The sequence below is a fragment of the Triticum aestivum genome, chromosome 5B (assembly GCF_018294505.1).
Source record: "Triticum aestivum cultivar Chinese Spring chromosome 5B, IWGSC CS RefSeq v2.1, whole genome shotgun sequence".
Lineage (NCBI taxonomy): Eukaryota > Viridiplantae > Streptophyta > Magnoliopsida > Poales > Poaceae > Triticum > Triticum aestivum.
In genome coordinates, this window is record NC_057807.1 from 230870530 (window position 1) to 231014708 (window position 144179).

The following is a 144179-nucleotide window of genomic DNA, read 5'->3' on the forward strand; positions in this document are numbered from 1 at the left end:
GTGGCAACAAAGGTGGGGCTGGAAAGATACATGATTCAGTAGGCCAGAACAAAAACTTCAGCCGGCCTATATAAACACAAGCAAGATACTCACCCCGAAGCAACAGGGATGTCCATCTTGATCCGCGGCAAAGTCTTCCGAGTCTTTGGAGGAGCAACCTTGGGCTGTTTGGCGACCTTCTTTGTCGGCTCCGGAGTCGACGTCCGAGTGCGCTTCTGAGTGTGGGTACTCGGAGCCACGTTCTTCCCGCGCCCGCCCGCCGGGTCATGGTGTTGCTTGGATCGGCGTTCGGAGCGCGGCGATGAGTCGACTTCTTCCTCGTCGTCTAACTCCTCGCTCTCCTCCTCCTCGTCTTCATCCGAAGACTCCCATTCACCACTCTCCTCTGCGCCGGCCTCTCCCTCCTGGTCTTGCTCCAGAGCTTGTTCACCGTTGGGCATCGAATACATCTTAGTGAAAACCTACAAGACAAAAAGTTGAGTAAAAGTCAGTCGAGATCAAGTACAGTCAGAATATGTATGTAAAGACAGTCGGAATAAAGAGCATACCTTGTCGGGCTGATTGTCGTCGCTGAAGGGGATGACTTGCCCGGCTCCTCTAGGGTTGTGCTGGTTGCCTATGATGCTCCTCAACCACATGGCCACGGTCTTGGGTGGCACTTCCTCTGGATGAACCCGAGCGGTGTCGTTGGATCCAGAGTACAGCCACATAGGATGATCACGGGCCTGAAGAGGCTGGATGCGTCAACTGAGGGATACTTCCAGCAGGTCCAGGCCAGTGACACCCTTGTTAATCAGTTGGACCACTTTCTCAACCAACATCTTTGTCTCCACGTTCTCAGCAGTAGTCACTTTCAGTGGAGAAGGAGTCTGGACACGGTCGAAAGTGAAGTGGGGAAGGCCAGTCGTCTGACCTGGAGTTGGGACGTCCTAGCAGTAGAACCAGGTCGACTGCCAACCTCTAACCGATTCAGGAAGAGTCATAGCAGAGAAAGAACTCCTATGCCTCTTTTGGATACCCAAACCCCCACACATCTGGATGACATGGGTTTTCGAGTCACTCGTTTTCGCTTTCTTCACCGACTGAGAACAGATGGTGAAGATATGTTTGAAAAGGCCCCAATGCGGTCGACACCCCAAAAAGTTTTCACACATCGAAATGAACGCGGCCAGGTACGTGATGGTATTGGGAGAAAAATGGTGAAGTTGGGCACCGAAGAAGTTCAGGAAGCCCCGGAAGAAGGGGTGCGGAGGGAGCGAAAAACCCCGGTCGATGTGGGTGGCGAGCAGTACACACTCACCCGGTCGAGGTTGCGGCTCCGTCTCCCCCTCAGGCAGCCTTGCCGCACCCTTGGCGATCAGCCCTGACTCCGCCAGCTCATCCAGATCTTCTTGTCGGAGCGAAGACCGGATCCAATCGCCCTGGATCCAGCATGGCGGCAGCCCCGCGTGCGATGACGACCCGCGGTTCTGCTTCTTGCCTTTCGCCTCCCTTGTCGCCTTCTTCGCGTGCTCCAGCGCCGCCGTCTTGTCCTTCACCATGGCGGCATAGCGGCAGGGTCGAGAGCAGAAAAACTAGATGCAGTGGAGAAGCAGAGGAAGAAGAAAGAGAAACGGGCGTACACAGTGCAGACGCCTCGGCCCCATCGCCTTATAAAGGGCTGCTTCCGAGTGGCTGACGCGTGAGACCAGGCGATCTTGTCAAATCCTGCAACAGTCACGCGCAATGTACGTGGCAAAAAAGGCGGCGCGGAAATCGAGGCACTACTGTTTATTCGCTCCGCCTATTTCGGCGCGCCTTATCCCCCGCGCTTCCCCGAAATTTCATATCCCGTGAAATCTGGGATACACTGCAATCAATCGCGCCAAAGATTCTGCACTCCAAGACAACACTCGGCAGATGGTGCTATAAGTTCAGTCGGCAACTTTCTGAATGGATAAAGGCGACTGAATTGACGCCGAAGTACCGATGTGAGTTTTCCATCTTGCGGAAAACACTCGCGAGGTGCAAAGCTCAGAGCAAGTTCAGCTTCAACCTACTTTCCACTCGAACCTTAATCCATTCGGGGGCTACTGATGAGGATACAGACCTGGGGTAGGGTCATAGGCCTGACCTATACGCCCTACCCAAGGTCACTACCCTGGAAGATAAGAAGTCCAAGAGGAAACAAGGGACCCCCAGTCAAAGATGTCGAGTGCAATCCACTCGACTAGTCATATCACTCGGGTGGCCCCCACCTATTGCCACTGATACGTCTCCGTCGTATCTATAATTTTTGATTGTTCCATGCCAATATTATTCACTTTCATATACTTTTTGGCAACTTTTTATATTATTTTTGGGACTAACATATTGATCCAGTGCCCAGTGCCAGTTCCTGTCTGTTGCATGTTTTTTGTTTCGCAGAAACCCAATATCAAACGGAGTCCAAACGGGATAAAAACGGACGGAGATTTTTTTTGGAATATTTATGATTTTTGGGAAGTAAAATCAACGCGAAATGGTATTCGAGGTGGTCACGAGGTAGGGGGGCGCGCCCTACCCCCCAGGCACGCCCCTGACCCTTGTGGACCACCCGTAAGGTGGTTGATGCTCTCCTTGTGGCGCAAGAAAGCTAATTTTACAAGGAAGATCTGAGCGAAAGATTCACCCCAATCGGAGTTACGGATCTCCGAATATAAAAGAAACGGTGAAGGGGTAGAATCTGCCAACGCAGAGAACGCAAAAACAGAGAGATAGACCCAATCTCGGAGGGGCTCTCACCCCTCCCAAGCCATGGGAGCCAAGGACTAGAGTGGAAACCCTTCTCCCATCTAGGGAGAAGGTCAAGGAAGAAGAAGAAGAAGAAGAAGGGGGGCCCTCTCCCCCTTGCTTCCGGTGGCACCGGAACGCCGCCGGGGCCCATCATCATCACCGCGATCTTCACCAACACCTCCGCCATCTTCACCAACATCTCCACCAACTCATCCCCCCTCTATGCAGCGGTGTAACCTCTCTCTTACCCGCTGTAATCTCTACTTAAACATGGTGCTCAACGCTATATATTATTTCCCAATGATGTATGTCTATCCTATGATGTTTGAGTAGATCTGTTTTGTCCTAATGGCTATTTGATGATCGTGATTGGTTTGACTTGTATGTTTTATTATTGGTGCTGTCCTATGGTGCCCTCCGTGTCGTGCAAGCATGAGGGATTCCTGCTGTAGGGTGTTGCAATACGTTCATGATTCACTTATAGTGGGTTGGTGAGTGACTGAAACACAAACCCGAGTAAGAGGGATTGTTGCGTATGGGATAAAGGGGACTTGATACTTTAATGCTATGGGTGGGTTTTAACTTAATGAATATTTAGTAGTTGCGGATGCTTGCTAGAGTTCCAATCATAAGTGCATATGATCCAAGTAGAGAAAGTATGTTAGCTTATGCCTCTCCCTCAAATAAAATTGCAATAATGATTACCGGTCTAGTTATCGATTGCCTAGGGACAAATAACTTTCTCGTGACAACAAGCCCTTTACTTTTACTAATTTAGTTGTGTCTTTATCTAAACAGCCCCTAGTTTATATTTACGTGTTCTTTACTTTCTTGCAAGCCTATCCTATCACACCTACAAAGTACTTCTAGTTTCATACTTGTTCTAGGTAAAGCGAACGTCAAGCATGCGTAGAGTTGTATCGGTGGTCGATAGAACTTGAGGGAATATTTATTCTACCTTTAGCTCCTCGTTGGTTTCGACACTCTTACTTATCGAAAGAGGCTACAACTATCCCCTATACTCGTGGGTTATCAAGACCTTTTTCTGGCACCGTTGCCGGGGAGCAATAGCGTGGGGTGAATATTCTCGTGTGTGCTTGTTTGCTTTGGCACTAAGTAATTTTTATTTGCTGTTCTTAGTTGTCCTCTATCTTTAGTTATGGATATGGAACACAAAATACCAAAAAAATTAGGTGTACTTGCTACTCATGAGGATGGGGTAACTCCTAAAACCCTCGATTTCCATCATGAGAAAAATATTTTGTACTACTTTGATAATCCTGAGAAAACCCCATTCAACTTTACAATGGGAGTAACGTTGGATCAACATGAATACTTTAGGGATTATCGCTCGACACAAAAAGGGAAACTATTATGGGATCAAATTAATATGTTGAAGTGGTATGCTAGACAACTATGCTCGGAATATGATATTACTTGTTGCTCTAGGATGGAGGCTCCACACCTTCCCTTTTCATGCAAATTTAATGTTAATGAAACCTTAGCTTCTTATGCTAATGGTATATATGATTACTATGATGTGGAACAAATAGAAGAATTTTTTGCTTTTAAGGCTGCTTATGAAATTGAAGCTTTGTTTGAAAAGTATGAAGCTTTAGATGATGATGTTTATAGGCCTGAAAATCTTGCTATACTTAGATATTGCTATGCAAATTATAAATACAATTACTACATTAATGCATTTATTAAGAAAGTCTCCGCTGTACAAGAAGAGACTAATATTTTGCAGGAAGCTATGGAAGAAGAAATTGATGAAACTGTGAGCTCATTGGATGAAAAAGATGACGAGGAGAGCAAAGAACAAAAGGAGGAGGAGCGGATTAGCTACCCATTCTCGCCTTCTAATGAGAGTAACCCTCCAACTCATACATTATTTAATTCCCCTTCGTACTTACCGAAGGATGGTTGCTATGATGATTGCTATGATGATTGTTATGATCCCGTTGATTCTCTTGAAATATCCCTTTTTGATGATGCTTGCTATGCTTGTGGCCAAGATGCCAATATGAATTATGCTTATGGAGATGAACTTGCTATAGTTCCTTATGTTAAACATGAAATTGTTGCTATTGCACCCACGCATGATAGTCCTATTATCTTTTTGAATTCTCCCGACTACACTATATCGGAGAAGCTTGCACTTATTAAGGATTATATTGATGGGTTGCCTTTTACTACTACACATGATGATTTTGATGAATATAATATGCATGTGCTGTCTGGTCCTACTTGCAATTATTATGAGAGAGGAACTATATCTCCACCTCTCTACGTTTCCAATATGATAGAATTGCAAGAAACTGCTCATACTATGCATTGGCCTTTACTATGTGTGCATGAATTGTTCTTTTATGACATGCCGATGCATAGGAAGAGAGTTAGACTTCGTTTTTGCATGATATATGTTACTTTGTGCTCACTACTAAATTACAAATCATTGTTAATTAAAATTGGCTTTGATATACCTTGGGATCCGGGTGGATTCACTACTTGAGCACTATATGCCTAGCTTAATGGCTTTAAAGAAAGCGCTGCCAGGGAGACAACCCGGAAGTTTTAGAGAGTCATTTATTTCTGTTGAGTGCTTTCATATAGTTTAAAAACAACAAAAATAAAGAGGGGAACCTAAAACTTTTCAAAAAGGAAAGTGAAAGTGAGAGAGACAAGCATTGTTGAAGTGGGAGAGCTCCTTGAACTTTGTTCATGCTAACGGAAACTTTGTGAATCTTAATTACAGAAACTTTTCAACAAAAATAATTGTCCCCTTGTACAATTCCATTGTATTATAAAAATAATGTGCCAAGGTTTGCCTTTAGGATGTTTACAATGCTTGTTGGTTTGTACGGTGCAGGACAGAAACTTTGGCTGTAGTGCGCGATTTTACATTTTTATATGGGACGTCAATTGGTTATGATTCTTTTTGCACTGTCTTTCTATACAACTTGTTTATTTGTCCTATTTTTTGTAGAATTTTTGGGGTACCATAAGTATGGTGGATGTTCAGATTGCTACAGACTGTTCTGCTTTTGACAGGTTCTGTTTTTGATGCATAGTTTGCTTGTTTTGATGAATCTATCAATTTATATCAGTGGATTAAGCCATGAAAAAGTTATATTACAGTAGACACAATGCAAAAAAAATATGAATTGGTTTGAAACAGTACTTAGAGTGGTGATTTGCTTTATTATACTAATGGATCTTACCGAGTTTTCTGTTGAAGTTTTGTGTGGATGTAGTGTCTAATCGAGGATGTTTCGATGTGAGAAGAAGGAAGAGAGGCAAGAGCTCAAGCTTGGGGATGCCCGAGGCACCCCAAGTAAATATTCAAGGAGACTCAAGCGTCTAAGCTTGGGGATGCTGGGGAGGCATCCCCTCTTTCTTCAACAAGTATCAGTATGTTTCGGATTCGTTTCGTTCATGCATTATGCGCAAGTCTTGGAGCGTCTTTTGCAATTAGGTTTTTATTTTTCTTTTATGCACCATGCTGGTATGAGATAGTCCTTGGTTGATTTATAGAATGCTCATTGCACTTCACTTAAATCTTTTGAGTATGGCTTTATAGAATGCTTCATGTGCTTCACTTATATCATTTGAAGTTGGATTGCCTGTTTCTCTTTACATGGAAAACCGCCATTTGTAGAATGCTCTTTTGCTTCACTTATATTTGTTAGAGCGGGGGCATATCTTTTGTAGAAAGAATTAAACTCTCTTGCTTCACTTATATCTTTTTAGAGAGATGACAGGAATTGGTCATTCACATGGTTAGTCATAAAATCCTACATAAACTTGTAGATCACTGAATATGATATCTTGATTCCTTGCAATAGTCTTGCGATATAAAGGTGGTGATATTAGAGTCATGCTACTGGGTGGTTGTGGATTGTAGAGACACTTGTGTTGATGTTTGTGATTCCCGTAGCATGCACGCATGGTGAACCGCTCTGTGATGAAGTTGGAGCACAATTTTATTTATTGATTATCTTCCTTATGAGTGGCGGTCGGGGACGAGCGATGGTCTTTTCCTACCAATCTACCCCCCTAGGAGCATGTGCGTAGTACTTTGTTTTCAATGGCTTGTAGATTTTTGCAATAAGTATATGAGTTCTTTATGACTAATGTTGAGTCCATGGATTATACACACTCTCACCCTTCCACCATTGCTAGCCTCTCTTGTGCCATGCAACTTTCGCCGGTACCATACACCCACCATATACCCTCCTCAAAACAGCCACCATACCTACCTATCATGGCATTCCATAGCCATTTCGAGATATATTGCCATGCAACTTTCATCATCATCATATACATGACTTGAGCATTCATTGTCATATTGCTTTGCATGATCGTAAGATAGCTAGCATGATGTTTTCATGGCTTGTCCATTTTTTGATGTCATTGCTATGCTAGATCATTGCATATCCCGGTACACCGCAGGAAGCATTCATATAGAGTCATATATTTGTTCTAGATATTGAGTTGTAAGTAAATAAAAGTGTGATGATCATCATCATTAGAGCATTGCCCCAGTGAGGAAGGATGATGGAGACTATGATTCCCCCACAAGTCGGGATGAGACTTCGGACTTCATGAAAAATAAAAGAGGCCAAAGAAGCCCAAATAAAAAAAAGAGGCCAAAGAAGCCCACCAAAAAAAACTAAAAAAAAAGTAAAAAAAGAAAAAAAAATGAGAGAAAAAGAGAGAAGGGGCAATGTTACTATCCTTTTACCACACTTGTGCTTCAGAGTAGCACCATGTTCTTCATAGAGAGAGCCTCCTATGCTTTCACTTTCATATACTAGTGGGAATTTTCATTATAGAACTTGGATTGTATATTCCGATGATGGGCTTCCTCAAATGCCCGAGGTCTTCATGAGCAAGCTAGTTGGATGCACACCCACTTAGTTTCAGTTTGAGCTTTCATACACTTATAGCTCTAGTGCATCCGTTGCATGGCAATCCCTACTCACTCACATTGATATCTATTGATGGGCATCTCCATAGACCGTTAATACGCCTAGTTGATGTGAGACTTTCTCCCTTTTTGTCTTCTCCACATAACCCCCACCATCATATTATATTCCACCTATAGTGTTATGTCCATGGCTCACGCTCATGTATTGCGTGGAAGTTGAAAAAGTTTGAGATTATTAAAGTATGAAACAATTGCTTGGCTTGTCATCGGGGTTGTGCATGATTAAATACTTTGTGTGATGAAGATAGAGCAACAACCAGACTATATGATTTTGTAGGGATAACTTTCTTTGGCCATGTTGTTTTGAAAAGACATGATTGCTTTATTGGTACACTCGAAGTATTATTGCTTTTATGTCAAATGATAGACTATTGCTTTGAATCACTCGTGTCTTAATATTCATGCCATGATTAGACATATGATCAAGATTATGCTAGGTAGCATTCCACATCAAAAATTATTCTTTTTTATCATTTACCTATTCGACGACGAGCAGGAATTAAGCTTGGGGATGCTGATACGTCTCTATTGTATCTATAATTTTTGATTGTTCCATGCCAATATTATTCTCTTTCATATACTTTTTGGCAACTTTTTATATTATTTTTGGGACTAACATATTGATCCAGTGCCCAGTGCCAGCTCCTGTCTGTTGAATGTTTTTTGTTTTGCAAAAACCCAATATCAAACGGAGTCCAAACGGGATAAAAATGGACGGAGATTTTTTTGGAATATTTATGATTTTTGGGAAGTAAAATCAACGCGAAACGGTATCCGAGGTGGTCACGAGGTAGGGGGGCGCGCCCTACCCCCCAGGCGCGCCCCTGACCATCGTGGACCACCCGTAAGGCAGTTGATGCTCTCCTTCTGACACAAGAAAGCTAATTTTACAAGGAATATCTGAGCGAAAGATTCACCCCAATCGGAGTTACGGATCTCCGGATATAAAAGAAACGGTGAAGGGGTAGAATCTGCCAACGCAGAGAACGCAGAAACAGAGAGATAGATCCAATCTCGGAGGGGCTCTCGCCCCTCCCAAGCCATGGGAGCCAAGGATCAGAGGGGAAACCCTTCTCCCATCTAGGGAGAAGGTCAAGGAAGAAGAAGAATAAGGGGGGCCCTCTCCCCCTTGCTCCTGGTGGCGCCGGAACGCCGCCGGGGGCCATCATCATCAGCGCGATCTTCACCAACACCTCCGCCATCTTCACCAACATCTCCACCAACTCTTCCCCCTCTATGCAGCGGTGTAACCTCTCTCTTACCCGCTGTAACCTCTACTTAAAGATGGTGCTCAACGTTATATATTATTTCCCAATGATGTATGGCTATCCTATGATGTTTGAGTAGATCTGTTTTGTCCTAATGGCTATTTGATGATCGTGATTGGTTTGAGTTGTATGTTTTATTATTGGTGCTGTCCTATGGTGTCCTCCGTGTCGCGCAAGCGTGAGGGATTCCCGCTGTAGGGTGTTGCAATACGTTCATGATTCGCTTATAGTGGGTTGGTGAGTGACTGAAACACAAACCCGAGTAAGAGGGATTGTTGCGTATGGGATAAAGGGGACTTGATACTTTAATGCTATGATTGGGTTTTACCTTAATGAATCTTTAGTAGTTGCGGATGCTTGCTAGAGTTCCAATCATAAGTGCATATGATCCAAGTAGAGAAAGTATGTTAGCTTATGCCTCTCCCTCAAATAAAATTGTAATAATGATTACCGGTCTAGTTATCGATTGCCCAGGGACAAATAACTTTCTCGTGACAACAAGCTCTTTACTTTTACTAATTTAGTTGTGTCTTTATCTAAACAGCCCCTAGTTTATATTTACGTGTTCTTTACTTTCTTGCAAGCCTATCCTATCACACCTACAAAGTACTTCTAATTTCATACTTGTTCTAGGTAAAGCGAACGTCAAGCGTGCGTAGAGTTGTATCGGTGGTCGATAGAACTTGACGGAATATTTATTCTACCTTTAGCTCCTCGTTGGGTTCGACACTATTACTTATCAAAAGAGGCTACAACTATCCCCTATACTTGTGGGTTATCATCACTCGACCATACAAAGAATCACTCGACCTACCGAAGATCAGAAGTCACTCAGCATTGCAACGGTCAGGCGTTCACTCCGTAGTCTTAAAGGTCATTAATAGCACTTAAGGCTGGCGTTATCAGTAACGCCCCTACTTTATGTACATTAAGCCCCTTGTAATGGAGTATGGCTGGGCTCCTGGCGCACTCTATATAAGCCACCCCCTCCTTTGGGACAAGGGTTCGCACCCCCTATAACATCACACACATATAATCAGTCGACCGCCTCCGGGCACCGAGACATAGGGCTATTACTTCCTCCGAGAAGGTCCTGAACTCGTAAATCTCATGTGTACATCTTCACCATAGCTGAGATATTGCCTCTCCATACCTACCCCCCTTTCTACTGTCAGTTTTAGAACCACGACAGCGATCTCCTTGGCTGAGAGATGCCCCTCATGGCGCTGCTGTGTCTCATCCGCACAAAGCACTACGCCAAAAATCGCCACTCGAAATCTCCTGCCTACATGCATTGTACGTAGTCACATCCATGCATGCAATGGCGGGCTGCAACTCCTGTAGCACGGGACCCACCACAGGCGCATCTGCATGCATCCCCACCTCTCCTTTCTCTGATGATATCTGCAGCAAATCGTCGACCGGGGCCCATCCATCTTCAACTTTGTCGGGCACCGCGGGCGAAACCTACCTTATCGCTTCCTTGGCTCTCGCGCTGTCCTGTTCTGGCGCAGCCACAACCGGCCTGTCCACCGCCTGACCCTCACTCGCGCCCTGATTGGCCGAAATCGCATTCTCCAAAACATCAACCAGACTAACGGTCTCCATCGCAGTCGCTGCTGCCTTGGGGCCTTACTGCCAGCTCGTGGCTGGTTCGCCTCCTCCCCCACTTTATCTACTTTATCAGCAGCCTCGGGATCCGCCTCTGTCTGGATCAGCAACTGCGGCTCGGGATTTGCTGGCCCATGCTCCGCGGTCCCACCATGGTTAAAAGACACCACCGCCAGTCCGCATGGCGCCACCTGTGCAGTCCTCGAGATCACCGTAGTGGGCGGGGGAGTGGCCCCATCGTCCTGCCCAGATCTTCTGTGGCAACATGCGCCACAGGAACCACCAACACGGCCTCGGCAGCCAACTGCCTGCTCTCTCCAGCCCCGGCTACCACCGCGGTGACCACCGGCGTGTGCGCCTTCGCCATCGTGCCCTGAGCCATAGGTGGAATCCTCCAGTCCGACGGTCCTATACGCCCCATCAAGGCATGCATGTAGGAACCGCCCGGCGCCCTGCTGCCCGTTGCACCCCCACGTCGATCACGAACACCTCTCGTCCACGGCAAGACATGCCACTCGCCCCATCCAGAGAAGTCATCGGAGTCCTCCGGTATCCCGCTCTGGCCGCTTCCATCAGAACTTGGCAGACTCAACCAGCGCTCCGGACCCTCATGGTCACGAATCCTGCCGATGTGAATAAGCTTCTTATACTCCAGCAGCGTCCGAGACATGGGCGTCCTCGCCGCCGGTCCTCCGTTCACCATCGGCTCCGGAACCCAAAGCCGCCTGTCCACTGGCACCTCGTCCGAATCAACGCACCAGGCACACAGCTTGAAGAGAGACATATCCTCGCTGTTCTCGGTCTCCGGTGCCAAGCTCTCCACCAGACACGACGAACCCAGAAGTTCCGCCGCCGTCTCGGACGTCCATGCATGAGATGGGATCCCCTCGATCATGAGATCAACTTGCGAGCGCATCACCCTCGAAACCGCTTGAGCTTGCTTGAGCCATGGTTTGACGAAGAGCTTGCCCGCTGCCAACGCCCTATTGCGCAACTCCGGCGCCGCAAACACCACCAGAAAATCCTCGGGGTGGAACTTGTGAACCGAAAATCGGTGGCATGGGATGCGCAGCTCCTTCAACAAAGCTTCAGCAGCTTCCTGGCATGACACTGCTGGCCTGGTGCCGCCCACATAGGCCACAACCGCCAGTCTTAGGCACTGCTCGAGATCCTCCATCTCCGACATACAACGGAGAACGCAAATATTGCCTGTAGCAGCAGCTGCAGCAGATGCCTGCCCAGACCCCATAGGTGCGGTGACAACCAGGACTGGCGAGGACCCCTCCAAAGGAGCGATCTGCCTAGTCGCCGGTGTCAGCCTGCTCGCTGATCCGGCCTACATCGACGGCAACGAAGCACGCGCTACCTTAGCCACCGCCTCGTGCCGGAGATCCTCCTCAGACCTAGGGCTCCTAGGCCGCTTGCACACCGTCGAGATGTGACCCTCCAAGCCACACCTGACGCATAGCGGAGGGAACCAACAATCTTCCTGACGATGGCCTTCATGGAAGCAGTTGAAGCAGAGACCGAAAAGGTCGGCCGGGATCCCCCTTCTTTCCGGCGACGACGCCGGCGAATGCGAGGAGCACGGCCGAGCACCAACCAACGCTGCCTACTGCCGAAGTGCCCTCCTTTTGCGCCACAATGCCTTGTGCGACGGCCCCGGCCTGCGCCACGGCGCTGCAGAACCAGTGGCCGCCCCCTGGTCAACCCCGACCGGCGCACCTCCAACACCAGTCGAGAAGCCCTCAGATCCCAACGAACCGGACAACCCCAGACCAGAGACTATGGGCTACAGCCTCGAGGAGACAGACGCTGGGCTCGCAGATCTGGCGGCCATGGTGGAAACCCGTGCGAACGATGCAGACGGGAACAGGAAGCACCAAGGCCCGAGAGGCCACTGGCGAGAGAGAGGACGCCGGGGCTAGAGTGGCCGCCGGCGGGGGGAGGTGAACGCCGGGGCCGGAGCGGCCGCCTGCGGGGGGGGGGGGGGGGGAGGGAGCGGGGCGGAGTGCTAGAGGGACACGATCGCGAATTCCCTTTGACGATCTTATCATTTCTGACCATCCAAGTACTCCAGCAGCCCATAATTATGACCTCCACTACAATGTCTTTAGGTAGCTCAATCGTGGTCAGAACAATTTCATCAAAAGTAGAAATCCCTCTTTGCTTGGTAGGGATCAGGTTTGTCCAACAGCTGAGTGAGAAGGGGCAATTCTAGAATAGGTGAATGAGAGTCTCCTTTGTTGAATCAGCACATAGTGCACAATTATAATCAGGTAAAAACATATTCCTGCGCTGTAGTAAATTCCTTGTGCTAACTATGTCGTGCAGCAGGAGCCAAAAGAAGATCTTGTGTCTGAGTCTGTAGGCAGTTTTCCATAGCTGTTTAAATATGATGTGAGCTTCAGCCTTTCCACAAATGCTCTTGTACATTTTCATGGATGAGTATTGTGGGTTGTTCCAGGAATAACTCCATTTATCCTTCTCATCTGTCTATGGTCTGTTGTGCATCTGGTTCTAGAGGAAAGTGAACTGGTTGAAGGCTTGCAGGGAAAGGGGTCTATGGAATAGCTGTTTGAACTCCTGTTGATCTTGGGCTTGCCTCAGTGTAATTTCTTTGTTGATGACAAAGGAGAAAAGCTCAGGGAGTTTGTGCTGCAAAGGTTCACCCATCCATTTGCCATACCAGAATAATGCAGTGTCTCCCTTGCCTGGCTTGCAGATGGCATGTTGCTTGAAAGTGGACAGAGTTTTCAATATTGCTTTCCACCAAAAGGATCCCACCATTTTCCCCCAGGGAGGCAGTCCTGATAAGGTGCTTCCCAAATGATCTTAACCCAGGGGGTATTCTCTTTGTTGAAGAACTTATGAAGGAATTTCATGAGTTGGGCCTGATTATGAGCCGCCGCGGGTCCTCGCCGACTCATGCACATGTGCGGCTTTCTCGGATTGTCCATATTTCCTGTTTTATTTAATTTAACCACATGTGCCGCTTTGATGGAAATGTAAGATGAATATGTATCGCTATCTGTCAATCGATAGTAAGGTCAACCGCAACCCACACCACAGATGACATGAACCATCCAAATAGTGACCCTCCACCAAAATCACATAGTTGGCAACACTGGTTTCTTAGACCCGACCTATAGTTCAAGGCATCTAAGTATGAATACATCGCAAAAATGGTTACTACCCCTTGATCATAGCAACCATTTGCTCGCACTAGTCGCACTTAGACACAGCCCTCTTCCGAGCCATCGGTCTTTATCGCGCATGGATCTAGACCAGGGTCCTCGCCTTGCTTCGATGCAATGTTTCGTGGACCTGGTCTCACATGTCGAGCGCGTGCACATGACTCGGCATGTTGCAGGCCCGAGATTGACACGCGGGACCGTGGCCGGTTTGAATGATATTTTTTAACACCAAACCTGACGAGTCGAGCAGCAGGAAGACGATCCAAACATAACGAGGACCAGCCTCCCCCAATGATGTCCTGTCCGCCAGCCCACAACACTCCCAAAGTGCCCAGCAAAATTGACACGCAGCATCCCAAGGTCATCCCCATGGACCTACCTTCGTCTCCCCAAGTGTCAAGTGGACCGATGACACATGCACGTGCAAGAGCTCTCGAGACCAAGGTGACATCTCTCCTCTCGCAACCCCTTTCAAATCACATGAGACATGGCTACTACCTCAAGCGGAGACACTTAGCATACTTAGGTACCAAGGAACTAGCCATGGAGGAACTAAGGAGCAAGTACGATCGAGGGAGGAAAGCAAACGCGAAGACGGAGAAGAAATCGAGCAAGACATGACTTGCCCGGATCATCCGGACCCCCAGCCGGACGATCCGGACCAAGCCCAGACGATCCAGACCCCCTAGCCGAACGAGACGAACTGCACGCACGAAGACAACAACACCGACCTGGATGAAGCCGGATCATTCGGATCAACGCCCGGATCATCCGGACCCGCCCGGACATCCGGACATCGACCCGGACATCCATGCCCATGACGGCTGCTACGACATAGTCGGACAATCCGGCCGGCCGCCCGGATCATTCGGACTCCTGGAGCCTGGATGATTTGAACCACCTCCCGGATCATCCAGACCTTGCATGCGTGCATGACTTGGGCCGAGGCCCATGTACCTCTATCTCTCCCTAGACTATATATACTCCTCCACCTACGTTTTAGGGTTAGCATTGTGATAGCTCAAGATAGAGATAGAGCTTTGCTCATCCACTTATCCCCCTACTCCCATGGAGACCAAGGCCTCCATGTGAAAAGACCTCCCAAGTGGATTCAAGACCCCTTCATGGGAAGATCCTCCTAGGATTCAAGGCCTCTCTCCTTCAAAGGATTGGGATGAACTAGCTACCTTTGTACCCTCTTGTGTTGACTTTGGATCTTTGTATCTCACCTTGTGTATATGGATTTAACACATGTGTGATTTGGATCTTGTTGATTGAGTGTTTTCCCTCTCGGGTTCTTCGTGTTCTTCACGGGACCCCCCCTCCAATTCATGAAAGATCGGCCCTTAGGGTTCCACCCTACATCATCTTGGTATCATGAGCCACGTTGATCACGAATTTGGAGTCCCTGCCCCCACTTTCTATCCTAATTTTGTGTTTTTTTATTCCAAAATCCCCACAAAAATAGTCATACCAATCTTTTTTTGATTTTTGGTTTGATGATGTTTTGTTGAATTTGATCTGTGGATTCGTTGTGTTGCAAGTGGATCTAGCATTCCCCACCATCTCCACCACGAAATCCACCCAAAATTCCCCCAATTTTTCTATTTCTCCACCATTTTTGTGTTCATCCCGAGCACTAACTCGTCTGAGTTGACCTGCCCGGATCATCCGGCCGAAGACCCGGATCATCCGGACCAGCCCGGATCGGCCGAACCCCATCAGGATCATCTGGCTCCGTCTGTCGAAACTGAATATTCTTCAGAAAATTTCAGCCACCGCCATACTTTCGCATCGCCAACTTCGAGCCCCGCCATACCACTTTCGCAAATCCCTTTGACAACCATAGCCTTACCACCGTTTTCTGCTACCACCACTTGACATTTACCACTGAGATTTTGAGTTGCGGTTTTCGGTTTCCTAATGTGTTTCGGCTACTTAGGAACGGTTCGACACCGACATCACCGCCGCTCATCTTCGCCATGGACTCGACATCAACAACGACCACTTCAACATTTCGACACTCCACCATAAGCAAGGACGGCAGCCTCGAAGACATCATCGTATATTCTCTCTTGCCATTGCATTGTTAACCCCAAGCCCATTTTGCGTCACTTTTCTATCGAGACTAGCTATTTGAGTATCGCCGAGCAACGTTACTTGTGCACTTTAGTGATGCACGTTCCGCATAGCTATCATAGCATGCATATATCATAGTACCATCTCTTGTGTTATAAATTGTTCCCGCATATACATCATTGCTATCTTGGTTCGGATATTTCACATAAGTGGCGATAGAAAAATACCAAAAGAAAGAAAAGCTTTTAAGCAAAGAGAAAACAAAGAGCTTGTAAGCAATAGCCATAGCATTGCCACATTACATACCATATTGCCATATTTGATCATCTCGGATCATTGTGAGAGAATCATCGGGAGCAATACATACATAGCATAAACGGGATAGAAAGTTGACACGTTTTGTCTCTTATAGGTTGTGCACAAGTTTCGTATCCGCCTATTGAGCAATCATGCTAACGTCTCTCTAGTGTTGTGAAACACGAGAATTTTTCGTGGATTCCACATTTTGTGCTCATTCCTTGGTTGCACGACCCCGTTTATCTATACGTGTGTGTATTTCCATGTGCCACATATTGCTATTGGTCTACTTGTTTCACTTGTGAATATGTGAATCTCTTTCAACATTATTGAATCTTGCTAACAATTGCATAAATTTTGTGTCATCATCCTCACCAAGCTACTCCAAAAGCTTTACTTGTGTAGGTGCGAGAATTGACAAGATCGGTACCAATTGTGCTACTTCCATAATACTACATTGAGCGATCTTTGATCCATCTTCAACATTGGATAAAGTACATTTGGTCTAGTTCTTTCCTTTCTTCCACTCACATATTTGCTTGAGATCATAGATAAGCCAAGCACCTCTACCAATGCACTCTTCATCGAGCAAGAAGAGGAGCCAAGCAACTACGTCACCAAGAATCAACTATTCGGCGCACATCAAGCTTTGCATCAAGAGAATGAAGCATTGGGCGACCGCATCGATCAACTCGCCACCGTCTTGCGACAATCCGAACAACGCACGAGGGGCTACCTTGATGACAAGCTATCATCCCAAATGGAAGAGTTCCGCACCTTGATGGTTGATATGTCTCCAACGTATCTATAATTTTTGATTGTTCCATGCTATTATACTACCCGTTTTGGATGTTTATGGGCTTTACTTTACACTTTTATATCATTTTTGGGACTAACCTACTAACTGGAGGCCCAGCCTAAATTGCTGTTTTTTTGCCTATTTCAGTGTTTTGAAGAAAAGGAATATCAAACGGAGTCCAAACGGAATGAAACCTTTGGGAGCGATCTTTTTGGAACAAACGTGATTCAGGGGACTTGGAGGGGATGTCAAGCAACAGAGGAGGCGGCCATGAGGGTGCTCGGTGCGCCCCCTAGAGGTGGGCCCGCCCACCACCCTCATGGGCTCCGCGAGCGTCCGCTGTCGGTGTCAAAACCGACGGATCTCGGATAGGGGGTCCCAAACTATGCGTCTAATGATAATGGTAATAGGAGGCGGGGGACACAATGTTTACCCAGGTTCGGGCCCTCTCTATGGAGGTAATACCCTACTTCCTACTTGATTGATCTTGATGATATGAGTATTACAAGAGTTGATCTACCACGAGATCGTAGAGGCTAACCCTAAAAGCTAGCCTATGATTATGATTGTCCTTGTTATACGGACTAAACCCTCTGGTTTATATAGACACCGGAGGGGGCTAGGGTTACACAGAGTCGGTTACAAAGAAGGAAATCACATATCCGAATTGCCAAGCTTGCCTTCCACGCCAAGGAGAGTCCCACCCCGACACATGACGAAGTCTTCAATGTTGTATCTTCATAGTCCAACAGTCCGGCATAAGCATATAGTCCGGCTATCCGAGGACCCCCTAATCCAGGACTCCCTCAGTAGCCCCTGAACCAGGCTTCAATGACGATGAGTCCGGCGCGCAGATTATCTTCGGCATTGCAAGGCGGGTTCCTTCTCCGAATACTCCAAAGAAGATCTTGAAGACAAGGATCGTGTCCGGCTCTGCAAAACAAATTCCACATACCACCATAGAGAGCACACTATTCTACAAGTCTAATCTGCTGACAACTTTTTCATAGCGTGACATCACGCCGCGGCCCTGTCATTATTCAAACCGTTTTCCCAACCTACTACTGCACATCTTGCGAGGCGGTTTTATTGGCACATCTTGTCGAAGCAGAGATTGTGTCCCCTTATCACAGGATTCTCATCAATATGGGTGTGGGTAACCCAACCACGCCATCAAAATGGCACTTGGGGAATAAGTGAGTTTACAGGGCAAGTGGGGAGGCGCAGGATCCCCGCTGCCTTTATAAGGAGATAAGGACTCCCTTTTTTCACCCATGCCTTCTTCTTCCTCTGCTCATCCATTCTCTCTCGCTCGAGCTCCAGCGCCCAAGCTTTCACCTTCTCCGCAAAGTCATTCCAAACATGTCTGTAGCGGGAGGCAAGTGGATGGCCTCCTCCGTCACGGAGGAGGACATCACCGGTTACCTGTCCGCAAACATCCGCGCGCCGGCTTCCGGCCGAAGGGCAGATCATCCCCACCCCGAAACCCCAGGAGAGGGTAGTATTCCTCTCTCACTTCGTCCACGGACTGGGATTCCCCCTCCACCCATTCGTTCACGGACTTATGTTTTACTACGGGCTGGACTTTCGTGATCTGGCCCCCAACTTCATCCTCAACATCTCGGCGTTCATCGTCGTGTGCGAGGCCTTCCTCTGCATCAGGCCCCACTTTGGCCTATGGCTGAAGACCTTCAACGTGAAGGCAAAGGTGGTGGGTGGCCAGCAAGCGGAGTGCGGGGGCGCCATGGTGGGCAAGATGCCCAACGTTACCTGACCCGAGGGCTTTTTTGTGGAGACCGTGAAGGGGTGGCAATCGGGGTGGTTCTATATCACCGAGCCGCACAACACCAACTGGGTGGCGGTCCCCAAATTTCGATTCGGCGTCCCCATGCGGCTCACCTCCTGGAAAGACAAGGGCTTAGCCTGGGCTCAGCGGTGGAGCTGACCGGACTTCAGACCTGCATCCGGAATATGATAAGCAAGAAAATCAAGCTGGTCAACGTAGTCCAGGTTATGCTCCTCCGCCAGATCCTTCCGTGCCACAGACGGGTTTGCAATCTATGGGAGTTCGACCCGGCCGAACACCAGACATTGCGAGAGCTCTTCGGCACGACACGCAAAGACGTCTGGAAGGTGCTGTTCAAGGCCACTGAGGTACCACCGCCCATAACCGAAGATCGCAGACTCAGCGCAAAGCGCCCAACCAATCAGGTAAGCTTTTATATTTTGCAAGATGTGCCTTTTACCAGCACATTCACGGGAGAATCTAAGCCTCCATGCCGATTTAACAGGACTAGGTAGCAATAGCGGAGTGGATTGACTATCCGGCTCCGCTACCTAAAGATCCAGAATCGTCTCTTCTAACGAAGATGCTGTTTCCGACGCCCTATGAGGTGCCAGAGAAGAAGGCCAAGAAGAAGAACGCGGGGACCAGAGAAGGCCTCCGCCGCAAGGTTACGATGTCAAGACACCCTCCTCCTCTGAAGACGAGGAGGAGGAAGAGGAAATCCCCCCCTCCCCCCATTGGGGGGGGGGGAAGAAGAGGAAGGTCGACCCGCAAGGGGAGGCCAAAGTGTCCAAGAGGGGGAAAACCCTCCTCCCGGACCATTCCACCACCACCACCTACAACAGCGAGGAGTGGGAGCCCAGGGACAAGCCCCCGGCTAAATCCTAAGTGAGGGAGTCCCGGACTAGGGGGTGTCCGGATAGCCAAACTATCATCTTCGGCCGGACTCCTAGACTATGAAGATACAAGATTGAAGACTTCGTCCCGTGTCCGGATGGGACTTTCCTTGGCGTGGAAGGCAAACTTGGCGATACGGATATGTAGATCTCCTACCATTGTAACCGCCTCTGTGTAACCCTAGCCCTCTTCGGTGCTTATATAAACCGGAGGGTTTTAGTCCGTAGGACGAACAACAATCATACCATAGGCTAGCTTCTAGGGTTTAGCCTCTCTGATCTCGTAGTAGATCTACTCTTGTACTACCCATATCATCAATATCAATCAAGCAGGAGTAGGGTTTTACCTCCATCGAGAGGGCCCGAACCTGGGTAAAAACATCGTGTCCCTTGTCTCCTGTTACCATCCGCCTAGACGCACAGTTCGGGACCCCCTACCCGAGATCCGCCGGTTTTGACACCGACATTGGTGCTTTCATTGAGAGTTCCTCTGTGTCACCGATCATCAACAACGATGCGGTCCAGGGTGAGGCTTTTCTTCCCGGATAGATCTTCGTATTCGGCGGCTTTGCACTGCGGGCCAATTCGCTTGGCCATCTGGAGCAGATTGAAAGCTACGCCCCTAGCCATCAAGTCAGATTTGGAAGTTTGAACTACACGGCTGACGTCCGCGGAGACTTGATCTTCGACGGGTTTGAGCCACAGCCAAGCGCGCCGCACTGTCACAAGGGGCATGATCTAGCTCTGCCACCGGACAGTGCCCTGGAGGCCGCACCAGAGTCTGCTCCGACCCTTAGCTCGAAGCCGACTGCGCCGATCGAGGACGGATGGCTGGACACCGCCTCGGGGGCTGCTATCTCTATGGCGATTGAGTCGAACACCAACCCTATCCTTTGTGAGGCTTGTGACTCCAAGGTGCCGGACTCCTCTCCGGACTCCGAACCCCCCACACCCCTGCCAATCGAATCCGATTGGGCGCCGGTTATGGAGTTCACCGCCGCGGATATCTTTTAGCACTCGCCCTTTGGCGACATCCTGAATTCACTAAAGTCTCTCTCTTTATCAGGAGAGCCCTGGCCGGACTATGGTCAGGAAGGTTGGGATGCGGACGACGAAGAAATTCAAAACCCACCCACCACCCACTTCATAGCCACTGTCGATGATTTAACCGACATGCTCGACTTCGACTCCGAAGACATCGACGGTATGGACGACGATGCAGGAGACGACCAAGAACCAGCGCCTACAGGGCACTGGAAGGCCACCTCGTCATATGACATTTACATGGTGGACATCCCAAAAGATGGGAATGGCAGTGGAACAACAGAGGATGACCCCTCCAAGAAACAGCCTAAGCGCCGGCGTCAGCGGCGCCGCTCTAAATCCCGCCACAGCAAAAATGGTGATTCCGGCACGGGAGGTAATAACACCCCGGACAGTGCCGAAGACAACTCCCTCCAGCAGGATTCAGTGCGGGAGGATGGAGAAGCCAGCCCTCATGAGAGAGCGGCAGGTAGAGAGGTAGAGGACGATAATTACATGCCTCCCTCCGAGGACGAGGCAAGCCTCGACGACGACGAATTTGTCGTGCCTGAGGGTCCCGTCGAACAAGAGCGTTTCAAACGCAGGCTCATGGCCACGGCAAGCAGCCTCAAGAAAAAGCAGCAACAGCTTAGAGCTGACCAAGACCTGCTAGCCGACAGATGGACTGAAGTCCTTGCGGCCGAAGAGTACGAACTCGAACGCCCCTCCAAAAGCTACCCAAAACGCAGGCTGCTACCCCAATTAGAGGAGGAAGCACCTAAACCTACATCACCAGCGCATAATATGGCCGACCGGCCACCTCGTGGCCGCGACAGAGAGGCCTCTCGGCCCTCAACTCAAGCCGCACCCCGGCGCCGCTCAAAAAATACCAAGACGCGGGATAATGCGCCAAACCTGCGGGATATACTAGAGGACAAGGCAAGGCAAACAAGATCGATCTACGGATCGCGTGGGCGCCCCACGATACGTGATGATAACCGTCACGCCGGATATGGCAATTCCGGCCGGGCCGAACACAGTAAACAAAGCTCATTTGAGCTGCGTCATGATATAGCCCAATACAGAGGCGCCGCACACCCACTATGCTTCACAGATGAAGTGATGGATCATCAAATCCCTGAGGGTTTCAAACCCATAAACATTGAATCATACAACGGCACAACAGATCCCGCGGTCTGGATCGAGGACTATCTCCTCCATATCCACATGGCCCGCGGTGATGATCTACACGCCATCAAATACCTCCCACTCAAGCTTAAAGGACCAGCTCGACATTGGCTTAACAGCTTGCCAGCGGAGTCAATTGGTTGTTGGGAAGATCTGGAAGCTGCATTCCTCGACAACTTCCAGGGCACCTATGTGCGACCACCAGACACCGATGACCTAAGCCACATAATTCAGCAGCCAGAAGAATCGGCCAGACAATTCTGGACACGGTTCCTAACCACGAAAAATCAAATCATCGACTGTCTGGATGCAGAGGCCCTTGCAGCCTTCAAACATAACGTCCACGACGAGTGGCTTGCCCGGCACCTAGGACAGGAAAAGCCGAAATCCATGGCAGCCCTCACAACACTCATGACCCGCTTCTGCGCGGGAGAGGATAGCTGGCTAGCTCGTAGTAACAACATGACCAAGAGCCCTGGTAATTCGGATACCAAGGACAACAACGGCAGGTCGCGTCGCAACAAGCACAAGCGCCGCATTAATGGCGATAATACTGAGGATACGACAGTTAATGCCGGATTCAGAGGCTCTAAACCCGGTCAGTGGAAAAAGCCATTCAAAAGAAATACTCCGGGCCTGTCCAATTTGGACCGAATACTCAATCGCTCGTGCCAGATACACGGCACCCCCGAAAAACCAGCCAACTACACCAACAGGGATTGTTGGGTGTTCAAGCAGGTAGGCAAGCTAACTTCCGAAAACAATGACAAGGGGCTGCATAGCGATGACAAGGAGGAGCCCCGGCCGCCGAACAATAGAGGACAGAAGGGCTTTCCCCCACAAGTGCGGACGGTGAACATGATATACGCAACCCACATACCCAAACGGGAGCGGAAGCGTGCACTAAGGGACGTATATGCGATGGAGCCAGTCGCCCCAAAGTTCAATCCGTGGTCCTCCTGCCCGATCACTTTTGATCGAAGGGACCACCCCACTAGCATCTGCCATGGCGGCTTCGCCGCATTGGTTCTAGACCCAATCGTTGACGAATTTCACCTCACTAGAGTCCTGATGGACGGTGGCAACAACCTGAACCTGCTTTATCAGGATACAGTGCGCAAGATGGGCATAAACCCCTCAAGGATTAAACCCACAAAGACGACCTTTAAAGGCGTCATACCAGGTGTAGAGGCCAACTGTACAGGCTCAGTTACACTTGAAGTGGTCTTCGGATCACCGGATAACTTCCGAAGCGAGGAATTAATCTTCGACATAGTCCTGTTCCGCAGCGGCTATCACGCACTGCTCAGACGAACCGCATTTGCAAAGTTCAATGCGGTGCCGCACTACGCATACCTCAAGCTCAAGATGCCAGGCCCTCGAGGAGTCAGTACGGTCAACGGAAACACCGAACGCTCTCTCCGAATGGAGGAGCATACGACGGCCCTCGCGGCATAACTACGAAGCAACCTCTTAAGGCAATTCTCGAGTCTGGCTATTAAATGGCCGGACACCGTCAAGCGCGCCCGGAGTAACCAACAACAAGACCGCCTGGCACATTCCGAGCACGCGTAGCAATGCGGCCCCAACCCCAGCCCTCGCGAAATTGCGAAACCAGTACTACGCGTACATAATTATGCTCTGGAAATACCATGGGCATAGGGGGAGGGGCACGACCACGACAGGCCCAGAACGCGGCTCAACCGCACCAGGGGCTCCCAATTGTGTCATTCTTCTTTTTTTTCTCTTACTTTCAGGACTCCTTTCTCAAGAAGCCCTGTCCGGCAGTAGAATCGCCGAACACATGATGTAACAGCCAGGGAAGCAGAAAGCTACGTCGAGTGTCTAGGTGGTCTCTATAACGAGCAGTATACTTGTTTTACACATCATCTCGTAGCTCGCTCCCTGGAGGGAGACATGTCAAATAGTCCCGTCCCTTGCTTATCGCACTATTTGTATCGTTCTGCTTTTACCGCAACCCTTTTTTGAATAAACAATGCATAGCTTTTTGCCTATTATTGCATTCCTTTTTCTATCTATATATGTTCACTTATGACATGTTGCACCCGTACGCTTTGGTACGAATAAATACATCAGGGGCTTAAGTACCCCAAAATACGGTGTGATAAGTCCGAACACTTTCACAAGTGCGGCACGCCGAACTTATAGCATTATATGCATCGGCTCTGAATCATGTCTTGGGTCAATAGTTGGGTTTGCCCGGCTCCCATGTTTTGGTACCTTACGTTCTGTTATATCGGCTAAGGTAGCGCTGGGAGAACCACTGCGATTGTGCCCCGGTTGAGCTGGGTTGAGCACCTCAGTGGAGAAAGCTAAAACTGACCGTCATGATAGGGCGAGAGCCGGTCGCTGTTCGAGAGGTCTCTTCGAGTCCCTAAAGACTTATGCCTCTTAGAGCGAGGAGTCGGCTTTGTCCGACCCAAGCGTGGATAGCGCCCCAAACTCGGTCTTCCGAATACTAGGGGCTTCGCCGAAATTTAAAATTATAGAATTCTATGGCTAAGTGAGAGTGTTCAAGCATTATAGTCCGGTTGCCTTGTTCGTTGCGTTGAGCGCCTCCCTCGAAGGACCCAAGAATGGGAAAAAGAGTGCTCAAGTATATCCCGAACACCCCAACACTCGTGGCATGGGGGCAGAAGCCGACGACTTGCCATCTCTCAAATTTAGTAAACGGCCGCACAGAAGGTAATAGTTAAATTCACAAGCGTTGCTTAGCGCATATGAACAAGTTTTCAAGCGTATAGGATAACAAACGCGAGTTTACTCAAAAATTACATCTTTGGAGCATTCACCCGCTATAAGGCGGGCACCCTTCAGGACGTTCTCATAATACATCTCAGGCTTGCGATACTCCCTGCCCGGTGGTGGAGCGTCCGTCACAAGCTTCTCAGCGTCCATCTTGCCCCAGTGCACTTTAGCACGGGCAAGGGCCCTACGGCACCTTCGATGCAGACGTAGCACTTGACGACTTCAATCCATGGACAGGCGTCCACCAGCCGCCTCACCAGCCCGAAGTAGCTCCCAGGCATGGTTTCCTCGGGCCACAGCCGAACTATGAGGCCCTTCATGGCCTGTTCGTCCACCTTATGGAGCTCGACCAGCTGCTTCAGCTGGTCGCTCAAGGGCACCGGGTGTCCGGCCTCAGCATACTGAGACCAGAACACCTTCTCCGTCGAGCTCCCTTCCTCGGCCCGGTAGAATGTGGCAGCGTCGGACACACCGCGGGGCAGATCTGCGAATGCTCCTGGAGAGCTTCGGATTCGGGTAAGTAACAAGTAATTCACTTTCACGTGCTTGCTTTGCATGAAGAATGCCTTACCCGCCGCTATCTTCTTTATTGCCTCAATTTCCTGGAGGGCTTTTTGGGCTTCGGCCTTAGCGGCTTTGGCGCTCTCAAGAGTCGAGGCGAGCTCGGACTCTCGAGTCTTTGAGTCACGCTCCAAACTCTCGTGTTTTTCCACGAGAGCCTGGAGCTCTTGCCGCACCTCCGCCACCCGCACCTCCTGCTTCTCTCGCTCGGTGCGTTCCGCGGCCGCATTGCTTTCGGCCCTGGACACCGCTTCCTTCAGGGTCGCCACCTCGTTCGTGGCCCCTGCAATTTTCACGTTATTCCTGTAATTTTTTGCAACGACATTTTTTATATACTCCCATAAGGTATTACATACCTTCCTTGTCCTCGAGCTGCTTCTTGGCAAGGCCGAGCTCGTTCTCGGACCGCTCGAGGCTCTGCTTCAATGCATTGACCTCCGTAGTCAGTGCGGCAGAGGTCAGCAGCGCAGCCTGCATTCCCATATTGACATACTTATGTTAGACTCCTGCGTACATCTTTTTAGATCCTCAATTCGGCTTTTCTTTCCGAACACCAAACTGAGCATCAGGGGCTACTGTCTATGCGGTAATATTTTTACATATGTTAAATACGTACCTCAAAGCCTGTTAGAAGGCTGGCGCAGGCTTCAGTCAGCCCGCTCTTGGCAGACTGAACCTTTTGGATCACCACACTCATAACAGTGCGGTGCTCCTCATCGATGGAGGCGCCGTTAAGCGCCTCCAGCAAATTATCCGGTGCCTCCGGTTGGACGGAGGTCGCCGGTGTCACAGTCTCACCCTTCTTACGAAACGGCCGCTCGCCGGACTCCGGAACCACTAAAGGTTCCTGTGCGGAGTCCAGCCCAGGGCCGGACTCAGAACCCTTTGGGGTTTGATCCCTCGTGTGCCCGAAGTCCGGAAGGTTGCCTTGCGGCACCTCCGGGACCTCCTCCTCCTGGTTGGGCCCCTTTTGGAACCCCACCTCGGCGTCATCCACAGCGCGAGGAGAGGAGGCGGCCGAAAGTGAAGTGCTATTCACGTCCGACGAGGCCAGGGAGCCGCTCGTTGAAATGTCAAACCCGTCCTTGGGCGGGCTGCAGGGTTATATTCGGCGTTAGGAGATTCTATGCGACAAACAAAACGCCATGAGTTATTCTAGTATCCGGACACTTACAATGTCGCCAGGAGCTTAGTCCTCGGTGGCCACTCCTCTTCGCCGTTGTCGGTGTTGGTGGAGTAGTCCGGAGGGAGGGTCCTTTCCCTTCTTGGACCCTTCGGCCTCCCCTGTTGGGGCGGCCTTCCTTTTCTTCTCTCCCCCCGCTGGGGGAGAGGCTTCTTTTTCCTCCTCCCCGTCTTCACGGGAGGAATCTGCCTCGGAGTCGTCGGACGATGAGTCCGACAACACCTGGCGCCGGGAACTCCTTCGAGCTCCCGTGGCCTTCTTCTTGGCCTTCTTCTCCGGCACCACGTAAGGCGCCGGAACCAACAGCCCCGTTAATTGGGCGTCCGCTGGGTCTTCTGGCAAGGGAGCCGGACAGTTAACCTGCCCGGACGTCTTTTTCCAGGCCTGTCAAAGGTAAAGGGAGTTTTAGATCCCGCATAGAGTCAAACTATGGAAAATAAATTTCCTATAAAGGGTAAAATAGCTTACCTCGCTGGCTTGACGCTGCGAGCTGAATCCGCGATCTTCGGTAGCGGATGCGGGAGCCTCGGCACCCTTTAACAGCACCTTCCAGGCATCTTCATACGTAGTGTCGAAGAGTCTGCTCAAGGTTTGGTGATGTGCCGGATCAAACTCCCACAAGCTGGAGGCCCGTTGTTGGCACGGGAGGATCCGGAGGATGAGCATGACCTGGACTACGTTGACGAGCTTGATCTTCTTGTTCACAAGGTTTTGGACGCAGGTTTAGAGTCCGGTCAGCTCTTCCGAATTACCCCATGTCAGGCCCTTCTCTTTCCAGGAGGTGAGCCATGTGGGGATGCCAGATCAAAACTCGGGGGCTGCTGCTCATTCAGGGTCACGCGGCTCGGTGATGTAGAACCACCCCGATTGCCACCCTTTGATGGTTTCCACGAAGGAGCCCTCGAGCCATGTAACGTTGGGCATCTTGCCCACCATGGCGCCTCCACACTTCGCTTGCTGGCCCCGCACTACCTTCGGCTTGACATTGAAGGTCTTCAGCCATAAGCCGAAGTGGGGCTTAATGCGGAGGAAGGCCTCACACACGACGATGAACGCCGAGATGTTGAGGACGAAATTCGGGGCCAGATCATGGAAATCTAGGCCGTAGTAAAACATGAGCCCCGGACAAATGGGTGAAGTGGAAAACCTAGTCCGCGGAGGAAGTGGGTGAGAAACACCACCCTCTCATGGGGCCCGGGGGTGGGGATGAGCTGCCCCTTGTCGGGGAGCCGATGCGCGATGTCGCTGGACAAGTATCCGGCCTTCCGCAGCCTCTTGATGTGCCCCTCCGTGACGGAGGAGGCCACCCACTTGCCTCCCGCTCCGGACATGGCTGGGGAAGGTTGAGGCGAGATGTGCGGACTCGGGCGCTGGAGCTCGAGTGCGCGGAAATGGATAAGCAAAGGAGGAAGAAGGTGTAGGTAAAAAAGGTGGATCCTTATCCCCTTATATGGACGGACGAAGCTATGCGTCCCCACCAGCCTGGTAAAACTTGCTTATCTCCCAAGCGCCGTAATCAATGGCGCGGTTGGGTTACCCACGCCCGTATTGATGAGAATCCCAAAATAAGGGGACACGATCTCTGCTTTGACAAGACATGCCAAGGAAACCACCTCGCTAAACGTGCTGATGTGGGACAGTGAAAACGATTTGAATAAAGGCTTGGCTGTGGTGTGATGTCATGCCACAGAATACGTCAGCGGGTTAAATTTGTGTAAATATTATTCGCTTTACGGTGGTATGTGGAACTTATTTTGCAGAGCCGGACACTATCCTTGTGTTCAAAATCTTCTATGAAGTATTCAGAGGAGGAGCCCGCCTTGCAATGCCAAAGACAATATGCGCGCCGGACTCGTCGTCATTGAAGCCTGGTTCAGGGGCTACTGAGGGAGTCCTAGATTAGGGGGTGTCCGGATTGCCGAACTATCATCTTCGGCCGGACTCCTGGACTATGAAGATACAAGATTGAAGACTTCGTCCCGTGTCCGGATGGGACTTTCCTTGGCGTGGAAGGCAAGCTTGGCGATACGGATATGTAGATCTCCTACCATTGTAACCGCCTCTATGTAACCCTAGCCCTCTTCGGTGCTTATATAAACCGGAGGGTTTTAGTCCGTAGGACGGACAACAATCATACCATAGGCTAGCTTCTAGGGTTTAGCCTCTCTGATCTCGTGGTAGATCTACTCTTGTACTACCCATATCATCAATATCAATCAAGCAGGAGTAGGGTTTTACCTCCATCGAGAGGGTCCGAACCTGGGTAAAAACATCGTGTCCTTGTCTCCTGTTACCATCCGCCTAGACGCACAGTTCGGGACCCCCTACCCAAGATCCGCCAGTTTTGACACCGACACTAAGTATTCGGACACAATAGCATTTCTGGTACGTTTGTTTTACTGCTTCTTACCATGCCAGATGCGTACTTGCAGTGCGGCCAAATCCAGCATCAATGTATCCTCCTCTTCGGAGGGGTCTCTAGGCCCACCGGCGATGAAAAACGATTCACTCCCGACAGCCTCCTCCCCCAGGCCCGCGGATGGCACCGAGGTGTTGTCTCAAAGGATACCGGGCGAAGGGGAGACAGTTCCGGAGACACCCCCAGCCGAAATCCCAGTTGCCAGGCACATGGGGGGGGGGGAAGACCCCCATGGACTCCAATAATGGGGGCCACCGCAAGATTGGGCCCCAGCCGAATACGGCTCCGAAAACCCAAGTGGTTCCGGATTCAGGCCAGCAGCCTCTCTCTAAGGGGTGCGAGCCGCCTGTACCGATGACCTTTGTCCATCCAGAGGCATCAGACAACTTGTTGGAAGCGCTCCGTGGGGCTTCCATTTATGAAGAACACCGTACTCTTATGAGTACGGTGATTGAGAAGGTCCGTTCCACCAACAGCGGATTGACCAAAGCCTGCGTTAGCCTCCTAATAGGCTTTGAGGTAAGTAATAAAATTGCAAGAGAATATCATAGTATAGACAGTAGCCCCTGATGCTCTGTTTCGTGTTCGGAAAGAAAAGCCAAACAGAGGGTCAAATATCATTTGCAAGAGACTAACAGAAGATGTCTATGTGAATAAGCAGGCGTCGCTGCTGGCCGCTGCCGCTCGTACTACGGAGGTCTCCGGACTGAAGCAGGACCTGGAGCGGACCGAGGGAGAGCTCGGCCTCGTGAAGAGGCAGCTCGAGGAAAGTCAAGGTACGCAATACCCCGTTTATATATATTTAAAAAGGAGAAATGGTTTCTACTAATGGAAGCGTCATGAAATTTAATAGGGGCCACGACCGAAGTGGCGTGTAACGCCCCGGACACACCTGCCGGTGGTCGTTACTCCTGGCGGGATCTAGATTGGCCCCACAGATCAATACTAGTCTTTTCTGCGCATTTTGTCCTCACTCGTGCGCACCCGGGAGCAACTTCCAGGTCGGTCACCCATCCTGAAATTACTCCAAGCTGAGCACGCTTAACTTTGGAGTTCTTTCCGAATGGGATCCCAGAAAAGAAGGAATTCCTTATTGATATGAGTAGTCTATCATCCCTATTAAGCCAGGCTATCACATACACCCACACTCAGAGGAACCGACGTCCTCGTCGGGCCACAAGAACGTTCCCTCTTGGCACATATGTCTGTGCATCCAGTCCGGTACATGTGCCATGCCATGTGCCACGACGGGTCACAAACGTCATGAACAACATGACCGCGCACCTATTAGCAAACATCTGTGTAACCGCGAGGGTCGGCTCTGATACCAACTTTAACGTCCCGGACACACCCGCCGATGGTTGTTACTCCTCGCGGGATCTAGACTGGCCCCACAGATCAATACTAGTCTTTTCTGCGCATTTTGTCCTCACTCGTGCGCACCCGGGAGCAACTTCCCGGTCGGTCACCCATCCTGAAATTACTCCAAGCTGAGCACGCTTAACTTTGGAGTTCTTTTCGAATGGGCTCCCGGAAAAGAAGGAATTCCTTATTGATATGAGTAGTCTATCATCCCTATTAAGCCAGGCTATCACATGGCGGCCCTTAAGAAGGCGCTAACCGAGGCCGAAGACAAAGCGGCCAAGGAACGCGCCGAGCACGAGAAGCAAGAGGCCCGGGTCAACGAGGTCCAACAAGAGCTCCAGGATTTCGTCCAAAAATACGAGTCCTTGGAGCGTGACTCTAAGACCCAAGAGTCTAAGCTTGCTAAGGCCCTCCAGAGCGCGCGAGATGCTAAAGCCGAAGCCCAAAAGGCCCTCTAGGAGATTCAGGCGGCCAAGAAGATTGCGGCGGGTAAGGCATTGATTATGCAAAGCAAGCATGTGAAGGAGACTTTCCTTTTACTTATCCGAATTTGGAGCTCTCCAGGAGCATTCACAGATCTACCACACAGCATATCTGATGCCGCAGAGTTCTACCGAGCCAAAGAAGGGAGCTCGACGGAGAAGTTGTTCTGGTCTCAGTATATTGGGACAGAACATCCGATGCCCTTGAGCGACCAGCTGAAGCAACTGGTCGAACTGCACAAGGCGGCCGAACTGGCCATGAAGGACCTCATAGTCCGGCTGTGGCCTGCCGAGCCTCTGCCCAGCAGCTACTTCAGCCTCGTAAAGCGGCTTGTGAGTGCCTGCCCGCGGCTTGAAGTCATAAAGCGGACAGTTTGCATTGAAGGTGCACGAATGGCCTTCGCCCGCGCAAAAGTGCACTGGGCGAAGATGTATGCCGAGAAGCTGATGACGGAGGGGCCACCAAAGGGCAAGGAGCACCGCCAGCCCGAAAAGTATTATGACAGTGTCCTGAAGGGCTCCCGCCTTGTGGCGGAGTAATGTGCTAAGGATGTGATCTTTGAGTGAATGTACTCATTTTATCCTGCAATATGAAACAAGTTCTTTTGCGCAATATAACGCTTGTTGATTTAAAATTTTACCTTCTACGCGGCTGTTTATAAAGTTTGAGAGTTGGCCAGTTGTCGGCTTCTGCCCCCATGTAACTAGTACAGGGGTGTTCGGGATAAATCTAAACACTCTTTATCCAAATTGTTGGTCCTTTAAGTAGGTGTTTAGCGCAACGAACAAGGCAATTGACTATACAACTTTATCACTCTCACTTAGCCATAGAAGTTCTATAATTTTAAATTTTGGCGTAGCCCCTGGTTTTCAGAAGGCCGAACTTGGGGCGCTATACACGCCTAAATCAGACAAGGACCGATTCCTCATCTGACGCGGAAAAAATCTTTAAGGATTTGAAACCTCTCGAACAGCGACCAGCTCTCGCCGCATCATGACAGTCAGTTTTCGGCTTTCTCTACTGAGGTGCTCGTCCGGAAGAACCGGGACACAATCACAGTAGTTCTACCTTTACTACCCTAGTCGATATAGCGAAATGTAGGGTAGCAAGCACAGGAGCCGGGCAACCCAACTATTGACCCAATACATGATTCAGAGCTGATGCACATAATGCTATAAGTTCGGGGTGCCGCACTATCGAAAGTGTTCGTACTTTCTTGTCGTATTATGGGGTACACTAAAGCCCCTGGCGAACTGAACGTACCAGAGTGTACGGGTGTGATTTGTAATAAATAAACACTCGAGGAAAAAATAAATGTAATAATAAGCTGACGCTGTACATTATTTTCCATTGTTATTTGAATGATGCGTCAAGGCATATGTATACAAGTAGTGCGATAAGCAAAATAGGACTATTTGACATGTCCTAACCAAGAGCGAGCTGCGTGTAGGTATGTAAAAACAGGTATAGCGATCGTTATCAGAGACCACCTGGGGATTCCCTCGTACGTCAAAGCTTCTTGACTCCTTGGTGTTTTCGTCCCGTGATGGGTCAAATAATCAGGTTATCGGAAGAGCCTCAAGGAGATAGGGATCTGAAAGAAGGAAAAGGGTGACGGTATACGGGTCCTGGGGCGGTTGAGCCGCATTGTGGACCGCATTCTAGCTGTGCCTCCGCCTATGCCCATGGTATTTTAAGCGCATAATTATGTACGCGCAACACAAATTTCACCGCTTGGCTGGGACTAGGACGGAGGCCGAATTGCTAGGCGAGCTCTGGACGGGCCGGATGATCCTGTTGCAGAGTACTTTGGACTCACTTGACGGTGTCCGGAGGCTTTATTGCCGAATTGGAGGTTTGCCTAAGAAGGCTGCTCTATACTTTTGCTACGAGGGCCGCAGTGTGCTCCTAGGTACGGAGGGATCGCTTTGTGTTTCCATTGACTGTTATAACCCCACGAGATCCGGGCATCTAGAGCTTGAGGTAAGCATAGTGCGGCACCGCATTGAATCTGGCAAATGTCGTTCGTCCAAGCAGTGCATGATATCCACTGTAGAAGGGGACATTATCGAAGATTAACTCCTCGCTTCGGAAGTTGTCCGGCGATCCGAAGACTACTTCCAGTGTGATTGAGCCCGTGCAACAGGCCTCTACACTTGGTATGACACCTTTGAAGGTGGTTTTGGTGGGTTTGATCCTTGAGGGATCGATGCCCATTTTGCACACTGTATCCTGATAGAGCAGGTTCAAGCTGCTGCCACCGTCCATGAGGACTCGTGTGAGGTGGAATCCGTTGATGATAGGGTCAAGGACCAGTGCGGCAGAACCGCGATGACGGATACTGGTCGGATGGTCCCTGCGATCGAAGGTGATCGGACAGGAAGACCATGGGTTGAACTTTGGGGCGACTGGCTCCATCGCGTAGACGTCCCTTAGTGCACGCTTCCGCTCCCGCTTGGGGATATGGGTGGCGTATATCATATTTACCATTTTTACTTGGGGAGCAAATTTCTTTTGTCCTCTTGTGTTCGGCGGCCGGGGCTCCTCGTCGTCATCACTATGCGGCCCCTTTTCCTTGTTTTCAGCATTCAACTTGCCGGCCTATTTGAATACCCAACATTCTCTGTTGGTATGGTTGGCTGGTTTATCGGGGGTGCCGTGGATTTGACATGAGCGATCGAGTATGCAGTCCAAACTAGACGGGCCCTGCTTGTTTCTTTTAAATGGCTTTTTCCGCTGACCGGACTTGGAGCCACTGAATCCGGCATTGACTGCCGTGTCTTTGGTGTTATCGTCATTGTTGCGACGCTTGTGTCTGTTGCACCGGGGCTTGCCGTTGCTGTCTCTGGCATCTGAAGTGTCAGGATTTCTTGATGTGTTGTTGCTACGAGCCAACCAGCTGTCCTCGCCCGCACAAAAGCGGGTCATAAGTGTCGTAAGGGCTGCCATCGATTTCGGCTTCTCTTGGCCGAGGTGTCGGGCAAGCCACTCGTTATGGATGTTATGCTTAAAGGACGCTAGGGCTTCAGCGTCCGGACAGTTGACAATTTGGTTCTTAGTTAGGAACCGAGTCCAGAATTTCCTGGCTGACTCTCCGGGCTGTTGGGTTATGTGACTGAAGTCATCAGCGTCCGGTGGTCGCACATAAGTGCCCTGGAAGTTGTCAAGGAATGCGTCTTCCAGGTTCTCCCAACTGCCAATGGAGTTTGCCGGTAGGCTGTTCAGCCAATGCCGAGCCGATCCCTTGAGTTTTAGTGGGAGGTATTTGATGGCATGTAGATCATCGCCGCGGGCTATGTGAATATGGAGAAGGAAATCCTCGATCCATACCGCGGGGTCTGTTGTCCCATCATATGGCTCGATGTTCACGGGCTTAAAGCCTTCTGGGAATTCATGCTCCATTAATTCGTCAGTGAAGCATAGGGGGTGTGCGGCGCCTCTATGCCGGGCTACATCACGACGTAGTTCAAATGAGTCTGATCTGCTATATTCGGCCCGGCCGGATTTATATTTAGTATATCCGGCGTGGCGGTCATTGTCACGCGTTGGGGCGCGCCCCCGTGATCCGTAGATCGATCTTTACTGTCCTGTTTTATTTTCTAATTCGTCTCCCAGGTCCTGCGTGTAGCCCCGGGCCTTCGTGTTTTTATTTGTTTGGCGACGGGGTGCGGGCTGGTGTTCGGGATGATACGCCGCTTTGTATCGGCCACGAGGTGGTCGGTCAGCCGCATCCTGCGCTAGTAGTGTAGGCTCTAGTGCCTCATCCTCGAATTGAGGTAACAACCTGCGCCTCGGGTAACTTTTGGTTGGCCACTCGAGTCCGTATTCCTCGGCTGCCAGGGCCTCGGTTCATCTATCAGTTAGCAGATCTTATCAGCTTGAAGCTGCTGCTGTTTTTTCTTCAGGCTTTTTGCAGTGGCTATAAGCCGGCGCTTGAAGTGCTCCTGCTCGACGGGATCCTCAGGCACGATAAATTCTTCGTCGCCGAGGCTCACCTCGTCTTCGGAGAGGGGCATGTAATTTTCATCCTCCGAGTCTCCATCCATTGCCTGTTCATCAGGGCTAGCTTTCCCATCCTCCCGTCCGGCTTGCTCGAAGCTTGGCTGGGCGGGATTGTTTTCGTCTTCGGCATCATCCGGAGTGCTATTGTCTCTCATGCCGGTATCGCTGTTTTTGCTATGGCGGGATTTAGAACAGCGCTGCTGACGCCAGCGCTTAGATTGCTTGTCAATTGGATTATCCTCCGCTGCCTCATCGCCATTGCTTTCTTTGGGTGTGTCTACCACATATATATATATCATATGATGAGGTGGCTGTCCAGCGCCCTGTGGGCGGTGGTTGCTGTTCTTCTCCGGCATCGTCATCCATACCGTCGATGTCTTCGGAGTCGAAATCAAGCATGTTGGTTAAGTCGTCGACAATGGCTATTCAGTGGGTGGTGGGTGGGTGATGAATTTCTTCATCGTTCGCTTCCCACTCAAGCCGGACATAGTTCGGCCAAGAGTCTCCTGACAGGGAGAGGGATTTTAACGAGTCTAGCACGTCGCCCAAGGGTGAGTGCTGAAAGATATCCGTGGAGCTAAACTCCATGGTCGGTGCCCAGTCAGATTCGAGGGGCCCGGATGCACGCGTTCGGAGCCTATGGCTGGAGACGAGTCCGAGGGTCCGATGACACAGACCTCATTGGAGGCGAAGTCTTTGTTCGGCTCTATCGCCGCTGAGTGTGCGGCCTCCGTGGCGGGGTCCATCCACTCGTCCTCGGATGGCACGATCTGCTCCGGATTTAAAGCCAGGGCAGCTGCAGGTGCGATCTCCCGAACACTGTCCAATGGCGGATCTAGGTCATGCTCATCGTGACTGTAGGGTGCACCTGTCATGGGCTCGACAACCCCTTTTATCGTGTTGGTTGCGAGGTTCTTGTTTGTTTGTGTAGGTGCGTGGAACTTTTGAGGAGTCTCCTACTGTATTGATACCTTGGTTCTGAGGGAAATACTTATGCTACTTTGCTGCATCACCCTTTCCTCTTCAATGAAAACCAACGCAAGCTCAAGACGTAGCAATGGTCAATCGCTCTTCGACAACATCGTCATCATCATCAAGACGATGCAAGTCAAGCCGACACTCTTCAAACACTTCTTCGGATGCAAGTCTTCCCCGAGCTCATTTGTATCGTTGCCAAGACCATGAAGATCATCAAGCTCCACAAAACCCATTTCATGGCAATGGTTTACTAGACCGCCTTCGGGGACGTGAACGACATCCTCTCCAAGCAAATGATCCCATGGAACAAGAGCACTCTCCAATATTCCAAGATCACCAAGAAAACCAAGATGGCGACGCCCTCCGACAAGAGCAACAACGCTGAGAGGAACAAGCCCTTGAAGCCCAACGTGCTCTACAGGAAGCAACTCACACCGTACAAGAGCGCAACCGCCAAGTACGTCTATAAGAAGAGGCCCTTCGACGAGAGCGGCAAGAAGAAGTTGCATGCCTTGGGGAGCGCCATGAGGTGAGGAACCGTGCAAGAATTCCACGCCCTCAATGTCAAGTGGAGCACTAGGAGCAAGATGCTGAAGAGCCTCAACCATGGCACGAGCGTCATCGCCATCGCCTACAACACAACATGAAGATCAACACTAGGGCAAGCTCAATTTCACCATGCCTAAGTGATGTAGGGTAGAACCCTAGATGCCCAATCTTTCATGAAATGGAGGGGATCCCGTGAAGAACACGAAGGACACGAGGGGAAACACGAGGGAGAATGAGAGGAACACTCAAGAACAAGTCCAATCACAAATCCACTAGACAATCAAACACACAAGATCACAAGGTACATGAACAACAAAGGGAAAGATACAAGGTAGAGTTCATCTCCAAGAGGAGGTCTTGATGATATCCTAGACGGATCTTCCCGTGAGGGGTCTTGAATCCAAGATGGACCTTCTCCGTAGAGGCGCGCGGTCTCTCTCAGTGGAGTAGATCCGGATGGATGAGCAAAACTCTATCTCAAATGAGCTACTACTTTGCTGACCCTAGAAAGGAGGTGGAGGAGGTCTATTTATAGCCCAAGGGGCGAAGGGGTAAGTGAGGGGGTGAATGGGTACATGGGCCTCGGCCCAAGTCATGCGTGTAGGCAAGGCTGGATGATCTGGACGGGGTCCCAGATGATTCGGGTGTCGGGGGTCCGGATGATCCGGACGGAGTCCCGGATGATCCGGCTTCGGTGGAAGCCTTCGGGTGTCTTCGACGCACTTATCCAGACGATCCGGGGGAAGGTCCGGATGATCCGGCTGGGTCTGGATGATCCAGACAGTGGTCCAGATGTACGGCTTGGCTCCAGCAACCGCTCCGTCTTCTTCTTCTCCTTTCTTCCATCTTCTCTTACATGCTTCCCTCGCGGACGGTGTAGTCGTTCCTTGGCACTTGCACTCCTCCTTGACATCCGCGAAGCTCCGACAATACCTATGCATGCACACGGGAGAAGTGTCAAGTAGTACACCATCCTCGAAGGGGTCAAGTGAGCACGTCTAAAGGAGATGATTCACCTTTGTGTATGTGAAGTAGATGTTGCACGTGTCACTTGCCAAACAGACTCTTGACATGGTGATGTCCATAGGATGCTCCGCATCATCCCCTCCCCCTTGGGAAAGATCCGACCTCGGATCGAAAACCAAATCACCATGGGAAAGAGATGGCGTCGCCGTGTAGGAGTGGTCAATCACCAAGTTCTCATCATCTTGAAGCTCGAAATGGGCACTCTCTGATGTCGCACCGTCTCATGATTCCTTCAAAAGGAGCAAGGACAACAAACACTTGGAAAAACAAATGCGGTTATCGTTAGTGCAAAACCAAGCATTCAAGAGGTGATGCACCAAACAAGTGTTGTCATCAAGCATAGCATATGGTTTGACAAAGGATTGTGACATGGTATGTAAGCACATAACTTGAGCAAAATCAAGGTCATCATGGAAACAAGCATGTAAATTTGAGGTAGCGATGCAAATGTGTGTGAGAAGAGAAGAAGCATCTACCTTAAGTTCATAGCAAGCATTCACAAGTTCCACAATGAAAGGTCTATGGTAGGCACAGGAATAATTCACAACACCGAATAAAATGAAGTGTCTAAACACATGAGTCAAGTGCAAGACAATCCAAACATAATGTGCATAGGTGTAGTGAAAATAGTGTGGCACTCAACGCAATAGAAAGAGCAATTGTTCAACATGTGTGAGGCAATAAAGGCAAGCATGTAGCAATCAATGGGACATGGCATATGTGAATTGATGATATTGTTGCAACCAAACATGTGATAGGAACAATTAATCCAAGAATTGGATGCAACACACAAGGTATATATGTCATGAGGCATGGAAAGGTGAAAATGACAAGTCGAAGCAAGATCTCTAACATGTGCGCAATCAAGTGGTCCAAGATAATGGAGCAAGCAACACAAGTAGTATGATCCATAATATCCAAGCTCATGGTTTGGGGGTTCTCAAAAGAGAAGGATATCACCTTGAAAGCATGTCCTTGTGCGTTCTTCACAATGCCGAAATGCAAGTAAAAGCGGTGTAGAAGCGAGTCATGGTAGAATGTATGAGGCTCGCTCTCAAGAGCTCGAATGGTCAACTCACATGAAGTGGAAGTCGACACGAAGTCCAAGTATCCTACACATGCACAAAACAAAATAAAGAACATATGTGCATGGTAGATAAACACATCATCCATCATGATGGTTCTCTTCTCTTGCACAAAACCATTTGTAGCAAAAGTGCATGAATAATATGATGCAACAATAGCTATATTCATGGCACTAGGTATATGGTGCAAAGAAGTAAGACAAGCACGCTTCACAAGTAATATGTCAAAATCTCCACTCATATGTGAGAATGCTATGGGGACAATCTCATTAGCAAGACTAAAAGCATTGTTGCACTCAATACATGGAAAATCGTCTAGCATGAGAGAGGTAACATATGGAGATATATGGCAAGAAGCAATAACAATCATGTGCAAAGCATGTAGATGGTTGTCATCAACCGCATGAAATAAGCAAGTATGAATTATCGGTGATGCAACAAGGCAAGCAATCATACTAATCAAGTCGTGCAGGCTAGTAGTGCGAAGATGCAACATACCAGAGGAAATCATGGCAATCATGTCATGTGAGCAAATAATAGGCACAGGCAATGCACATGACATATCGCAAGCACGAACACAAAGCAAGATCATAGTATCATCATAGGCATGGGGCACAAAGAAAACATGGCAATAACAAGTGATATCTCCACCCAGCTTGCAAATACATGTACAAGTACTAGAATCATTAATCATGTGTAATGCAAAGCATGGGTCACAAATGCATGTGAAAGGCATAGGAATGAGCATATCATGCAAAGTGAACATGGCAAGATGGGCATATAATATGTAATGAACAATAACCCATAGCCAAGTGAGGGCCATGTAGAAGAAATGCGCGAAGTCTTTGCACGAAGAGAGCGGTGGGAAAGACAATCCATAGGATCCCAAGTCATCATTGCTCTCTAGAGCTCGTTTTGTCAACTCATGGGATTGTGAGGTTGACAAGTATTCATGGGTACCTACACAATAAAGACACAAACGAAAGAAATTGTGTCTGTGGTAAATGTACACATCACCCATCATGATGGTGTATGTGCATGTGTGAGTTAGCACAAGATAAGCATCGCTCAAAGAAATTTGATGCATGGTATAAGAACATGTCATCCATCATGAAAGAATAGTTATTGTGTATGACACGATGGGGACACAAATTGAGAATGCAAGTATATGGCACATCAATAGCATGTTTATTCATGGGGAGCATATTGTGCACACAAGTATTGGGATCATGCAATGGATGGGAGTTATCAAAATCTCCTAAAATGTATGAGGAAACTATGGGGGTCACCTCATGAGTAATATTGGAAACATCATATGGAGAAAATGGGAAACATCCAAAATATCCGAGGCTAGGTGGTCATGGAATGGCATATGAGATAAATGATGCAAAGGGAGCATATCAATATCATCACAAGAAAAACAAATGCCAATAACCATGGGCTTGTCATCTATGCCATATGTGCAAATTGGGTTAATTTTAATGGCATATGCATAGTCACTACGATGAGATTGCAAATAAGACATATGGTTGATCTCATTCATAGCATATGACAAGTCAAGCGGATTGTCAAACATGATGTGACCCAAAGAATTGTCAAAAGAAATCCTATGTAACATGGCTTCACAACTAATAGACTCCACATGAGAATCATCATATTCATCATAAATGGGCAAGAAATCATCACATGAGGAAGTCGCACTAGCATGAATCATGGAAATAGGTTGATCAACGTCATGCAAGCAATCAATGTCAAGAATGTCCACTAGTGGGACTAGAGCATCACCTTCACCTATGCTACCTTTGTAATTCCACTCAAGTGGTGTAGGTGAGGTGGGAAAGACCAAATGGTGGTCGTCTTCATCTTGATGGAACCATGTGGGGGTGCATCATATTCCACCATGGCCATCGTCTTGTCCAAAGGAAGGACGAAGTTGTCGCGTATCGGCGCATCATCATATATGGGACCTAGCACCAAATGAGAAGACACAATAGAGGTAGAGGTTAAGTCGTTAGAAATCATAGGGGCCTCACATGCCCTACCAACTACCTCACTCTCTCTATGCGGTGGTTCACTCACTCCCTGAAAATAGGTGCACTCAAAGTCACATATAGTGGAGTCACTCATCTCACACAAGTGGTGGGGGTTGTGGCTCTCCTCACATGGGAATTGGGGTAACACATCATATATGGGGAAGTCACTCTCACTCTCAATATGGTGGCACAAGTCACTCAAGTCATCATACGTCGCCATGGTCGAAGGGAAAATCCCATGCTCAACCATCTCGCCACCGTCGCCGTGGATGAAGGCCGAAGATGGCACATCATCACTCTTGCCTCCTAAGATGGAAGCATCATCCTTTCTCATCATCATGTCACTCGCCTCCAAAGCATGTTCCTTGATTGGCTCCATAGTCGTAGTCGTCACCGCACCGTCTTGAAAAAGAGTCGAAGTAGACTCGGCACCATCAATGCCACAAAGAGGGATGGCGGTGAAGTCGAACTTGGGAGCATTGTCTTGGAGCTCGTCAGGATTGGACATCATGGTGGTACTAGCCTCATGCTTGTCATCTTGGAGCTTGGTCTTTGAGAAGTGTGCTTGGTGCCGAGAAGCCTTGGCCTTCATGAGTTCTTGTTCCGCCTTGAGAGCACCAATGTAGTAGTTGTCGTGGGACTTGTAGTTCTCGAGGAAGATAGTCTTGGAGATGTCGTTGTTCAATCCCATCATGAAGTGGAATGCCATCGACATGGGGTTGTCCACGCTGGCTCATCGCAAGGTATTCTTCATCTCCTTGAAGTACTTGTCGATGGACTTGGATCCTTGTATGGTGTTCTCCAGTTGGCGTAGAAGTTGTTCCGTGTAGGTTGGAGGCACAAACTCTCGCCGCAAAGCTCTCTTCGTCTTGGGCCAACTCATTTCGTAGCCCTCCAAAGGTGTGTGAAGCCACCATGTCGAGGCGTTGTCTTGGAAGTTCCTTGTGGCACACTTCACTTGATCTTCGGGAGGAACTTGATGTAGCTTGAGGTAGTCGTCCATCAAGCGCTCCCACTCGAGATACTCCTCGGGTTCTTGAGTCCCATGAAAAGGAATCTCGTGGTTGGTGTCGAGGTCGTGGTAGATCATGGAAGTCACGGACTTGAGCTTGGGGAGCTTCTTTTGAGCGTAGTCTTGGGGTGCTTGTTGGCGAATATGCTGTATGTCCGTAGGCGAAGCTGCCTTGTAGTTGCTTGGCGAAGATGCCAAGGGAGATGGTGAAGTCATTGAGCGGTTGTTGGTATTGAGCTCTTGACCTTCACGTCCTTGTCGGTGTTGGTGTCGATGCCGATGTGATCTTGCCAAAGATGGTAGCTCGGAAACATGTGCACTAGAGCGTCTTCTCGAAGATGAGGAAGATCTCTTGTAGCACTTGATGAGGGCCTTGATCTCTTCCATTTGATCATCCATCTTGGCGTTCAAGTTGTTTTTCATGGCATCAAACTTGTCGTTGTTGTTATAGACCGAAGGAGGTGTGCTTTGCCTATCCATCATAAGACTCGAGTAGAGGTGAGTAGGAAATGAGATAAAAAATACCAAGTTACCTTTTCCCAAAGTTGAGGATGTATCCTGTTTCACTCAATGTGAAATGAAAGAATAGTGGAATTGGTATCGGACTTGTTCACTTATACCTATCAAGTAAAGCTTATGGTGGAGCTCGGTAAGGATAGTGGCACAAAAATTTGATGCAAAATGTTAGCAAGAGTCAATAATGTTGAAAGAGATTCACAAATTCGCAAGTGAAACAAGTAGACGAATAGCAATGAATGGCACACGAAAACGCACACACGGACAGATAAATGGGGTTGTGCAACCAAGGAATGAGCACAAAAAGTGGAATCCATGAAAAACGCTCGTGTTGCACAACTCTAGAGAGACGCTTGCACGATTGCTCAATAGGCGGATACGACACTTGTGCACAACATATAAGATGCAAAATGTATCAACTTTCTATCCCAAGTATGCTATATATGTATGGTTCCCGGTGTTTGATCCAAGATGATCAGACATGACAATCTTATGTGCAATGTGGTATGATGCTATGGCTATTGCTTACAAGCTACTTTGCTCTCTTTCTCTCTTGCTTAAAAGCTTATTTTTTTTTGATATGCCACAATTCACAAACCAAGATAGCAATTGTGTATATGCGGGAATAAACTTGTGACACAAGGGATGATATGATGATACCAAGATGATATGGTATATATGCAATGGAAGGTACGGATCACTAATGTGCACAAGTAGCGTGGCCCGGCAATACTCAAATGGCTAGTCTCGATAGGCAAGTAACGCAAAATGGGCTAGGGGTTATCAATGCAATTGCAAGAAGAATGTACAATGATGTGGTCGAGGTTACCGTCCTTACGATGACGACCACATGGCGATGATGAGTGGCGGTATTGTTGATGTAGACCCGTTCCTAATTAGCCGAAACACCTTAGGAAACGGAAAAACCACGAACTCCAAATCTCAAACATCAAATGTCAAATGATGGTAGCGGAAAAGTGGTGGTGGTTGCGGAAGTATTGGTGGAAACCCGGTCAAAATGGGTTATGGTGGTGGAAGGGTATGCTGGGCTATACACGGTGTCGGAGTTGAAAGCACGGTACCTAAGTAGCCGAAACACCTTAGGAGACACAACTCACAAGACAAACAAAATTGGGTTAAGTTGGGGTGGCGGAAGTGTATGGTGGACAAGGTTATGCGGAAGTGGTGGTCGTGGTTGATGAAGAAGCAACCATCCCTAAGTAGCCGAAACACCTTAGGAGACTCGAATCACTACTCAAGCAACCACATATGCAATGGGGATCAAAATGAGTTAGGTTGCGGAAGTCGGTGGTGGTAATGTGGATGATATGGTGGAAGGCCTAGGCAAAGATGCCAAAGTTCCAAAACTTTGATGAAGTCAAATGATGTTGGTGGTATTTTTGTGGTATGGGGGATGTCAAGAGCTTCAAAACGAGCTAAAGAACGTCAAAAACGGACTCCGGATGAATTAGTTATGGCCAAAACAAGAATTCAGCACAGTCAGTTTCAGGGTTAACCGGACATCCGGGAGGAGGTCCGGCTGATCCGGGTCATGTCCGGATGATCTGGGAGTACTTCCGGATGATCCGGGTTCGTCAGCTCCGGTTCTATTGTTCGGGTGCGTGGGTTATCCGGACGTCCAGGAGAGGGTCCAGCTTATCCGGGAGGTGTCCGGATGATCCGGGAGAAGGTCCGGATGATCCGGGCAGGTCAAACTGCTCGGGATTTCCTCTCTGGGACGAATTTTTGGGCGGAAATGGATGATTTTCGGGGCAAAATTGAGGAGATTTCGTGGATGGAAGGTGGAGAAAATATGGGGGATGCTAGATACACTTGAAACCAAGCAAATCCACGGATCAAAATCAACAAAACATCATCAAAACTCACAAATCACAATTTTTTTGGGGAGGCTATTTTTGTGGGGATTTTGGAATTAGGACGAAAAACAACAAAATCAAGCTAGAAAACAGGGTGTGGGGGCTCCAAATCCGTGATCAACATGGCTCATGATACCAAGATGATGTAGGGTAGAACCCTAGATGCCCGATCTTTCACGAAATGGAGGAAATCCCGCGAAGAACACGAAGAACACGAGGGAGAACGAGAGGAACACTCAAGAACAAGTCCAATCACACATCCACTAGACAATCAAACACACAAGATCATAAGGTAAACAACAGAGAGAAAGATACAAGGTAGAGTTCATCTCCAAGAGGAGGTCTTGATGATATCCTAGACGAATCTTCCCATGAGGGGTCTTGAATCCAAGATGGACCTTCTCCGTAGAGGTGCGCGGTCTCTCTTGGTGGAGTAGATCCGGATGGATGAGCAAAGCTCTATCTCAGATGAGCTACTACTTTTCTTACCCTAGAAAGGAGGTGGAGGAGGTCTATTTATAGCCCAAGGGGCGAAGGGGTAAGTGATGGGGTGAATGGGTACACGGGCCTCGGCCCAAGTCATGCGCGCAGGCAAGGCCGGTTGATCCGGACGGGGTCTCGGATGATCCCGGTGTAGGGGGTACGGATGATCAGGACGGAGTCCCGGATGATCCGGCTTCGGTGGAAGCCTTCGGGTGTCTTCGGCGCACTTATCTGGACGATCCGGGGGAAGGTCCGGATGATCCGGCTGGGTCCAGATGACCCGGACAGTGGTCCAGACATCCGGCCTGGCTCCAGCAGCCGCTCTGTCTTCTTCTTCTCCTTTCTTCTGTCTTCTCTTCCATGCTTCCCTCGCAGACGGTGTAGTCGTTCCTTGGCACTTGCACTCCTCCTTGACATCCGTGAAGCTCTGACAGTACCTATGCATGCACACGGGAGAAGTGTCAAGTAGTACACCATCCTCGAAGGGGTCAAGTGAGCACGAGTAAAGGAGATGATTCACCTTTGTGTATGCGAAGTAGATGTCGCACGTGTCACTTGCCAAACAGACTCTTGACTGATATTTATTGCATGCTGCAATTCTCATGCCTTTACTCTCTTACTTTGCAAGATTCCCATGAAGAGGGAGAATGCCGGCAGCTGGAATTCTGGACGGGAAAGGAGCAAAGTTGAGATCCCTATTCTGCACAACTCCAAATGTCCTGAAACTTTACGAAGAATTATTTTGGAATACATAAAAAATATTGGGCGAAGAAATACCAGGAGAGGACCCACCAGGTGGCCACAAGCTTGGGGGTGCGCCCCCTGAGCTTGTGGGGCCCCTGGCCAGCCTCCGGTGCCCATCTTCTTCTATATGAAGGGTTTTAACCTAGAAAAAAAATATAAGGCTTTGAGGATGAAGCGCCACCGTCTCGATCGAGGCAGAACCTGGGCAGAAGCAATCCAGGTCTCTGGCGGAGCAATTCTACCAGGGAAACTTCCCTCCGGGAGGGGGAAATTGAAGCCATCGTCATCACCAACGGTCCTCTGCTCGTGGGATCAACATCTTCACCAGCACCATCTCCTCTCAAACCCTAGTTCACCTCTTGTATTCAATCTTTGTCTCAAAACCTTGGATTGGTACCTGTGGGTTGCTAGTAGTGTTTATTACTCCTTGTAGTTGATGCTAGTTGGTTTATTTGGTGGATTATCATATGTTCAGATCCTTAATGATATTCAATACCCCTCTGATCATGAACATGAACATACTTTGTGATTAGTTACTTTTGTTCCCGAGGACATGGGAGAAGTCTTGTTATAAGTAATCATGTGAATTTTGTATTCATTCAATATTTTGATGAGATGTATGTTATCTTTCCTCTAGTGGTGTTATGTGAACGTCGACTACATGACACTTCACCATGATTTGGGCCTAGGGGAAGGAACTGGGAAGTAGCAAGTAGATGATGGGTTGCTAGAGTGACAGAAGCTTAAACCCTAGTTTATGCGTTGCTTCGTAAGGGGCCGACTTGGATCCACTTGTTTAATGCTATGGTTAGATTTATCTTAATTCTTCTTTCGTAGTTGCAGATGCTTAGGAGAGGGGTTAATCATACGTCGTAGGATTCTCCAAGTAAGGACAACACCCAAGCACCGGCCCACCCACATACCAAATTATCAAAGCAGCGAACACGAATCATATATATGAGCATGATGAAAACTAACTTGATGATAATTCCCATGTGTCCACGGGAGCGCTTTGCTTTATATAAGAGTTCATACAGACTTGTCCTTTGCTATAAAAAGGATTGGGCCACCTTGCTGCACCTTTGTAACACTTTTTACTTGTTACCCGTTATGAATTACCTTACTACCAAACTATTTGTTACTGATAATTTCAGTGCTTGCAGAGAATACCTTGCTGAAAACCGCTTGTCATTTCCTTCTGCTCCTCGTTGGGTTTGACGCTCTTACTTATCGAAAGGGCTAAAATTTATCCCCTAGACACCCCTATACTTGTGGGCCATCAAGACTATTTTCTGGCGCCGTTTCCGGGGAGTGAAGCGCCTTTGGTAAGGAAACATTTATATTATGTGCTGAAATTTACTGTCACTTGTCACTATGGAAAGTAATCCTTTGAGGGGCTTGTTCGAGGTATATTCACCTCGACCGGAATTTCAAAGAGTTATCCCTCAACCTACTGCACCTACTGAAAATATTTATTATAAAACTTATTCGGTATGATAGAGAAACTGCTAGCTAATCCTTATGCAGGAGATGGAATGGTGCATCCTAATATGCACCTGATATATGTGGATGAAGTTTGTGGATTGTTTAAGCTTGTAGGTTTATCCAAAGATGGAGTCAAGAAGAAGGTTTTCCTTTATCTTTGGGGGGAAAAGCATTGACATGGTATAGGCAATGTGATGATATTGGAGCTTGGGATTGGAATCGATTGAAATTGGAATTTCATGAAAAAAATTATCCTATGCATTTGGTTCATCGTGATCGGAATTATATATATAATTTTTGGCCTCGTGAAGGAGAAATTATCGCTCAAGCCTGGGGGAGGCTTAAGTCAATGATGTATTCATGCCCCAATCATGAGATCTCAAGATAAATTATTATATATAATTCTTATCCTCGACTTTCTCATAATGATCAATCCATGCTCGACACTTCTTGTACTGGTTCTTTTATGAAGAAGACTATTGAATTCAGATGGGATCTTTTGGAAAGAATTAAACGCAACTCTGAAGATTGGGAGCTTGACAAAGGTAAAGAGTCAGGTATAAAGCTTGAGTTTGATTTTGTTAAATCTTTTATGGATACCGATGTTTTCATAAATTTAGCACTAAGTATGGACTTGACTCTAAGATAGTAGCTTCTTTTTGTGAATCATTTGCTACTCATGTTGATATCCCCAAGGAGAAGTGGTTTAAGTATCATCCTCCTATTGAAGTAAAAGTAGAAGAACCTACTAAAGCTAAATAAGAAATTATTATTTATAATGTTAATCCATTTGTTCCTACTGCCTATATTGAGAAACCCCCTTTTACTGTAAGGATAAAAGAACATGCTAAGGTTTCAACTATGTTCAACAGAAGTTATATAAGAGCACCTACACCCTATGAATAAATTAAATTTGAACCTAATGTTTTTATGGTTAAAGATCTCTTGGTGGATAATATTGATAGGCATGCTATTTATTTCTGTGATAAAGCCACTGGAATTGCTAAACCTGGTGATAAAGATAAAAATAGGCCTGTTGTTGGCATGCCTATTGTCTCTGTTAAAATAGGAGATCATTGCTACCATGGCTTATGTGATTTGGGTGCTAGTTTTAGTGTTATTCCATTTACCCTACATCAAGAAATTATGAATGATATTGCACCTGCTGAAATAGAAGATATTGATGTTACAATTAAGCTTGCTAATAGAGACACTATTACACCACTTGGGATTGTTAGAGATGTTGAAGTCTTGTGAGGGAAAATAAAATACCCTACTGATTTTCTAGTTCTTGGTTCTCCACAAGATGATTTTTGTCCCATTATATTTGGTAGACCTTCTTGAATACGGTTAATGCTAAGATTGATTGCACTAAAGAAACTGTCAGTGTTAACTTTGGTGATGTGTCTCATGAGTTTAATTTCTCCAAATTCCGTAGACAACCTCATGATAAATAATTGCCTAGCAAGGATGAAATTATTGGTCTTGCTTCTATTGTCGTGCCTCCTACTGATTCGTTAGAACAATATTTGCTAGACCATGAAAATGATATGCATGTGAATGAAATAAACGAAATAGATGAGATATTCTTCAAACAAACACCTATTTTGAAACACAATTTTCCTTTTGAAACTCTTGGAGGTTCTCCTCCACCTAAGGGTGATCCTGTGTTTGAATTAAAACAATTGCCTGATACATTGAAATATGCTTACCTTAATGAAAAGAAGATATATCCTGTTATTATTAGTGCTAACCTTTCAAAGCATGAAGAACAGAGATTATTGAAAACTCCAAGGTAGCATCGTGCCACTATTGGATATACTCTCGATGATCTTAAGGGCATTAGTCCCACTCTATGTAAGCATAAGATTAATATGGAGCCCGATGCTAAGCTAGTTGTTGATCACGAGGGACGATTAAATCCTAAGATGAAAGAAGTGGTAAGAAATGAAATATTAAAGCTCCTGGAAGCAGGTATAATCTATCCTATATTTGATAGTATATGGGTAAGTCATGTTCATTGTGTCCCTTAGAAGGGAGGAATTACTGTTGTCCCTAATGATAAAAATGAACATATCCCACAAACAGTTATAACAGGTTATAGGATAGTAATTGATTTTAGAAAACAAAACAAAGCCACTAGGAAGGATCACTACCCCCTACCATATATTGATAAAATGCTAGAAAGGTTATCAAAGCATACATATTTTTGTTTTCTAGATGGATACTCTGGTTTTTCCCAAATACCTGTGTCACGAGAGGATCAAGAAAAAACTATGTTTACATGCCCTTTTGGTACTTTTGCGTATAGATGTATGCCTTTTAGTTTATGCAATGCGCTGCTACCTTTCAAACATGTATGACCGCTATATTCTCTGACTTTTGTGAAAATATTGTTGAGGTTTTCATGGATGACTTTTCCGTGTATGGAACTTCTTTTGTTGATTGCTTAAGCAACCTTGATTGAGTTTTGTAGAGATGTGAAGAAACTAATCTAGTCTTGAATTGGGAGAAGTGCCATTTTATGGTGAATGAAGGTACTCTCTTGGGGCATAAAATTTCTGAAAGAGGTATTGAAGTTGATAAAGCTAAAGTTGATGCAATTGAAAAAATGCGATGTCCTAAAGATATCAAAGCTATAAGAAGTTTCCTTGGTCATGCGGGTTTCTATAGGAGATTTATTAAAGACTTATCCAAAATTTCTAGGCCTCTTACTAATCTCTTGCAAAAAGATGTTCCATTTGTTTTTGATGATGATTGTGTAGAAGCCTTTGAAACACTTAAGAAAGCCTTAATCTTTGCACCCATTGTTCAACCACCTGATTAGGACTTAGCTTTTGAAATGATGTGTGATGCTAGCGACTATGTTGTTGGTGTTGTTCTAGGACAAAGAATTGATAAGAAATTAAATGTTATCCATTATGCTAGCAAAACTCTAGATAGTGCTTAAAGAAATTATGCTACCACTGAAAAAGAAATTTTAGCAGTTGTGTTTGCTTGTGATAAATTCAGGTCTTACATTATTGATTATAAAGTAATTGTTCACACTGATCATGCTGGTATTAAATACCTTATGGAAAAGAGACTTGCCGGTAACGAGATTGAACTACTCCCTCCATTCCAAAATGGATGACTCAACTTTGTACTAACTTTATTACAAAGTTAGTACAAAGTGGGGTCATCTATTTTGGAACTGGGGGAGTAGGTATGAAGATACCGACGATCGAATCTCGGGCAAGTAACATACTGATGGACAAAGGGGATTATGTATGTTGTCATAACGGTTCGACCGATAAAAGATCTTCGTAGAATATGTAGGAGCCGATATGGGCATCCAGGTTCTGCTATTGGTTATTGACCGGAGAGGTGTCTCGGTCATGTCTACATAGTTCTCGAACCCGTAGGGTCCGCACGCTTAACGTTTGTTGACGATATATTGTTATATGAGTTATATGATTTGGTGACCGAATGTTGTTCGGAGTCCCGGATGAGATCACGTACATGACGAGGAGTCTCGAAATGGTCAAGAGGTAAAGATTGATATATAGGACAATGGTATTCGGACACGAGAATAGTTTCGGAGTGCACCGGGTACTCATCGGGTCACCGGGAGGGGTTCCGGGCACCCTCGGCAAGTGTATGGGCCTTATGGGCCGAAGGGGGGGGGGGACACATCATCCCACAAGGGGGCTGGTGCACTCCTTCCCTTGGCTAGCCGGACCTAGGGGAAGGAAAGGGGAGGGGTGGCCCCTCCCGCCTTTCCCTCCTCACGAGAGAAAGGAAGGGGGGGGGGGCACCACCTCCTCCTTCCTTCCCCCCGCACTCCAAATAAGGAAGGGGGGCGCCACTTGGGGGAAGACCCCAAGTAGGATTCGACCTACTTGGGGGAGCCTCCTGGCTGCTCCCTCCACCCCCACCTATATATATGTGGGAGGGGGCGTCTAGCACAAGACATAACATTGTCTTAGCCGTGTGCGGTGCCCCCCTCAACCGTTTACACCCCGGTCATATTTTCGCAGTGCTTAGGCGAAGCCGTGTGTAGATAGCTTCACCATCACCATCACCACGCCGCCGTGCTGCCGGAACTCATCCACTACCTCGTCGTCTTGCTGGATCAAGAAGGCGGAGGCCATCACCGAGCTGAACGTGTGCTGAACGCAGAGGTGCCGTATGTTCGATACTCAATCGGTTGGATCGCGAAGAAGTTTGACGACATCAACCACGTTGCTAAACGCTTCCGCTTACGGTCTACGAGGGTATGTAGGCACACTCTCCCCCTCTCGTTGCTGTGCATCTCCATGGATAGATCTTGCGTGTGCGTAGAATTTTTTTTGTTTGCCATGCAACGTTTCAAAACAGTGGTATACGAGCCAGGTCTATGCGTAGATGATATGCACGAGTAGAACACAAAGAGTTGTGGGCGGTGATAGTCATAATGCTTACTACCAACGTCTTATTTTGATTCGGCGGTATTGTGGGATGAAGCGGCCCGTACCAACCTTACATGTCCACCCACATGAGACCGGTTCCACCGACTGACATGCAACTAGTTTTGCATAAAGGTGGCTGGCGGGTGTATGTTTCTCCTACTTTACTTGAATCGAATTTGACTACGGCCGGTCCTTGAAGAAGGTTAAAACAACAAACTTGATGAATCACCATTGTGATTATTGCGTAAGAACGAGTCTTGCTACAAGCCCGTAGCAGCCACGTAAAACTTGCAACAACAAGGTAGAGGACATCTAACTTGTTTTTGCAGGGCATGTTGTGATGTGATATGGTCAAGATATGATGTGATATATGTTGATGTATGAGATGAGCATGCTATGTAATATCAACAACCGGCGGGAGCCTTAGGGTTGTCTCTTTATTGTATGAAGTGCAAACGGCATGTAATTGCTTTACTTTATCGCTATGCGTTAGTAATAGTTGGCAAGACGACCCCGACACAATGATGGAGATCAAGGTGTCGAGCCGGTGACGATGGAGATCATGATGATGCTTTGGAGATGGAGATCAAAAGCACAAGATGATGATGGCCATATCATGTCACATATTTTAATTGTATGTGATGTTTATCATTTATGCTCTTATTTTTCTTAGAACGGCGGTAGCATTATAAGATGATCCCTTCACTAAATTTCAAGATAAAAGTGTTCCCCCCAAGTATGCACCATTGCCAAAGTTCATTGTTTCGAAGCACCTCATGATGATCGGGTGTGATAGACTCTACATTCACATACAACGGGTGTAAGACAGTTTTGCACATGCAAAATACTTGGGTTAAACTTGACGAGTCTAGCATGTACAGACATGGTCTCGGAACACTGGAGACCGAAAGGTCGAACGTGAGTCATATAGTAGATATGATCATCATAGAGATGTTTACCATTGATGACTACCCCATCTCACATGATGATTGGACATGGGTAGTTGATTTGGATCACGTATCACTTAGATAACTCGAGGGATGTTTATTTAAGTGGGAGTTCATTAGTAATTTGATTAACTGAACTTAATTTATCATGAACTTAGTCTTAATAGTTTTTGCATATCTATGTTGTAGATTAATAGCTCGCTATATAGCCCCCATATATTTTTAATATGTTCCTAGAGAAAACTAAGTTGAAAGATGATGGTAGCAATAATGTGAACTGGGTCCGTGATCTGAGGATTATCCTCATTGTTGCACAGAAGAATTATGTCCGTGATGCACTGCTAGGTGACATGCCTGTTGCAGGAGCTAATGCAGACATTATGAATGTTTGACAAGCTCAATATGATGACTACTTGATACTTTAGTGCGCCATGCTTTTCAGCTTAGAGTCGAGGCTTCAAAGACGTTTTGAACGCCATGGAACATATGAGATGTTCCAAGATTTGAGATTGGTATTTCAGACTTATGCCCGTGTTGAGAGGTATGAGACCTCTAACAAGTACTTTGGTTACAAGATGGAGGAGAATAGCTCAGCCAGTGAGCATGTACTCAGAATGTCTGGGGTACTACAATCGCTTGAATCAAGTGGGAGTTAATCTTCTAGATAAGATAGTGATTGACAGAGTTCTCTAGTCACTATCACCAAGCTACTAGAACTTCATGATGAACTATAATATGCAAGGGATGACGAAAACGATTCTCGAGCTCTTCACGATGCTGAAATCGGCGAAGAAAGAAATCAAGAAAGAGCATCAAGTGTTGATAGTTAACAAGACCACTAGTTTCAAGAAAAAGGGCGTGGGAAAGAAAAGGAACTTCAAGAAGAATGGAAAGCAAGTTGCCACACATGTAAAGAAGCCCAAAGTTGGACCTAAGCATGAAATTGCGTGCTTCTACTGCAAAGGGTATGGTCACTAGAAGTGGAACTGCCCCAAATACTTGGCGGATAAGAAGGATGGCAAAAGTGAACAAACGTATATTTGATATACATATTATTGATGTGTACTTTACTAGTGTTCGTAGTAACCCCTAGGCATTTGATACCGGTTCAGTTACTAAGATTAGTAACTCGATATAGGAGTTGTAGAGACTAGTTAAAAGTGAGGTGACGATGTGTGTTTGAAGTGATTCCAAGGTTGATATGATCACCATCGCACACTCCCTCTACCTTTGGGATTGGTGTTGAACCTAAATAAATGTTATTTGGTGTTTGGATTGAGCATGAATATGATTAGATCATGTTTGTTGCAATACGGTTATTCATTTAAGTCAAAGAATAATTGTCGTTCTGTTTACATGAATAAAACCTTCTATGGTCATACACACAATGTGAATGGTTTCTTGAATCTCGATCGTAGTGATACACATATTCATAATATTTATGCCAAAAGATACAAAGTTGATAACGATAGTGCAACATACTTGTGGCACTACCGTTTAGGTCATATTGGTGTAAAGCGCATGAAGAAACTCCATGTGGATGGACTTTTGGAATCACTTGATTATGAATCATTTGATACTTGCGAACCAAGCCTCCTGGGCAAAATGACTAAAACTCCGTTCTCCGGAACAATGGAGCGAGCTAATGACTTATTGCAAATAATACATACTAATGTATGCGGTTCGATGAGTGTTGAAGCACGTGGTGGGTATCGTTATTTTCTCACCTTCACAGATGATTTGAGTAGGTATGGATATATCTACTTGATGAAACACAAGTCTGAAACACTTGAAAAGTTCAAAGAATTTCAGAGTGAAGTGGGGAATCGTCGTAACAAGAAAATAAAGTTTATACGATCTGATCGCGGTGGCGAATATTGGAGTTATAAGTTTAGCCTTCATTGAAAACAATGTGGAATAGTTTCACAACTCACGCTACCTAGAACACCATAGCGTAATGGTGTGTCCGAATATCATAATCATACTTTATTAGATATGGTGCGTTCTATGATGTCTCTTACCGATTTGCCACAATTGTTTGGGGTTATGCATTAGAGACCGCCGTATTCACGTTAAATACGGCACCATCCAAAATCCGTTGAGATGACATCGTATGAACTATGGTTTGGCTAGAAACCTAAGCTGTCATTTCTTAAAGTTTGGGGTTGCAACACGTATGTTAAAAGGCTTTAGCCTGATAAGCTCGAACCCAAATCGGAGAAGTGCACATTCATAGGATACCGTAAGGAAACAATTGGGTACACCTTCTACCACAGATCCGAAGGCAATATCTTTGTTGCCAAGAATGGATCCTTTCTAGAGAAGGAGTTTGTCTCGAAAGAAGTGAGTGGGAGGAAAGTAGAACTTGATGAGTCAATTGTACCTTCTCTCGAATTAGAAACTAGTACATCAGAGAAATCTGTTCCCGTGATGCCTACACCAACTAGAGAGGAAGCTAATGATGATGATCATGAAACTTCATATCAAGATACTACTGGACCTCGTAGGTCGAATAGAGCATGTTCTACACCAGAGTGGTACCGTAATCCTGTCCTGGAAGTCATGTTACTAGAACATGGCGAACCTACGAACTATGATGAGCCCAGATTCCAACATATGGCTTGAGGCCATGAAATCTGAGATAGGATCCATGTATGAGAACAAAGTGTGGGCTTTGGTGGACTTGCCCGAGTGATCGGCAAGCCATAGAGAATAAATGTATCTTCAAGAAGAAGACTGAGGCTGATGGTAATGTTACTGTCTACAAAGCTCGACTTGTCACGAAAGGTTTTCAACAAGTTCAAGGTGTTGATTACGATGGGACCATCTCACCTGTAGCGATGCTTAAGTCTGTCCGAATCATGTTAGCAATTGCCGCATTTTATGATATGAAATATGGCAAATGGATGTCAAAACTGCATTCCTTAATGGATTTCTTAAAGAATAGATGTATATGATGCAACCAGAAGGTTTTGTCGATCCTAAAGGTGCTGATAAAGTGTGCAAGCTCCAGCGATCCATTTATGGACAGGTGCAAGCCTCTCGGAGTTGGTCTCTTTGATGAGGTGATCAAAGCATATGGTTTTATATAGACTTTTGGAGAAGCCTGTATTTACAAGAAAGTGAGTGGGATCTCTGTAGCATTTCTAATATTATATGTGGATGACATATTGTTGATTGGAAATGACATAGAATTTCTGGATTGCATAAAAGGATACTTGAATAAGAATTTTTCAATGAAAGACCTCGGTGAAGCTGCTTATATATTGGGCATCAAGATCTATAGAGATAGATCAAGACGCTTAATTGGACTTTCACAAACACATGCCTTGATAAAGTTTTGAAGAAGTTCAAAATGGATCAGTCAAAGAAAGGGTTCTTGCCTATGTTACAAGGTGTGAAGTTGAGTCAGACTCAATGCCCAATCACTGTAGAAGATAGAGATAAAATGAAAGTCATTCCCTGTGCTCCAGCCATAGGTTCTATCATGTATGTTATGTTGTGTACCATACCTGATGTGTGCCTTGCTATAAGTATAGCAGGGAGGTACCAAAGTAATCCAGGAGTGGATCACTGGAAAGCGGTCAAAATTATCCTTAGTTACCTAGGAGGACTAAGAAGATATTTCTCGGTTATGGAGGTAATAAAGAGTTCGTCGTAAAGGGTTATGTCAATGCAAGCTTTAACACTGATTCGGATGACTCTGAGTCTCAATCTGGATAGATATTGAGAGTGGGAGCAATTAGCTAGAGTAGCTTCATATAGAGCTTTGTAGACATAGAAATTTGCAAAATACATACGGATCTGAATGGACAGAACCGTTGACTAAAGTTATCTCACAAGCAAAACATGATCACACCTTAGTACTCTTTGGGTATTAATCACATGTCGATGTGAACTAGATTATTGACTCTAGTAAACTCTTTGGGTGTTGGTCACATGGTGATGTGAACTATGGGTGTTAATCACATGTCGATGTGAACTAGATTATTGACTCTAGTAAACTCTTTGGGTGTTGGTCACATGGTGATGTGAACTATGGGTGTTAATCACATGGCGATGTGAACTAGATTATTGACTCTAGTGCAAGTGGGAGAGTGAAGGAAATATGCCCTAGAGGCAATAATAAAGTTGTTATTTTATATTTCCATATTCATGATAAAGGTTTATTGTTCATGCTAGAATTGTATTGATCGGAAACTTAAATACATGTGCGAGTACATAAACAAATACCGTGTCCCTAGTAAGCCTCTACTAGACTAGCTTGTTGATCAAAGATGGTTAAGGTTTCCTATCCATGGACATGTTTTGTCATTTGATACGGGATCACACCATTAGGAGAATGGTGTGATGGACAAGACCCATTCGTTATCTTAGCATATTAATTGTTCAATTCATTGCTATTGCTTTCTTCATGTCAAATACATATTCCTTCGACTATGAGATTATGCAACTCCCGGATACCGGAGGAATACCTTGTGTGCTATCAAATGTCACAATGTAACTGGGTGATCATAAAGATGCTCTACAGGTATCTCCGAAGTTGTTTGTTGAGTTCGCATAGATTGAGATTAGGATTTGTCACTCCGAGTATCGGAGAGGTATCTCTGGGCCATCTCGGTAATACACATCATAAGCTTGCAAGCAAATGATTAAGGAGTTAGTTACGAGGTGACGTATTACGGAACGATTAAAGATACTTGCTGGTAACGAGATTGAACTAGGTATAAAGATACCGACGATCAAATCTCGGGCAAGTAACATACCGATGGACAAAGGAAATTACGTATGTTGTCATAACAGTTCGAGCGATAAAAAATGTTCGTATAATATGTAGGAGCCAATATGGGCATCCAGGTTCTGCTTTTGGTTACTGACTGGAGAGGTGTCTCGGTCATGCCTACATAGTTCTCGAACCTGTAGGGTCCGCACGCTTAACATTCGTTGACGATATAGTGTTATATGAGTTATATGATTTGGTGACCGAATGTTGTTCGGAGTCCCGGATGAGATCACGGACATGACGAGGAGTCTCGAAATGGTCAAGAGGTAAAGATTGATATATAGGACAATGGTATTCGGACACGAGAATAGTTTCGGAGTGCACCGGGTACTCATCGGGTCACCGGGAGGGGTTCCGGGCACCCTCGGCAAGTGTATGGGCCTTATGGGCCGAAGGGGGGGGGGACACATCATCCCACAAGGGGGCTGGTGCACTCCTTCCCTTGGCTAGCCGGACCTAGGGGAAGGAAAGGGGAGGGGTGGCCCCTCCTGCCTTTCCCTCCTCACGAGAGAAAGGAAGGGGGGGGGGCACCACCTCCTCCTTCCTTCCCCCCGCACTCCAAATAAGGAAGGGGGGCGCCACTTGGGGGAAGACCCCAAGTAGGATTCGACCTACTTGGGGGAGCCTCCTGGCTGCTCCCTCCACCCCCACCTATATATATGTGGGAGGGGGCGTCTAGCACAAGACATAACATTGTCTTAGCCGTGTGCGGCGCCCCCCTCCACCGTTTACACCCCGGTCATATTTTCGCAGTGCTTAGGCGAAGCCCTGCGGAGGTAGGTTCACCATCACCGTCACCATGATGTCGTGCTACCGGAACTCATCCACTACCTCGCCATCTTGCTGGATCAAGAAGGCGGATGATGTCACCGAGCTGAACGTGTGCTGAACGCGGGGGTGCCGTATGTTCAGTACTCGATCAGTTGGATCACGAAGAAGTTTGACTACATCAACCGCATTACTGAACGCTTCCGCTTACGGTCTACGAGGGTACGTAGACACACTCTCCCCCTCTCGTTGCTATGCATCTCCATGTATAGATCTTGCGCGTGCGTAGAATTTTTTTCCATGCAACGTTTCCCAACAATTATATAATAATCTTATGGAGAGTGATGACTGCACATATAAGAAGTATAATGCATGAAATTTGTTGAAGGTTGACAAACATAGTTTTGGTCATTGTTGCAATTAATGAGAAGTAATAAAGAAAGACAAGTTTCACATATAAATACACTATCCTAGACATCTTTTATGATTGTGAGCACTCATTAAAATATTGTATGCTAATAAGTTGATGTTAGACAAGGAAGACAATCTAATCAGTTATGTTTTCTTATATCTGAATAGAAGTTATATTGTCATGGATCCTCCAACATGTGGAGCTTGCTTTCTAGCCCATGCTAGCCAAAATTTCCGCACCAAGTAGAGATACTATTTGTGCATCCAAAATCTTTAAACCTAGTTTTGTCATAAGAGTCCACTATACCTACCTATGGATTGAGTAAGATCCTTCAAGTAAGTTGTCATCGGTGCAAGCAATAAAAATTGCTCTCTAAATATGTATGATATTATAGTGTGAGGAAAATAAGCTTTGTATGAACTTGTGATGGGGAAGAAATAAAAGCGACGGACTGCATAATAAAGGTCGCTATCACAAGTGGCAATATAAAGTGACATTCTTTTGCATTAAGATTTTGTGCATCCAAATAAAAAGTGCATGACAATCTCTGCTTCCCTCCGCGAAGGGCCTATCTTTTATTTTAATTACTTACCCTTATGCAAGAGTCATGGTGATCTTGAACACTCCTTTTTATTTTTTTCTCCTTTCGGCAAGCATCATGTGTTAGGGAAAGATCTAGTCGGATGTAGGTGATCATAAGTTATTATTGTTGACATTAGCCTTAGGTAAGTGGTTGGGAGGCAAAATTATAAGCCCCTATCTTTCTATGTGTCTGGCTGAAGCTTTGACCTTATAAATATTGCGTGAGTGTTAGCAATTGTGAAGGACTAAATGATGGTTGAGTATGTGAACTTGCTAAATAAAAGCTCTTGCATGGTCTCTTTCTGACATTGTAACAAATTGCAATTGCATTAATGACTGAGATCATAGTTTGTTAGTTTTCAATAAAGTTTACGGCTCATACTTTACTTTGTGAACGAATTATCACTTTAGCATGAGAAGTTATATGCCAATACATTGTTGTTCTAAAGATGATCAGGATGCCCTCATGTCCGTATTTTATTTTATCAACACCTCTATCTCTAAACATGTGGTCATGATTATCGATTTTGGCTTTCGCTTGAGGACTAGCGAGGTCTAAGCTTGGGGGAGTTGATACGTCCATTTTGCATCATGTTTTTATGTTGATATTTATTGCATTATGGACTGTTATTACACTTTATGATGCAATTATCATGCCTTTTCTCTCTTATTTTACAAGATTCACATGAAGAGGGAGAATGCCGGCAGGTGGAATTCTGGACCTGAAAGGAGCAAATTTGAGATTCCTATTCTGCATAACTCCAAATGCCCTGAAACTTTACGGAGAATTATTTTGGAACATATAAAAAATATTGGGCAAAGAAATACTAGGAGGGGACCCACCAGGTGGCCACAAGCCTGGGGGCGCGCCCCTTGAGCTCGTGGGCCCCCTGGCCAGCCTCCGGTGCCCATCTTCTGCTATATGAAGGGTTTTTACCTAAAAAAATAAAGAGAAGGCTTTCGGGATGAAGCGCCGCCGTCTCGAGGCGGAACCTGGGCACAAGCAATCTAGGTCTCCGGCGGAGCAATTCTGCCAGGGAAACTTCCCTCTGGGAGGGGGAAATCGAAGCCATCATCTTCACCAATGATCCTATCATCATGCGAGGACCAATCTTCATCAACATCTTCACCAGCACCATCTCCTCTCAAACCCTAGTTCATCTCTTGTATTCAATCTTTCTGAAAACCTCAGATTGGTACCTGTGGGTTGCTAGTAGTGTTGATTACTCCTTGTAGTTGATGCTAGTTGGTTTATTTGGTGGAAGATCATATGTTCAGATCCTTAATGATATTCAATACCCCTCTGATCATGAACGTGAACATGCTTTGTGAGTAGTTACTTTTGTTCCCGAGGACGTGTGAGAAGTCTAAGTAATCATGTGAATTTGGTATTCGTTTGATATTTTGATGAGATGTATGTTGTCTTTCCTCTAGTGGTGTTATGTGAACGTCGACTACATGACACTTCACCATGATATGGGCCTAGGGAAGGCATTGGGAAGTAGCAAGTAGATGATGGGTTGTTAGAGTGGCAGAACCTCAAACCCTAGTTTATGTGTTGCTTCGAAAGGGGCTAATTTGGATCCACTTGTTTAATGCAATGGTTAGATTTATCCTAATTCTTCTTTCGTAGTTGCAGATGCTTGCGAGAGGGGTTAATCATAAGTGGGAGGCTTGTCCAAGTAAGTACATCACCCAAGCACCGGTCCACTCACATACCAAATTATCAAAGTGGAGAACGCCAATCATATGAGCATGATGAAAACTAACTTGATGATAATTCCCATGTGTCCTCGGGAGCGCTTTGCTTTATATAAGAGTTCGTCCAGGCTTGTCCTTTTTTATAAAAAGGATTGGGCCACCTTGTTGCACCTTTGTTACACTTGTTACTTGTTACCCGTTATGAATTATCTTATTACCAAACTAACTGGTACCGATAATTTCAATGCTTGCAGAGAATACCTTGCTGAAAACCGCTTGTCATTTCCTTCTGCTCCTCGTTGGGTTTGACACTCTTACTTATCGAAAGGACTATGATTGATCCACTATACTTCTGGGTCATCGGTGACCCACCCATCACAACATGGAATCAAATGAAGGAGGTTGTGAGAGCGTGTTTTGTGCCTACATACTATAGCCGAGATCTCTTCAAAGAAATTGCAACTTCTCAAGCAAGGCACCAAGTCCGTCGAACAGTACTACAAAGAGATGTAAATTTTCATGATACGAGCCAATGTCACGGAAGATGAGGAGAAAACTATGGCACAGTTCTTGAATGGACTCAGCCATACTATCAAGAAGATTGCTGATTTCCAATCATACAACAACCTCCTCGAGCTAGTGCACCAAGCTACCAAGGCAGAGCGACAAGTGCAAGACGACTACAAGTACGCCAAGTACTCTTCCTAGACCTATGGTTCTTACACTCAAGCTTCAACGACTATGACACCTTCTACCCCGACGAAAGCTTCACCAAGCAACGGCGACAAGTCAAGTTATAAGAAAACTTTAACACCTTCAAGTCGTTCTCCTACTACAAGCAACTTCAAGCCGAGAGCTTCATCACTAACTACTCCAATGGATGAGACCGTCAAGACAAGTTCCATCAAATGCTTCACATGTCAAGGCCGAGGACACAAGACATTTGAGTGCCCCACTAGGTGCACCATGATCACCAATGATGGCGACACCTATGACTCCATGAGTGAGGAAGAAATGGAAGCACTTGAGCATGTGGCCATGCACCGTCAAGTGAATGAAGATGAAGACGAGCAAGTCCTTTCTGACAATGATTCGAGCCCCGCTCTTGTTGTCTCCAATGTCTTGACACTTCAAGACCAACAAGAAGAAGACCAATGTTGCCATATCTTCCACACCAAGGCCGACATCAATGGACATTCCGTCAAGGTCATCATCGACGAAGGAAGTTGCCACAATTTGGCAAGTGAAGAGCTATGTTCAAATCTACAATTGGTCAAGATGAAGCATCCTCACCCCTACAAGGTCCAACGGCTTAGCGACTCCGACACTATTCAAGTGGAGATTGTTCAAGTATCCTTCAAGATTGGCGCATACGAAGACACATTGGAGTGTGATGTGGTTCGTATGTCCGTGTTCCATCTCCTCTTAGGAAGACCTTGGCAATTCGAGCGCTGCGTCATCCACAACGGGCGTACCAATCACTATAGGTCAAGATGAAGGGCAAGGAGTACGTGCTATGACCCATGTCGCCAAGTCAAGTGATCACTGACAAGAAATCATCTACCCATTGTGGAGAGAATAGTGAGCAAGTGAACCACCCAAAAGAGAGTGAGCGCCACAAGCCAAAATTGAGCTACTCCATGATAAGTGACAAGAAAAACTTAGTGCTTTTAGCCACCAAGAGAGACTTGAGGGAAGTGAGTGAGAGCCCATCTAGTGTTCTTCACTTTGTACTTGTGTGCAAAGATGAAGCGGTGAGGAATAATACTTCACGGCATCTACCTTTGGTGTTGTCTTGTTTATTGCAGGAATTCAAGGACGTGTTCCCCCATGAGCTGCCTCCTGGACTTCCTCCACTTCACGACATCGAACACCCCATCGACCTTATTCCCGTGCACCTTTTCCTAACAAGGCACCATACCGCGTCAACCCCGACAAAACAAAAGAGATTCAATGGAAAGTCCAACATCTCATGGAGAATGGGTATGTATGTCAGAGCTTAAGCCCATGTGTCGCTCCGGTCATTCTTGTGCCTAAGAAAGGTGGTAGTTATCGAATGTGCCCCGATTGCTGTCCCATAAATGCCATCACCGTTCGTTATAGACATCCCATTCCATGCCTTTATGATATGCTAGATGAACTTAGTGGAGCCAACATTTTCTCAAAAATTGATCTTAAAAGTGGCTACTATCAAATTCGTATTCAAGAGGGTGATGAATGGAAGACGATGTTCAAAACCAAATTTGACTTGTACGAATGGTTAGTCATGCCTATGGGCTTATCCGAAGCGCCTAGCACTTTTATGCATGTGACGCATTATATTCTTCACAAATATATTGGCATATATGTTGTGGTATGCTTTGATGATATACTTGTGTTTAGTCAATCTCTTGAAGATCATGCCATACATCTTAGATACGTCTTGCAAGTTCTTAGAAACAAGCGACTTTATGCTAATAGGGAGAAATGCACCTTTGGTGTTGATAAGCTTGTTTTCTTGGGCTTTGTTGTGTCTCCTAAGGGTGTTCACGTTGACGAGACTAAGATTGATGCTATTAAAACTTAGCCACAACCAACCAACTTGCAACAAGTGTGTAGCTTCCTTGGTCTAGCTGGTTTTTATCGTCGATTTGTTAAGGACTTTTAGCACTATTGCATCACCATTGCACCCATTGAGTAAGAAGAATGCATCATTTGTTTGGGGACCATCCCAAGATACTGCATTTAATGAGATTAAGAATTTGTTTATGTATGCTCCATTGCTTGCATTGCCAAGCTTTGATAAGACATTTGAAGTGCACTGCAACGCTAGCGGTAATGGCATAGGAGGTGTGTTAATGCAAGAGAAGCGCCCAATCGCTTACTTTAGCGAAAAACTTTCTGGAGCACAACTTAATTATCTCATTTATGACAAGGAGTTATACGCCTTAATGAGGGTTTTGCATGTGTGGGAACATTATCTTCACCCTTGTGAATTTGTCATCCATACGGATCATGAAACAATTAAATATCTTAAGGGTCAAACAAAATTTAATAAGCGACATGCCAAATGGAGTGAGTTCATTGAGTCATTTCCCTATGTGATCAAGTACATCAAAGGTAAGGAAAATGTTGTGGCGGATGCTCTCCCCGCAAATGCATGCTTGTAACTCAATTTGATTTGAATGTCATAGGATTTGAGCACATAAAAGACTTTTATGCGCATGATGTTTCATTTGCCATTCCTTATGCAAAATGTCTAACGCATAATAGTTGGGAATGATATTATATCAAGGATGGTTATCTAATGCGAGCTAACAAGCTTTGTATCCCCGAGTCTTCTCTTCTGTTGTTGCTTTTGCAAGAGGCTCACGACGGAGGACTTATGGGACACTTTGGACGCGACAAGACATTCGGTACGCTCTCCAAGAACTATTTTTGGCCCAAGATGTTTCACAACGTCTCACGCTACACCAACTGGTGTTACATATCGCAAAGCTAAGTCTAAAGCTCAAACCCATGGTCTCTATATGCCACTTCCTATTCCATACCACCCATGGGAAGATATTAGTATGGACTTTGTGCTTGGTTTGCCTAGAACTCAAAATGGAAAAGATTCGGTATTTGTTGCTGTGGAATGTTTTTCTAAGATAGCACACTTTCTTCTACGTAACAAGACAGACAATGCTTCACATGTTGCTAATCTCTTTTGTAGGGAAATCTTGCGTCTACATGGAGTGCCAAAGACTATTATGTCGGACCGCGACGTCAAGTTCCTAAGATACTTTCGGACGACCCTATGCGGCAAGCTCAGAATCAAGCTACTCTTCTTATTGGCTTACCAACCGCAAACCGACTGCCAAACGGAGGTCACAAACCGGACGCTATCTACTCTACTCTGAGTGTTGATCAAGAAGAACATCAAGGAGTGTGAAGAATGTTTGCCCATCGTCGAGTATGCCTACAATCGTGCAAAATAGTCTACTACCGGCAAATCCCCCTTCGAGGTCGTCTAAGGATTCAATCCATTGTTCCCATTGGACATCCTACTGCTACCTCCACAAGAGTGCATCAACATGGACGCGAGTACACAAGAAAGCTATCTCAGGAAGGTGCGTGAAGATACAAGGCAAACAATCGAGCGCCAAGTACAATGACTCGCGACCAAGATCAACATCAACAAGCAACCCATGATATTCCACATTGGAGATCTTGTGTGGTTACACCTTCACAAGGACCGCTTCCCCAATGAACACAAGTCCAAACTACTACCTCAAGACGAAAGACCCTTGAAGGTGCTAGCATGCTACAACAACAATGCATACAAGATCGACATCCCACACGGCAAGTACAACATGAGTGACATCTTCAACGTCACAGATCAATCTCCCTTCCATGGTGATGAAGATTTTGATCCGAGGTCGGATCTTTCCCAAGGGGGGTGGGGGAGATTATGCGGAGCATCCCAAGGTCATCCCCATGGACCTACCTTCGTCTCCCTAAGTTCCAAGTGGATCGATGGCACATGCACGTGCAAGAGATCTCAAGACCGAGGTGATATCTCTCCTCTTGCAACTCCCTTTCGAATCACATGAGGCATGGCTACTACCTAAAGTGGAGACACTTTGCATACTCAGGTACCAAGAAACTAGCTATGGAGAAGCTAAGGAGCAAGTCTGATTGAGGGAAGAAAGCAAACGCGAAGACGGAGAAGAAATGGAGCAAGACAGGACTTGCCTGGATCATCCGGACCCCCAGCCGGACGAGCCGAACTGCGTGCACGAAGACAACATCACCGGCATGGACGAAGCCGGATCATCCGGACCAACTCCTTGATCATACAGACCTGCTCGAACATCCGGACATCGGCCTGGACATCCAGGCCAATGACGGCTGTAATGACACAGCCGGATGATCCGGATGGCTGCCCAGATCATCCGGGCTCCTGGAGCCCGGATCATCCGGACCACCTCCTTGATCATCTTGACCTTGCCTGCATGCATGACTTGGCGTGAGGCCCATTGTAACGCCCCGGATATAACTTTCCACATTCGTAACTCCAACTCTTACCTTTTCCGGAGATGCGATATGATATTTCCTTTGTGGTTGGGTTTTTGTCTTTTGTTTTGCATTTTGTTCATGTCAGGCATTTCATCTCATGGCATCATGTGCATTGCATTCGCATGTTTTTTTTTTCATAAAACCCGTTACCGTTCGTAGTTGCCGATTCTCTCTTTGTCTCTATTGACCAATTGTCAGACCGCTTGTCTTCGTTGACCGTCCTGAGACCAACCACCCACTTGCAAGCGATCGCCTTGTTCCTCTGCACAGTGCACAGACCCCTCGTGTGCGTATCCGAAACTTACCCGAACCTGAACCGGTCTGTCATTATCGATGGATCCGGATCATCCCCAAACATCTATAAAACATCTGCGTTTATTTGTTGGACTCCCCTAAGCCATTTATCTTCGACCGTCCAATTACGATCGGAGGGTCCTATAGTCCCTAACCTAACCCACTCACTATATAAACCAGACCAACCCTAAAATTTAGGGAGATGTCCCATCCTCCCAGCCTGCCGCTGCCGCCACTCCACCAAATCTCTCTCGGGATCCATCCCCTCCTTGATTTCACACAACAACCAACCAAATCCATCCCCTCCTCGATCCACCCGTCTGTCCGAGCACCTCCTCCTCGCCGGTGCTTCCCCGCCAGCACCAACAGCCACCAGGCCATCCCCGTCGCCCCTACCCTTCCTCCTTCCCGTTTCCTTCTCCTCCTCTCTCTCACTCCCTCTTCGTCTCTGTACCTGGAACAATCAGGAGAGCTCCTGATGCCATGGACGACGTTCGAGCTCTTCCCCAACGCCTGCCTCGTCACCTCGGCCCTGTGCACCACCACCCGTCGACGGCCTCGCCGGAGCAGCGCCGCCGGATCAGGCCAACTCCTCGCGCCCGGCTTCCCTTCTATCTCCTGATGGTCGTCTTCCCCTGCTCTTTCTCATGTCTCTCTCTCTGACTTGCCACAGTAGGGAACCGCCGCCGCCCGAGGCTTCCTCGACCCCATCACCGACCAGACCCGCGGCTGCCCTTCGTCGCCTGGCATTCCTCGCCTGCACCTTGCCGTCAAGTTCCCCGCCGCTGCTGCCGTTCCCCTGCCATGGCGTCTTGGCCTCCTCTGCTCCCGCACCTGAGACACCGAGCTCCTCTAGCTCGACCCCGTCCGTCGAGCTCCCTGCCGCGCCGGAGTCCCGCCGCTTCCCTTCCCTGCATCGCCGCCAAGGCCTCGTCGCCGGAGTCCCGTGCGTCGTCGTGTTCGTTGACCGGTCCCGCTGCTGCGTCTTCTTTTCGAGGGAGACGAGCGCCACGACCGCTCGCCCGCGCCTTGCATTGACCGTGCCTCCCCAACCTCCTCGCTCGGGCCAGTTGCCGATCTGGCCCAGCCAACGCTCCTCTCCACCGACTGGGGTTGGCCCATTGTGAGCAGCCCAGTCCACCCAACAGTTTTGGCCCGTGTAGTGTTTTTTTTCTTGTCTGCGAATTTTCCTAATAATCCAGTGAATTACAGTTTGACAGAAAAGACCCTCATGTTCATGCATTTAATATCTCACAAACCGTGCATCGGATTAAAATGAATTAAACATGTAAAATGCTTGGAATTGCATGTACTTTCATAATATCCCACTTTCATCCATGTTTGAAATGTTTAAAATGCCGTTTGATTAAATTTGCTCAAATGCCATGCTAAAATGATTTATTTCATAACTAAATAATCGTAGCTCCAATTTTAATAAACTTTATATGTAAATGGGGTGAAAAAATGCCTAGTTTAACTTGGTGCACTTTATTTTCCTATTTAACAACAATAAAATATGTTTTAGGGCAGAACAGTACCAAATCTAAAATATGCACATGAGGATTTTCCGGAATTGTTGTTTGTTGTTTCCGACCTCATTTAAACTTGCATAAATAGTTAGATTACTTATGTTACACCTCTTGCCATGTTTAACAATATTTAATGTTGTTGTGTACCTAAACGAGAGCAAACTAAATAATCTCGAATGTGGTGTTTCGTCAATATGCAACTCGTTGCATATTGAGCTCCACTTAACTTGTAGTATTGTTTGTTGCACTTTGCCATACCATGCCTCTTTAAATCGGACATGTGTCATACTTGATTGTGCATCATGCCATGATTATGCTTGTGTGTTTACCGTGGTGTTTGCTTCTTTCCGGTTGTGCTCCTTCTCATTAGTTCCTGTTTCATTGCGATCATGAGGATTCGTTCGTCTACGCTTGGTTCGTCTTCGTGGTTTCATCTTCTTCATGGACTTGTTCTTCTTCCTTGCAGGATTTCAGGCAAGATGACCATCACCTTGGATCTCACTACTATCATTGCTATGCTAGTTGCTTCGTCTATCGCTATGCTGCGCTACCTATCACTTGTTCTTCAAGCCTCCCAATTTGTCATGTCAGCCTCTAACCTTTTCACCCTTCCTAGCAAACCGTTGCTTGGCTATGTTACCGCTTTTGCTCAGCCCCTCTTATAGCGTTGTTAGTTGCAGGTGAAGTTGAAGATTGCTCCATGGTGGACAGGATTATGGTTGGGATATCACAATATCTCTTATTTAATTAATGCATCTATATACTTGGTAAATGGTGGAAGACTCGGCCTTATGCCTGGTGTTTTGTTCCACTCTTGCCGCCATAGTTTCCGTCATACCGGTGTTATGTTCCTTGATTTTGCGTTCCTTACGCGGTTGGGTGATTTACGGGACCCCCTTGACAGTTTGCTTTGAATAAAACTCCTCCAGCAAGGCCCAACCTTGGTTTTACCAGTTGCCTCACCACCACGTATACCCTTACCTTGGGTCGGCCAACCCGAGGGTCATCTTTATTTTAGCCCCCCCGGGCCAGTGCTTCTCTAAGTGCTGGAACGAACCGAGTAGCCTGCGGGGCCACCTCGGGGAAACTCGAGGTCTGGTTTTACTCGTAGCTTGACTTATTCGGTGTTGCCCTGAGAATATGTGCAGCTCCTATCGGGATTGTCAGCGCATCGACGGGCTTTGCTGGTCTTGTTTTACCATTGTCAAAATGTGTTGTAAACTGGGATTCCGAGACTGATCGGGTCTTCCTGGGAGAAGGAATACCCTTCGTTGACCGTGAGAGCTTGTGATGGGCTAAGTTGGGACACCCCTGCAGGGTATAAACTTTCGAGAGCCATGCCCGCGGTTATGTGGCAGATGAGAATTTGTTAATGTCCGGTTGTAGATAACTTGACACCAGATTCGATTTAAAACGCATCAACCGCGTGTGTAGCCGTGATGGTCTCTTTTCGGCGGAGTCCGGGAAGTGAACACGGTTTTGGGTTATCTTTGACGTAAGTAGGAGTTCAGGATCACTTCTTGATCATTGCTAGCTTCACGACCGTTCCGTTTGCTCTCTTCTCGCTCTTATTTGCATATGTTAGCCACCATACTTGCTTAGTCGCTGCTGCAACCTCACCACTTATCCTTCCATACCATTTAAGCTTTGCTAGTCTTGATACCCACGGTAATGGGATTGCTGAGTCCTCGTGGCTCACAGATTACTACAACAACAGTTGCAGGTATAGGTTATGCGATGATCATGACGCGAGAGCGATGTTTGCTTGTTTTGGAGTTCTTCTTCTGCTTCTTCTTTGATCAGGGGATTGGTTTCAGGTCGGCTGCCTGGGCTAGCAGGGTGGATGTCGTTTGAGTTTCTGTTTGTGTTTCATCCGTAGTCGGATGATGCTCTTATGTATTGTGATGTTGTATTCGTGTGGCATTGTATGCCTTTTGTATGTATCCCCATCTATTATGTAATGTTGATGTAATGATATCCACCTTGTAAAAGTGTTTCAATATGCGGTTCTATCCTTGGTGGGACCTTCCAGTCTCTTTAGGATAGTATCACATATTGGGCATGACACCCATGTACCTCTGTCTCTCCCTAGACTATATATACTCCTCCCACCTATGTTTTAGGGTTAGTATTGTGATAGCTCAAGATAGAGATAGAGCTTTGCTCATCCACTTATCCCACTACTCCCATGGAGATCAAGGTCTCCATGTGAGAAGATCCTCCAAGTGGATTCAAGACCCGTTCATGAGAAGATCCTCCTAGGATTCAAGACCTCTCTCCTTTAATTGATTGGGATGAACTAGCTACCTTTGTACCCTCTTGTGTTGACTTTGGATCTTTGTATCTCCCCTTGTGTATGTGTATTTAGCACATGTGTGATTTGGATCTTGTTGATTGAGTGTTTTCCCTCTCGGGTTCTTCATGTTCTTCACGGGACCCCCCTCCAATTCGTGAAAGATCGGCCCTTCGGGTTCCACCCTACATAAAAAATGGAGCCGAAAAGCAACATCTCTAAACAGGCCCGGTGAAAGTGCAGAGCATAACCCATCCAAGCCCACGACAACAGCCAAATAAGCCACAACTGAAAGGATTGATATGGTTGACTAGAGGGAGGGTGAATAGGCAACTAATAATTCTCAGCTTTTCTTTACCAATTTAAATTTTGCATCAAAGTAGGTTGTCTAGATATGCGACTAAGTGAACAACCTATATGATGCAACAACAACAAGCACACAAGCAATCAAGGAATGTAAAACAAGATAAGCTTGCAGAAGTAAAGGTACGAGATAACCAAGAGTGGAGACGGTGAAGACGAGGATGTGTTACCGAAGTTCCTTCGCTTTGAGAGGAAGTACGTCTCCGTTGGAGCGGTGTGGAGGCACAATGCTCCCCAAGAAGCCATAGGGCCATCGCATTCTCCTCATGCCCTCACACAATGCGAGATGCCCTGATTCCACTATTGGTGCCTTTGGAGACGGTGACCAAACCTTTACAAACAAGGATGGGGCAATCTCCACAACTTAATTGGAGGCTCCCAACAACACCACGAAGCTTCACCACAATGGAATATGGCTCCGTGGTGACCTCAACCGTCTAGGGTGCTCAAACACCTAAGAGTAACAAGATCCGCAAGGGATTAGTGGGGGGAATCAAATTTCTCTTGGTGGAAGTGTAGATCGGGGCCCTCTCAACCAATCCCTAGACAATCAACAAGTTTGATTGGCTAGGGAGAGAGATCGTGCGAAAATGGAGCTTAGAGCAACAATGGAGTTTGGGGATGGAAGAGGTAGTCAACTCGGAGGAGAAGACTCCCCTTATATAGTGAAAGAACAAATCCAACGGTTATCCACCAACTCAGCCCGCGACACGCGTACTACCGCACCATACAAGCGGTACTACCGCATAGGCCCGCGGTACTACCGCGAAGAATTGCAGTACTACTGTTGGCACGGCAGGGGCTAGAACCAGCCCAGATGTGCTAAGGTAGGAAGCGGTAGAACCGCTGGCGCGGTACTACCGCGCCCCCTTGAGGTACTACCGCAAGGCAGGACTAGTCTAGGCTGGGAAGGCACGGACATATAAAAATACATCCGTGACTACTTCCACTGAGTTTTGATCTATGCAAAAATCCGACACGGTACTATCGCAAGCCTAGAGCGGTACTATTGCATAGGGCGCGGATGTAAAAAATTAAATCCGCCCCTACTTCCGCTCATGCTGCTGCGCGTGACCAAAGCCCACGGTACTACCGCGCCCATGGAGCGGTACTACCGCGTAGGGCGTGGATGTAAAAAAATACATCCGCCCCTACTACCGCCCGAGCAGCTGCGCCTGACCTGAGGCCACGGTACTACCGCTCCCGGGGAGCGGTACTACCGTGAGCACGTGTGATACTACCGCAAGGGCCTGCGGTACTACCGCAAGAGCCTGCGGTACTACCGCTCCGAAGAGCAGTACTACCGCATGCCCCAGATCAGCAACACTAGGAGTCCTTCAATTTGCAGAGACACGGAGAGACGGAGGTTGCTCCAAAGAGCCAAAGGAAAGGTGGTGCAAAGAGGATCAGACGTGTACATGTTGATTCCACCCAAACCTTTCCAACACGGACCCCCTCTTAATAGTACGGCTCTCCTACGACTCAAAACCACCAAAAGGAAATGCAGAGAAACTTCGTCTTGAATAAGCTTCAAGGGGCACCTGCCGGATTTAGGGATCCGCAAACCCTTGAGAGGTTCGAACTCTGGGGTGCGTGCGGAGATCTCAACCTGCCCAGCCTGCCTACTCGCGACCCTCCTAAGCCTAACGCATCGAGCTTAAAGAGACACAGAGACACAGAGATTTATACTGCTTTGGACCACCGTTGTGGTGTAATACCCTAATCCACTGTGGTGTGGTGGATTGCCTCGAAGGGCTGTGGATGAACAGGTACAGTAGATGAACAAGCCTCAGGATGTTAGGTGTTCTTGAGTTGGTGTGGTGTATGCTAGCTCTACTTGTTCTGATCTCGTCTCCTGCCTCTTCCTTTGTCTTCCCTGTGTCCCCCTCCTATGGTGGTGGCTAGTCCTATTTATAGTGTCCTTGGTCCTCTTCCCAAATATGAGTGGGAAGGGATCCCACAACGGCCGGATTTGAAAGGGGACAAGTAGTACAGTATATCCTGACAAAAGTAGTCTTCGCCTGCGGAAAGCCTCTAGTCGTGTTGCTCCGGTGGGCTCATCGATGACCTCCGTCCTGGCGGTCTTGGTCTTGTTGCACCAGAATGGAAACCTTTGGCTGATTCCTCGGGACTCTGCACCTGTGGCTTGCCCCCCTTGCACCGAAGAGGAAACATGCGCTCTACGCCCGCCTGGCACCCACCTGGCCTTTGTCGTCATGGCTCACATCAGTTGAGCCTTGTGAGGTAACCTGCATAGAACTCTCCGCCCCTCAGGAGCCCTCCTAAGGAGGCCAATTCCTTCGGGGGTCTTGGCGTTGCCCGCCTCGCGAGGCTTGGCCCCTCGCGAGGGTCTTGCGGTGTTAGTGTTGAAGCTGGGCCGTACCAGGCCGCCGGTGGAGCCACGTGGTGGGCCGCAGGCAGGCAGGGTTGGATACCCCCAAATCCAAGACGCCGGCAGTAGCCCCCGGGCCCAAGGAGCGCTCGGACTTGGCTTCCAGGTGAAGCCAAAGGGCAAGTGCAGAGCGCCGAAGGCCCTAACCGCTTGCGGCCTTGATGACGCGTGGCAATTGATTGGACGTGGGCGACTCCGTTTCCCCATGCTGCCTCGGAAACTGCTCAACTTGACAACTGCATGCTGCATGCAGAGAGGATCATCATTATTGGAAATCGTGGGAGGCTGACAATTTACCTTCTTCTGGATATAAATGTGCGAGCGGGTGGAGCCCCTGCCCATCTCTCTTTCATCTTGCTCTTGCCTGCTTCTTCTCCTCTCCATCTTGCTCCCATGGCGCCGATCAGGAGGTACTCTACGACAAAGAAGGGGAAGGCTCCTAGGGAGGGGCCTGGCCCTCTCCCGCCGAAGAAACGGCTCCGCCTCCCTAACGACGCCGACGCGGGGCGAGAGGTGGCCATGCTATGGCAATCGAGGCCTCCGCCCAGCTTCCCCCTGCCCCTGTACGCCCGTGCTCAAGATGGAGGAGTGCACCGTCGAGTGGCGCCTAATCAAGATGGTAGGGCCGCCATTGCCCTGCCGACCACTCCATGGACCCATGCCGAGGGTAGCTCGCGCGAGTTCGTGGTGCACCTGGATCTGACTCCCGCGGTTCTTCGCCCGCTAGCTACCCCTGAGGGGACCGGTTGAGCTGTGGCTGTAGCATGCAGGGTGCCGCAGCTTGGCCACTGGAGCTGAAGTCGAGGTGGTGCCGCCTGTAGACGTCTTCATGATGTGAGGATGGGGCAAGATCGCCCGGGCTTGCCTCGCGGGGGGAGCTCTGGCGATCCACTTCGAGTATGATGGTGCGGCCACCCTGTTCTTCAAGGTCTTCAATGAGGAGGGCGAGCGGCTGGAATGCTACCCTGGAGGAGACAGCTCGAGGGACACCGCAGAAGGTGCTCGATATGCCGCTGCCCCCTTTAGCGCTTCGTCCAGCAGCAGTGACGACTCCTGGGAATCCAGTGACTCTCCTGAGCCCAGTGATTCTCCGGAGTCGAGCGACGACAGCTATGTGCCGCCAAGATCCCATTGAGGTCGGAGTGCGGCTGCGGCTGCCGCCCGGTGGTGCCGTAGGGCCTAGTAGTTGCCTTCCCTGCGCAGAATGGAGGTCAGCCCCCATGGGGCTTGTAAGGATCGGAATGTATTTAATATCAATGTTGTTTCTTTTGATTTAGTGATGGATGCGCGTATTCTAGTTTGGCTCAGTTCCTCCCTTTTCTTTTCCCTAGGCAGAGTGGCGCTCTATGCCGGCGGGACCCAGTCCCCAGGCAGGCTTCAGCCATCGCTAGTATGCCAGGTTGCGATGCAGTGGTCAAGGCTAGAAGGTGAGCGGCCCGAGGTCCGGTAAGAGCTCGTGAGACGCGATGCTCACGAGGTCCCCCTTGCCGTGCAAGAAGTTGCGCAGTGAATCGAAAAGGGGAATAGAACTACCAAAATGGAACTGGGAGGCGGGGCATGTGAGGAGAGAAACTATTGCTGTAGCGAGCCGAGGCTTATCCTTTGGCGTCGTGGTCCATCAGGGAAACGATGCTTGCTCCTATGCATGTGGTGCTGTTAGGCGTGACCTGCGTTGGACACCTTCCTGCCTCGATTGCCGTGGTGCTCTACGTCCTCGGGACCCAGCCCTCGAGCGAGCTCAGCCGCCTCTAGTATGCCAGGTCACGATGTCGTGGTCAACGCCAGGGGGTGAGGGCTGGAGAGCCAGTAGGAGCTCCCGAGACGCGATGCTCGTGAGACCCCCCTTTAACGTGCAAGCGACTCACAAGGCCAGATGGTGGTTGTCCAGGCCGACCCGTGGCCCATCGCCAGGTGAACCTGCAGGTTAGGTGGCAGGAAAGACCGGGACCCTAGTGGAGCGGGCCCGGAGTAAGGGGCCTGAGACAAAGGCACCGATGACCTGGCGAGGTGGGGCACACGAAGCGGGCTGCGGACCAGAGCTTGATCCCCGGGTTTATCAGCGTTGCAGGGATGGACCCGAGCACAAGCACCGTGCCGATGTGAGTATCATGCAGCGATGCGGAAATGGAATTAGTCAGCAAGCATGAAGGTCCGTGAGGCGGTGGTCATGGAGTGGCAATCATAGATAAGCTCACAGAAATGATTAGATAGTCCTGGTGAATGCAAAACAATACACGCCGCAGGGCTAGACCCACACGGCCTGGGGATGATGCTGCCCGAGGGGCGCCCCCAAACTAAACGAACTAGAGAGATGTCACCTGGTACCGTTGCTGAAGGGTTGTTGAAGTAGCCAAAAAAACGCGTGCCACTGAAGCCGCTCCTCATGAGCCGCTCTGGTGCCGAGCCTCGGGAGACTCGGTGGGACCAAGAGGCTCCTGAAGATGCTCCTCATCTCTGTCAGGACCGCCTGGTGCTTGGCCTTGCAGACTGTCTGAGCGTCCCTCATGCAGCACTGGAACGCCTCAGCCGCACCCTCCAGGCCAAAAGGCAAGCGGACGTAGCTGTGAGGCGGACCCTCGCATCGGCCGACACGAGACGGCCACATGAGCTACCGAGACGCGACCCTGTTGAGCCCGGGGATGTCGATGCAGATGTGAAACTCCTTACCCTCGCCAGGGCAGTGAGCTGCACCACGCGGCAAGCGACTATCGCCTTGCAAAACCCTTCCTTCCCGAATCTCCTCGATTGCCTTGCTGATGAACTCCTGAACGCCTGGTGCCTCACGCCTGCCGCCTTCTCCTGGGAAGCGTGATCTGAAGAGCGCCTCCACATGGTGCCCGAGCGCCTCCCTCGCGACATCGGCTAGATCCGAGGCCGTCCAAAGGAGAGCCCCCGAGCCCAGCCTGCAAGGAGCGCCGGGTGCGCCTTCCTATGCGATGGGTGAAGGTGCGCGTCCAGAGATGCGAGGCTTAGCGCTGCGTCCTCGAGTGATGTTCCCTCACGAGACCCTTGTCCCAGTTGCAGCTTCTTCATCTTGGGGGCGACCTCAGGAGGGAGGGCGCCGTCTTCGTCTTTGGGGTTCTCAACTGCTGCAGCTTGGAAGGCGCGCTCGAGGGAGCACACTGCATCCTTCTCTTGACAGGCGACCATGATGACGCCGCTGCTTCCTGGCATATTGAGGATGTTGTAGCCATGGTGCGTGGCCGCCATGAACTTGGCCAGTGCTAGGTACCCTAGGATGGCGTTGTAGGGCAGGCGGATGTCGGCGACGTCAAAGTCGATGAGCTTGGTGCGGTAGTTTTTGCGCTCGACGAAGGTGACAGGGAGGCGAACATGCCCGATCAGGTGTGTCGATCCGTTGGTCACTCCTGAGAATGGCTTGGTGGGGTGAAGCTGATAGTATGGCACCTGGAGCCTGTCAAACGTCTGAACAAAGAAAACATTGAGCCCTACTCCGCGATCGATGAGAGTCTTGGTGACGACCATGTTGCTAATGACGGGGGAGCAGAGCATGGGGAGCGCGCGAGCGGTGGCCGCACACTTGAGCCGGTCCGAGGAGTCGAAGGTGATGGCGCACTTGGACCACTTGAGAGGGCGAATTGCTTCAGGCTTGCGGAGCGCTGCATTCACCTCGCGCGCAAACTGCTTGAAGACGCAGTGGGAGGCTGGGGCCTGTGAGCCGCCCAAGATGCAGGCAATGGCCGGAGGCTCGTGGAATCCCCCAGCCCCCTCGTCCTGGTGATGGTCTTCATTTCTCCTTGGTGGTGGAGGCAGAGGAGGCAAAGCTGCATGCCTTGAGGTCGATCCTCACGAGGCTGCTCCCTCCAGTTGTCCTCGCGAGGCTGGCCTTGCCAGCGGTCCTCACGAGGCTGGCCGCGCCACTCCTGATGACGATCGCGTCCATCCCAGCGTCCTCCACCTTGGCCACTTCCGCGACCATAGCCTCGATCGTTGTGCTCGGGGAGTCGACCGAGGCGCCCATCACGGAGAGCCCTGAGCTCCTGGAAATCGCTGGTGTTGTGGCTGTAAACATTGTGGAAGGCGCAAAACGGCCGCCTGCCCTTGGATGACTCAGGGTGGTCGCAGCCGCGCTTCCTCTCTAGCTCGGCCGCAAGCACGGATGGCCCCTTGCGCTTCACGTCCTTGGTCTTAGTCTTCTTGTCTTCTAGATCAGCATCGGGGAGCTCGAGGAGGGAGAGGCGTCCTTCCTCAGCCCTTGCACACTTGTTCGCCATGTTGAACATCTCCAGAGCGGTGCAAAGATCCTCGTGGATGGCAAGCTCCTCCTTCATCTTGACATCGCGGACGCCATCGGTGAATGCGGAGATGATGGCCTCGTCCGACACCTTGGGAATCTTGAGGCGAACGTTGTTGAAGCACTGGATATACTTCTGCAGGGTCTCTCCAGGTTGCTGCTTGATACGACGCAGGTCACCCATGGCCAGTGGGTGGTCACGAGTACCCTGGAAGTTGGCGATGAAGCGGCTACGCATCTCCTCCCAAGAAGAAAACGACCCCTCGGTCAGGTTCAGGAGCCAAGAATGCGCGCCATCCTTGAGGGCCATCGGGAACCAGTTAGCCATGATCTTCTCATCACCGTTGGCCGCCTCGATGCTCAGCTCATCGAGTTGCAAGAACTCGGTGGGGTCCGCGGTGCCGTCATAGCATGGAGGCAGGTCAGGCTTGAACTTGCTTGGCCAGACGATGTTGCGGAGCTCGGAGTGAATGTGCGGCATCTTGCCATGGCCACCGGAGGTCGTCGAGGGGGTGGAACATGATCCTGGTGCACGTGCTCCGCCACCTCCTGCGGCGGCACATGAGCCTGGTGCTGAGGCGCTGGAAGCACGCGCGCTTCTCCTTGGGGACGCTGCACCACCTGGCAGCTCACATCATCTCGAGCCGGCGCCGGGCGCTGCGGCTCGCGCCGCGGAGCCATACACCTTGGTTCCATGATGCCGCCCCGGGCCGGAGGTGGTGGAGGAGCCCCATGCGCCACGTCGCCCGCTGCAGGTGGTTGCTGAGGCAGCGAGCGAGCCGGCCCGTCGGAGCCCCTGTGCGGGACGCTGATGAGCTCGATGATCCGCTCGAGCCACTCCTTGTAGAGATCGCCCACGGGGCGGTAGCGCAGAAGCTCCCACGCCATGAGCAGAGAGGCCTGCGTGTCCACCTGGCCGCGACGCGCGTGGGATGAGAAGCTGCTGGGGTCAGCGACGGAGTAGTGGTACGGCCGTCACGGCGCACTGATGAGTGCAGCGACGAAGCTTGCTACTCATGGCCGGTAGGGCCTGTGGCGGCGTTGGCCACTGGAGAAAGAGCGCGGCGGGCATAGCCGTCACCTGCCGGAGCCGTCTGAGCGACGCGGGTGGCGACTGCAGCCTGACGCTCGGCACGAGCCCGGCGTGCATCGACCATGGAGCTGTCGGAGTGGTGGTGAACCGAACGACGGAAGAGAGGATCCGACGCACCCCTACCTGGCGCGCCAAATGTCGGATTTAGGGATCCGCAAACCCTTGAGAGGTTCGAACTCTGGGGTGTGTGCGGAGATCTGAACCTGCTCAGCCTACCTACTCGCGATCGTCTCTCTTTACCATGCTCCAACCTGACTAGAAGCTGAAATTTCCACCATGCTTGCTAATTATACTTTTAAGGGTGGAATACCAAAGAAACTAGGAGACCCAGGAGTACCAACTACCATGCTCCATTAAAAGAAACTATGTTAAAACCGCTTTATGTGATCTTGGAGCCGATGTTAGTGTTATGCCTCTCTCTTTATACCGTAGACTTGAATTGAATAAGTTGACACCTACTGAAATATCTTTGCAAAGGGATGATAAATCCACTGCTATACCTGTCGGTATTTGTGAGGATGTTCCTGTTGTGGTTGCAGACGTTGCTATCTTAATGGACTTTGTTATTCTTGATATTCCCGAGGATGACAGTATGTCGATTATCCTTGGTAGACCCTTTTTGAATACTGCAGGGGCTGTTATTGATTGCAACAAAGGCAATGTCACTTTTCATGTTAATGGTAATGAGCATACGGTACACTTTCCGAGGAAACAACCTCAACTTCATAGCATGAATTCTATTGGAAAAGTTCCAACTATCATTATTGGAGGTTTTGAATTTCCTCTTACTACTGTCAAGAAGAAATATGATATTCTTATTATTGGGGATGTCCATATCCCCGTTGAAGTAACCTAGTGTTATTCGAAATTTCTCCGGTTCCATGTTATTCGGAATGAGTTTGTTAACAAGACTTGATCAACCTTGTTAGTGGATTCCTTTTGATGAGAATGAGATGGATGAAACTAGAAGGCACAACCTTCTGTACCCTCTTTTTACTTTCTGTTATTCAGAATAAATAAAGCAAAAATAGTATTTTCTGTCTGTTTTCAGAATTACCCCGAAAATAAAAGTTCTTCAAATGCCCTGCCAATTTAGTATGATTTTTTCTAAAATACTTGAGAATATTTGGCACTGAGAACACAGCAGGGGGAGCTAGCACCTGGCCACGAGGGTCCAGGGCGCGCTCCTGCCTCGTGGGCCCATGGTGGCCCCCCTCCACTTATTCCTGCACCCACACACTTCATCTTCCTCCCAAAAAAATGACCATCCAGCTCAAGCACGAGTTCTAGCTCACTTTGCTGCCATTTTCGATCTCCTTGCTCAAAGCTCCATTCACAAAATTGCTTTGGGGGATTGTTCTTTGGTATGTGAATCCTCCAACGGTCCAATAGGTTTTGTTCTAGTGCTTTATTCATTGCAAATTTTTGCTGCCTAGGTGACCCTGTTCATGAGCTTGCATGTCAAATTTATATGGTCCCAAGTAATTTTAATGCATGATATAGGCTCTAAGCACTTGTGGGAGTAGTTGCTATCAATTTTGTTGAGTTTGATTCACTTTTATTTTAAGTTACTAAAAATTTCAGAAATTTTTCAGGAAATGATTAAGAGATTTTTGAGGGGCTCTTCTAGCCAATGCTCCAAGGATAAGCAAGCTAAGGAGAATGAAAAGCCCAAGTACAATCTTCCTCGTGTGGCAGAAGTACGGCCATGTGAATGGCCTTGTGATGATTTCTTGAGAGCAGCCGGGATTCATGATGACTTTTATTCTTTGGCTGATAATGCGGGCCTCACCGACTTCCTCCATGACCAGGCTGAATAGTATATCTTACTCACCAATACTTTCGTGCAAAATTTCTACTATTAACCTAAGAAATCACCTCCTTTAGTAGCTTTTCATTTATATGATGTGGCTAGGGAGATGTCATTATATGAATTTTGCACAGTTTGCAAGATACCTTTCGGGGGCAGCTTAAGGAACCACATCGTAAAGATGTGGATGGATTTATTGATACTATTACTGTAGGGGGAACGAGGAAGGTTTCCGATGCAAGAATTACTAGCATACATTTTCCTGTTTTACGCTACTTTGCAATATTTGCTAGTCGATGCTTAATTGGTCACGGAAACTAAGGAAACCTTAGTGTTCCTGATATTATTATTTTGTTCCATGCTTTATTTGGTGATAACTCTGTTAGTATGGGTGCTATTATTGCTAAATGATTAAGCCTGAACCGTACAAAGGGCCCCATCTTTGGAGGTATCTATGTTGCACGCCTTGCTAAACATTTCAGGATACCTACTAGGCATTTTGAGAATGAGGAAAAATTGTTGCCCCCTACCTTTCTAGATTATAAGAGCTTGGTAGCACATGAGTTTATTGTTAAAAATGATGATAATATGCTTCTTTATAATTTGAGATTTCATAAGAAACACAGTGAGACTATTATTTTGCCTGCGCCCTCTTTGTTTGATTTAACTACAGGGCCTTATCTCATCTTGCCGGAGGCCGTCTATGCGCTCCGTGGCCAGACATCAGCTCCAGAGCCTTAGCCAGAACCACCACTTGACCCTTATCGTCCAACATCTTATCAGTGGGATCCGGAGGAGATCGCCAACCAGTGGTAGTACGATGACACTCCTCCGTACACTGGGGAGAGTAGCCGCGATCCATGGGCATAGACCAACTTAGGCCAAAAGCCTAAATTTGAGGGAGTACGTATTTCTCACCGACATTACATTCATGTTCACACACTCATTCTAGTCGTCGGTGCTCATACTTTTTCATTGTACTATCCATGCTAGTTTATTTTCTTTTTCTCGCTTTCTTCTTGTGTGTTTGAAAAACCTTAAGAAAAACCAAAAAAGTTAGTTATAGCTTTTAGCTAGTTTACTTTCCATGCCTGTAGTAGTAGTAATTAAAATAAAACCTAAAAAGATTTCTCATTCTTCTTTTGCTTGTTGGGAGCTTTCCCATGTAAATAGTTTTATTTCTTTCCTTTCCTTTGGGGGTCGAGAGGAGAAGACCATGATGAAAATGTTTAAGTGGCTCTCATATGCATGATTGTTGATTTAACCAAGAGCCCATATTACCTCGTCTTCTCCCTTGAATTGAATGCTTGCAGATTCTAGCTTAGTCCAATGCACGTGCACTATTATTATTATCCACACCGTTCGGTCGTGCAAGTGAAAGGCAATAATGACGATATATGATGGACTGGTTGCGATGAGAGAAGCTAGTATGAACTCGTCTTTGTAAATATGATTAGTTCATCGTTCCTGATTCAGCCTATTATGAATAAACATGTTTGCAATAACAATTAGAGATTATAGTTGCTTATGCCATGCTTAATTAGCTAGGAGCTTATAATGGTTTACCTTGCGTGCTGACATGCTATTAAAATGGTTGCGATGTGGTATGATAGGGTGGTATCCTCCTTTGAATGAATTGAGTGACTCGACTTGGCACATGTTCACGCATGTAGTTGAAACAAAATCAACATAGCCTTCACGATATTTATGTTCATGGTGGATTATATCCTACCCATGCTTGCACTCGGTGTTGATTAATTTTAATACACGTTCATGACTGTTGTCGCTCTCTCAGTTGGTCGCTTCCCAGTCTCTTTCTAGCCTTCACTTGTACTAAGCAGTAATACTGCTTGTGCATCCAAACTCCATAAACCTCAAAGTTATTCCATATGAGTCCACTATACCTTCCTATATGTCGTATCTACCTATCGTTCCAAGTAAATTTGTATGTGCCAAACTCCAAACCTTCAAATGAAATTCTGTTTTGTATGCTCGAGCAGCTCATGTATCAACTAGGGTTGTCTGTATATTCCATGTTAGGCGGGTTATTCTCAAGAGGAGTGGACTCCGCTCCTCACTCACGAGAAAATGGCTGGTCATCAGGATGCCCAGTCCCATGCTCAAATCAAATCAAAATAATTAAACAAAACTCCCCAAGGATTATTGCTAGTTGGAGGCACCCGTTGCTTTGGGCAAGCCATGGATTGATGTTTGTTGGTGGTGGGGGAGTATAAACTTTACCATTCTGTTTGGGAACCGCCTATAATGTGTATAGCATGGAAGATATCGAGATCTCATAGTTGTTATGTTGACAGTGAAAGTATACCGCTCAAAATGTTATTTATCTCTATTTCAAAATCAAGCTCTGGCACCTCTACAAATCCCTGCTTCCCTCTGTGAAGGGCCTATCTATTTACTTTTATGTTGAGTCATCACCCTCTTATTAAAAAGCACCCGCTGGAGAGCACCACTGTCATTTGCATGCATTACTATTAGTTTATATTGGGTATGACTATGACTGGATCTCTTTTACCATGAATTACAATGTTTACTCAGTCCTTGATCTTTAAAGGTGCTCTGCATTTATGTTTTGCGGTCTCAGAAAGGGCTAGCGAGATACCATCTTGTTATATCATATTATGATTGTTTTGAGAAAGTGTTGTCATCCGAGTTTTATTATTATTGCTTGCTAGTTGATTATGCCATTGATATGAGTAAACATGAGACCTAAGTGTTATTGTGAATATGGTTAGTCATAATCTTTGCTGAAAACTTGAATGATGGCTTTACATATTTACAACAACAAGAGCAAACAGAGTTTGTTTCTTTATCACTTTCAGTTTATCAACTGAATTGCTAGAGGACAAGCAAAGGTTTAAGCTTGGGGAGTTGATACGTCTCCATCGTATCTACTTTTCCAAACACTTTTGCCCTTGTTTTGGACTCTAACTTGCATGATTTGAATGGAACTAACCCGGACTGACGCTGTTTTCAGCAGAACTACCATGGTGTTATTTTGTGCAGAAATAAAAGTTCTCGGAATGACCTAAAAATCCACGGAGCAACTTTTCAGAATAAATAAAAATACTGGCGAAAGAATCAGCGTCAGGGGGCCCACACCCTATCCACGAGGGTGGGGGCGCGTCCCCTCCCCTAGGGCGTGGCCCCTGCCTCGTGGCCCCCCTGGACGTCCACCGACCTCAACTCCAACTCCATATATTTGCTTTCGTGGAGAAAAAAATCAGAGAGAAAGTTTCATCGCATTTTATGATACGGAGCCGCCGCCAAGCCCTAATCTCTCTCGGGAGGGCTGATCTGGAGTCCGTTCGGGGCTCCGGAGAGGGGGATTCGTCGCTGTCGTCATCATTAACCATCCTCCATCACCAATTTCATGATGCTCACCGCCGTGCGTGAGTAATTCCATCGTAGGCTTGCTGGACGGTGATGGGTTGGATGAGATTTACCATGTAATCAAGTTAGTTTTGTTAGGGTTTGATCCCTAGTATCCACTATGTTCTGAGATTGATGTTGCTATGACTTTGCTATGCTTAATGCTTGTCACTAGGGCCCGAGTGCCATGATTTCAGATCTGAACCTATTATGTTTTCATGAATATATGTGAGTTCTTGATCCTATCTTGCATGTCTATAGTCACCTCTTATGTGTTATGATTCGACAACCCCGAAGTGACAATAATCGGGATACTTCTTGGTGATGACCATAGTTTGAGGAGTTCATGTATTCACTGTGTGTTAATGCTTTGGTCCGGTACTCTATTAAAAGGAGGCCTTAGTATCCCTTAGTTTTCACTAGGACCCCGCTGCCATGGGAGGGTAGGACAAAAGATGTCATGCAAGTTCTTTTCCATAAGCACGTATGACTATATTCGGAATACATGCCTCCATTACATTGATGAACTGGAGCTAGTTCTGTGTCACCCTATGTTATAACTATTACATGAGGAATCACATCCGACATAATTATCCATTAGTGATCCAATGCCTACGAGCTTTTCACATATTGTGCTTTGCTTATTTACTTTACCGTTGCTACTATTACAATTACTACAAAACTGCTATTGTTACTTTTGTTACTATTACCGTTACTTCCATACTACTTTGCTACTAAATACTTTGCTGCAGATACTAAGTTATCCAGGTGTGGTTGAATTGACAACTCAACTGCTAATACTTGAGAATTTTCTTTGGCTCCCCTTGTGTCCAATCAATAAATTTGGGTTGAATACTCTACCCTCGAAAACTATTGCGATCCCCTATACTTGTGGGTTATCAAGACTATTTTTTGGTGCCGTTGTGGGGAGAGTAGCTCTATTCTTTGAGTCACTTGGGATTTATATCTGCTGATCACTATGAGTTGAAAGACAAAAGAACTAAGATTTTTCCCTCAACTACGAGGGGAGGTAAGGAACTGCCATCTAGCTCTGCACTAGATTCTCCTTCTGTTATGAGTAAGCTAGCGACACCTAAACCTGCTACTGCTATGAATTCTGATATGTCTCATGTTATTGATGATGCCACTTCTGCTATGCATGATACTTATGATGAAACTACTTTTGTGCTGAATACTATTGTGCCATTAGGTGAATTTTTTGATGAACAACTTGCTAGGGTTAGAGAAAATGAAATAATTGAAACTGATATTATTGAAGATAATGATGATGAAGGTTCTCCCCCTAAGTATGAATTGCCTGTTGTTTCAGAGGGTTATGTTATGGATGAAGAAACTACTAGAGATATTCTTGATTGCAATGATAGATCTGATCTTAAGAAGTTATTAGCTAAACTTAAACAGAAATCTCTAAATGCTAGAACGAAATATGACCCTGCTTTTGCTACTTCACCTATCTTTGTTACTGATAAGGATTATGAATTCTCTGTTGATCCTGAGATAATTACTTTGTTTGAATTTGATCCTTTTTATGGCTATGAATCTGAAACTGTTGTGGCACATCTTACTAAATTGAATGATATAGCCACCCTGTTCACTAATGATGAGAAATCTCGCTACTATTATATCCTTAAGATATTTCCATTCTCATTAAAGGGTGATGCTAAAACTTGGTTTAATTCTGTTGATCCTAGTTGTGTGCGTAGCCCCCGGGATATGATTTATTACTTCTCTGCTAAATATTTCCCTGCTCATAAGAAACAAGTTGCCTTGAGGGAAATATATAATTTTGTACAAATTGAAGAAGAGAGTCTCCCTCAAGCTTGGGGTTGGCTTCTCCGATTACTTAATGCTTTGCTTGATCATCCTCTTAAGAAAAATGAAATACTTGATATCTTTTATAATGGACTAACCGATGCTTCCAAGGACCACTTGGATAGTTATGCTGGTTGTGTTTTCAGGGAAAGAACAGTCGATCAAGCTGAATTGCTATTGAATAATATGTTGACTAATGAAAATAATTGGGCTCTTCCTGAGCCAACTCCTGAGCCAAATCCTAAACCAACTCCGAAGAAAAGGGGAGTTCTATTTCTCAGTCTAGAAGATATGCAAGAGGCAAAGAAATCTATGAAAGAGAAAGGTATTAAAGCTGAAGATGTTAAGAATTTACCTCCTGTTGAAGAAATACATGGTCCTAATATACCACCTATTGAAGAAATACATGGTCTTGATAACCCGACACAGGTAGTAAAGGTAAATTCTCTCTATAGATATGATAAAGTTGAAATCCCGTCTACTAAGTTTCCTAGCCAATGTTTGGATGAATTTGATTACTTTATGGCTAGACAAGAAAACTTTAATGCTTATGTTGGTAGAGAATTAAAATGTAATGCTTCTATGATAGGACACTTGAGTGATTATATTGCTAGATTTAAAGGTGAACTTAAACTCATTAGTAAATATGCTTCTATGGTTACCACTCAAGCAGAACAAGTACTTAAAGCTCAAAGTGACTTGCTCAATGAATTAAATAATAAACATGATTTTGCTATTAGAGTGGCTACTAGAACTGGTAAAATGTCTCAGGAACCTTTGTATCCTGAAGGCCACCCTAAGAGAATTGAGCAAGATTCTTAGAGAAATAATGTAGATGCACCTAGTCCTTCTAAAAGGAAGAAAAAGAAAAATGATAGGACTTTGCATGCTTCTAGTGAACCTGTTGTAGACACACCTGAGAATCCCAATGATATTTCTATTTCTGATGCTGAAACACAATCTGGTGATGAACATGAACCTAGTGATAATGTTAATGATAATGTTCATGTTGATGCTCAACCTAGCAATAATAATGATGTAGAGATTGAACATGTTATTGATCTTGATAACCCACAATCAAAGAATCAACGTTATGATAAGAGAGACTTTGTTGCTAGGAAGTACAATAAAGAAAGAGAACCATGGGTTTAGAAACCCATGCCTTTTCCTCCTAAGCCATCCAAGAAAAAGGATGATGAGGATTTTGAGCGCTTTGCTGAAATGATTAGACCTATCTTCTTACGTATGCGCTTAACTGATACGCTTAAAGTAAATCCTTATGCTAAATATATAAAAGATATTATTACAAATAAAAGAAAGATACCGGAAGCTGAAATTTCCACCATGCTTGCTAATTATACTTTTAAGGGTGGAATACCAAAGAAACTAGGAGACCCAGGAGTACCAACTATACCATGCTCCATTAAAAGAAACTATGTTTAAACTTCTTTATGTGATCTTGGAGCCGGTGTTAGTGTTATGCCTCTCTCTTTATATCGTAGACTTCAATTGAATAAGTTGACACCTATTGAAATATCTTTGCAAATGGCTGATAAATCAACTGCTATACCTGTCGGTATTTGTGAGGATGTGCATGTTGTGGTTGCAAACGTTACAATCTTAACGGACTTTGTTATTCTTGATATTCCCGAGGACGATAGTATGTCGATTATCCTTGGTAGACCTTTTTTGAATACTGCAGTGGCTGTTATTGATTACAACAAAGACAATGTCACTAAACATGTTAATGGTAATGATCATACGGTACACTTTCCGAGGAAACAACCTCAAGTTCATAGCATCAATTCTATTGCAAAAGTTCCAACTATCATTATTGGAGGTTTTGAATTTCCTCTTCCTACTGTCAAGAACAAATATGATATTCTTATTATTGTGGGATGTTCATATCCCCGTTGAGGTAACCTAGTGTTATTTGAAATTTCTCCGGTTCCATGTTATTCGGAATGAGTTTGTTAACAAGACTTGATCAACCTTGTTAGTGGATTCCTTTTGATGAGCATGAGATGGATGAAACTAGAAGGCACAACCTTCTGTACCCTCTTTTTGCTTTCTGTTATTCAGAATAAATAAAGCAAAAATAGTATTTTCTGTCTGTTTTCAGAATTACCCCGAAAATAAAAGTTCTTCAAATGCCCCGCCAATTTAGTATGATTTTTTCTGGAATATTTGAGAATATTTGGCACTGAGAACACAGCAGGGGGAGCTGGCACCTGGCCACGAGGGTCCAGGACGCGCCCCTGCCTCGTGGGCCCACAGTGGCCCCCCTCCACTTATTCCTGCACCCACACACTTCATCTTCCTCCCAAAAAAATGACCATCCAGCTCAAGCACGAGTTCTAGCTCACTTTGCTCCCATTTTCGATCTCCTTGCTCAAAGCTCCATTCACAAAACTGCTTTGGGGGATTGTTCTTTGGTATGTGACTCCTCCAATGGTCCAATAGGTTTTGTTCTAGTGCTTTATTCATTGCAAATTTTTGCTGCCTAGGTGACCCTGTTCTTCAGCTTGCATGTCAAATTTATATGGTCCCAAGTAATTTTAATGCATGATATAGGCTCTAAGCACTTGTGGGAGTAGTTGCTATCAGTTTTGTTGAGTTTGATTCACTTTTATTTTAAGTTACTAAAAATTTCAGAAATTTTTCAGGAAATGATTAAGAGATTTTTGAGGGGCTCTTCTAGCCAAGGCTCCAAGGATAAGCAAGCTAAGGAGAATGAAAAGCCCAAGTATAATCTTCCTCGTGTGGCGGAAGTACGGCCGTGTGAATGGCCTTGTGATGATTTCTTGAGAGCAGCCGGGATTCATGATGACTTTTATTCTTTGGCTGATAATGCGGGCCTCACCGACTTCCTCCACGACCAGGCTGAACAATATCTCTTACTCACCAATACTTTCATGCAAAATTTCTACTATTATCCTAAGAAATCACCTCCTTCAGTAGCTTTTCATTTATATGATGTGGCTAGGGAGATGTCATTATATGAATTTTGCATAGTTTGCAAGATACCTTTCGGGGGCATCTTAGAGGAACCACATCGTAAAGATGTGGATGGATTTATTAATACTATTACTGTAGGGGGAACGAGGAAGGTTTCATTGCAAGAATTACTAGCATACATTTTCCTATTTTACGCTACTTTGCAATATTTGCTAGTCAATGCTTAATTGGTCACGGAAACTATGGAAACCTTAGTGTTCCTGATATTATTATTTTGTTCCATGCTTTATATCGTGATAACTCTGTTAGTATGGTGCTATTATTGCTAAACGATTAAGCCTGAACCGTACAAAGGCCCCGTCTTTGAAGGTATCTATGTTGCACGCCTTGCTAAACATTTCAGGATACCTATTAGGCATTTTGAGAAAGAGGAAAAATTGATGCCCCCTACCTTTCTAGATTATAAGAGCATGGTAGAACATGAGTTTATTGTTAAAAATGATGATAATATGCTTCTTTATAATTTGAGATTTCATAAGAAACACAGTGAGACTATTATCTTGCATGCGCGCTCTTTGTTTGATTTAACTGCTGGGCCTTATCTCATCTCGTCGGAGGCCGTCTATGCACTCTGTGGCCAGACATCAGCTCTAGAGCCTGAGCCGGAACCACCACTTGACCCTTATCGTCCATCATCTTATCAGTGGGATCTGGAGGAGATCGCCAGCCAGTGGCAGTACGATGACACTCCTCAGTACACCGGGGTGAGTAGCCGCGATCCATGGGCATAGACCAACTTAGGCCAAAAGCCTAAGCTTGGGGGAGTACGTATTTCTCACCGACATTACATTCATGTTCACACACTCATTCTAGTCGTTGGTGCTCATACTTTTTCATTGTACTATCCATGCTAGTTTATTTTCTTTTTCTCGCTTTCTTCTTGTGTGTTTGAAAAACCTTAAGAAAAACCAAAAAAGTAAGTTATAGCTTTTAGCTAGTTTACTTTCCATGCCTGTAGTAGTAGTAATTAAAAGAAAACCCTAAAATATTTGTCGTTCTTATTTTTCTTGTTAGGAGCTTTCCCATGTAAATAGTTTTATTTCTTTCCTTTCCTTTGGGGGTCGAGAGGAGAATACCATGATGAAAATGTTTAAGTGGTTTAACCAAGAGCCCATATTACCTTGTCTTCTACCTTGAATTGAATGCTTGCAGATTCCAGCTTATTCTAATGCACGTGCACTATTATTATTATCCACACCGTTCGATCGTGCAAGTGAAAGGCAATAATGACGATATATGATGGACTGGCTGAGATGAGAGAACCTGGTATGAACTCGACTTCTCTTGTTTTTGTAAATATGATTAGTTCATCGTTCCTAATTCAGCCTATTATGAATAAACATGTTTGCAATTACAATTAGAGATTATAGTTGCTTATGCCATGCTTAATTAGCTAGGAGCTTATAGTGGTTTACCTTGCGTGCCGACATGCTATTAAAATGGTTGTGATGTGGTATGATAGGGTGGTATCCTCCTTTCAATGAATTGAGTGACTCGACTTGGCACATGTTCACGCATGTAGTTAACGCAAAATCTACATAGCCTTCACGATATTTATGTTCATGGTGGATATGTTATAACTATTACATGAGGAATCGCATCCGACATAATTATCCATCACTGATCCAATGCCTACGAGCTTTTCACATATTGTGCTTCGCTTATTTACTTTATCATTGCTACTGTTACAATTACTACAAAATTGCTACTGTTACTTTTGCTACTGTTACCGTTACTTCCATACTACTTTGCTACTAAATACTTTGCTGCAGATACTAAGTTATCTAGGTGTGGTTGAATTGACAACTCAACTGCTAATACTTGAGAATATTCTTTGGCTCCCCTTGTGTCCAATCAATAAATTTAGGTTGAATACTCTACCCTCGAAAACTGTTGCGATCCCCTATACTTGTGGCTTATCAGCGGTCTTGGTCTTTTTGTACCAGAATGGAAACCTTTGGCTGATGCCTCAGGACTCTGTGCCTGTGGCTTGCCCCCCTTGCACCGAAGAGGAAACCTGCACTCTACGACCGCCTGGCACCCGCCTGGCCTTGGTCATCATGGCTCACGTCAGTTGAGCCTCGTGAGGTAACTTGCATAGAACTCTCCGCCCCTCAGGAGCTCACCTGAGGAGGCCAATTCCTTCGGGGGTCTTGGTGTCGCCCGCCTCACAAGGCTTGGCCCCTCGCGAGGGTCTTGTGGTGTTGGTGTTGAAGTTGGGCCATACCAGGCCGCCGGTGGAGCCACGTGGTGGGCCGCAGGCAGGCAGGGCTGGATACCCCCGAATCCAGGACGCCGACAACACCCAATTGTCTTGTGCTTAGACATGGTATATCTGAAATGCTCACTGCACACGATTAGTCCGCAAAAGCATTGTCATTAATCACCGAAACTACTAAGGGATAAATATGCCCTTACAATCTCCCCCTTTTTGGTGGATTGATGACAATACGGGATTTGCACAAAGGGATATAAAAAGAAACATAGGCAAACCCACCATCTATAAAATATAGACGGGCTCCCCCTAGATGTGTGCACTCTAGAGAAGTTCTTTGGACCGCACGACACACATACTAGGATCAACACTCCCCCATATTTTATAAACAAGGCATAACTTGCAATAATGAACCTAACACTAAGCAAGCAGGCAAGATAATAACTATGAGCATAAAGTAACTGGCACAAGATAGGATACGCTCACGTGTTACTAAGCAAGAAAGACAATAAGATACGCTAGAGTGCATATGTCTTACACCATATGATAGGGAACTTGGTCTTATGAGCACAAACCAAACCAAAGCAAACGAGGTCCAACAGAACGAAAGCAAAGTGACAAAGAGAAACAACATGACACAAGACTCGCAAATCCTACACCATCTCCCCCTTTGGCTTGAGACACCAAAAAGGCAGAGAGGACACCTACGACGCAGGTGGTAGCTCAGGCTGAAGCGATCACTAGTCGTGCTCCTCATCGGTCTCGGCAGCGGGAATGGTCTGCTCCTTCTCCTCCTCAGAATCAGTCCACTTGTAGCCCTGCTTCGCCATCCATGCTGCCTCTGGGGTGATGTGCTTCTCAGACCCGCTTGATATCTCCTCGCCAAGCGTCCTCAAGATCCTCTTGTCGCGACGATGACTCTCCTTCTGAGCAACATGAGACCTGTACTGGCCCTTGGCCTGCATGTATAACAAAGCCTTCATCTTGTTCTTTAGCTTCTTAGCCCAAGAAGGCTCAGAAGATGAAGGCGAGTAGCCGGCAGAGCTGTCCTCATCAGCGTCCTCCTCCTTGATCTCATCCTCATCCATATCCATCTGAGCAGCCGCTGCCTCAGCACAGGTAGTGGTGTTAGCCCACTGGGTCTTGATGCGGAGCATGATCGGCTCATGACGAATCATCTAGTCGGGGGCATCAAACTCATCCTGGGGATAGAGCTTCTCCCAAGTCTTCGTGATCAAGAGAAATGGGTAGGGTCCATAGATGGGTACCTTACGGTTGAACACCGCAAACTAAAGCTCGCACCACATGATACGTGAGACATTAAGTGGTTGTGTCTGAGCATGATGTGCCTCCTCACAAATGAGCATCATATCCACGAGATAGGCATGCACCTTACCCTTGTCACCAATGCGCGGAAAGAGGGAGTTGCAGAAGATTCGATGCATGATGTCAAGTAAAGAGTTAAGCACCCATGCCTTCTTGCCACTGGGAAGCGTCTTCTCAACATAGTAGGGCTGAAGTTTGTTCTTGCTGGCTGACTCGGGATTGGCATGAGGGCGAACACCAATTGGCGTGTTGAGCCCCTCATTAGGAACCTGAAGCAAATCCATGAAGTCCTTCCACTTAGTAGTCATCCGTTGTCCATTGGTCATCCAGGTCATGTTCTGTTCCTCATCAGGATGGAAGTGGACCGAAGCAAAGAGCTGTGCTACAACCTCAAGGTCAAAGTCCAGGTGGAAAGAGATCACATCCTCAATGCCAAACTGCTCCACCAGGTCCAAAGCTTCACCAAAATAGGCACGGTGCTTATCATGCCTCATATGATTCATGTCAATCCAGTGCACATCCACGTAGATGTTCTGCTTGGCCTTGATCACATCCAGATAGATAAGATTCTGCTGCTTGGTCCAGAACATATCATTCCCTCTGAAGTTTGCATGGGGATTCACATAGGGGTTGATCTTCCTTCGAGTGACAAACTCAGCCAATGGTATCTCATCTATGCCCATTCATGGCTCCTTGTTCTTGGTGGCGGTGGTCTTGGTTCTGCGTTGGGGGGCATTGGAGCCCTCTAGAGCTTCATCTTGGTTGTGCAGGCGCTTCGAGCCCGTGTCGCGAACAGGGTTCGACCGACGGACATTGGAACCGGAGCCACCACCTATGACACACAACACAAGAACACGCAAGAGAAGCGAGAAGGATCAATGCAAAGACCACAGCAAAACAAAAGAAACAAGTAGAAATAACATTGGGTAGTTGCCATAGGGAAGGTTTGACTTCAACAATAGTACCGCACCGTTGTGCGGAACTAAAATTTTACTACTGCTCCACCCACGGTAGTAACGCGCCAGGACGGCACGGTAGTACCGCGCCTGGAGCGGAAGTAAAATTTTACTTCCACGCCTCACGCGGTAGTACTGCTCCTGAGGAGCGGCAGTACCATAGGAGGCGACAACGGCCAGAGCGGTAGTACCGCACGGCAGGTGCGGTAGTACCGCTTGGGGTCAAATCCGAGATGAATCAGATCTGGGTACAATAGCAACAGTGGAGCGGTACTATGGTTGATCAAAAATTCCGTGTGGCAACATACCAAATAGCATCTCTACTGCACTACTACTCTCCTCCATCCTACTCTTGCAAAGATTTGGCCTAAAATCTCAAGAACAACATGTATCTCCCCCAAAACCTAGAGAAAAATCAACGAAGCAAAGAGCAAGGGATTTGGGGAGAAACCATGTTCCATGGCAAGAGGGCGAGGTGGAGAACGATCCCACCGGTCGGAATGTGAGGAGAGCGGTCGGAGACGGAGATCCAGCGAGGTCCTCCGGCGCCGTTCTTGAGCAGGAGAGAGAGAGACGACGTGGGGAAAAGGAGTTGAATGGATATGAGGGATTTAGAACTCCCCCTGCCCGCTCTTAACCCCCACGCGCTCATGACTGCACGATAGTACCGCGGGTCATCATAGTAGTATCGCCTGGGTGGAAGTACCGCACGCTGGGTGGTAGTACCGCTCGTCTAGCGGCAGTAAAAAACTATTGCCATGTTGGTTGTGGTAGTACCGTGCACAACTCCTGCGATAGTACCGTGGCAAGCCACGGTAGTACCATAGACCCAAGAAAATGCAAGTTTCGCAAACAAGAGAGGGAAAAAGCCTTTGCAATGCAACCTTCATGCAAACGGACCCACCAAAGAGCTAGCACACGAGGAAACTCAAACACAAGCACGACACTAAGAAAGAAAAGCAAGAGACTACAAGGACCAAACACGCGACACAACCTCTCCAAAGAGAGGGCGGTGGCTGGAGCCACCTATGTTTGAGTCAATTGGTATGGCACCGCAAAGAATTATCCTTGGGCCCATGACAAAAACTCGTATTTGAAGCACAAGTACCATAAAAAATGGCTAATGTGAAAGGGTTGATCAATTTATGCATAAAGGGGGGAGGGAGAGTTCATTGAGAGAACAACACTCCCCCTATGTCCATGCCTACACCTAAACTAGACATCAAGATGAGTATGGTGGGATGTGCAAGGATTCAAGCCACATTGCTCGAATCAATGATATTTAGCTCATGCCTTAACTCATGAAATCTTGCTTCATCCAAGGGCTTAGTGAAGATATCTGCAAGGTTATCATGAGTGTTGACATAGTTGAGCTCGATCTCCCCTCGCCTAACATGATCCCAGATGAAGTGATACCGATCTCAATATGCTTCATCTTGAAGTGTTGCACCGGGTTGAGAGAAATCTTGATGGCACTTTCATTGTCACGCCAAAGAGGCACTTCGTCATAAATGACACTGTAATCCTTTAAAGTTTGCCTCATCCATAGAAGTTGTGCACAACAACTACCGGCCGCCACACACTCCGCTTCGGTGGACGGGAGAGACACACAACTTTGCTTCTTAGAAGACCAAATCACCAAAGAGCAACCAAGGAATTGGCACCATCCGGAATTGGAATTCCTATCCACTTTGTCTCCCGCCCAATCCGAGCCCGAATATCCTACAAGCTTGAAGTTTGCTCCTCTTGGGTACCACAAGCCAAAGTTTGGGGTATGAGCCAAATCTTGAAAGATTTGCTTGACTGCCAGAAAGTGGCTTTCCTTAGGTGCAGCTTGAAACCGTGCACAAATTCCCACACTCAACATGATATCCGGTCTAGATGCACAAAGGTAAAGCAAGGAGCCAATCATGGAGCGATATACCTTTTGATCCACCGCTTTACCATTGGGATCTATGTCAAGTTGGCATTTGACGGGCATTGGAGTAGAAGCCGGCTTGACATCACTTAGCTTGACTCTCTTGAGCATGTTGCTACATCTTGAGCATGCGTTGTTTTTCCCTTGAAGAGGAAAGGGTGATGCAACAAAGTAGTGTAAGTATTTCCCTCGGTTTTTGAGAACCAAGGTATCAATCCAGTAGGAGGCTACACTGAAATCCCTAGTACCTACACAAACAAATAAGAACCTTGCAACCAACGCGATAAAGGGGTTGTCAATCCCTTCATGGCCACTTGAAAAAGTGAGATCTGATAAAGATAATAAGATAAATATTTTTGGTATTTTTATGATATAGATTGGAAAGTAAAGATTGCAAAATAAAATATATCGGAAACTTATATGATGGAAAATAGACCCGAGGGCCATAGGTTTCACTAGTGGCTTCTCTCAAGATAGCATAAGTATTACCGTGGGTGAACAAATTACTGTCGAGCAATTGATAGAAAAGTGCATAATTATGAGAATATCTAGGCATGATCATGTATATAGGCATCACGTCCGCGACAAGTAGATCGAAGTGATTCTGCATCTACTACTATTACTCCACACATCGATCGCTATCCAGCATGCATCTAGAGTATTAAGTTCATAAGAATAGAGTAATACATTAAGCAAGATGACATGATGTAGAGGGATAAACTCAAGCAATATGATATAAACCCCATCTTTTTATCCTCGATGGCAACAATACAATATGTGCCTTGCTACCCCTGCTGCCACTGGGAAAGGACACCGCAAGATTGAACCCAAAGCTAAGCATTTCTCCTATTGCAAGAAAGATCAATCTAGTAGGCCAAACCAAACTAATAATTCGAAGAGACTTGCAAAGATAACAAATCATACATAAAAGAATTCAGAGGAGATTCGAATATTGTTCATAGATAATCTTGATCATAAACCCACAATTCATCGGATCTCGACAAACACACCGCAAAAAGAATTACATCGAATAGATCTCCAAGAAGATCGAGGAGAACTTTATATTGAGATCCAAAGAGAGAGAAGAAGCCATCTAGCTAATAACTATCGACCCGAAGGTCTGTGGTAAACTACTGACACTTCATCGGAGAGGTTATGGTGTTGATGTAGAAGCCCTCCATGACCGATTCCCCCTCCAGCGTAGCACCGGAAAAGGCCCCAAGATGGGATCTCACGGGTACAGAAGGTTGCGGCGGTGGAAATAGGGTTTCGTAGTGTTCCTGGATGTTTTCAGGTATATGAGTATATATAGGCGAAAGAAGTCGATCAGGGGAGCCACGAGGGGCCCACGAGGGTGGGGGCGCGCCTACCCCCCCCCCCCCCCGGGCGCGCCCTCCTGCCTCGTGGCCTCCTCGTTTCTTTCTTGACGTCCACTCCAAGTCTCCTGGATTGCGTTTGTTCCAAAAATAACTCTCCCGAAGGTTTCATTCCGTTTGGATTCCGTTTGATATTCCTTTTCTTCGAAACACTAAAATAGGCAAAAAAAACAGCAATTTGGACTGGGCCTCCGGTTAATAGGTTAGTCCCAAAAATAATATAAAAGTGCATAGTAAAGCCCATTAAACATCCAAAACAGATAATATAATAGCATGGAACAATCAAAAATTATAGATACGTTGGAGACGTATCAAGCATTCCTAAGCTTAATTCCTGCTGGTCCTCGAGTAGGTGAATGGTAAAAACAGAATTTTTGATGTGGAATGCTACCTAGCATATTTCTCAATGTAATTTTCTTTATTGTGGCTTGAATGTTCAGATCCAAAAGATTCAAGATAAAAGTTTAATATTGACATAAAAATAGTAATACTTCAAGCATGCTAACCAAGCAGTTTATGTCTTATTAAAATAACATAGCCAAAGAAAGCTTATCCCTACAAAATCATATAGTTTGGCCATGCTTCATTTTTGTCACACAAAATGCTCCCATCATGCACAACCCTGGTTTTAGCCAAGCAATTGGTTCATACTTTTTAACGCGCTTCAGCCTTTTCAACCCTCACGCAATACATGAGCGTAAGCCATGGACATAGCACTACGGGTGGAGTAGAGCATGATGATAGGATTATGTGAGAAAACAAAAAAAGGAGAAAGTCTCACATTGACGCGGCTAATCAACGGGCTATGAAGATGCCCATCAATTGATGTCAATACGAGGAGTAGGGATTGCCATGCAATGGATGCACTAGAGCTATAAATGTATGAAAGCTCATCAAAAGAAACTAAGTGGGTGTGTATCCAACTTTCTTGCTCGCGAAGACCTAGGGCAATTTGAGGAAGCCCATCATTGGAATATACAAGCCAAGTTCTATAATGAAAAATTCTCACTAGTATATGAAAGTGACAAAATAAGAAACTCTCTATCATGAAGATCATGGTGCTATTTTGAAGCACAAGTGTGGAAAAAGGATAGTAAAATTGTCCCTTCTCTCTTTTTCTCTCATTTTTTCTTTTTTTTATTATTTGGGCTTCTTTGGCCTCTTTTTTTCATAAAGTCCGGAGTCTCATCCCGACTTGTGGGGGAATCATAGTCTCCATCATCCTTTCCTCACATGGGACAATGCTCTAATAATGGAAATCATCACACTTCTATTTATTTACAACTCAAGAATTACAACTCAATACTTAGGACAAAATATGACTCTCTGTGAATGCCTCCAGCGGTGTACCAGGATATGCAATGAATCAAGAGCGACACATATGAAAGAATTATAAAGGTGGCTTCACCACCAATATGATGTCAACTACATGATCATGCAAATCAATATGACAATGATGGAGCGTGTCATAATAAACAGAACGATGGAAAGTTGCATGTCAATATATCTCGGAATGGCTATGGAAATGCTATAATAGGTAGGTATGGTGGCTGTTTTGAGGAAGATATAAGGAGGTTTATGTGTGATAGAGCGTATCGTATCACGGGGTTTGGATGCACCGGCGAAGTTTGCACCAACTCTCAAGGTGAGAAAGGGCAATGCACGCTACCGTAGAGGCTAGCAAATTGCGGAAGGGTAAGAGTGTGTATAATCCATGGACTCACATTAGTCATAAAAAACTCATATACTTATTGCAAAAGTTTATTAGCCCTCGAAGCAAAGTACTACTATGCATGCTCCTAGGGGAAGGGTTGGTAGGAGTTAACCATCGCGCGATCTCGACCTCCACTCATAAGGAAGGCAATCAAAGAACACCCCATGCTTCGAATTTGTCACACAATGTTCACCATACGTGCATGCTACAGGACTTGCCAACTTTAACACAAGTATTTCTCAATTTCATAATTACCCAACTATCATGACTCTAACATTACCACCTTTATATCTCAAAACAATTATCAAGTATCAAATTTATCCTAGTATTTAATGCACTCTATATGAAAGTTTTTATTATACCCAACTTGGATGGCCATCATATTAGGAATAATTTTATAACCCAAGAAAATTACCATGCTCTTCTAAAAGACTCTCAAAATAATATAAGTGAAGCATGAGAGATCAATAATTTCTACAAAATAAAACCACCACCGTGCTCTAAAAAGATATAAGTGAAGTACTAGAGCAAAATTATCTAGCTCAAAAGATATAAGTGAAGTACATAGAATATTCTACTAAATTTTGATTCATGTGTGTCTCTCCCAAAAGGTGTGTACAGCAAGGATGATTGTGATAAACTAAAAAGTAAAGACTCAAATCATACAAGACGCTCCAAGCAAAAGACATATCATGTGGTGAATAAAAATATAGCATCAAGTAAAGTTACCGATGGACGAAGACGAAAGAGGGCATGCCTTCCGGGGCATCCCCAAGCTTAGGCTTTTGGTTGTCCTTGAATTTTACCTTGGGGTGCCTTGGGAATCCCCAAGCTTAGGCTCTTTCCACTCCTTATTCCATAATCCATCAATTCTTTACCCAAAAACTTGAAAACTTCACAACACAAAACTCAACAGAAAATCTCATGAGCTCCGTTAGCGAAATAAAACAAACCACCACTTTAAGGTACTGTAATGAAATCATTATTTATTTATATTGGTGTTAAACCTACTGTATTCCAACTTCTCTATGGTTCATATCCCCCGATACTAGCCATAGATTCATCAAAATAAGCAAACAACACACGAAAAACAGAATCTGTCAAAAACAGAACAGTCTGTAGTAATCTGTAACTCTAGAATACTTATGGAACCCCAAAAATTCTACAAAAATAGGAAGTCCTAGAAAATTTGTCTATTAATCTTCTTAAAAAATAATCAACTGAAAATCACGTTTATATGATTTATGAAAATTATTCTGGTCCATGCAAAGGTTTCTGTTTTTCCAGCAAGATCAAATCAACTATCACCCAAGATGATCCTATAGGTCTTACTTTGTAACCCCCCGGATCCGATGCGCCAGGTGTCTGCCAGATATTCGCCGTCGTTGCCGTGTCATTTGCTTGTGTGTTGCTTTTATCATGTCATCATGTGCATTTCATTTTGCATACGTGTTCGTCTCATGCATCCGAGCCTTTTCCCCGTTGTCCGATTTGTAATCCGGCGCTCCTATGTCCTCCGGCGTTCCCCTTTCGTCTCTCATTGTGAGTGGGTGTTAAACTTTCTCGGAATGGCCCGAGTCTTGCCAAGCGGCCTTGGTATAGCACCGGTAGACCGCCTGTCAAGTTTCGTGCCATTTGGAGGTCGTTTGGTACTCCAACGGTTAACCGGGTAACCGTAAAGCCTCCTTCTCTTTGCAACCCAACACCCTTCCAAAGTGGCCCAAAACCCATCCAACTCCCCTCCATGCTCTCGGTCGTTCGATCACGATCGCGTGGCCGAAAACCGCTCCTCATTTGGACTCTCCTAGCTCCCTCCACCTATAAAAACGTCTCCCCCTCTCCATTTTCAGATCTATTTCCCCCCGAAACCCTAATTTCTCCTCTGCGCCACCGGACATGTCCGCCCGCCACCGGACGCGTCCAGCCCCGCCGCCGGAGCCAATCAGACGCCGCCACCTGTCCCGTCCGCGCCCGCGCCCCGCCCCTGCGGCCCGCCGGGCCCAGGCGCGGCCCGCCCAGGCCCGCGCGCCGCCCGAGCCGCCGCCCTCCGCCCGTGTGGCATTCGCCGCCGCCATCTCCTCCCGTCGCCGGTCGCCTTGCGCTCCGCCTCCGGCCGGCCCCTCGCCGGCGACCTCCCGCGCCCTCCGGCCGGCGCGCCCCGCTCCGCCGCCGCCCGAAGCCTGGCCCCCGCCGCCGCCAGCTCCTCCCGATCCGGGAGCGCCGCCCGCCCGCGCCTCCGGCGACCGGAGCCGCCGCGGCCGCGCCCGGCCGGCCCCGATCCACGCCGCCGTCGGCCCGCGCCGTCCCCGGAGCTCCTCCGCCTCGTCGCCCCGTCGCCTCTGCTGCTCGCCACCGGCCGGATCCGGCGAGATCCGGGCCGGGGCCGCCTCCTCCGACCTTCCCCGGCCGCTCTCCGGCGACAACTCCGTCCGCCTCGGTTCCCGTGCCCGGCCCGATGCAGATCCGAAGGTTGACCCTCGAAAATCACCAAGTCCCGAGATATTCTGCAGTAATTTTCATGCCATGTTCATGCCATCGTATCTCTGCATCCGTAGCTCCGTTTCGTGCGTGTAATATGTCAAATTGTTCGTCTCGACGAGTACATCATTTCGTTCCATTGCATCATATTCATTTGAGGTCATCTTGATGCCTGAATCATCGTCGTAAGAGTGCTTCATAATGTTTTCTGCTGTCTGTTATCAGAACGAGCTCTTTTGTCATTTTTGCCATGATTGATGTGTGCATCCTATGAGGTTGATGTCTTCATGTGTTTTGATCTATGCCATGTCCTCTTTACAGTGGTGTTTGCCATGTATTTTTGTGATCAATGTGGTGACTAGCACAAGCATGCAAACTAGGCATCGTGATGTTGCTGTTTTAGTCCCTGTTCTGCTGTAATTTTGATGCCATGTAAACTTGATTCTACAGAGAGATCCATGCATATTTTGAGATACTTCAGTAAGGATGTTTTGAACATGTGGTTATTGTCTATCCATTCATTCCCTTTGTTGCAATTATGGAGTAGTATAGCATGTCATTTGAGTGCTCTACTTTTGCTTCAAAATGTTTCCTGGCAGATTGTTTACATGTTATTCAATTTGGCCAAGGTTGTTGTAGTTGATCCTTGCATGATATGGACTTGTTCTTGACTTGGTTGGTTTCACAAACATGTCTTCTTGATGATGATATGCTTATCTTGTCATGCAATGACTTGTGGTGAGTGAATCAAGCTTGTTAAGTAGTGTTCATGATGTTGCTGTTTTGCTAGGCTGAATCTGTTATTTCGTGATGCTATATAAACATGTTGCTACTAATCATTCTATGCATAATCTGGAGATGTTCTATAAACATGTTTTGGTCTACATGTCATCCTATATCCATCCATGCCCCTGGTTGCATTTATAGGTTGTTGTAGCTTGTTCATATCTTGCTCCAAAGTTGCTTGAAAATGTTGCTGTCAGCCTGTTAACATTAGGTTCACTTGTTTCCATGGTTGTTACTAGTGTTCCATGCACCCTATGACCTTGCTATTGCCATGCTTAGCTTCACAAACATGCCTTCTTACTGTTGGGTGCATTGCCATGCCATGTTATGCTCTGTAGTGAGTTGCACAAGCTCATTTACATGCCTTCATAATTATGTTCCTCCCATGTTTGAATCTGTGTTATAACTTGCTATGTTTACGTGGGTGCCATCATATTTTCTGATCCTTTTTGGCTTATGATCACTAAGGGACTTTTGATCTATGCATTTAGTAGTTTTATGCCATGCCTTTGTTTGCCATGATAAGTTCCTGTAACATGTTGTTTGATAGCTCTAAACATTGCATCGTGATGTTATTTTCTGCAAAGTCTGAAATTGTTATAACTTGCAATCTTAGCATGTGTGTTTGAGCATGTTCTAGTGATTTCTGGAGATAGCTCAGTGTTCATGTTTTGTAATGCTTTACCTGTACATCATGTCCATGCCTTTTGTTTTCATATTGTGGTACTGTAGCATGTTGTTTTGATGCTTGCAATATGCCTAGTTGCTGTTTTGGACAGATTGTTGCTATAACTTGTATAGAGTGTATGTGTTGAACCGTTGCTCCGTTTTGAGTGTGCTCTATATGAAACTTGCTTAGAATTGCATGTAGCTTCATATTATCATGTTGCATCCTTGTTTTGAGGTGTTTGCTTGATATTTGGGTGCATTTTGCATCAATGCCATGTTTGACTTGTTTTGCTCATATCTTCTAGACCGTAGCTCCGAATCTAATGAACTTATATGTAACTTGACTAGAATCTCGTGTAGATCATCTTGGTGCATCTTAACTTGCTGTTTAACAACTTGAACATAAGGTTTATTCAGATCTGACCAATTTCGAAATTTGCATATGAGGACTTACCGGAATTGTTATATGTTGTTCCCGGCCTCATTTAAACTTGCTTGATGTGTTGCTCTTGTTTGCATCATCTCTTGCCATGAGTAGCTTCATATAGCCTTGTCATGCATCATGCTTGTTGTGCATCATGCCTTGTTCATGTGTGGTGTGTTTACCTTGTTGTGTGCTTCTTCTTGTTAGTTCCTGTTTCGTTGCGATCGTGAGGATTCGTTCGTCTACGGTTGGTTCGGCTTCATCCGTTCGTCTTCTTCATGGACTCGTTCTTCTTCCTTGCGGGATTTCAGGCAAGATGACCGCTACCCTGGATCTCACTACTATCATTGCTATGCTAGTTGTTTCGTTCTATCGCTATGCTGCGCTACCTATCACCTGTTTATCGAGCCATCCCATATTGCCATGAACCTCTAACCTTTGACACCTTTCCTATGCAAACCGTTGCTTGGCTATGTTACCGCTTTGCTTAGCCCCTCTTATAGCGTTGCTAGTTGCAGGTGAAGTTGAAGATTGCTCCATGGTGGACAGGATTTTGGTTGGGATATCACAATATCTCTTATATTATTAATGCATCTATATACTTGGTAAAGGGTGGAAGACTCGGCCTTTTGCCTAGTGTTTTGTTCCACTCTTGCCGCCCTAGTTTCCGTCATACCGGTGTTATGTTCCCGGATTTTGCGTTCCTTACGCGGTCGGGTGATTTATGGGACCCCCTTAACAGTTCGCTTTGAATAAAACTCCTCCAGCAAGGCCCAACCTTGGTTTTACCATTTGCCTCACCACCACCTATCCCTTTCCCTTGGGTCGGCCAACCCGAGGGTCATCTTTATTTTAGCCCCCCCGGGCCAGTGCTTGTCTAAGTGTTGGTCCGAACCGAGCAACCTGCGGGGCCACCTCGGGGAAACTCGAGGGCTGGTTTTACTCGTAGCTTGACTTATCCGGTGTTGCCCTGAGAATGAGATATGTGCAGCTCCTATCGGGATTGTCGGCGCATCGGGCGGCTTTGCTGGTCTTGTTTTACCATTGTCGAAATGTCTTGTAAACCGGGATTCCGAGTCTGATCGGGTCTTCCTGGGAGAAGGTCTATTCCTTCGTTGATCGCGAGAGCTTGTCATGGGCTAAGTTGGGACACCCCTGCAGGGTATAATATTTTGAAAGCCGTGCCTGCGGTTATAGGCAGATGGGAATTTGTTAATGTCCGGTTGTAGATAACTTGACACCAGATCCGAATTAAAACGCATCAACCGCGTGTGTAGCCGTGATGGTCTCTTCTCGGTGGAGTCCGGGAAGTGAACACGGTCTTTGGGTTATGCTTGACGTAAGTAGGAGTTCAGGATCACTTCTTGATCATTACTAGTTGACGACCGTTCCTTTGCTCTCTTCTCGCTCTTATTTGCGTATGTTAGCCACCATATATGCTTAGTCGCTGCTGCAGCCTCACCACTTTACCCCTTCCTTTCCCTTTAAGCTTTGCTAGTCTTGATACCCATGGTAATGGGATTGCTGAGTCCTCGTGCCTCACAGATTACTACAACAACAGTTGCAGGTACAGGTTCTGCGATGTTCATGACGCGAGAGCGATGCTTGCTTGCGTTGAGTTCTTCTTCTGCTTCTTCGATCAGGGATAGGTTCCTGGTCGGCAGCCTGGGCTAGCAGGATGGATGTCGTTTGAGTTTCTGTTTGTGATTCATCCGTAGTCGGATGATGCTCTGATGTATTGTGATGTTGTATTCGTGTGGCATTGTATGCCTTATGTATGTACCCCCATCTATTATGTAATGTTGATGTAATGATATCCACCTTGCAAAAGCGTTTCAATATGCGGGTCTATCCTTGGTGGGACCTTCGAGTTCCTTTTGGATAGGGTCGCATATTGGGCGTGACAAGTTGGTAATCAGAGCCTCGAGCGACCCTAGGAGCCCCCTTGATTGATCGTGTAGTTTGGTCGTTGTTGAGTCTAGAAGAAAACTGTTTTTGGAGTCTAGTTATATCGGAGAGTAGGAATTCTTTTTACTCCTCAGCCCCTTCGTCGCTCTGGTAAGGAATCTTGACGTAGGTGTTTTGAATTATTTCTCTTCCCCTTCAATTTTTTCTTTAGGATCACGCAGTTGGTTTTCCGATCGTTGGCTCTCAGCTCTTTTCATCCGGTGCATTTCTTGTCAAGTCGATTCGAGCCTTCTTCATCCTTGAGTTCAATCCTTAGTTGTTTTCTTTCCCACCCACCCACCCCTTTTCATCTTGAAACCGGAGTTTGTAATCGAGTATCCATCCTACTCGTGTGAAGTTTTTGCTCTCTCTCCTCAATGATTTCAACCGGTGTTTCCTCTTCAAGATATTCGTCGATTCCCCTTCCAAGTTGCTTTTGTTTTCCCGCCCTCCCACCCCTTTTCTTCCCGGAGTCTGTCTCTCTCTTGACCATCTACCTCATTCGTGTGGAGTCTCTTCAGTCTTCCCTCAATCATTTCAACCGGTGAATTCTCGTCTTGTTCGTCATTCTTCATCCCTTTTCTTTTTCCGGCGGATTCAATTCCATTTTTTGGGTTGATCATATTCTCTTCCTTCGATCAAGTGTTTTCCCTGCTAGTTCTCCTCTTGCCAGTTTATCCTTCCGGAGTGTTCAAGTCGTCTCAGGAGATTCGTCTGTGTTCGAATTAATTCGAGGTTGTCACCTCATTCAAATATTTCAATTGTTCCGGTGCATCATCTCCTCTTCAGACCTTTCCAACGGTGTTATCTCTGCAGTGGGCCCTAACCCACAGGTCTTTTTCTAGGATCTTACCTGACTCTTCTAATTCCCCTGGAATATTCTCGAATTCTTTTCAAGTCTGACATAAGAATGAATTTCATCAGTCAGATGCCTTTCCAAGATCGTTTTCAAATTCTTTCATTGTTGGATCAACCTCTTCGGTTGTCATTCTACCGGAGTATCTCAGTAATTCTGGTGGTGTTTCTCGTCGCCATTTGAGGATCGAAGAAGAGTTTTTCCTCTAAATCTAGCCCATTCTCCCGAAGATTTGTGGTTCCAGCTTCATATCATCCTCTCAAATTATTTCAGTTTGCCAGATAATTTTTTCTTACCTATCCGGAGTTTGCCAGAAGTTGTCTTTCCGTTTTTTTTCACCGGAGGCCATTATTCCAGTTATCGTTCTCTATTTATCCCGGTGCTTCGTTCAAATGTTCTTTAATCAGCTCGTGATCTCTTTGTCCTTTTGCATCTAAATCCCCTCGAGCATATTTGTTCTTCTAATTCTTCCCGGTGATTCATTCTCTTTCATCAGTCATTTCCGAATTCTTACGGTGGTTCGTTCAAGATTCTTTTTCTTCGATTATCATATTAATCCTTTCGTTCTCTTCAATCCTACCGGTGGTTCATGAAGACTTTCTCAAGTTTTGTGCTATGTTCCCCTTAATCCTTTTTCAACGAGAATAAGTAGTATGCAAAATCCAATGCTTATCATCAATTTAATTTGATGAAGGATAAGCATATAATAAATCTTATTCTTATTTCATTCAAGTGAGTAATCCCTTCCTTCGGAGTTTGTTCTTCATGAATAAATTCTAGTTCCAAGTGTTTTTCATCTTTTCTTTTCCGGAGTTTAAATTTTCCTCGACTATTTTGTCGGAACCTCCATCTAAATCATCGCAAGCTTTAATCTTTTCTTTCATCCTTCATTGTATCTCGTCATCCTTTTGTTTACCGGAGTTCTTCATGGTGGTTCTTCATGATTTAATTCATTCTGCAAGAGTTCATCAAGTATCATTCCATCCTCTCTAGTTCATGTTCTTTTCATTCCATTTTCAACCGGAGTGCTTTCTTAGTCTATCTGATTCAGTGAGCTTGGATTCTCGTCATTCTCGTCGTTCTTCTCTTCTTCTCGAGTGCTCTCGATTCTTTGCTTCTTCTATTCAGTTCTTGTTTCACCTCATTCCTTTTTCCCTTCCTTCTCGGTCCTAAGATCTCGGGACGAGATCTCTTGTTAGTGGAGGAGTGTTGTAACGCCCCGGATCCGATGCGCCAGGTGTCTGCCAGTTATTCGCCGTCGTTGCCGTGTCATTTGCTTGTGTGTTGCTTTTATCATGTCATCATGTGCATTTCATTTTACATACGTGTTCGTCTCATGCATCCGAGCCTTTTCCCCGTTGTCCGATTTGCAATCCGGCGCTCCTATGTCCTCCGGCGTTCCCCTTTCGTCTCTCATTGTGAGTGGGTGTTAAACTTTCTCGGAATGGCCCGAGTCTTGCCAAGCGGCCTTGGTATAGCACCGGTAGACCGCCTGTCAAGTTTCGTGCCATTTGGAGGTCGTTTGGTACTCCAACGGTTAACCGGGTAACCGTAAAGCCTCCTTCTCTTTGCAGCCCAACACCCTTCCAAAGTGGCCCAAAACCCATCCAACTCCCCTCCATGCTCTCGGTCGTTCGATCACGATCGCGTGGCCGAAAACCGCTCCTCATTTGGACTCTCCTAGCTCCCTCCACCTATAAAAACGTCTCCCCCTCTCCATTTTCGGATCTATTTCCCCCCGAAACCCTAATTTCTCCTCTGCGCCGCCGGACATGTCCGCCGCCACCGGACTTGTCAAGCCCCGCCGCCGCAGCCAATCAGACGCCGCCACTTGTCCCGTCCGCGCCCGCGCCCCGCCGCCGCGGCCCGCCGGGCCCAGCGCGGCCCGCCCAGGCCCGCGCGCCGCCCGAGCCGCCGCCCTCCGCCCGTGCGGCATCCGCCGCCGCCATCTCCTCCCGTCGCCGGCCGCCTTGCGCTCCGCCTCCGGCCGGCCCCTCGCCGGCGACCTCCCGCGCCCTCCGGCCGGCGCGCTCCGCTCCGCCGCCGCCCGAAGCCTGGCCCCCCCGCCGCCAGCTCCTCCCGATCCGGGAGCGCCGCCCGCCCGCGCCTCCGGCGACCGGAGCCGCCGCGGCCGCGCCCAGCCGGCCCCGGATCCGCGCCGCTGTCGGCCCGCGCCGTCCCCGGAGCCCCTCCGCCTCGTCGCCCCGTCGCCTCTGCTGCTCGCCACCGGCCGGATCCGGCGAGATCCGGGCCGGGGCCGCCTCCTCCGACCTTCCCCGGCCGCTCTCCGGCGAGAACTCCAGCCGCCTCGGTTCCCGTGCCCGGCCCGATCCAGATCCGAAGGTTGACCCTTGAAAATCACCAAGTCCCGAGATATTCTGCAGTAATTTTCATGCCATGTTCATGCCATCGTATCTCTGCATCCGTAGCTCCGTTTCGTGCGTGTAATATGTCAAATTGTTCGCCTCGACGAGTACATCATTTCATTCCATTGCATCATATTCATTTGAGGTCATCTTGATGCCTGAATCATCGTCATAAGAGTGCTTCATAATGTTTTCTGCTGTCTGTTATCAGAACGAGCTCTTTTGTCATTTTTGCCATGATTGATGTGTGCATCCTATGAGGTTGATGTCTTCATGTGTTTTGATCTATGCCATGTCCTCTTTACAGTGGTGTTTGCCATGTATTTTTGTGATCAATGTGGTGACTAGCACAAGCATGCAAACTAGGCATCGTGATGTTGCTGTTTTAGTCCCTGTTCTGCTGTAATTTTGATGCCATGTAAACTTGATGCTACAGAGAGATCCATGCATATTTTGAGATACTTCAGTAAGGGTGTTTTGAACATGTGGTTATTGTCTATCCATTCATGCCCTTTGTTGCAATTATGGAGTAGTCTAGCATGTCATTTGAGTGCTCTACTTTTGCTTCAAAATGTTTCCTGGCAGATTGTTTACATGTTATTCAATTTGGCCAAGGTTGTTGTAGTTGATCCTTGCATGCTATGGACTTGTTCTTGACTTGGTTGGTTTCACAAACATGTCTTCTTGATGATGCTATGCTTATCTTGTCATGCAATGACTTGTGGTGAGTGAATCAAGCTTGTTAAGTAGTGTTCATGATGTTGCTGTTTTGCTAGGCTGAATCTGTTATTTCGTGATGCTATATAAACATGTTGCTACTAATCATTCTATGCATAATCTGGAGATGTTCTATAAACATGTTTTGGTCTACATGTCATCCTATATCCATATATGCCCCTGGTTGCATTTATAGGTTGTTGTAGCTTGTTCATATCTTGCTCCAAAGTTGCTTGAAAATGTTGTTGTCAGCCTGTTAACATTAGGTTCACTTGTTTCCATGGTTGTTACTAGTGTTCCATGCACCCTATGACCTTGCTATTGCCATGCTTAGCTTCACAAACATGCCTTCTTACTGTTGGGTGCCTTGCCATGCCATGTTATGCTCTGTAGTGAGTTGCACAAGCTCATTTACATGCCTTCATAATTATGTTCCTCCCATGTTTGAATCTGTGTTATAACTTGCTATGTTTACGTGGGTGCCATCATATTTTCTGATCCTTTTTGGCTTATGGTCACTAAGGGACTTTTGATCTATGCATTTAGTAGATTCATGCCATGCCTTTGTTTGCCATGATAAGTTCCTGTAACATGTTGTTTGATAGCTCTAAACATTGCATCGTGATGTTATTTTCTGCAAAGTCTGAAATTGTTATAACTTGCAATCTTACCATGTGTGTTTGAGCATGTTCTAGTGATTTCTGGAGATAGCTCAGTGTTCATGTTTTGTAATGCTTTACCTGTACATCATGTCCATGCCTTTTGTTTTCATATTGTGGTGCTGTAGCATGTTGTTTTGATGCTTGCAATATGCCTAGTTGCTGTTTTGGACAGATTGTTGCTATAACTTGTATAGAGTGTATGTGTTGAACCGTTGCTCCGTTTTGAGTGTGCTCTATATGAAACTTGCTTAGAATTGCATGTAGCTTCATATTATCATGTTGCATCCTTGTTTTGAGGTGTTTGCTTGATGTTTGGGTGCATTTTGCATCAATGCCATGTTTGACTTGTTTTGCTCATATCTTCTAGACCGTAGCTCCGAATCTAATGAACTTATATGTAACTTGACTAGAATCTCGTGTAGATCATCTTGGTGCATCTTAACTTGCCGTTTAACAACTTGAACATAAGGTTTATTCAGATCTGAACCAATTTCGAAATTTGCATATGAGGACTTACCGGAATTGTTATATGTTGTTCCCGGCCTCATTTAAACTTGTCTTGATGTGTTGCTCTTGTTTGCATCATCTCTTGCCATGAGTAGCTTCATATAGCCTTGTCATGCATCATGCTTGGTTGTGCATCATGCCTTGTTCATGTGTGGTGTGTTTACCTTGTTGTGTGCTTCTTCTTGTTAGTTCCTGTTTCGTTGCGATCGTGCGGATTCGTTCGTCTACGGTTGGTTCGGCTTCATCCGTTCGTCTTCTTCATGGATTCATTCTTCTTCCTTGCGGGATTTCAGGCAAGATGACTGCTACCCTGGATCTCAATACTATCATTGCTATGCTAGTTGTTTCGTTCTATCGCTATGTTGCGCTACCTATCACCTGTTTATCAAGCCATCCCAAATTGCCATGAACCTCTAACCTTTGACACCTTTCCTATGCAAACCATTGTTTGGCGATGTTACCGCTTTTGCTCAGCCCCCTTATAGCGTTGCTAGTTGCAGGTGAAGTTGAAGATTGCTCCATGGTGGACATGATTTTGGTTGGGATATCAAAATATCTCTTATATTATTAATGCATCTATATACTTGGTAAAGGGTGGAAGACTTGGCCTTTTGCCTAGTGTTTTGTTCCACTCTTGCCGCCCTAGTTTCCGTCATACCGGTGTTATGTTCCCGGATTTTGCGTTCCTTACGCGGTCGGGTGATTTATGGGACCCCCTCGACAGTTCGCTTTGAATAAAACTCCTCCAGCAAGGCCCAACCTTGGTTTTACCATTTGCCTCACCACCACCTATCCCTTTCCCTTGGGTCGGCCAACCCGAGGGTCATCTTTATTTTAGCCCCCCCGGGCCAGTGCTTGTCTAAGTGTTGGTCCGAACCGAGCAACCTGCGGGGCCACCTCGGGGCAACTCGAGGGCTGGTTTTACTCGTAGCTTGACTTATCCGGTGTTGCCCTAAGAACGAGATATGTGCAGCTCCTATCGGGATTATCGGCGCATCGGGCGGCTTTGCTGGTCTTGTTTTACCATTGTCGAAATGTCTTGTAAACCGGGATTCCGAGTCTGATCGGGTCTTCCTGGGAGAAGGTCTATTCCTTCGTTGATCGCGAGAGCTTGTCATGGTCTAAGTTGGGACACCCCTGCAGGGTATAATATTTCGAAAGTCGTGCCTGCGGTTATAGGCAGATGGGAATTTGTTAATGTTCGGTTGTAGATAACTTGACACCAGATCCGAATTAAAACGCATCAACCGCGTGTGTAGCCGTGATGGTCTCTTCTCGGTGGAGTCCGGGAAGTGAACACGGTCTTTGGGTCTTGATGTAAGTAGGAGTTCAGGATCACTTCTTGATCATTACTAGTTGACGACCGTTCCATTTGCTCTCTTCTCGCTCTTATTTGCGTATGTTAGCCACCATATATGCTTAGTCGCTGCTGCAGCCTCACCACTTTACCCCTTCCTTTCCCTTTAAGCTTTGCTAGTCTTGATACCCATGGTAATGGGATTGCTGAGTCCTCGTGGCTCACAGATTACTACAACAACAGTTGCAGGTACAGGTTTGCGATGATCATGACGCGAGAGCGATGCTTGCTTGCGTTGAGTTCTTCTTCTGCTTCTTCGATCAGGGATAGGTTCCAGGTCGGCAGCTTGGGCTAGCAGGGTGGATGTCGTTTGAGTTTCTGTTTGTGATTCATCCGTAGTCGGATGATGCTCTGATGTATTGTGATGTTGTATTCGTGTGGCATTGTATGCCTTATGTATGTACCCCCATCTATTATGTAATGTTGATGTAATGATATCCACCTTGCAAAAGCGTTTCAATATGCGGGTCTATCCTTGGTGGGACCTTCGAGTTCCTTTTGGATAGGGTCGCATATTGGGCGTGACATACTTGACACAAACACTAAATAAAACATAACCAGAGGCTAGATGAATTATTTATTACTAAACAGGAACAAAAAGCAAAGAATAAAAATAAAATTGGGTTGCCTCCCAACAAGCGCTATCGTTTAACGCCCCTAGCTAGGCATAAAAGCGAGCATAGATCTAAGTATTGCCATCTTTGGTATTCAATTCATAGGTGGCTCTCATAATAGATTCATAGGGTAATTTGATTTTCTTACTAGGAAAGTGTTCCATGCCTTTCCTTAATGGAAATTGGAATCTAATATTTCCTTCTTTCATATCAATAATTGCACCAATCGTTCTAAGGAAAGGTCTACCAAGAATAATAGGACCTGAAGGATTGCAATCTATATCAAGAATAATAAAAACATATGGGCACATAATTCCTATTTGCAACAATAAGAACATAATTAATCCTTCCCATAGGTTTATTAATGGTGGAATCCTCAAGGTGCAAGTTTAAAGAGCAATCATCAAATTCACAGAAACCTAACACATCACACAAAGTTTTTGGAATCGTGGAAACACTAGCACCCAAATCACACAAAGCATAGCATTCATGATCTTTAATTTTAGTTTTAATAGTAGGTTCCCACTCATCATAAAGTTTTCTAGGGATAGAAACTTCTAATTCAAGTTTTTCTTCATAAGATTGCATTAAGGCATCGACGATATGTTTAGTAAAAGCTTTATTTTGACTATAAGCATGAGGAGAATTTAACACGAATTGCAACAAAGAAATACAATATATTAAAGAACAATTATTATAATTAAATTCCTTGAAATCTGAAATAGTGGGTTCATTGCTATGTAAAGTTTTGACCTCTTCAATCCCACTTTTACCAATTTTTGCATCAAGATCTAAAAACTCCGAGTCATTGGGAGGCTTCTTAACTAAGGTTGACTCATCTCTAGTCCTATCATTATCAAGATTCATATTGAAAAACAAAGATTTAATAGGAGACACATCAATCACTTTTAGATCTTCATCATTATTATCTTGAAAACTAGAAGAACTCGCTTTTACAAAGCACTCCCTTTTTGCACGCATTCTAGCGGTTCTTTCTTTGCACTCATCAATGGAAATTCTCATGGCTTTGAGGGACTCATTGATATCATGCTTAGGTGGAATAGATCTAAGTTTCAAAGAATCAATATCAAGAGAAACTCTATCCACGTTCCTAGCCAACTCATCAATCTTAGGCAATTTTTCTTCAACCAAAGCATTGAAATTCTTTTGAGATATCATAAACTCTTTAACACTAATCTCAAAATCAGAGGGCAACTTATTAAAATTTCCATAAGAGTTGTAGTAGGAATTACCATAATTATTAGAGGAATTAGAGGAATTACTAGGGAATGGCCTAGGATTAAAGTTTCCTCTATAAGCGTTGTTACCAAAATTGTTCCTACCAACAAAATTCACATCCATAGATTCATTATGATTCTCAATCAAAGTAGACAAAGGCATATCATTAGGATCAATAGGATCACTCTTATTAGCAAACAATTTCATAAGTTCATCCATCTTTCCACTCAAAACATTAATCTCTTCTATCGCATGAACCTTTTTACTAGTAGATCTTTGGGTGTGCCATTGAGAATAATTAACCATAATATTATCTAGGAGTTTAGTAGCTTCTCCTAAAGTGATTTCCATAAAAGTGCCTCCCACGGCCGAATCTAAAAGATTTCTAGAAGCAAAATTCAATCCGGCATAAATTTTTTGTATGATCATCCATAAATTTAATCCATGTGTAGGGCAATTGCGAATCATTAATTTCATCCTCTGCCAAGATTATCCAACATGCTCATGATCAAGTTGCTTAAAATTCATAATATCGTTTCTAAGAGAGATGATCTTAGCGAGAGGAAAATACTTAAAGATAAAAGAATCTTTGCACTTATTCCATGAATCAATACTATTTTTAGGCAAAGACGAAAACCAAGTTTAAGCATGATCTCTAAGCGAAAACGAAAATAGCTTCAATTTAACAATATCATTATCCACGTCTTTCTTCTTTTGCATATCACACAAATCAACAAAGTTGTTTAGATGAGTAGCGACATCTTCACTAGGAAGGCCAGAGAATTGATCTTTCATGACAAGATTCAACAAAGCAGCATTAATTTCACAAGATTTAGCATCGGTAAGAGGAGCAATTGGAGTACTGAGAAAATCATTGCTGTTGGTATTGGAAAAATCACATAATTTAGTATTATCTTAAGCCATCGTGACAAACAATCCAACACACAAGCACACAAGAGGCAAGCGAAAAAAAGGCGAAAGGGGAAAAGAGGGCGAATAAAATGGCAAGGGTGAAGTGGGGGAGAGGAAAACGAGAGGCAAATGGCAAATAATGTAATGCGAGGGATAAGAGTTTGTGATGGGTACTTGGTATGTCTTGACTTGTGCGTAGACCTCCCTCGCAACGACGCCAGAAATCCTTCTTGCTACCTCTTGAGCATGCGTTGGTTTTCCCTTGAAGAGGAAAGGCTGATGCAGGAAAGTAGCGTAAGTATTTCCCTCAGTTTTTGAGAACCAAGGTATCAATCCAGTAGAAGGCTTAACTCAAATCCCTCATACCTGCACAAACAAATAAGAACCTTGCAACCAACGTGATAAAGGGGTTGTCAATCCCTTCATGGCCACTTGCAAAAGTGAGATCTGATAAAGATAATAGGATACATATTTTTAGTATTTTTATGATATAGATTGGAAAGTAAAGATTGCAAAATAAAATAGATCGGAAACTTATATGATGGAAAATAGACCCGAGGGCCATAGGTTTCACTAGTGGCTTCTCTCAAGATAGCATAAGTATTACGGTGGGTGAACAAATTACTGTCGAGCAATTGATAGAAAAGTGCATAATTATGAGAATATCTAGGCATGATCATGTATATAGGCATCACATCCGCGACAAGTAGATCCAAACGATTCTGCATCTACTACTATTACTCCAATCATCGACCTCTATCCAGCATGCATCTAGAGTATTAAGTTCATAAGAATAGAGTAATACATTAAGCAAGATGACATGATGTAGAGGGATAAACTCAAGCAATATGATATAAACCCCATCTTTTTATCCTCGATGGCAACAATACAATACGTGCCTTGCTGCCCCTGCTGTCACTGGGAAAGGACACCGCAAGATTGAACCCAAAGCTAAGCACTTCTCCTATTGCAAGAAAGATCAATCTAGTAGGACAAACCAAACTGATAATTCGAAGAGACTTGCAAAGATAACAAATCATACATAAAAGAATTCAGAGGAGATTCAAATATTGTTCATAGATAATCTTGATCATAAACCCACAATTCATCGGATCTCAACAAACACACCGCAAAAAGAATTACATTGAATAGATCTCCAAGAAGATCGAGGACAACTTTGTATTGAGATCCAAAGAGAGAGAAGAAGTCATCTAGCTAATAACTATGGACTCGAAGGTCTGTGTTAAACTACTCACACTTCATTGGAGAGGCTATGGTGTTGATGTAGAAGCCCTCCGTCATCGACTCCCCCTCCGGCGGAGCGCCGGAAAAGGCCCCAAGATGGGATCTCACGGGTACAGAAGGTTGCGGCGGTGGAAATAGGGTTTCATGGTGCTCCTGGATGTTTTCAGGGTATATGAGTATATATAGGCGAAAGAATTCAGTCAGGGGAGCCACGAGGGGCCCACGAGGGTGGGGGCGCGCCTACCCCCCACGGGCGCACCCTCCTGCCTCGTGGCCTCCTCGTTTCTTTCTTGACGTCCACTCCAAGTCTCCTAGATTGCGTTTGTTCCAAAAATAACTCTCCCGAAGGTTTCATTCCGTTTGGACTCCGTTTGATATTCCTTTTCCGCGAAACACTGAAATAGGAAAAAACAATTTGGACTGGGCCTCCGGTTAATAGGTTAGTCCCAAAAATAATATAAAAGTGCATAGTAAAGCCCATTAAACATCCAAAACAGATAATATAATAGCATGGAACAATCAAAAATTATAGATACGTTGGAGACGTATCACATGTCTTGAGTGTATTTGGCTTGGTTGATGAAGGTTCCTTCGCTTCTTTGTTTGACTTTGAATCCGGGAAAGAACTTAAACTCTCCCATCGAAGACATCTTGAACTTTGAGGTCATGAGAGCGGCAAATTCCTCATTGAAAGCTTTGTTAGGGGAACCAAAGATAATATCATCAACATATAGTTGGCACACAAACAACTCCCCTTTGACCTTCTTAGTGAAAAGAGTGGGGTCAATTTTCCCAACTTCAAATCCACGATCTTGCAACAACTCGGTAAGGTGGTCATACCATGCACGTGGGGCTTGTTTAAGGCCATAGAGTGCCTTATCGAGTTGATACACATGATCGGGAAAGTAGGGATCCTCGAACCCGGGGGGTTGCTTGACATACACCAACTCGTTAATAGGACCATTAAGAAAATCACTCTTCACATCCATTTGTTGCAACTTAAAGTTATGATGAGAAGCATAAGCAATCAACAAACGAATGGATTCAATGTGAGCAACGGCAACAAAGGTTTCTCCGTAGTCGATACCCTCGACTTGGAAGTAGCCTTGTGCTACCAATCTTGCCTTGTTGCGAACAATGATCCCATGAGCATCTTGCTTGTTCTTGAATATCCACTTGGTTCCAATTACATTATGATTCCCGGTTGGCCTTGGCACCAATCTCCACACCTTGTTATACTCGAAGTTGTTGAGTTCTTCATGCATGGCATTAAGCCAATCCGGATCTTCGAGTGCCTCATAGACCTTTTGGGGTTCAACACAGGAGACAAACGCTTGATGTTTACAATAGTTTGCCAATTGTCTATGAGTGCTTACCCCCTTTAGAATGCTTCCAAGCACATTCGTCATGAGATGACCCTTGGTAGAGAGCTTGGATGCAATCTTGGCGGCACGACACTCCAATTCGGTGAGTTGAGGAGCGGAAACTTGATCGTCTTGAGCGTCGTCATGAGCGTGTTCTTGATCTTGAGGTCGCTCTTGATCGTGAACTTGCTCGGAGGGGCGAACTTGACCTTGGGCATCACTTGGTGGTACACCACCATCTTGAGGTTGATCTTGCCCTTGATCTTGTTCATTTGGTTGAGGGCCTTCACTTTGTTCTTCGGAAGCGTGTGGGTCTTGGGTTGGTGATGGTTCCACTTGAGTGGAACATTGTCCTTCTCCTTCGGCCACAAGGGGTTCCTCAATGGGTAGGATATGACCAACACCCATTCTTCTTATGGCTTGGGGAGGAATTTCATCATCTACATCACAAGTACCACTTTGCTCCACTTGGGAGCCGTTATTCTCATCAAACTCCATGTTACACGTCTCCTCAATAAGTCCCATGGAGTTACTGAGGACACGGTAAGCATGAGAGTTTGTAGCATAACCAACAAATATGCCCTCATGAGCTCTAGCCTCAAATTTAGACAAACGAACACCTTTTTTTAGAATGAAACACTTACACTCGAACACCCGAAAGTACTTGAGGTTGGGCTTGTTACCGGTGAGAATCTCATATGGAGTTTTGTTCAAGCCTTTGCAGAGATAGAGCCGATTGGATGCATGACACGCGGTGTTGATGACTTTGGCCCAAAAGTTGTATGGAGACTTGAACTCCGTCATCATGGTCCTTGTCGCATCCATCAACGTCCAGTTCTTCCTCTCCGCTACACCATTTTGTTGAGGGGTGTAAGGTGCGGAATATTGATGCTTGATCCCCTCATCACTAAGGAACTCATCCAAGGTATAGTTCTTGAACTCGGTGCTGTTGTCACTTCTAATCGTCAAGATCTTTGCATTGTGTTGGCGTTGAGGTTCATTTGCAAAATCAATGACGGTTTGTTGGGTCTCACTCTTCCTCTTGAAGAAATATAGCCAAGTGTATCTTGAATAATCATCCACAATCACCAAGCAATACTTTCTACCCCCAATACTATCAAAGGATGGAGGCCCAAAGAGATCCAAGTGAAGGAGCTCCAAAGGCCTCTTCGAGTAAATAATAGTCGTGGGAGGGTGAGCCTTCTCATGTAGCTTTCCTTCGATACAAGCACTGCAAGCACGATCTTTGGCAAAACTAACATTTTTTAGTCCACGGACATGGTCCCCCTTGAGAAGATTTTGCAAAGATCTCATATTGACATGGGCTAAACGGCGATGCCAAAGCCATCCCACGTCAACTTTAGCCATTAGGCATGTCGCGGTCTTAGTGGGTCGCTCCGAGAAGTTAATCACATAGAGACCATTCTCGACATGCCCAACAAAGGCTACTTTAAGAGTCTTGCTCCACAAGAGGGCCACGATATCAATATCAAAGAAAGTAGCAAAGCCCATAAGTGCAAGTTGACGAACGGAAATTAAACTGTATGCAAGGGACTCAACAAGCATGAATTTCTCGATCGTGAGATCATGAGAAATGACAACCTTGCCAAGACCCAATACCTTAGAAGACGAGGCATCACCCCACTCGACATTGGTGGGCATAGATGGAATCTTGTGCACGTCCACCACCAAGTCCTTGCTTCCGGTCATATGATTAGTAGCTCCACTATCGAGCAACCATGATCCCCCACCAGAAGCAAACACCTACAAGAGATCAATGCTTGGCTTTAGGTACCCATTTTGTAATGGGTCCTTTGATGTTAGTGACAAGGGTCTTAGGAACCCAAGTAGACCATTCTATGTACTCATAAGGAGAACCAACAAATTTACCATAAACATGTCCATCACTAGCACGACATAACACATAGGAAGGGTTAAAGTCATGGGCTTTGTTGGAAGGGGTGGCATTGCCTTTCTTGACACCACCACCCTTCACATTGTTCTTCTTCTCCTTAGAAGCACCCTCTCCCTCTTTCACAAAAGTTTGCTTGAGAGGAGGAGGTCGCTTTGGCCTTGTCATTCTTCTTCTTGTTCTTGGACTTGGGTGCGAACCCAATCCCTTCCTTGGCCACAACTTCCTTTTGGTTTCTCAAAAGGTCGTTAAGGTTCTTCTCACCTTGTATGCATGACACAAGGCCTTTCTCAAGTTGCTCCTTCAACTTTGCATTCTCCTCAACAAGATGCATATGCTCACAACAAGGGTTAGTAGCATTTGCATTATCAATTAAACCATGTGAGGAAAAGTGGTTTTCTCCTTGGTTAGCTTCACTTGGAGTTGATCATGATACTCTTTGAGGCTAGCATGAGCACCTTTCAAGGTCTTGTGAGCCTTGTCAAGTATATCAAACTCCTCCTTGAGTCTAGCAAGATCAACCCCAAGTTTGGCTTTCTCGGAATTTAGCACACGAGATACAACAAGAGCATGATCAAGATCTTTCTTTAATTTAGCATGGTCATCATTGTGTGACTCCTCGAGAGCCAAACGGTGACCACACTCTTCCTCAAGCACATTAGAGACATCCGATATCTCATCGGCATATTCACGACTATGCCCCTCCATCTTAGAGATGGTTTCTTCGTGAGCCTCAATCATGTCATTGGCTTCACCAAGTTGTTCCAAGAGAGCAACAAAGTGCTTCTTGGATTTACCCTTGAGCTTATTCATAAAAGACTCAAATTCATTTTTCTCCTCATTAGACCCCTCATTTTCATCAATGCAATCCGTCAAAGAAGGATTAGTAGTGATGGTAGTCTTGATGTTGGGGGTTACCTTGCTGGTGGCTTTAGCCATGAGGCACTTGGCAGTGATGCTCTCGTTGGGTGATTCAAAGAGGGACACCCGTGGAGTAGTTGCAATGGCCACGGAGGCCATGGCAACCGAGTCACCATATTCATCATCATCATCATCCTCATTGTACTCTTCTTGTGCCACCAACCCCTTGGGAGGACTCTTCTTGGTGAAGTTGCTCTTGTTGGGGAAAGACTTGGCCTTGTCTTTTCAGATGAGCTTTCCACCATTGTCTTCCCTCTTCTCATATGGGCATTCCGCAACAAAGTGGCTCACATTGCCACAATTATAGCAAGTCCTCACATGTTTCTTGCCCTTCGTTCCACTTGAGTTGCTCTTGTTGAAGTTGGGCCTTGAGTTCTTCTTGCTCCAAAATTGCCTTGAAGTGAGAGCCATATGCTCATGATAAGAATACTTTGTATCTTCGGGGTTGCTCTCCTCTTCTTCCTCTTCATCCTCTTCTTCCACATTAACCTTGGACTTCAAAGCAAGGTTGGGATTTAGCTCTTTCAGAACGCAATACTGCATTTTCGGCGGTCTTATCCAAGATCCTCATTGCCACGAACTCATCCAAGACTTCACTTGAAGACAAGGTGTGGAAGTCCGGCCTTTGACGTATGACGGAGGACATTGCCTTGTGGTAAGGCATCATGGCCTTGAGGAACTTGCACTTTATCCAATTGTCATATGTATCCTTGCTCCCATGATCTCGGAGTGAGACCGCGAGAGTGGTTAGCCTCCGGTAAAGATCACGAGGTTCTTCGTCTTCATTCATTGTGAACTCATCGGCTTCATCTTGCACCACTTCATAGTTTGAGCGTTGGATGCTTGCGCTTCCCTTGTAAAGGGAGACAACATGGTGCCATGCTTCCTTGGCCACGGTGAAAGGTCGGAGATGAGCAATATCTTCGGATGAAATTGCATCTTGGATGATGAAGAGAGCATTCTCGTTAAATTGATGGTCTGTGGCTTCTCTAGGGGTGAAGTTGCTTGGGTCATGCGGATAGAAACCTTGCTCAATGATTCTCCAAAGGTTAGCATTCACATGATTTAAATGACATTTAAAGCGAAAGACCCAAGAGTCAAAATCCTCATTTTTCACAATCTTAGGAGGAGAACCCGCATGATTTAAATGAGTGGAAGGAACCGGTCCTCCATAAGTAAGAGGTGGTTCAACGTGGGCAAAGATGTCGTTGCCATTTTTACCACTAGATGAAGGAGCTTTTTCACTAGTAGCTTCCCCCTTGTCGGAGTTAGCATCCGTCACCTTGTTAGTGGGATCACCCACTTTCATCGATGCGGTGGATAATTTAAGCCCTTCTAAGAATTTGTTAAACATGCTTTCAACCTCGGTCGTCATGGAGCTTTTCAATGTGTCCAAAGCCACATTGAATTCCTCACGAGAGACCGTGGTTCCCCCATCGGCCATAGACAAGACCGGATTCACACCGGAGTGCTCCTCCCCACCGTCTACGGAGTCAACCATGCTCTTCGGATGGCAAAGTCCTTAAAAAAGAGACGAGGCTCTGATACCAATTGAAAGGATCGATATAGTTGACTATAGGGGGTGAATAGGCAACTAACAATTTTTAGCTTTTCTTTACCAATTAAAACTTTGCATCAAAGTAGGTTGTCTAGATATGCGACTAGGTGAACAACCTATACGATGCAACAACAACAAGCACACAAGCAAGCATGGAATGTAAAACAAGATAAGCTTGCACAAGTAAAGGAACGAGATAACCAAGAGTGGAGCCGGTGAAGACGATGATGTGTTACTGAAGTTCCTTCCCTTTGAGAGGAAGTACGTCTCTGTTTGAGTGGTGTGGAGGCACAATGCTCCCCAAGAAGCCACTAGGACCACCGTATTCTCCTCACGCCCTCACACAATGCGAGATGTCATGATTCCACTATTGGTGCCTTTAGAGGCGGCGACCAAACCTTTACAAACAAGGTTGGGGCAATCTCCACAACTTAATTGGAGGCTCCCAACAACACCGTGAAGCTTCACCACAATGGAATATGGCTCCGCAGTGACCTCAACCATCTAGGGTGCTCAAACACCCAAGAGTAACAAGATCCGCAAGGGATTAGTCGGGGGAATCAAATTTCTCTTGGTGGAAGTGTAGATCGTGGCCCTCTCGATCAATCCCTAGACAATCAACAAGTTTGATTGGCTAGGGAGAGAGATCAGGCGAAAATGGAGCTTAGAGCAACAATGGAACTTGGGGATGGAAGAGGTAGTCAACTCGGTGAAGAAGACTCCTTGAAAGAACAAATCCAACTGTTATACACCAACTCAGCCTGCAACACGCGGTACTACCGCACCATACAAGCGGTACTACCACGCGGGCCCGCGGTACTACCGCGAAGAATTGCAGTACTACCGCTGGCACGGCAGGGGCTAGAACCAGCCCAGATGCGCTAAGGGAGGAAGCAGTAGAACCGCTGGCACGGTACTACCGTGCCCCCTTGTGGTACTACCGCAAGGCAGGACTAGTCTAGACTGGGAAGGCACGGACATATAAAATACATCCGTGACTACTTTCGCTGAGTTTTGATCTATGCAAAAATCCGATGCGGTACTACGGCAAGCCTGGAGCGGTACTAGCGCGTAGGGCACGGAAGTAAAAAATTACATCCGCCCTACTTCCGCTCATGCTGCTGCGCCTGGCCAAAGCCCACAATACTACCGTGCCCATGGAGCGGTACTACCGCATAGGGCGCGGATGTAAAAAATTACATCTGCCCCTACTACCGCTCGGGCAGCTGCGCCTGACCTGAGGCCACGGTACTACCGCTCCCAGGGAGCGGTACTACCGTGAGCACCTGCAGTACTACCGCGAGGGCCTACGGTACTACTGCAAGAGCCTGCGGTACTACCGCTCCGAAGAGCAGTACTACCGCATGCCCCAGATCAGCAACACTAGGAGTCCTTCAATTTGCAGACACACGTAGAGACGGAGGATGCTCCAAAGAGCCAAAGGGAAAGGTGGTGCAAAATGGATCAGACGTGTACGTGTTGATTCCACCCAAACCTTTCCAATATGGACCCCCTCTTAATAGTACGGCTCTCCTACGACTCAAAACCACCAAAAGGAAACATAGAGAAACGACGTCTTCAATAACTTCGAGGGGCACCCAATCGCCTTGTGCTTAGACATGGTATATTTGAAATGCTCATTGCACACGATTAATCCGCAAAAGCATTGTCATCAATCACCAAAACTACTAAAGGATAAATATGCCCTTACAACAACCCTGTTCACTAGGAAACCAACATCGCGTCAGCCGAGTGTGTTCCGGGTTGCCCGCTCCTTGCATGTGCCGATCTGTGCATTGGTGGTTGCCCAGGTGTTTATTCCATTGGATAGAGCCATCTAGGCTGCATGACTGACCATGCACACCTGCCAATCCGCGAAGGCATCTCCGGCACATCCGAACAAAACGGCCCGGCAAACAACGAATGACACCGACACGAAAGCCCAACAGACACAGCTTGAAAACAAGCCTCCATATAAGATCTTCAAGCGGCATCCACGTGGTCAGCGGCCAATTGTCCCACGTCTTATTAACTTACCAAAATAAAAAAATTCTTACCAAATAATTTATTAAAAGTATCCCTAAAAAATTGATTAACAATAAGATGACGGGTAAATCATGGTTATTGCGTAAAAACTTGATAAATACTTCTTACCCCTATGTAAAGAAATGTAATCAATGCTCTTATATTTTTTTACAGAGGGATTACCAAATAAATGCTTGACAATAGGATGACAGGTAAATCATGATGACTGCTTACAAAACTTACTAAAGTTTTATCGCACCAATGTAATAATAAATGTGCAATTGCAGGATAATCTACTAAAATATTTACGTGTTGCAACATGTAGGCCATTATCTATCTATAAATGGTTGAGACTAGCAGCGAACGTGCAGTAATGAAAACCTGAATATATCCTTAAAAATCTCTAGTGGTCGAATATGTTCCTAATATTTCTTACTATGTATTTCTTATAAGTTATAACTACTACTTCCTCCGTTCACAATAAGATATTTTGGATATTTCAATGTGGCCTATATACAGATTGAAATGAATAAACAAACACACATTAAAATATGTCTATATACATGCAACTCAAAAAAAGTTAAAACATCTTAGTTAGCACTCCCTTCGTCCCATCTTATATATGGGACGGAGGGAGTATTTGTGAACAGATGAAGTATTTTTTTATTGTAAATTTATCATAAGATGCAGGGAATATCTATTTTCTGATTTTTTTTAGGCAAACTCCGAAGCTTTTATTATGACGTCACAATGTTTACATGGACGAAAGAGAGCCCGTCCGGCTGTCCTAACCAAACATGTCGGCCAGCCGGAAGGGATAAAGCATGCTTCGCGAGCTTGTGAGCCTCGATATTCGAGCTCCTAAATTCATGACAAATATTACACAAGTGGAAATTTGATCTATGCTCTATTATTTCATGTATGATCGCACCATACGATGTTGAGTTATTCTCTCGGATATCCTCAACCACCACCTTTGAGTCCGACGCCACTTGTATGTTTGACACATTCAGATCATTAGCAAGGGCCAGCGCCTCCCTGATTGCCATGCATTCGAGAGTCGCGGGATCCGATATGCCTCCAAAGACCACAGCCGATGCTCCTAGAAACTGGCCAGTGGAGTCCCTCGATATAGCCGCAACAGAACCATGTCTCCTTCCCCTCCCCACTGCAGCATCAACATTCACCTTTGTTAGCCCTGCGGTGGGGCGATCCAACCCGTTGGACGAGGCACAGGAATGCCCGTCCGCCTCGAGGTAACAGATTGAATGGCTTTGAGCTCGTTGATGTAAGACTGAACAAAAGCATGGACTGCAAAGGGGCTTTGGTAAATTTGCTCGTGGATCGCCTTGCGGCGAGCTCCCCACAATGCCCAAAGTGTGACCACTAGAGTAGTAAAATCCTCATGTGATAGGGCCTGGTGCATGGAAAAGAGCCATCTCTTCGCATCAACTTCTTCGTTCCTGCTCAGCACGTCGATGATATGTTCAGATGACATCGCCACGTGCTCCGGGAAACTGTACAATTTAGCAAAGCATGTCTCCAAGTATCTTCGCCTCCACAAAGGCAGCACGCAGGTGTCTCTGACATATTCCGATGATGCAAAAGTGTCGCGGTTGGAGTGGTGTTCTTTGCCAATCTCCATAAGAAAATCTTCAGCTTCGAGGGTACACTAATCCCCCATAGTTTAGTCCATCCCTCACTATCTGCATGTGAATGAGATGACCCCCTTGCTCATACAACCAGGCTTCTCTGCTTAATTTCTTTTGATGAATCATACGGTAAGCAGTTCTTATTGAGAAGATGCCCCGTCTGTCCTCGCTCCACGCCCAAAAGTCCTCAATCTGTCTAGTGCAGAGAGGAATTTGTAAAATTGTCTCCGCATCGATTGGAATGAAGGTTTCTCGGACCAGATATTCATTCCAAGAGCAAGTGGCGTGGTTTATGAGTTCCGACACTTTTTGAGGTGGATGTTGGACCAGAGATGTTAACGGTCTCTTCATTAGTGTGCAAGGTAGCCAGATGTTCTGCCATATGTCTGTGGTTTCACCGTTTCCAATTCTCCTCGCTAGTCCCTGCACCATCATATCTCGTCCATCCAAGATAGCCCGCCAGATTTGTGATGGATGATTGCCCAGACCTGCTTCAAACGGAGAAACATCTAGGAAGTAGACCCATTTAGGATGCGGGCGCTCAAAGATGTGGGGTTTTGAAGCATCCTCCATGCCTGTTTCGACAGTAGGGCAAGATTGAAAATCTCCAAATCCCTAAAACCGAGCCCGCCTAGATGTTTTGGCTTTGTCATCTCATCCCAGGCTACCCAATTTGGCTTGCACTTCCCTTGCTTGCTCCCCCACCAAAATTGTCTGATCATGGAGTTGACACTCTCACATAAGCCTCTTGGGAGGCGGAAACATGACGTAGAAAAGACCGGTATTGACTGCGCCACCGACTTGTAAGCACTTCCTTACCCGCTGAAGATAAAAGTTTCTCCATCCACCCTCTGATTTTCTCCCACACACGGTCTCTCAGATATCTGAAAGTTCCATTCTTTGAATGCCCAACATCAGTAGGCATCCCCAAGTACCTGTCATTGAGAGATTCATTCTAAACATTCAAAGTGTTCTTGATAATGTCTCTCATAACTTGTGGACACCCTCTACTAAAGAAAATAGAGGATTTCTCACGATTTATCCGTTGTCCTGATGCCAAATAGCAACATTCCAACAAGTTTGATACTGCAACAGCCCCTTCAACACTCGATTTAAACATCAGTAGGCTGTCATCGGTGAAAAGGAGATGGTTCACGACTGGTGCCGTGGCTGCCACCTTGATCCCTTCTAGCTGAGACGATGAGGAACTGGATTTTAGTAGGCACGAAAGGCCCTCTGTTGCGGTTAAAAAGAGATATGGGGATATCGGATCTCCCTGCTGAATACCTCTGGATGGGTAAAAAGTGTCTAGTCTCTCACCATTAAAAAGTACTGAAAAAGAAACTGACCGCACCATGTTCATGACTATCTGTACCCATGATGGAGCGAAGCCAAGATTTATCATCATCGCATGTAGATAATCCCACTCAAGTCTGTCGTATGCCTTCATCATATCGAGTTTTAGGGCACAGAAATTGTTAACCTTGGCCTTGCTGCGTTTCATAAAGTGAAGGAACTCGTATGCACTGATGATGTTGTCTGTAATATGCCTGCTTGGCACAAAGGCTGATTGCTCCTCTGAAATGATGTCTGGAAGAATTTGCTTCAGTCTGTTCGCAATCACCTTGGACGCAATCTTATATAACACGTTACATAAACTAATTGGTCGGAATTGGGTTAGCATGGAAGGGTTCATTACCTTGGGGATGAGAACCAGGACCGTATCATTGATGCTTTCCGGACTCTCCTCTCCCTGAATTATCCTGATAACTGATACATCTCCGTTGTATCCATAATTTTTGATTGTTCCATGCCAATATTATTCAACTTTCATATACTTTTGGCAAATTTTTATACTATTTTTGGGACTAACATATTGATCAAGTGCCCAGTGCCAGTTCCTATTTGTTGCATGTTTTATGTTTCGCAGAAACCCCATATCAAACGGAGTCCAAACGGGATAAAAACGGACGGAGATTATTTTTGGAATATTTATGATTTTTGGGAAGAAAAAACAACGCAAGACGATGCCCGAGGGGGCCACGAGGCAGGGGCACGCCCCAGGGGGGCAGGCGTGCCCCTGACCCTCGTGGGCACCCCGTAAGGTGGTTGACGCTCTTCTTTTGCCGCAAGAAAGCTAATTTTTGGAAAAAAATCTTAGCGAAGGTTTCAATCCAATCGGAGTTACGGATCTTTGGATATATAAGAAATGTTGAAAGGGCAGAATCTGGGAACGCAGAAACAGAGAGAGATAAAGAGACAGATCCAATCTCGGAGGGGCTCTCGCCCCTCCCACTCCATGGAGACCATGGACCAGAGGGGAAACCTTTCTCCCATCTAGGGAGAAGGTCAAGGAAGAAGAAGAAGAAGAAGGGGGGCTCTCTCCCCTTGCTTCTGGTGGCGCCGGAACGCCGTCGGGGGCCATCATCATCACCGTGATCTACACCAACACCTCTGCCATCTTCACCAACATCTCCATCACCTTCCCCCCTTCTATATTCAGCAGTCCACTCTCCCGCAACCTTCTGTACCCTCTACTTGAACATGGTGCTTTATGCTTCATATTATTATCCAATGATGTGTTGCCATCCTATGATGTCTCACTGGTAGAAAAAGGGTCAAATGTGAGACACATTAGTCCCGGTTTGTAACAGAACCGGCACTAATGTGTCCATTAGTGCCGGTTCCAACGGCTAGGCGGGAGGAGCTCTTTAGTACCGGTTCGTGGCGAACCTTTAGCGGCACGAACCGGTACTAAAGAAAGTGGTGGCAGGATGTTGTCAGAGTGGGGCCCTTCCAGCACCTTTAGTACCGGTTCGTGGCACGAACCGGTACTAAAGGTCGTCCTATATAAACCCTTCGTCCACCCGCACTCTGTTCTTCCCCCTTTCCCCTCTCCCTCTCCTCTGTTCTTCCCTTCTTCCTCTCGAGTTCATCACAAAATTTGCCCCAAATTTGTCAAGATTTGCAGGCCCCCATCCATTCAAATGATCACCAAGGTTAGCAACTTTGTCCTTTCATCTCTCATTGCTAGATTAGCTCTTGCATTGGTTTATATAGTGATTAATTGTGGGTTTTAGTAATTTGGGAGGAATTATATGTGGTAGTATTTGATTTATATGCAATCTGAGGTCAAAATAACACTTGGTTTGCATATGTAGGTGTGTTTTACTTAGTGCCTTCTAAATCTCCGTCGTAACCACCGTCGATCGCCCGCACCGTCCCGTCGCCGGCACCACCTTGTGGTGAGCCTCTTGTTCATGAAATTTTATATAAAAAATTGATGTTTGTGTGATTTGGATATATAGTTACTCGTATAATTATCTTACCCATACGTTGTTTGTTATACATAGTGCCATGGTTTTGATATCCGTCCCCGTCGGCCCTCGTCCTTGTTATGATTCGGATGTGGTATATTCTCTTTTAAAACTATTTGTTGCATTTCGTATTTATGACAAATTATGCCCATCAAGTTGACATAGATATTTTTATCTAGGAGGTATGTGAACCGGAAATTCCAACCGACCCTATTGTCGAGAGGTTAAATTTAGTTGAAAGAGAAAATGAGTACTTGAAAGAAAAATTGAAAAGAATCGAGGGGGATAAGATGGAATTGGAGTTGCATGTTGCCGATGTCGTCGATGATCACAAGATCAAGATGGAGAAAATGCGCTTGAAGATTAGAAAGATTAGAAAATATGCCATCGATAGTGAGGCTTGGTATCATTATGCTGTTGGATCAATTGTTACCTTAGTTGCGATCTTGATCGCATTTGTTGTTGCATTTAAATGCTTTAGCTAGAGAGTTATTTGTTTGTTGCATTTAAGTGTTGTATGAACTTTATGTATGAACTTGTATTAATTTGGTCTATTCGGTGTTGTGTAATGAAGATGAGCCGGCAATGGATGTACGATGACCGATGCTCTCTCCAGTTCGTCGAGGGCGTGCATACTTTTCTGCTTGCGGCTGAGGCAAACAAGCGGGCGGATGGTTTTATGCCTTGTCCATGTGCTGGCTGTAAGAATGGTCGCAATTACTCTACGTCAAGAACCATTCACGTCCACCTGTTTGAGTCCGGTTTCATGCCCCACTATAATGTTTGGACCAAGCACGGAGAAAGAGGGGTTATGATGGAAGACAATGAAGAAGAAGAGGACGACGACAGCTATCCTGGCCATGGGTTCCCTGAATACGATGATACAACAATGGGGGAAGAAGCTGAGCCGGTAATGCGGGAAGAAGCTGAGCCGGCAATGCGGGAAGAAGCTGAAGAAGAGGCATCAGATGAGCCCGTTGATGATCTAGGTCGGGCCATTGCCGATGCAAAGAGAAACTGCGCAAATGATTTGGAGAAGAAGAAGTTGCAGCGCATGTTAGAGGATCACAAAAAATTGTTGTACCCTAATTGCGTAGGTGACAAGAAAAAGCTGGGTACCACACTGGAAGTGCTGCAATGGAAGGCAGAGAATGGTGTATCTGACAAGGGATTTGGAAAGTTGCTGGTAATGATAAAGGATATGCTTCCAAAGGACAACGAATTACCCGAGAGTACGTACGAAGCAAAGAAGGTTGTCTGCCCTCTAGGGTTAGAGGTGCAGAAGATACATGCATGCCCTAATGATTGCATCCTCTACCGCGGTGAGTACGAGGATTTGAACGCTTGCCCGGTATGTGGTGCATTGCGCTATAAGATCAGCCGCGATAACCCTGGTGATGTCGAGGGCGAGCGCCCCAGGAAGAAGATTCCTGCCAAGGTGATGTGGTATTCTCCTATAATACCACGGTTGAAACGTTTGTTCCAAAACAAAGAGCATGCCAAGGCGATGCAATGGCACAGAGAAGACCGTAAGAAAGACGGAAAGTTCAGAGTACCCGCTGACGGGGCGCAGTGGAGAAAAATCGAAAGAAAGTACGGGAAGGAGTTTGCAGATGACACAAGGAGCGTATGGTTTGGTCTAAGCGCAGATGGCATTAATCCTTTTGGGGAGCAGAGCAGCAACCATAGCACCTGGCCTATGACTCTATGTTTGTATAACCTTCCTCCTTGGTTGTGCATGAAGCGGAAGTTCATTATGATGCCAGTGCTCATCCAAGGCCCTAAGCAACCCGGCAACGACATTGATGTGTACCTAAGGCCATTAGTTGAAGAACTCTTACAACTGTGGAATGGAACAGGTGTACATGCGTGGGATGAGCACATGGGGAAAGAATTTGACCTAAAGGCGTTGTTGTTCGTGACCATCAATGATTGGCCTGCTCTCAGTAACCTTTCAGGACAGACAAACAAGGGATACTGCGGATGCACGCACTGTTTGGATGATACCGACAGTATATATTTGAATAGTTGTAAGAAGAATGTGTACCTCGGACATCGTCGATTTCTTCCGAGCAGGCATCCCGTAAGAAAGAAAGGCAAGCATTTCAAAGGTGAGGTGGATCACCGGACGAAGCCTCGCCAGCGTACTGGTGCTGATGTACATGATATGGTCAAGGATTTGAAGGTGATATTTGGAAAGGGTCCTGGCGGACAACCTGTTCCGAAGGACGCTGATGGACGCGCACCCATGTGGAAGAAGAAATCTATATTTTGGGACCTGCCATATTGGAAAGACCTAGAGGTCCACTCCGCAATCGACGTGATGCACGTGACGAAGAATCTTTGCGTGACCCTGCTTGGCTTCTTGGGCGTGTATGGGAAGACAAAAGATACTCCTGAGGCACGGGAGGACCAGCAATGTATGCACAGAGAAGACGGCATACATCAGGGTCATGCAAGCTACGCTCTTACCAAAGAAGAGAAGGAAATCTTCTTTCAATGCCTGCTCAGTATTAAGGTACCGTCTGGCTTCTCGTCGAATATAAAGGGAATAATAAACATGGCAGAGAAAAAGTTCCAGAACCTAAAGTCTCATGACTGCCAGGTGATTATGACGCAACTGCTTCCGGTTGCATTGAGGGGGCTTCTACCGCAAAATGTTCGATTAGCCATTGTGAAGCTATGTGCATTTCTCAATGCAATCTCTCAGAAGGTAATCGATCCAGAAATCATACCAAGGTTACAGAATGATTTGGTGCAATGTCTTGTCAGTTTTGAGTTGGTGTTCCCACCATCCTTCTTCAAGATCATGACGCACGTCCTAGTTCACCTATGCGAAGAGATTAACATTTTGGGTCCTGTATTTCTACACAATATGTTCCCCTTTGAGAGGTTCATGGGAGTCTTAAAGAACTATGTTCATAACCGTGCTAGGCCAGAAGGAAGCATCTCCAAGGGCCATCAAAATGAGGAGGTCATTGAGTTTTGTATTGACTTTATTCCTGACCTTAAGCCGATTGGTGTTCCTGAATCGCGGCATAAGGGCAGACTGGATGGAAAAGGCACGCTAGGAGGGGAACAAATAATATGTATGGACGGACATTCTCTCACTGAAGCACACTACACAGTTCTACAGAATTCCGCCTTGGTGGCTCCGTATATGGATGAACACAAGAATTTGCTACGCTCCAAACACCTGGAGCGGTCTGATGACTGGATTACACGTGAACAAACCAGGAGTTTCGCCAGCTGGTTGCAGACACGTACCATGCATGACACCTCTATTGAAGATGACATGTACTTGCTGTCCCAGTTACCATCTTCGAATATAATGACTTTCAAAGGGTACGAGATAAATGGTAATACATTTTACATGATCGCCCAAGATAAGAAGAGCACCAACCAAAACAGTGGTGTCCACTTTGATGCAGAAACCAAGACGGGAAAGGAAACATATTATGGTTATATATAGGACATATGGGAACTTGACTATCGACGTGGTTTAAAGGTCCCTTTGTTTCGGTGCAAATGGGTCAATATGACACGAGGCGGGGTAACGGAAGACCCGTAGTACGGAATGACAACAGTTGATCTCAACAATCTTGCGTATGCAGACGAACCATTCGTCCTAGCCAATGATGTGGCACAGGTTTTCTATGTGAAGGACATGTCTACCAAGCCAAGAAAAAGAAAAGATAAGGAAGCGAATGCATCGTACGATGAGCCAAAGCGGCACATAGTTCTTTCTGGGAAGAGAAACATCGTGGGAGTGGATGACAAGACAGACAAGTCAGAAGATTATGAAAAGTTTGATGAAATTGCTCCATTCACAGTGAATATTGACCCGAGCATCCCGTTAAATGATGAAGATTAATGCCAGTGATGTATTCGATATTATATCTATTATTCGAGACGATTTATTCGAGATTATATCTATTATTCGAGACAATGTATTCGAGATTATATCTATTATTCGAGACGATGTTTTCGAGATTATATCTATTATTCGAGAAGATGTATTCGAGATTATATCTATTATTCGAGACGGTGTAATTTGAATACTAAATTGTTTTATATTTCCTTTGGATTAGTTAAATAAAAGCTATGGCGGACAATACCGGCAGAGAGGGAGAACAGGCCATGTTCGATATGATACGCCATCCTCACGGACCAAATGATGATCAGAATGAAGAAGATTATGACGGCTCTGAATTTCTAAACAACACCGGAGAGGGTGATATGATATTCGATCGCGACGACCGAATTGATGAAGTCATGAACTATGATTATGATGATGACGAAGAAAATGTTGATCTTGAAACAACAAAGACCGGCGAGGTATATATATTTATATAAGCAGGCATCTGGTGATCATCACATATTTTAAATGACTTGAAGATATATTAACGAATCGAGCTTTGTTCTTTCAGCCATCCGGATCGAGCAAATCTTCAGGCAAAAGGACGAAACGAGGCCCGAACAAAAAGTTGAAGGAGGGCGTAAAGTACAATATCGAGGCAATCAGACCTAATGGCGAACCATTAGCGCCTAAGAAGATTGCGGACAAGTTCGTTCGTCAGTGCGGAGTTCTTGTGAAGGACCAACTCCCGATCTCCCTTCAAGAATGGAGAGAGCCAGCAAAAGACAAAAGACAAAGAGGACGTTGCTCCACGTCCAGATGTTACTTTTGTCGACAAAAAACAAAAAGATCTGCTTTGGGATATTCTCATGGAACATTTCACCCTACCAGATCATTTCACAGAAGCAGATGTGCAGAAAGTCAAGGACGCTGCTCTTAGGAAGATGGCGGTTGCATTCAAGAACCACAAGAATCGTGAATGGGACAATTATGTCAAGGGAGGAAGGAAGACTCCAGTATTCGAGGGAACACTAGAGAACCAACGCGCTCATTGGGACGATTTCGTGAAATTCAAGGATTCGGAATTAGCTAAGGAACGGTCGAGAATAAACAAGAAGAATGCCGAAAAAAAGGATAAGTTCCATAAGCTGGGCCCAGGTGGCTATGCGGTGGCAATGCCTAAGTGGGATAAGTCTGAGAAAGAGATGGAGGATGCAGGTGTCACTCCGGTTACTAAGAGATGGCCCCCAGGGTCAGGACTTGGTTCTATGCGCATGGGGGGGAGTTGGACCCGAAGACAGGCAATGTTTCGACGAGGGCAAGTCTGAAGGGAGCCGACGATGCGATACTTGTTGCAATAGAAGAGGCACGATCGGGGGTGTTCCAGCCCAACAGAGAGAACGACGAGCTTATACGCGTGCCCTGGGAAATCCTGAACACCCGGGAAGAACACGAGGCAAGGGCGCTATTCCGTGGTATGAGGGGTTTTCAGACTGGAACACCGACTACAGAACCCGTGCGAGAAAGAAGATTGCGGAGGAGAAGAAGAGGAAGATGGAGGAGGAGCAGAGGAAGCGGGACTATGAACGCCTTCAAGGCCTAGAAGCAAATCAAGCGGAATTGGCAGTCAAATTCCAGCGGCAGCAGGAGCAGATCGACTCACTTACCCAGCAAAGGGGGTCTCAGCAGCTGCAGCAGCTAGCGAATGATCCAGCATTGGATAGCACCTCCCCATCCATGCCGAGAAGCAGCGTGGGTTCCGCCCCGGACGACGCAATGCTGGATAGATACCCTATGGATGACATCACGGAGAACACTAACTGCGAGCTACACGTCAAAATGAAGAACATACCCATTAAGGTGGCGGACGGCGTTGCTTTTACAAATCCCCCCGAGGCAACCTTCCATTGCAACCCGATTCCAGCGGGCTATGCTCGTGTCTTGGTTGATGAGGTGGTGGGCCCATATTCGGAGCTACAGCTTGACATTCCTGGAGGTGACAGCGAGCACTTTCTCGGAGAGGCCAAACATCGTATCATCCTATGGAAAAAGGATTGCATCATCTTTCGAAGGCCACCGACACCGCGTCAGCCGACTCCTCGTCGAAGTCCGCCACCGAGTCAGCAGACTCCCGCTCCTGCAAGTCCACCAAGTCCGGCAAAGTGTCAGGCCACTCCTCCTCTAAGTCCAGCAAAGTGTCAGGCCACTCCTCCTCCTCCAAGTCCGCCACAGCATCAGACGTCCACTCCTCCTCCAAGTCCGGCACAACCTCAGGCCACTCCTCCTCCAAGTCCGGCATAGCTTCAGGCCACTCCTCCTCATCCAACTCAGCCCCGTCAGCCGCCTCCGCTGCCTCAGCAATCGCAGAAGAGACACCCCGCAGCTATGGTGCGTAGCGGTACGAGTCGAGGTAGTACAGGAAGTACAAGCGGAGCAAACAACAAGCAGCCGTCAAAAATGCGGGAAAACCATTCCCCAGCTGGGAGAACAGGCGGCGCAATCGATCCCCTCGCTTGTTGTGCCAACAACACGTGACAGTACGCGCGCCCAATATTATTGTGGGCAAACAGTTTACGTTCCCGAGGTGGGCAATGTGGTAATAACCAAGGACCATATAATGCAGGCTGAAGTTCTCAACATCACTGTTGGATAACTCCTCGAGATCGAGCCCATGCCTGTGCTTAAAGAGGATGAAATAAAACGGAAATATATCCGGGGCCAACCTTTGGTCGAGCCAGACAAGGTCAAGAACCTCCCAACGAGAATGTATGAATTGCATCAATGGTACATGAACATTACCAAGATTTCAGATCAATTGTCCCTCATGGTGAATGTCAAGGAGGAGCATTACTTCCATGAGAAAGCTTTGTCCGTTGAGTATTCTGAACTGTTTCAGTTATACAATCAAGACGCACTCGACAAATCTATCGTCAGTTGCTATTGTCTGTAAGTGATTTCTTTCTGTAATTTAAGTCTCAAGCTAGCTGTAGTGATCCTTTTGATCAATCATTACCTGTAATTATCCTCACTATATTCTTTTCTGTGGTATTATGCAGGATGAAGATGTATGAAATGAGAAAAGGTGGACGCTTTGGCATTGGGTTCATTGACCCAAACACCGTTAATGAATACACATGGCTAATAAATCCACATCATCAAAAGGACGTAGAGGACAACATGCTAGAGTTCTTGAAGCGCCTCAAATACAATGAAGATATACTACTTCCTTACAACTTCCAGTGAGTCACACTGTCTTGTACTACAAATTCTCTGTTTTTGCCTACTAGCTAGCTACATGTTTTTGCTTACATATGCCCGCTTAATTAAGACATGCAAACGTGTGTGCATGCAGATTTCACTGGATCTTGTGTATCATTAAAGTTGACGCCGGAACAGTTGAAATACTGGACTCACTACTCAAAGAAAATACTGACTATAACATCTTGTTTGGGATAGTCAACAGGTAATTTCAATCATTATTAACTATATATCTCGGCCTATTTAGTTCGTCATTTCATGATATGAACTATTTAATAACCCCTTTATTCATTTTCTTTGTCGGCGGGCAGGGCTTGGGCAAGGTTCATCAGCGTCACAGAAGGCGAATGGAAAAAAAGCTTAAATGGTTTCGACCCAAGGTAAGTAATTAAGTAGTACTAGCTAGCTAGCTAGCTGCCATCTCTTTAATTATCATGCTTGATTAATTATTATCTGATCAAATTCCATTCTCGTAAAGGCCCTGAAGCAAGTGCAGGGGACTGATCTGTGTGCATTCTGCGTTTGCGAGAACATTCGCATGATGGCGTCCGAAAGGAGCAGATCTCAAAGACAGGAATGGGTACGCTTGTCAGAACACTATTCACAATTTTTACACCATTATCGATATCTAGTCACACAACTAATACACATGCATATTGATCTCCTTCTTAACAGTTCAGAGAGGTGCGGGAGAAGCTCCTAGAAACGGAGCGCGTAGAAGCACTTCAAGAGGAAATAGCGGGATTTTTGCTCGACCAGGTCATAAATCCGAAGGGAGAATACTATTACTCGCTACCGCCCCCATGAAAACCACTTCCAATTGTCATCGTGCTCCGAAGGCACCAATTAGGCTAATGCCACTGGCTCCAAAGGCAACATGCATATGTAGGAGAAATTGTATATAGCTATACATGTGTGTATGTGTGAATTAATTAATATGGTGGTTTGTGAGACATTGATGATATATATATGCATGATTGGTTCTACTAGAAATTCTATATATATATATATATATATATATATATATATGCATAATGTGTAGTATCGTAAAATACCAGGAAACAAAAAAGAATTAAAATGGAAACACAAAATTAAATGAAAAAGAAATCATAAAACTAAAAAAAAACTTATAGTACCGGTTGGTCTTACCAACCGGTACTAAAGGGCTCCAGGCCCCCGGAGCTGGCTCGTGCCACGTGGTTGCCCTTTAGCACCGGTTCGTGCTGAACCGATACTAAAGGGGGGGCCTTTAGTGCCCACACTTTAGTGCCGGTTATGGAACCAGCACTAAAGGGCCTTACGAACCGGTGCTATTGCCCGGTTCTGCACTAGTGTCTGAGTAGATTTTCGTTGTCCTACCGGTGATTGGTGAATTGCTATGATTGGTTTAATTTGCTTGTGGTTATGTTGCTGTCTATTGTGCCCTCCGTGTCGCGCAAGTGTGAGGGATTCCCACTGTAGGGTGTTGCAATACGTTCATGATTCATTTATAGTGGGTTGCTTGAGTGACAGAAGCATAAACCCGAGTAAGGGGGTTGTGGCGTATGGGATAAAGGGGACTTGATACTTTAATGCTATGGTTGGGTTTTACCTTAATGCTCTTTAGTAGTTGCGGATGCTTGCTAGAGTTCCAACCATAAGTGCATATGATCCAAGAAGAGAAAGTATGTTAGCTTATGCCTCTCCCACATAAAACTTGCTATCGGTCTAGTAAAGTAGTCAATTGCTTAGGGACAATTCCACAACTCCTACCACCACTTTTCCACACTCGCTATATTTACTTTATTGCTTCTTTATCTAAACAGCCCCTAGTTTATATTTACGTGCACTTTATTATCTTGCAAACCTATCCAACAACACCTACAAAGTACTTCTAGTTTCATACTTGTTCTAGGTAAAGCGAACGTTAAGCGTGCGTAGAGTTGTATCGGTGGTCGATAGAACTTGAGGGAATATTTGTTCTACCTTTAGCTCCTCGTTGGGTTCGACACTCTTACTTATCGAACGAGGCTACAATTGATCCCCTATACTTGTGGGTTATCAAGACCTTTTTCTGGCGCCGTTGCTGGGGATTCATAGCGTGGGGTGAATATTCTCGTGTGTGCTTGTTTGCTTTATCACTAAGTAATTTTTAGTTGTTGTTCTTAGTTGTTTTCTATCTTTACTTATGGGTAGGAAATGCAAAATACCAAAAAAATTAGTTGTACCAACTGAACCAATGGTTGAAGAACCACTCAAAATCTATCACACTCCTGAAGCTTTTTACTTGGATCATCTTCGATCCCTTTGTGCTCGTGCTGAAACCCCAACTAGCTTAGTTGAGGGCAAATCTTTAGATGAGCATGCTTGTTATGTGCGACACCGTATATCTGAAAAAGGGAAACTTTTACTGGATCAAATTCATCATTTGCAATGCTATGCTTGGAATTTATGTGAAATATATGATTTTACTTGTTGTTCTGAAAACCCTAAGAAACACCTTCCCTACCAATGTGAGTTTAGTGATAATGGAATCGTATCTTCATATGCTAAGGGTGTTTATAATTACTATGATGTTCAACAAATTGAAGAATTTGTTGCTTTTGAGGGTGCTTATGAAATTGCTTCTTTGATTGAAAAGTATGATGCTACTCTCTACAAATCTGAAAATTTTGCCATATTTAAATATTGTTATGATAATTATGCTTCTAATGCCTATGTTAAACCATATATTGAGGACTCCTCCGCTGTCCAAGAAGAGAATTATATTTTGCGGGAGTCTATGGAAGAAGAAATTGATGAAACTGTGAGCTCATTGGATGAAAAAGATGATGAGGAGAGCGAAGAACAAAAGGAGGAAGAGCGGATTAGCTACCCATGCCCACCTTCTAATGAGAGAAACTCTTCAACTCATACATTGTTTAATTTCCCTTCGTGCTTACCGAAGGATGATTGCTATGATGATTGTTATGATCCCGTTGATTTTCTTGAAACATCCCTTTTTGATGATGCTTCCTATGCTTGTGGTCATGATGCCAATATGAATGATGCTTATGGAGATGAACTTGCTATATTTCCTTATGTTAAACATGAAATTGTTGTTATTGCACCCACGAATGATAGTCCTATTATATTTTTGAACTCTCCAAACTACACTATATCGGAGGAGTTTGTGCTTATTAAGGATTATATTGATGGGTTGCCTTTTTCCATTGCACATGATAATTTTGATGAATGTGATATGCATGTGCTTGCTGCTCCTACTTGCAATTATTATGAGAGAGGAACTATATCTCCACCTTTCTATATTTCCCACACGATAAAATTGCAAGAAACTGCTTATACTATGCATTGGCCTTTACTTAGTGTGCATGAATTGTTCTTTTATGACATGCCGATGCATAGGAAGAGAGTTAGACTTCGTTGTTGCATGATATATGTTACTTTGTGCTCACTACTAAATTACAAATCATTGTTAATTAAAATTGGCTTTGATATACCTTGGGATCCGGGTGGATCCATTACTTGAGCACTTTATGTCTAGCTTAATGGCTTTAAAGAAAGCGCTACCAGGGAGACAACCCGGAAGTTTTAGAGAGTCATTTTTTTTGTTGAGTGATTTCATAAAGTTTAAAAACAAAAAAATAAAGAGGGGAACCCAAAACTTTTCAAAAAGGAAAGTGAAAGTGAGAAAGACAAGCATTGTTGAAGTGGGGGAGCTCCTTGAACTTTGTTCATGCTCACGGAAACTTTGTGGATCTTAATTACAGAAACTTTTCATCAAAAATAATTGTCCCCTTGTACAATTCCATTGTATTGTAAAAATAATGTGCCAAGGTTTGCCTTTAGGATATTTACAATGCTTGTTGGTTTGTACGGTGGAGGACAGAAACTTTAGCTGTAGTGTGCGATTTTACATTTTTTTTACTAGAATGCCAAATGGTTCTGAAACTTCTTGCACTGTCTCTATATACAAATTGTTTATTTTTACTAATTTTAGTAGAATTTTTGGGGTACCAGAAGTATGGTGAATGTTCAGATTGTTCTATTTTTGACAGATTCTGTTTTTGATGCATAGTTTACTTGTTTTGATGAAACTATCAATTTCTATTAGTGGATTAAGCCATGAAAAAGTTATATTACAGTAGACATAATGCAAAAACAAAATATGAATTGGTTTGCAACAGTACTTAGAGTAGTGATTTGTTTATTATACTAACTGATCTTACCGAGTTTTCTGTTGAAGTTTTGTGTGGATGAAGTGTTTGATCGAGGAGGTCTCGATATGAGGAAAAGGAAGAGAGGCAAGAGCTCAAGCTTGGGGATGCCCAAGGCACCCCAAGTAAATATTCAAGGAGACTCAAGTGTCTAAGCTTGGGGATGCCCCAGAAGGCATCCCCTCTTTCTTCAACAAGTATCGGGATGTTTTCGGATTCGCTTCATTCATGTGATATGTGCAAATCTTGGAGTGTCTTTTGCATTTAGTTTTCACTTTTCTTTTATGCACCATGCTGGTATGAGATATTCCATGGTTGATTTATATAATTCTCTTTGCACTTCACTTATATGTTTTGAGTATGGCTTTATAGAATGCTTCATGTGCTTCATTTATATCATTTGAAGTTTGGATTGTCTGTTTCTCTTCACATAGAAAACCGCCATTTGTAGAATGCTCTTTTGCTTCACTTATATTTGTTAGAGTGTGGGCATATATTTTGTAGAAAGAATTAAACTCTCTTGCTTCACTTATATCAATTTAGAGAGATGACAGGAATTGGTCATTCACATGGTTAGTCATAAAATCCTAAATAAACTTGTAGATCGCTGAATATGATATGTTTGATTCCTTGCAATAGTTTTGCGATAAAAATATGGTGATATTAGAGTCATGCTAGTGGGTAGTTGTGGATTGTAGAAATACTTGTGTTGAAGTTTGTGATTCCCGTAGCATGCACGTATGGTGAACCGTTATGTAACGAAGTTGGAGCATGAGGTATTTATTGATTGTCTTCCTTATGAGTGGCGCTCGGGGACGAGCGATGGTCTTTTCCTACCAATCTATCCCCCTAGGAGCATGAGTGTAGTACTTTATTTCGATGACTAATAGATTTTTGCAATAAGTATGTGAGTTCTTTATGACTAATGTTGAGTCCATGGATTATACACACTCTCACCCTTCCATCATTGCTAGCCTCTTCGGTACCGTGCATTGCCCTTTCTCACCTCGAGAGTTGGTGCAAACTTCACCGGTGCATCCAAACCCCATGATACGATACGCTCTTTCACACATAAGCCTCATTATATCTTCCTCAAAATAGCCACCATACCTACCTATCATGGCATTTCCATAGCCATTCCGAGATATATCGCCATGCAACTTCCATCATCATCATATACATGACTTGAGCATTCATTGTCATATTGCCTTGCATGATCGTAAGATAGCTAGCATGATGTTTTCATGGCTTGTCCATTTTTTGATAACTTTGCTATGCTAGATCATTGCACATCCCGGTACACCGCCGGAGACATTCATATAGAGTCATATCTTTGTTCTAGTATCGAGTTGTAATATTGAGTTGTAAGTAAATAAAAGTGTGATGATCATCATTATAGAGCATTGCCCAATGAAAAAAAAGAGAGGCCAAAGAAGCCTAAATAAGAAAAGGGGGCCAAAGAAGCCCGCAAAAAAAAGAAAAAAAAAGAAAAAAAGGGGCAATGTTACTATCCTTTCACCACACTTGTGCTTCAAAGTGGCACCATGTTCTTCATATAGAGAGTCTCTTGAGTTATCACTTTCATATACTAGTGGGAATTTTCATTATAGAACTTGGCTTGTATATTCCGATGATGGGCTTCCTCAAATGCCCGAGGTCTTCATGAGCAAGAAAATTGGATGCACACCCACTTAGTTTCCAGTTTGAGATTTCATACACTTATAGCTCTTAGTGCATCCGTTGCATGGCAATTCCTACTCCTCGCATTGACATCAATTGATGGGCATCTCCATAGCCCGTTGATTAGCCGCGTTGATGTGAGACTTTCTCCCTTTTTGTCTTCTCCACACAACCTCCACCATCATACTCTATTCCACCTATAGTGCTATATCCATGGCTCACGCTCATGTATTGCGTGAAAGTTGAAAAGGTTTGAGAATGTCAAAAGTATGAAACAATTGCTTGGCTTGTCATCGGGGTTGTGCATGATTTGAATATTTTGTGTGATGAAGATGGAGCATAGCCAGACTATATGATTTTGTAGGAATAACTTTCTTTGGCCATGTTGTTTTGAAAAGACATGATTGCTTTATTAGTACGCTTGAAGTATTATTGTTCTTATGTCAAATGATAGACTATTGCTTTGAATCACTCGTGTCTTAATATTCATGCCATGATTATACATATGATCAAGATTATGCTAGGTAGCATTCCACATAAAAAATTATCTTTTTTATCATTTACCTACTCGAGGACGAGCAGGAATTAAGCTTGGGGATGCTGATACGTCTCCGTCATATCCATAATTTTTGATTGTTCCATGTCAATATTATTCAACTTTCATATACTTTTGGCAACTTTTTATACTATTTTTGGGACTAACATATTGATCCAGTGCCCAGTGCCAGTTCCCCTTTGTTGCATGTTTTATGTTTCGCAGAAACCACATATCAGACGGAGTCCAAATGGGATAAAAACAGACGAAGATTATTTTTGGAATATTTATGATTTTTGGGAAGAAAAATTAACGCGAGACGGTGCCCGAGGGGTCCACGAGGCAGGGGGCGCGCCCCCGACCCTCGTGGGCACCCCGTAAGGAAGTTGACGATCTTCATTTGCCGCAAGAAAGCTACTTTTCGGAGAAAAATCTTGGTGAAGGTTTCAATCCAATCGGAGTTACGGATCTCCGGATATATAAGAAACGGTGAAAGGGCAGAATCTGGGAACGCAGAAACAGAGAAAGACAGAGAGACAGATCCAATCTCGGAGGGGCTCTCGCCCCTCCCACACCATGGAGACCATGGACCAGAGGGGAAACCTTTCTCCCATCTAGGGATAAGGTCAAGGAAGAAGAAGAAGAAGGGGGGCTCTCTCCCCTTGCTTCCGGTGGCACCGGAACTCCGCCGGGGGCTATCATCATCACCATGATCTACACCAACACCTCCGCCATCTTCACCAACATCTCCATCACCTTCCCACCGTCTATATTCATCGGTCCACTCTCCCGCAACCCGCTGTACGCTCTACTTGAACATGGTGCTTTATGCTTCATATTATTATCCAATGATGTGTTGCCATCCTATGATGTCTGAGTAGATTTTCGTTGTCCTACCGGTGATTGGTTTAATTTGCTTGTGGTTATGTTGCTGTCCTATTGTGCCCTTCGTGTCGCGCAAGCGTGAGGGATTCCCGCTGTAGGGTGTTGCAATACGTTCATGATTCGCTTATAGTGGGTTGCTTGAGTGACAGAAGCATAAACCCGAGTAAGAGGGTTGTGGCGTATGGGATAAAGGGGACTTGATACTTTAATGCTATGGTTGCGTTTTACCTTAATGATATTTAGTAGTTGCGGATGCTTGCTAGAGTTCCAATAATAAGTGCATATGATCCAAGAAGAGAAAGTATGTTAGCTTATGCCTCTCCCACATAAAACTTGCCATCGGTCTAGTAAAGTAGTCAATTGCTTAGGGACAATTCCACAACTCCTACCACCACTTTTCCACACTCGCTATATTTACTTTATTGCTTCTTTATCTAAACAGCCCCTAGTTTATATTTACGTGCTCTTTATTATCTTGCAAACCTATCCAACAACACCTACAAAGTACTTCTAGTTTCATACTTGTTCTAGGTAAAGCGAACGTTAAGCGTGCGTAGAGTTGTATCGGTGGTCGATAGAACTTGAGGGAATATTTGGTCTACCTTTAGCTCCTCATTTGGTTCGACACTCTTACTTATTGAAAGATGCTACAATTGATCCCATATACTTGTGGGTTATCAAGAACCGCCTCCGTTACCTCGGCACCACAAAGATCCCAATGATGTTGATAGAAATGAGCTGGAAAATCGCCGGGTCCCGGTGCTTTGGTGGGGAACATCTGAAAAAGGGCTGCCTTAACTTCTTCTCCCCTGTAAGGTGCAACGAGTAACTCGTTCATCTCGGCTGTGACCTTGGCTGGTACACAATTGAGAACCGCTTCCATATTGTTTACACCCTCTGATGTATACAAAGTTTTATAAAAATCATGTACCGTTGCTTTAAGTTCCTCCGGATCATCTGTCAAGACTCCAAGATAGTTTTGAAGGGCCTTTATCATATTCTTCTTTCTTCGTATGCTCGCTCTCAAGTGGAAAAACTTTGTGTTTTTGTCACCCGACGTTAGCCACTCTATCCTGGACCGCTGCCTCCATAGTATTTCTTCACGATGGTAGAGTTCAACTAAATTTTCGTTTATCTTGAGCTGAACGTGGGACGGAGCCGTTCGACTTGGATCAGACCGAAGCTTCTCCAGCTCCGTTTTCAGCCGTTTAATCTCTCTCCGCACGTTTCCAAAGGTCTCATTGTTCCAACGCCCCAAGTCCTGGGATATCGCATGCAGTTTAGCCCATAGATCCTCCACTCTGTTGCTGATCCCCCCGCCTGTCCATGCTGCGCTAATAGTGTCACTCCATGATTCATGGCCTTCCCACATTACCTCATACCGGAAAGGTTTTGGCTGCCGGCTACGTGGTTGCTCTCTGTTCAAGCGCATCAGAATCGGGTAGTGGTCCGATGACGCTGTCGTCAGGTGTATCAGATCCGCAAGAGGAAACCTTGCTCGCCAATCAGCATTGGCTAGTGCATGATCCAGCCAGACCCTTGTGTAGGATCCTCCCCTCACTTTCTTTTCAAGGGTCCAGAAGCGGCCAGTATAACCAACATCTAGCAACATGCAGACATCAACCGCATCACGAAAGTTCTGTATTTGTGCATTGCTCCTTTGTCCAACTCCCTCATGCTCATCGGGACGTAGAACTTCATTAAAATCACCAAGGCAGAGCCAAGGGAGACTGCTAGAAGTGCTGATGTTTTTCAGTATATCCCACGTTTTATATCGAAGGTGTGTTTGCGCTTCGCCATATACCACAGTAGCTATCCAAGGGTCAAACCCTACCTCCTCAACAGAGCAATCAATATGGTAGTCCGAGTAACCAAGAATTTCCAATTTTATTTCATTGTTCCAAAAAATGCCAATACCTCCACTTCTACCGCGACTATCAATCGCAAAACTATTATCATAACCAAAGGTGCCTGCTAGCACTTCTACCCTCGAGCCTTCTAACTGAGTTTCCACAATACATAAGAGGGTAGGGGCAAATTTGTTCATGAACTCGCGAACCTCTCGAACTGTCGCGGCTTTGCCCGCGCCCTGACAGTTCCAACAGAGCGCACTCATTGGGCCCGGCGGTGCTCCTCGAAGGAGCCCGCCAAATTCTTCACTTTTGAGATTGCACCTTCGGAGTCCTCCTCCGTCTTCTTGGTTCTCTTCAGGTCCCTGTGCGGTGGTGGACTCACATCCATCAAAACTGCCGGCACAATTGCAAGTGAGTTCATGTTTTCCTCTGCAGTTTCAGAGATTTTTTGAGGTGTGGTAATTTTGGCCCCCAACTCGGCTCCCGCGTTCCTCTTCCTGCTCCATTCCTCCATATCCGCATCACTGGCCACCCTGCTCGGGTCCTCATCAACATGGTATGCGCCACGAGCGTCTTGTTCTGTCATATCGCCTCGGCCCCCCTCTGATCAACCGCTTGGGCGGCCCCCTGATCGCCATCCTCTACGTCCACCTCTCTGGTTGCGGCCTTCTCTCGGACCTCGACCGGTACGCATAGCCCAGCTGGCTCGAAGATCCTTGAACACAAGGGCTGACGGAGGGTGGATGCCATTGCCGTGTTCCCTAAATTGGTGACCTAGCATGCCACACACCGCGCACCAGTCAGGGAGCTTTTCGTACTTAACTTTGTATATCTGCATCTTCCCATCTCTGATCATAGATACCGCATTCTTGAGGGGTTTATAGACATTGATGCTTACCCAAACTCGATGAAAATTGCCCACAAAATCATGTGAGTTAGGTTCTGAGAATAGAACTTCTCCCACCTTTGCTGCTAGCGGAGTCACCAGATGAGCATACAGTTCTGGTGCATCATGGATTTGGATCCATAGGTTGATTGTCTCAAGCTTAACAGTGGAAGGCTTCGAGATTCCATCATATGGCAGAGGAATCACCGTGTCTCCCCTGAAGTTCCATGGACCATCGTTCATGACTCTCTCCCAATCACCAAGGCAAGTGAATTGGATCGTATACAGGTTTTCCTCCAGAGGTTTAAACCTAGCCTCCTGTGCGATGTCCCATGCCGCTCTCATGTTTCCGTAAAACCAAGTCTGGTTGTAGCTCTTCGTGGTGTTAACCCTAGCTAGGGTATCCATCTCGGCCCCTCCGGCGGCACAACTTGCTCATCGAAGATCACATCGTCCAAGTCCTCCTCTCTCAGTCCCAGCTCTTTCATCATCTGCTCAACTTCAATGATTCCCGAGGAGCTCAAGTCCCCGGAAGCCGCCATTAGATCTCTCACCCGAAGAACAGATCGGGTCGTTTGGGGGAACCCTAACTTCCGCCGG